We start from the raw sequence: 144179 nt of genomic DNA on the forward strand, positions 1-144179 counted from the left end.
AAAATCCTTGCATCTACGAACTACCACGCTTGTAACAAAAACACCTGGTTATTAATGTACACAACGTGTTAATCTCTGCAAAAGAACATTAGCACAACCTACAGGTCTATGTATTGACTCAAAATGACATCTTAATTTTAAACTATTGTGCTTTTTAATAAAAAGATATATATATATATATATATATATATATATTAAGCCATATTAAAAGATAATGGCTTTGAAAAGAGTGTCACGTACACCAGTCGCAGAATGTCACGCAACGCAGCGCGTCAAGTCAAGCGGATGAAAGATGCATATTACACAGTGTTAAAACCAGGTAGTTTTAGCGGCATTGATAAATATTATGGGTCGGTTAAAAATAAATTTAAAAGATCCGATGTAAGAAAGTGGTTACAAGAACAAGACGCATACACGTTGCACAAACCGGCAAGAAAAAACTATAAAAGGAAAATGATTTGTGTATCGGGTATAAACCAACAGTGGCAATGCGATTTGGTTTCGCTGTTGCTTGTAACAAAAGCATCTGGTTATTAATGTACACAACGTGTTAATCTCTGCAAAAGAACATTAGAACCACCTACAGGTCTATGTATTGACTCAAAATGACATCTTAATTTTAAGCAATGCTTTTAAATAAAAAAAAATAAATATATATATATATATATAAGTATTTGGTATATTTTTGAAGTGCTGAGTACGACGTTTAAGAACCCACTAACAGATTATATTTTCATTGTAACTGAAAAGAATTATCACAATGACTAAATTATACACCCAAAGTTTATATGTTTAAAAACCCCACCCCAGCATCTTGGAAATGTGGGACGGCATACCACAGGTTGGTGGGGGCCATTTGGCTCACATCCATGACTATAAGAATGGGACACAGCTCTGAAGTGGGACACAGCTCTGAGAAGGAATTTCAACTGAAGTTACATAGCTATACACACGCAAAGGCATCATGGTAAGTGTTATTATTATTATTTTATGGCTCTAATGATTGTGTTGCAGGGATGCAGATTAAATATGTGGTAATAGTGCCATCCAGCGGCGCATTTTGGAAATACATTTATATATATATATATATATATATATATATATATATATTATGGATCTAATGCTTGGTCTGTGAGGATGTAAAATTATTATTATTATTATGGATCTAATGCTTGGGCTGTGAGGATGTAAAATTATTATTATTATTATTATGGATCTAATGCTTGGGCTGTGATGGGGTTAAAATTATTAATTATTATTATTATCATTATGGCTCTAATGATTGTGTTGCAGGGAGGCAGTACAGATGCATATATATATATATATATTATGGATCTAATGCTTGGTCTGTGAGGATGTAACATTATTATTATTATTAATCTAATGCTTGGGCTGTGATGGGGTTAAAATTATTAATTATTATTATTATCATTATGGCTCTAATGATTGTGTTGCAGGGAGGCAGTACAGATGCAATAGGCTGTCTCATATTATACAAATGTTATATTTTTTATTTTACAAATATGGCTGTGAATTAGGTATAATTGTGACTCACTGAAGGATGTTTAAATATGTGGTAATGCCATCTAGCGGCGCATTTTGGGAATGCATCGGCGCTGTATTATTTCATCTAAATCGTTTGAAGACAGATGTTATAGGCTGTCTCATAGTATACAAACATTATATTTTAAAGCAAATACATTTAATGTGTGCATCGTCTAATAGAGCACTGAAATTAATCGTATCTCATTTTCACTATTGGTTCAGCGATAGACAATGCAGAACATCAACAGCAAAGATAACGTCATGTGCACATCAGGATCCGAAGATGATGATTTGCCAAGTTATCAAATGAACCATGGTAAGCTAAGTCTATAAATACCATTGACACGTTTTTATTTATTTTTAAAAGTTTAAATAGTACGAAATTATAGCAAAGGTCTACAATTTGTTCATTTTTACTTATTTTTAAAAGTTTAAATAGTATGAACGTACAACAGTCTGGATACAACATTGATAAGTAATTAAAAAATTAATTTCTCATTTTTATTTCTCACAATTAAATGACAGATACCACAAACACAGAGAATTTTGATGATGTTGGAGAAAGTCCGTTTGGTTCAGATTTCAGCATGATACCAGATTTTACTAAAATTTTGGAATTGGCACCTGCCTGTGAGTAACATGTAATAGCTTATAATAATAATCATAATAATAATAATAATAATAATAATAATAATAATAAAAAAATAATAATAATAATAATAATAATAAAAAAAAAATAATAATAATAAAAAAATAATTAAAAAGATTTATATTTTAAAATAAATTAAAAATAAATGATGTTAAACGCCTGTAATTATTATTATTATTTTTTTCTTCCACCGGCTAAAGAATTAAAAATAAGCCTTGTACCGTTGTGCTGATTTGTTGTCACCTGTACACACTTTATATTCTCAATAATACAACTCTTTTTCATGTTATTCTAATTTTATACCGTATGTAATATTTATTTTTCATTTTTTCACCGGCTAAAGATTCCACAAAAATGGATGATGTGACGGCTGACAGTATTCTGCGGGACATATTGAACAAACCTGAATATTGTCACAACACAGCTATACAGACCGGCAATACTGTTGATGAGCGACCGTTTTTTCCCCACTCGACAGGGGGCCGGGCTCAAACATTTGAATATAAAGCAGGTGTGTAATCAAACACTGTTATATGGTATATTGTTATGCAGTAATTTAAATGTTAATTTACGTGCATCGGAATATAAAGCAGGTGTGCAATCGAACACTGTTATATGGTATATTGTTATGCAGTGATTTAAATGCTGATTTACATGCATCAATGTTTATATTTATTTTATAATATATGTATTACAGATGATGCTGTAGCAAGACGATATGATCCTACGATACCAGTAGGTCGTGATACAGTCACGCAAATACACAGGCCTAGTACAAGCGGGAAAACAACAAAACGCACAACTGCCGCTGAAACGGAGAACCATCAATTCGCAACAGCAGGTGTGTAATCAAACACTGTTATATGGTATATTGTTATGCAGTGATTTGAATGCTGATTTACGTGCATCAATGTTTATATTTATTTTATAATATATGTATTACAGATGATGCTGTAGCAAGACGATATGATCCTACGATACCAGTAGGTTGTGATACAGTCGCGCAAATACACAGGCCTAGTACAAGCGGGAAAACATCAAAACGCACAACCGCCGCTGAAACGGAGAACCATCAATTCGCAACGCCGTCGATTGTACATAACAGCCTAAAGGAGCATGCTAGGTCATCGGTTACGGGGGTGCATAACGGCTGTATCAACCAGAACAAATTAAGGCCGGCTCGACCAAGAACGAATGAGAGAAGTCATAATTCAGCATTTACCGATCTTAAAAGAAAATTGTCGTATTCCGAAAATGATACGCCGCAACGGAGAAGGATCGCGTTACCAACTGTATCAAGCGTAAGTAACGATGGTGCTGTAACATCAAAACACACATCATTTAACACTGCAGACCGGGATGTCGCTGGTAATACAAAGACTGTAAAGGTTAAGAGGGCATCGTGTCTCTCAAGAAGTAATGTTAAGCAATTGTCGCAATCAGCTGTAATCACAATTCCAAGTACACATGGTTGCTCTGAAACAGAAACAAGACACATAGCAGGCATTGGGGTGTTATCAAATGTTGACTCAAGAAGTAATGTTAAGCAATTGTTGCATTGCGATGTAATCACTATTCCTGATACACAGGATTGCTCTGAAACAGAAACAAGACACATAGCTGGTAATCCTGTGAAATCAGATATTGATGACATAAATGGGTAAGAGCTTATTACACACTGTGTAGAGTCAACGACACAAGAACCGCAGAATAGTTCTAATGAAGTATTATCAGCCGTTGCAGGAATTCCTGGTAATACTACAACGGTTGATTGGGTAACATCAATGCCCAATATTTTTACAACAGCCGTGGTACACGCATCGGCAGATGCTTGTGCACCGGCGCACGGGATAGCGCCCGACATAGTTGATGGAAGTCAAAATACAGAACAATTAGGCCAAGACGCTGAAATACAATTTTACGCGTTGTTGGGTAAGACACGGGAAGATGTTGAGAACATGGGCGTAAAATCCGGATATTTGTTAAAACACATTAAAGGTGTGAGTCATGGTGGTAAATGTAAACAAGACATTGTTAAAGAAGTTGTTGAGACGTATATGTATGTCATGTCAAAATACATAGATCGGTCATTTAAGACAACTGAATATATTAAAGCCAACATACATCATTTTGCAGAAATAAATGAAACTGAGCTGTGACTAGGCATGTTAGGCAATGGTTTGAAACGTGTTTTAAATTTAAATGCCTGTAAAAAAAATCCACGAATTAAACCTTGTGTAACATACAAGATCTCACAGTTATTCCGACGTGCAAAGGTGAAACAGGCTGTAACAACATTAACCAGATTGAGAAAGCGCAAGCGGCACAGGGAACATGTGGAAGGCGTGGAGCAGAGCGCGAGGCATGTAGATTTAGATCAATCGCCACCCCAAGCATTACCGATTGACGAATCACAGCCTGACAATATTGAGCGCATTGCAAGCCCCATATATAATGAGGCACGCGGTGTTGAGTCACCCGGTAATGACGAAGGTCGGCAACATGTATACTTAGAAGCAATTAACAGTTATGAACGACAACGACCGAATTTCAGAGCCGTTGAGTACCACAACCACTATCGGTTTGTTAATTTGGACAGGGTTACATCATTTGTAGAGGGAGTTTGAGCCGTTCATACTGCTATACAGGCCATGCTCGATGGCGTCCTAGCGGGCGTGGATCCTGCCGACCGCGTTCAGCTTAGATTGGAGGGGGGTGGGTTACACAACGCCATCTATTCACATCGTAAGCCGCAAGAAACATTAGACGCTGCCAGTTTTTTTAACTAGATTACAAACGCGCTTCAAAGTAACGCTGAATTCTTATTATCCACAGGTTTAAGGTTTATGAGCAGTATTTTTAGGAACAGAACGGGAAGGGGGTTGACCGGTAGAATTTTAAACCGCTTACCCTATAGTTTAATAATTTATAAGCGTAAAAGATATCTCTATGATTTCAGAAATATCGGTAATAACCTGTGTTTGGCCGCTAGCGTCTGTAAACTTCTGGATAAAGGTAACAATGCCAATGACCATGTAATACAGGAGAGAGCTTTAGCGATGTTGCATTTTTTGAAAATTATTTAAATGTTTCGATCAATCTCCTCTATTATAATCAAGGCGATTGGAAATATTACTGTACGGACAGCCGTTACAAAGACACTCTGTTTGTGCTATATCACGATTGTCACTTTTATGAGATACTCGATATCAAAGCGTTTCTTGGAGCCCGATATTATTGCATCCGTTGTCATAGCGCTTATCATCATAGAAATAATCACGATTGTCTTTTCTTTTGTAAGGCTTGTCACAGGCCGGATTGTATTGACGACGGTGTGGCTGCGTTAAGGTGTTCGGTGTGTAGGGTATTTTGTCGATCAAACGAATGTTTAGAGCTACACAAAGCTTTAGCTCTTGATCACAAAATATCCTGTCTTGAACATGTATCTTGTGACAGGTGTTGTCTCTACCGGCGAACAGATCATAACTGCCGAGGCCTAAAGTGTCCCATTTGTAACGTGTTCGTTGATGGGTTATCGAACCATTTGTGCTATATACAAACCATCAAGCCGGAAGAGCCCACAAAGAAATACATCTTTTATGATTTTGAGTGTATGCAGGAGACGGGTGTACACATACCAAACTACTGTTACGCTTTAACATTAACGGGGGAGAAAGACTGGGAGTTTAAGGGTGTTGCGTGTATCGAAGACTTTAAAAAGACGTTCATGAAACCAAAATTTGCGCATTACACATTCATAGCCCATAATGCAGGTCGCTATGATGCATATTTTGTGCTGCGCCAGCTGATTAAGGAGAAATTAAAGATGGAATTATTATCTAGAGGCGCAACATAATGTGCATCACGGTAAAAGATTTGAAGATAAGATTTATCGACTCTTTAAATTTTTTACCCATGTGGCTTAGCAAGTTACCAAAGGCGATGGGGTTTGACGGTACCAAAGGTTATTTCCCACATTTTTTTAACACAGCTGATAACCAAAATTGCATAGGGGCTATGCCGTCAATAGAGTATTTTGGTCCACAATACATGATGCCTGATGAATTTTCTGAGTTTACAGCCTGGTATAAACAGTGTGTACACAAACCGTTTAACTTTCAAAAAGAGCTCGTACGATATTGTAAAGACGATGTGAAAATATTATAAAAAGCTTGTGATGCTTTCAGATCGGCTGTTATAGCCATGACAGAACAGGAGTTTCTAATAACAAAGGAAAAAAAAAAGGTTGTGGTTAAACGTCACATCGAGGCTTTTCAATTAGTCACGTTGGCATCCGTCTGCATGTCCATGTACCGTTGTAAATTTTTACAGGAAAAGACACTGGCCCTTGTACCGGGTGATAACTATCACAAGACTCAGAAGCGTTACTCAACGCCAGCCATACAGTGGTTAATGTACATAGAGCACAAAGAAGGTGTGAGTATAAGACACGCTTTACAAGGGGGCGAGAAGAAAGTTGGTAAATAGAGCCTGGATGGTTACACCGTGATTAACGGCACACCCACTGCTTTTGAATTCCAAGGTTGTTTTTATCACGGCTGTGGTGCTTGTTACAACGCCGATGATAAAAACAAACTGACTAAAATGACCTACGGTCAATTACACCACAAGACGCAGGAAAAGTTGCACTACCTTAAACGATGTGGATTTCAGATACGTGAAATCTGGGGTTGTGAATGGAAGTCTATGCTAGAGTCTGATGCGTATCTACAGGCTTTTTTGAAGGGTAAAGAATTACCCGAACCCTTGGAGCCACGTGATGCTCTTTATGGCGGGCGCACAAACGTCATAAAGCTGTATCACAAAACAGGTTGTGATGAAAAAATTCACTATTTTGACTTTACCAGCCTGTACCCTTTTGTTAACAAAACCAAAACGTATCCTATACAGCACCCACGCATCATTTATAAGGATTTTGGTGATGTCACAAAGTATTTTGGTTTTGCCACGGTTAAAGTTTACCCGCCTCGTGGTCTATTCTTTTCGGCACTGCCGGTTAAAATGGGCGGCAAGTTAATGTTTCCATTATGTCGCACATGCGCTGAGTCTGGACAGACTGAGCTGTGCGTTCATGATTCAGAAAAACGTGCACTCATCGGTACATGGTGTACCGTGGAACTAAACTTGGCTGTAGAAATGGGGTACATGGTGTGTAAAATCTATGAGGTGTGGCATTTTGATGAGAGATCTGACAAATTGTTTTCAGGTTACATTAAAACGCTCCTCAGGGATAAACAAGAGGCCTCTGGTTATGCCGAATGGTGTACAGACGCCGTGAAACGCCAAGAGTATATAGACGCCTATCAAAAAAATGAAGGCGTGTCTTTACAAACCGATCACATAGAAATCAACCCCGCTAAAAGACAAATTTCAAAATTGTTTTTAAATTCCTTATGGGGTAAATTTGGTCAACGTAGCAACATGCCCAATACGTGTCTAGTGACCGATCCCGATAAACTTTTTGAATACGCGTTCTTACCGTACTATGATGTGTCCACTTTGGACTTTGACGATAATACCGTTATGGTAAATTGGAAGTATGCCAAAGACCATTACACCAGGGGCGCAATTTCAAATGTAACTATAGCCATCATTACAACTGATTATGCACGTGTTGAACTGTACAAACTACTGTATAGATTAAAGATAGATGTCTTTATCACGACACAGATTCTGTAATTTTTGTCAGTAGACCCGGTGACTGGAGCCTGCCATTGGGCGATTATTTAGGCGAGTTGACCAGCGAACTACCCACAGGCACCCATATAACAGAATTTGTCTCAGCCGGTCCCAAGTCATACGGCTATCGACTAAACAACGGAAAGACCTGTTTAAAAGTTAAAGGTATAACGCTCAATGTTGATAATGCGCAGCACGTTAACTTTGACAGCCTGAAAGAACTGGTCTTAGATTATCCTTTAAACCCCGAAGGCGACGACCAGAAAAAGGTTGTGATCCGTCAACCCGGTATAGTACGTGTGAAAAAGTGCTGGCAGATAGAGACGCGTACTTTGCAGAAAACGCAAAGGTGTGTTTATACTAAACGGTCTCTTACGGACAACTTCACAACACTGCCGTTCGGCTATTAAGATTGACACCAGATTTCAGCACCCTTTCTCGTGTATTTTAGCGGGTCCGTCCAATTCGAGTAAAAGTTATTTTGTGAAAACGCTGTTGCAGCACGCTGCAACACATATGACTCATGTACCTGATAATGTTGTTTGGTTTTACACCTGTTGGCAGCCTATATACGACCACCTTCTGTGTGATTACCCCGGTACGCGTTTTATAGAAGGTTTACCAGAGTCTTTTAGCGATCAACTTTTTCCCCCTGATAAGATTAATTTAACAGTGATTGATGATCTGATGGACGCAGCAAGTAATAATTCTCAGGTTGAGAAAGCTTTCACAAAGTATGTACACCATCGTAATCTCAGTATCCTGTACCTTGTCCAAAACATATTTTGTCAAGGTAAAAAGAGCAGAACTATACATTTAAACACAAAATATATGATCCTGTTCAAAAACCCCAGGGATAAAATGCAGGTGGGCATTCTGGAAGAGACAAATGTACCCATCGAAACATCGTTTTTTTCTCGAATCCTATGAATCCGCGACGGCGGCCCCTTATGGGTATTTACTGGTTGATTTAAGAAACAACGCTTTTGACGATTATCGTTTACGAAGCGGCTTATTCCCACCAGACACACCTGTCGCTTTTGTCATTAAGAAACGCTGTTCTATAAAGCTATAACCGTACAACCTTTAGTAATTTGTTGTCATTCTAACAACGGTGAACATGTCGGGACGGATAAGACGTATTTGGGTGCTTTTAAAAACGTTAATTAAAGCAACACCAACCCAAAGAAACGCTATTTTATCCAACACTTCAAACGATTTAGTCACGGCTATTTGTGAGAGAGCGCTCAACACGCTTAAAGGTAAAATACCGCTGTCTCAACGACAGTTGAACTACCTTAAAAAGAAGCGAGAGCTTATAAAATCACTTTGTAATAAGAAATGTGCCATTGGAAAAAAGAAGAGGTTGGTTAAACAGTCGGGTGGTTTTATCGGTTCGCTGCTTGGTTTTGCTATACCGCTAATTACAGGACTATTGTCTAATCGCTGATGGAGTACGCTGAGAAAATGTATCTGGTGCCTCAGAATCAGATAGACCGTTTACATAACAAACCGAACAGCGACGACATACGTAAAACAGCAACGCACGGTCTAGATGTAGAGATCGTGAAAATACCACAGAATAATGATTTATCAGAATATGAAAAAGCAAAGCGATATACAATGTTGTTGCAGAGATATCTGGTGTTGAGTAAACAGGCTGATAGTGAAATGTCAACTTTAGCTCTTTTATCCCCCATTGCAAAATCTGTTGATGAATCAAATAACACGACACAACCTGTTGCGCCCAATGCTGTTTATCATGAGCTTTTGAGCGGTGTTAATGCCTGGTATAAAAAAAACTGTGAAATACTATTGAGTAAAATGACACGCTCTAAACACATCACAGACTGGAACAGTAAAGGGGAGTTTCTGTACAAAGGCATCGCTGTGCCAGGTTCCAACATGTTAGATTTAATAAGAAGCATCACGCAAAGCCACGGTGTGTCGATCCGTAATATACCGAACGGGTGGCCTGAATTTATGCAGGCTATGTCTGAATTAAATATTCCCTCAACCGTCATAGCCAATGCTGCAAATAGAATGTGCTTAGAACGCTTTAAAGCTGAGAAGCAGGAGGACTCTGATGGCACTGTGACATCGCCCATGTCGCTACAAACCCTTAACAAAGGTCGAATAAATGTTTTAAGTCCCCCAGGGTTAACAACGCCGCACGGTTACTTACTGCCTAGGAAAAGATCCGTAAATCTATTTCAGGATTCACAGTGGCTGAAACTATAACATATAACTAATTTATAATATTTTTATACACTGTATTTTGTGTTGGCATTTTGCGCCACAATGTTTAACTTATGTCAATAATATTTTATGTAATGTTTTAAATGTGTCTTTACCATGTTATATATATCAATAAAATATGCTTATGATTTATAAAACAACGTTTTGTTCTTTGTTTCTATTGCTGTAAATGGAAGAAATTTCAAGCACGCGATATAAAGTTTAATAAACAACGTTGTTTATTAGAAAAACATCATAGATATGATACGTTGTACATAAAACGCATCAAACAGAATGTTGATTACAAGTTACACAAACAATACAACGTTGTACGTAACACGCTTCACACACAGCGTTGTGTGTGAAACGTTTTATGTACAAAGTGCCATAGTTATGCCACGTTGTACATAAAACGCTTCACACACAATGTTGGTTACAAGTTACACAATTCTGTATATATCTATCTGCATAATGACTCAGACAATGGCTTCTTGGGAGCCGTCTTACAAAATTTGAAACAAAACAATCATTACGTTTTGTGTCATCACTAAAACGGGCCAGCACATCCACATATTTGTATTTTTTACACATGTAAAATATAAAGTATACGCAATATTGACCGCAAACGGTGCTGTTAAAATTTTGCAACTGCTTATTTTGGTGATAAACACTTTTTGAATTCAAGTTTAAAAAATGTATTATAGTTTTTGGTAATAGGGGGCTGTCAGGGGCTAACCCGTAAGAATCAAAAAAGTAACAATCACGCTGTTCGTTAAAATAAGCGGCCAACCAGTGCTCACCCGGCTGCCCGCTGCTATGCGTATTGATTACAAACGCGCAGGGGTATTGCGCCAGTTTACTGACCGGTAACATATTGCACGGATACGTTCCTTTAAAAATATGCCGTGTGCTTTGCACAGCGTACAGGATACAGTTTATCTGTAATGTGTTCATTTTTTCAGCAGAGTAGTGTTAATTTATTTCATTTATAGATAATCGTACAGCACATCACGCCTTTGATTAATCTCGATGATGTTATCAAATAGAGCGTATATTATCACATTGACTGTCCGGTCCAACGCTTCTGCAAAGCGGAATTCGGCACGTAGATTGCCTGTTCTTATCAGGGAAAGGTTTTCTCCACACTCTTGTTCTGGTGAAAGGTCAAAAGCAAATAGCGTGTAGCCTCTGAGGTACTCTTCGCGGTCAATCAGTATACCATTGTCAGATTTCTGCTTATTTGTGATCTGTATGAGTGACATACACTGTCTTACAGCATTACCGCGTTCAAAGTCGGGCTGAAATGGTTTGGCGGGGTGCGGTGTTCCATCCAGATAAAGGGACGCAAAACTTACATTTTTATGTTCAAAGCAAAGGGTATTCCGGTTATGGATTCCTGAAAATGATTCGTTATCCACAAAACAGGCTATAACTGTTTTCGGCACTTGACCTAAAAATAGATTTTCTAGATTAAATACTCTACTGCCTGTTGGTACGCTGTAGATTTTCATCCCAACGCGGTCAATCGCGTATTTCGCGTTACCGTTTAACAGGGCCTGCACGTGCCCAATCCGCACGGCTGATGAGACCTGAACTCTTTTCACGAACAGGGATGCCGCTGTGATCTGTATTTTAAAGGCATCCGCTTCAGACGACATTAAGCAGAATGCGTCTTTGTTTCTGGTTAGTTTAATCTTCAGATCAACGGCGTTTAAAATTAGTTTATGTTGATGGAAAAGATCGCAGTGAAGCGGTCCTAGCAATTCAACCGTGCAACTCTACTCTATTGCTCCTGCTCGTTTTTTGAACCCCGTATTCGGACCGTCCAGCGCCGTGTTGTTAAATTCACCAGCCGAATCTTTGTAAAATAATCCTGTTGTGTGTTTTGTTGACAATGCATCCGAGCTGTAATTCAATATAGTCTCAATGTACGCGCGGTATGCGTAAAGATTGTTGGATTGTGATATGAGCCTGTCGCCCAAAGTTACATCCACTTGGTTGAATAAAGTCGCTATTGGGTAATTAATAAGTGCGACCCACGCACCTTGCGGTATCAGTGTGTTATCGGTTCGTACGATCTTGCATGTCACGTACAACAGCGTGTTGTTCAGATCGTAGTAGTGTTCACCGCTGGCTGCTATATAAAATTCAAGCGGAGCTGTGTCGGATAATGCCGCTAAAGGTTGAACTTCGACGTATAGACTTTTCTCTATGCTAGTTTGTGTCGGGGGCACGTCAAAAAGATCCAGCTCTGTTTTTGCACATTCAATGGACTCGTGGTGTATGAAAGACATGTTTAAAATATATCACCAATGGAGCGCTTCGGCTTTCTCTTCTTCTTTGAGTTGCGTCGTCTCTGTTTTTTATTTAAAAAGGGTATGTCCCAAGGCGGAAGCGCTATCATACACTTCCGTTTTCTTTTAGACATGCCTTTTCTTGTATATATTAGTCCTGAACCGTCTTGCTTTGCTTGGTTTGCCTCGTGTATCTTATTCACCACGGCCGTTGTGGCTTGCCCGATAACATCTTTCACTATATTACGTGCCGCGGTCTTCATATGCGGTTTAGCTAACTCTAAACCTCTCCGGAAAAGAGGTACAGCTTTTCTGAAAAGACTTCGAAAAATACCGCCTAAACCGCAGCCGTACATGTACGCGCTGCCGTGAAAACCTGGTAATCCATTACCGGCTTGAGATTTATAATATTGCGCGTAGAGGCCCGGATCGCCATCATTTTTAACAGTGACCATTCTGCTTAGTTAATAAAATTTAGTTTTGCGGCGTCTGAAGTGTAGCTTCACGATCGCTTTCCCAAACTTAAATGCCATGTTCTCGTTCTAGTCGTTTATCTCTATGGCTATCGTGTCAAAATGTGTTTTGCACAATGGTACGTAATCGGGCTTCTCGTATCGTATTGTGACCACCTCATTGTTATAACCCTTCATTTCAACAGTGCGAAGTAGCGGTACATGACTATCCCCGACCCGTTGGTGTTCGATAATGTCTGTGTACACGTACATCGTATATTGGCCGCCTTTGATGTCGGCGCATGGTTTAGAAATCTTAGTTTTAGGTTAGTTTCCATGTCAGCTTAGAACCGGCGTGGATTTGATACAACAGCTTACTGTTGCATGTTACAACACGTGCAAACGGATCGTACGTTAGTCTTAATCCAACATCCAGTTACAGTTGTACAATTTCAGCGTTGATTACGTTCAGTAACGCTTCAATTGTTTCATAAAAACCCGGTTTAATGCACAAACTCGCGACTCTCGCCACCGGCTGATCCGCCGTTCCATCCCATGATAATTGCAGTCTACAATCTTGTAAATCCAATGTATTCCACGTGTGCGGATATTGTATCTCAGTAAGTGCTACTTCCGATTCGCCATTTAAGTCTACCGGTTTAGCCAACTTTGTCGTATAGTTAGAAATCTTATTTTGCGGGAAAGTAACCGCCGAGGCGTTGCTGGGTAAGGTTATGTAGAACGACTTGTCATCCATTGCTCGTCTTGTTTAGATAGTGATGAGCTTTATATTTCTTTTATCACCGATGCCGCGACCCAACTGTTAAATTTTGCGAGTTACCCGCGCCACTTGACTAACGCATATTTTCGGCCTCTGACCGTCTTATTTTTTAAAATCTTTTCCACTTTGTAAACCCTGTTATAGTTTTTTGGTATGCTTTGAAGCTCTTCGGGGTAAAAACTACCTGTTATAACTCACTGCGGACATTGCGCATGCGCATTAGCGACTATTCTCTCCGTTGCGACAAAAAAATAACGAGCGAACAACTCGGAATGACCCCCTATGTACAACAAATATCTCCTCAGAAAAACTCTGTTCGTAACCTTTCTGAAATATGTCCTTATATTTAGAAATACGGACGTGGTCACCGATTCCTAAACAAACGGGGGCTTTCTTACTTCTAAAGTAATCACTGTAGGTCGTTTTGAAGACAATCAATGCGTTAGAGTCATTCACATCGTTTGGAGCGCGCTTAATCGTTCTATGGTATGTGTTATTATAGCTGCGTATGAAGTCTTGTAAAACGTCTATATATCTGTAGGTATTCTTTGCCGTGAAATAGCGCCACATGCGTGTTTTTAAAGTCCTATTGATGCGCTCTATAACAGCCGCTTTCACATCGTTATTGGTCGTGAAATGCTTTATACCGTATTTTTCTAACACCTTTTTTAGGTTTCTGTTTAGAAACTCTTTACCATTATCGGTTTGTAGCTTCATCGGCACAGCACCCCGCTGGAATATTTTTTTCAAAAGCATTAGCGACTGTTGCGGCGTTCTTAGCGGTCAGACTTTCAGCCCACACCCTCTTACTGAATATATCGATGACTGTTAATATGTATTTAACACCATCGTTGTATTTTGACAGATCTATTAGCGAAACCAAATCGCATTGCCACTGTTGGTTTATACCCGATACACAAATCATGTTCCTTTTATAGTTTTTTCTTGCCGGTTTGTGCAACGTGTACGCGTCTTGTTCTTGTAACCACTTTCTTACGTCGGATCTTTTAAATTTATTTTTTACCAACCCATAATATTTATCAATGCCGCTAAAACTACCTGGTTTTAACACTGTGTAATATGCATCTTTCATCCGCTTGACTTGACACACTGCGTTGCGTGACATTCTGCGACTGGTGTTACGTGACACTCTTTTCAAAGCCATTATCTTTTAATACGGTTTAATATATATATATCTTTTTATTTAAAAGAACAATAGTTTAAAATTAAGATGTCATTTTGAGTCAATACATAGACCTGTAGGTGGTGCTAATGTTCTTTTGCAGAGATTAACACGTTGTGTACATCAATAACCAGGTGTTTTTGTTACAAGCGTGGTAGTTCGTAGATGTAAGGATTTTGAAATTGTGCGGTCACGGGTAGTCCGTAGATCTAAGGATTTTGAAATTGTGCTGTCATCATTAATCATGCATGGTCATTAAAATCAATATGCTTTTTAAATCAGTGCCATGTGTGATGCTTCCGTGCATCTAAGAAAATGGACACGGTCATTAGTCATTATGCTTTTTAAACCTGTACCATGTGTGACATAGTGTGATTTTTAAATAGTACCATATGTGCCAAGCATGAATTTTAAATTGGTGGAATTTGTGAACTATAACACTGTAATGTTTTGTTAACAAAATTGTACAGTCTTGTAAAGTCAATTTTTTCATCACAAGCTGGTTTGTGATACAGCTTTATTGCGTATTCTGCGACTGGTGTTACATGACACTCTTTTCAAAGCCATTATCTTTTAATACGGTTTAATATCGAACTCTATAAATTTGATATAAAAGCGATAACACTATCATTTAATATTAAAGGAGGCGTGCCACTGGAGAAAGGGGTGGAGCAACTGTTAGTTTGACAGAAAGGTGGTCTTTCTCTACTACTTCACTCTCCCGTTACACCCAATCCACGCCGTCTCAGCCATCGGGCATCTTGGCAAGTATGTAGTGCCCTTTAGTGATAATTGCTGTTCCTGCGCGTTTTATCCCCGAAATTGTAGAGTCTTTCACGTTTGTGAAAAACTCTACTGAGGAAATCTGGTACTGAACATGTGCGTAGTGTCAGTTTCTGAAATTGTAGCCTGTGCCAGATGGAGGCTGAAGGAGGGAGTTTGAAAGAGCTCGCTACCGCTAGTATGTCTCCATAGGTACAGTATAGTGGAGATGGTGTAAACTAACATGGCTGCAGACAGAGCAAGTCTGGAATGAATACAGAAGGTTTACCAGGAGTCAGTAGGCTTTGAGCAGAGAAAACTTGGGGTAAACAATGCATAAATAACCAGAATCAGGAGACTAGACTTGAGAAAGGAAGGACAACATGAGGCTCTGACATGGAGCGCAGTCACAGAGGTTGACTTGATGATCCAGCTCAGATGGGAGTGAGCCACAGCAATAAGTAGAGCAGTCTCAGGTGTGGTTCATAGCTGGTGGATCAGCTGAACAAGCCTTGCTACTGGGTCATAGAAACAAATCAGATGGGCAAAACCATGAGCAGTTTGAGAGCAGCCCCACTGGTAGAACAGTGGTACTGCAGCAGATCGTGACAGTGACTTTTCACAAGTGCTCTTTAATTCCTGAAACTATTTATGTGACTCCCAGAATGCAATTGGTGCAGGATCTGTATGCTATGCAACACCACGCTGCACCCAGTGCTTCTCTCACCATTCTATGTGTTCTCACTTTTCTCTAACATCCTAGAGGATGCTGGGGACTCTGTAAGGACCATGGGGATAGACGGGCTCCGCAGGAGACATGGGCACTTTAAGAAAGAATTTAGTTCCTGGTGTGCACTGGCTCCTCCCTCTATGCCCCTCCTCCAGACCTCAGTTTGATACTATGCCCAGAGGAGCTGGGTGCTTTTCAGTGAGCTCTCCCGAGTTTGCTGATAGAAAGTATTTTGGTTAGGTTTTTTATTTTCAGGGAGCACTGCTGGCAACAGACTCCCTGCATCGTGGGACTGAGGGGAGAGAAGCAGCCCTACTCTCTGAAGCTAGGTCCTGCTTCTTAGGCTACTGGACACCATTAGCTCCAGAGGGATCGGTATGAAGGATCTCACCCTCGCCATCTGTCCCAGAGCCGCGCCGCCATCCCCCTCACAGAGCCGGAAGACAGAAGCCGGGTGAGTAATAGTATGAGAAGCAAAGAAGACTTCACAGGTGGCAGAAGACTTCATGATCTTCACTAGAGGTAACGCACAGCACTGCAGCTGTGCGCCATTGCTCCACACACCTCACATACTCCGGTCACTGTAAGGGTGCAGGGTGCAGGGGGGCGCCCTGGGCAGCAGTTGGGACCTCATATTGGCAAAAAGAACACATATATACAGCTGGGCACTGTATATATGTATGAGCCCCTGCCAAAATTACAATTTAAGCGGGACAGAAGCCCGCCGCCGAGTGTGCGGGGCTTCTCCCTCAGCACTCACCAGCGCCATTTTTTCTCCACAGCACCGCTGAGAGGAAGCTCCCCGGGCTCTCCCCTGCTGATACACGGTAGAAGAGGGTTGAAAAGAGAGGGGGGGGGGCACATAATTAGGCGCAAAAACTATACTTACAGCAGCTACTGGGTTAACATTAAGTTACTGTGTTATTCCTGGGATATTATAGCGCTGGGGTGTGTGCTGGCATACTCTCTCTCTGTCTCTCCAAAGGGCCTTGTGGGGGAACTGTCTTCAGAAAGGACATTCCCTGTGTGTGTGGTGTGTCGGTACGCTTGTGTCGACATGACTGATGAGGAAGGCTATGTGGGAGAGGAGCGGGAGCAAATGAATGTGGTGTCTCCGCCGACGGCGCCGACACCTGATTGGATGGAAATGTGGAAGGTTTTAAATGATAATGTTAATTCCTTGCATAAAAGATTTGACAAGGCTGAGGCATTGGGACAGTCAGGGTCTCAACCCGTGCCTGACCCTATGTCGCAGGGACCGTCAGGGTCTCATAAGCGCCCACAATCCCAAATTGTTGACACAGATACCGACATGGATTCTGACTCCAGTGTCGATTACGATGATGCAAAGTTACAGCCAAAATTGGCTAAATCCCTTCGATATATGATTATAGCAATAAAAGAGGTTTTGCACATTACTGAGGAAACCCCTGTCCCTGACAAGAGGGTGCATATGTATAAGGGAAAGAAGCCTGAGGTAACCTTTCCCCCCTCACACGAACGGAATGAGTTATGTGAAAAGGCTTGGAATCTCCAGATAAAAAACTGCAGATTCCCAAACGGATTCTTATGGCATATCCTTTCCTGCCAACGGACAGGTTACGATGGGAATCCTCCCCTAGGGTGGACAAAGCTTTAACACGCTTATCCAAGAAGGTAGCCCTGCCGTCACAGGATACGGCTACCCTCAAAGATGCTGCTGATCGCAAACAGGAGGTTACCCTGAAGTCCATTTATACACATTCGGGTACCTTACTAAGACCGGCAATCGCGTCGGCCTGGGTGTGTAGTGCTGTAGCAGCATGGACGGATACCTTATCTGAGGAGATTGATACCCTAGATAAGGATACTGTATTATTGACCTTGGGGCATATTAAAGACGCTGTCCTATATATGAAAGATGCTCAAAGAGACATTAGTCTACTGGGTTCTAGAATAAACGCTATGTCGATTTCTGCCAGAAAGGTCCTGTGGACTCGGCAATGGACAGGTGATGCCGACTCAAAAAGGCATATGGAGGTTTTACCTTACAGGGGTGAGGAATTGTTTGGGGAGGGTCTCTCGGACCTGGTCTCCACATCTACAGCTGGAAAGTCAAATTTTTTGCCTTATATTCCCTCACAGCCTAAGAGAGCACCGCATTATCAAATGCAGTCCTTTCGATCACATAGAAACAAGAAAGTCCAAGGTGCGTCCTTTCTTGCCAGAGGTAGGGGCAGAGGAAAGAAGCTGCACAACACAGCTAGTTCCCAGGTACAGAAGTCCTCCCCGGCCTCTACAAATCCACCGCATGACGCTGGGGCTCCACTGGCGGAGCTAGGCCCGGTGGGGGCACGTCTTCGAAATTTCAGCCACATGTGTATTCACTCCCAGGTGGATCCCTGGGCAATAGAAATTGTGTCTCAGGGCTACAAGCTGGAATTCGAAGAGATGCCCCCTCACCGATATTTCAAATCGGCCCTACCAGCTTCCCCCCAAGAGAGGAAAATAGTGTTAAATGCAATTCAAAAATTGTATCTTCAACAGGTGGTGGTCAAGATTCCCCTCCTTCAACAGGGAAGGGGTTATTATTCGACCATGTTTGTAGTCCCGAAACCGTACGGTTCGGTCAGACCCATATTGAATTTAAAATCCCTGAACCTATACCTAAAAAGGTTCAAGTTCAAGATGGAATCGCTAAGAGCGGTCATCGTAAGCCTGGAAGGGGGGGATTTTATGGTGTCTCTGGACATAAAGGATGCATACCTTCATGTCCCCATTTATCCACCTCATCAGGCGTACCTCAGATTTGTGGTACAGGATTGTCATTACCAATTTCAGACGTTGCCGTTTGGTCTCTCCACGGCACCGAGAATCTTCAACAAGGTAATGGCGGAAATGATGGTGCTCCTGCGGAAGCAAGGTGTCACAATTATCCTGTACTTGGACGATCTCCTCATAAAATCGAGATCAAGAGAGCAATTGCTGAACAGCGTATCACTTTCACTGGAAGTGTTACAGCAACACGGCTGGATTCTCAATATTCCAAAGTCGCAGTTGGTTCCTACGACTCGTCTGCCTTTCTTGGGCATGATTCTGGACACAGACCAGAAAAGGGTTTATCTCCCGATAGAAAAAGCCCAGGAACTCATGGCCCTGGTCAGGAACCTATTGAAACCAAAACAGGTGTCAGTGCATCACTGCACTCGAGTCCTGGGAAAGATGGTGGCATCATACGAGGCCATTCCCTTCGGCAGGTTCCATGCGAGGACTTTCCAATGGGACTTACTGGACAAGTAGTCCGGGTCACATCTTGAGATGCATTGGTTCATCACCCTGTCCCCCAGGGCCAGGGTGTCACTGCTGTGGTGGCTACAGAGTACTCACCTTCTCGAGGGCCGCAGATTCGGCACTCAGGACTGGGTCCTGGTGACCACGGATGCAAGCCTCCGAGGTTGGGGAGCAGTCACACAGGGAAGAAATTTCCAAGGTCTGTGGTCAAGTCAAGAGACTTGCCTTCACATCAACATCCTGGAACTAAGGGCCATATACAACGCCCTGCGTCAAGCAGAAACCTTGCTTCGCGACCAACCGGTTCTGATCCAGTCAGACAACATCACCGCAGTGGCTCATGTAAACTGCCAAGGCGGCACAAGGAGCAGAGTGGCGATGGCGGAAGCCGCCAGAATTCTTCGCTGGGCGGAGAATCATGTAAGCGCACTGTCAGCAGTGTTCCTTCCGGGAGTGGACAACTGGGAAGCAGACTTCCTCAGCAGACACGACCTCCACTCGGGAGAGTGGGACTTCATCACAAAGTCTTCGCACAGATTACATGTCGGTGGGAACTGCCACAGGTGGACATGGTGGCATCCCGCCTCAACAAAAAGCTACAGAGGTATTGCGCCAGGTCAAGGGACCCGCAGGCAGTAGCTGTAGACGCCCTGGTGACACCGTGGGTGTTCCAGTCGGTCTATGTATTTCCTCCTCTTCCTCTCATACCTAAGGTGCTGAGGATAATAAGGAAAAGAGGCGTGAGAACAATCCTCATTGTTCCAGATTGGCCACGAAGGACTTGGTATCCAGATCTGCAAGAAATGCTCACAGAAGGCCCGTGTCCTCTTCTTCTAAGACAGGACCTGTTGCAACAGGGGCCCTGTCTGTTCCAAGACTTACAGCGGCTGCGTTTGACGGCATGGCGGTTGAACGCCGGATCCTAGCAGAGAAAGGCATTCCAGAGGAGGTCATTCCTACGCTGATAAAGGTGTGAGGCCAGGAATGCTCCTACGGAAGAATTCCAGCTGGGCCGTTTCCTTCACTTCCTACAGTCCGGAGTGAATTTGGGCCTGAAATTAGGCTCCATTAAGGTCCATATTTCGTCCCTTTCCATTTTCTTTCAAAAAGAGTTGGCTTCTCTACCAGAAGTTCAGACGTTTGTAAAAGGAGTGCTGCATATTCAGCCTCCTTTGTGCCTCCGGTGGCACCTTGGGATCTTAACGTGGTGTTAAGTTTCCTAAAGTCACACTGGTTTGAACCACTTAAAACAGTGGAGTTAAAATATCTCACGTGGAAGGTGGTCATGTTATTAGCCTTGGTTTCGGCTAGGCGTGTGTCAGAATTAGCGGCTTTGTCACATAAAAGCCCCTATCTGGTTTTCCATATGGATAGAGCGGAATTGCGGACCCGTCCACAATTTCTGCCAAAAGTGGTATCCTCTTTTCATGTGAACCAACCTATTGTGGTCCCTGTGGCTACACGTGACTTGGAGGATTCCGAGTTACTTGATGTAGTCAGGGCTTTGAAAATTTACATGGCCAGAATGGCTAGAGTCAGGAAAACGGAGTCGCTGTTTCTCCTGTATGCATCCAACAAGATTGGTGCTCCTGCTTCTAAGCAAACTATTGCTCGCTGGATCTGTAACACGATTCAGCAAGCGCATTCTACGGCCGGATTGCCGTTGCCAGAATCGGTCAAGGCCCATTCCACTAGGAAGGTGGGCTCTTCTTCGGCGGCTGCCCGGGGGTCTCGGCACTACAGCTGTGTCGAGCTGCTACTTGGTCGGGTTCAAATACTTTTGCAAAATTCTATAAGTTTGATACCCTGGCTGAGGAGGACCTCATGTTTGCTCAATCGGTGCTGCAGAGTCATCCGCACTCTCCCGCCCGTTTGGGAGCTTTGGTATAATCCCCATGGTCCTTACGGAGTCCCCAGCATCCTCTAGGACGTTAGAGACAATAAGATTTTACTTACCGGTAAATCTATTTCTCGTAGTCCGTAGAGGATGCTGGGCGCCCGTCCCAAGTGCGGACTTCTTCTGCAATACTTGCATATAGTTATTTATTCAATAAGGGTTACGTTATTGTTGCATCGGGCATGAACTGATGCTATGTTATTTGTCATACTGTTAACTGGGTTGTTATCACAAATTATACGGTGTGATTGGTGTGGCTGGTATGAATTTTGCCCTTGGATTAACAAAAATCCTTTCCTTGTACTGTCAGCTCCTCTGGGCAGTTTCTCTAACTGAGGTCTGGAAGAGGGGCATAGAGGGAGGAGCCAGTGCACACCAGGAACTAAATTCTTTCTTAAAGTGCCCATGTCTCCTGCGGAGCCCGTCTATCCCCATGGTCCTTACGGAGTCCCCAGCATCCTCTACGGATTATGAGAAATAGATTTACCGGTAAGTAAAATCTTATTATTTCCGCTGAAGTCTCTGCAGTATCCGCAGCAAGATTATGACTGCCCCCTCGTCTCTGAGAAAATGCCTATTCTAGACAGACTGGCAATATATACAAAGTATATACAGTGATGTATTATATATAATATATATGTGTGTGTGTGTGTGTGTGTGTGTGTGCGCTAGAACTCTAAGGGTGTATTTATCAGAGCTTGGAGAGATATACAATTGTGAGAGATAAAGTACTAACTAATCAGCTTCTACCTTACATTTTACAGGCTGTGTTTGAACAATGACAGAAGCTGATTGGGTGGTACTTTATCACAATTGTATCTCTCTCCAAGCTTTGATAAATACCCCTCCCCCCTTCCCCTTAGCCTCTTGTTACATATCCAGAGGTTTATGAAGTAGAGGTATTATTTTATAGCGATATAAAATAGATTGTACAGTAAAAAAAATTCCCGGATTTGGAAGTGAAAGCTGAGAGGTCATTTATCATACGTACCAGTCCACCACATCTCTGCCAGGTCACAGTGTTATTTCTTATATAAGGCCCCTCAGTACAAATGTATCACACTATGTTGATTCACATTTGTAAAGTCTCTCAGGTCTGATATTGAGGATACAACTCAGTTTTCGAAAATGGCAAATTCTATCACATGGAAGGCTACATACTATCAGGGCTGAGTGTTTTTGTGAATCCGTTAACCCTGGACCAACCAAAGGTGTAGGAGCTGGGGTATGATGAAAGCAGGGAGGACGAAGAAAGTTCCGTTTCATATATTTATTTAAAGCAACAATTCTAGTAAGGAGTTAAATGATAAATTATTAATCACCATATATATATACTGACGTATTGCAATGAATGGTATAATGATAAGCAGGAACAGTCTTAAAGATGCATTGAAGAAATGTTCATATAACTGAGTTTTTAATCAGGCTTGTGAATGAATGACGAATTGTCCAAATGAAACAATGATTGGTGCCAAACTGTAAGGAGTGTTAACTGGATTTTGCAGACAGAAATGAACAACTGTAAAGACTTGTACTGAAGCTTAAATATTAAACTAGAAGGCTGTAAAGAATTGTCCTTGATTGCAGCAACAATGAAAATACAATACTGAATGGAATATTTGCAAGTTGTGAAGATAACACAGCACTGTGAAATTGCAGCAGACGACAATGGTGATTAATGGGTTAAGCTGAGAGCTGATTAAACGAGCACCTGAGTTTAGTAGAATATTCCAAAGGCTGTGTGATTGAAGCAGGCAGACAGGGTAACCTCTCACAAGACTCTGAAAATCCACTTGTTGCCACTGGGAGAGCGATTGACTGACAGCACAGCAGGGAGCTGGTGGATCTTTTGCAGTGAAGACTGCAGGCAGACCTCTGGGAGCGGAGGCGATATCTGGACCACTGGAATCACACGGAAATCCACGGAGAGAGCACAGAGCTAGGGCATAGAGTAGATACAACAAAGCACTGGCCCAGAGTAACATAATCCCAGCCTACTTAAAGGCAGCACAAGCATGGGATTGGCTAACACTTACCCACAGGTGTTTCACAAGTGCTCTCAGGTGCTCATTTGGTCTCCAACATGGCCGCCTCCTATACTGCAGACACACAGCGGTACCTTTGGCCATTTGGTCCCCCCACTCCCGGCTCCCAGAACCTGCATCACCTCTGCCGCTGACCACACTGCATTCTCACATGGCAGCACAGCACTGCGAGCAACCGCGCCGCCAACGGACGGACCCCAGAACCCGCAGAGGTGAGTGATCAGTTCGTGACACATACCAATTTGTAATATGTTATGACATTTGTTTATATGAAGCATTGTATATGAACATATCCCATGAATAGTGGATTTTGGCAGGCAAACACCATCTTCTTAATGACAACTCCTTCGGTGACTTAATTATATCATCCATCAGACTTATTGTACAGCAAATTTACTTTTTTGTTTGAATTACAATTTCATTAACAAACACTGGGAACGGTTATGGGAACCAGGTTTACCCAGAGTTTTACCAATCTCTCCCATTTGAGGAGAAATATACTGTATGTGTAGTTTTGTGCTTGAAATGATTCTCATTCTTTATGGCAGATATATAGATTATGTTTTATTTGGGATGGGGAAGACATTTCTTTTTCTCTATTTGATGGACACATTAATTCTAATTAAAGTCCTTTGAGCAGGTGACAGTGATGGACTGCATGATATTACTAGCTGTGAAAAATATATTAGGGAAAGACAATACATAGAAGGACAAAGGGGATAGAGCTGCAGTATGTATTACTCAATATAACGCCTCTTACTCTGACATTAAAAATAAATCATTCTGAGAAATTCTTCTGTTTTAAAATTGGATGTCTCATTACATCCTGTTCTCAAAACTGAGTTTCAAGTAATTTTCAGGCATTCTAATAATCTTAAACAAAAAATGCACCCAGTTTTTGTTATACAAAAATAACAACAATATAACTATGTGCATCAGGTGACATGCGGCACCCGGGACCCATGGGAGTCCAGGGACGGGCTTAGAAGGATAGTGATGCCTAATGCTCCCAGGTGCTGCATTGTGCCTGATAGACAAAGCATTGCTGGTCTCCTGGGGAACAAGCCAGCACATATATTACATATATCAGAACATGTATGTTTGTATGTACTAAGTGCGTAAGTGGGACAAGATTTACTTCTGTTTGTCTGCATATTTTATAATTGGAAGCCAAAAGCACTGGTTCTGCCTATTGCATTGCCCAGAAATAATTTTCATTGGTACTGGAACACCAACCTGGGGCACCACTGCAAGTGACCCAAAGTCCCCCCAGGGTGACACGGCACTCAGTTTGGAACCCACTACATAGTGCATAGTTATTGATGCACAATGTAGGAATTATATGACTTTTTCTGCTCTCTCTTTTCTGTCTTTGCAGAATATTGATTAAAATTCTGTATATTTTGAATTGTGAGCATGTTATGGAACTACAGCACAATTATAGGAGACCACCTACTCAAGCAGTAGGGGCTTATATAATTGGCTGGAGACCACAGGATAATTTGGCTGAAGTAATGATGGCTGAAGTAATAATGCTAGGCAGACTGACAGCCAACAAGGGAATGGCACACACTGGGTAACTGGCAGAGCAGGATCCGGGTCACTGCAGCAGCAGGTGTATCACTGTGTGATGTTAGGCTGCTGAGCACAGTGTGGCTAGGTAGGAAGGCTTGCAGGCTGAGCTGTAGTAGAGAAACAGAGAATAAAAGAAATGGCAAAGGCTAACTAATGATAAATAGAAGTAGCAAGAACTAGGTACAGACACGGCTATAAATCCAAGCTACTACCATACAGAGTGTCCATAGGGACAGTACTAGAGTTTAGGAATCCGGGACACAGACCAGCAACTTACACTAAGGTATAACGTATAACCGGTAGGGTAAAGCAGGGCTGACTGCCTTATAACAGAAGGTAAGACCAATCAGAAGTCAGAATGGGAATGTCCACATAATTAGAAATCTTATGCAGCTGCATCGCAGCACGTTGCCAACGCGTCCAGGATGTCTAGCAACTAGCGGGACCATTGGGCATTGCAGCTGGATGACTCGATGTCCCAGTTGCCTTGCAATAACCGGGACCAGCTGGAGGAGACAAGCCGCAGTGGCGGCTTGTAATAACACACACAGCTTTTTTGATGTTTTAAAAACATTTGTTGAAGGTTTACTGCACTCTGTTTTGTTGCCAAGACCACTTTTTGGTTGCTAGGCATACCACACTTGTGGAGTGGCTTGATTATGTTCACATAGCAGGAATTGTGCCACTGGTGGATTTGCACAAGTGTGTTCAAATGAAATTTGCGGCAATATATTTATTTGACTTCTTATTAACCCTGATGAAGGTTTTGCAATAAAACAAATCATTGGTCTCTTAATTTCTAGAACAAATATATATTTGTTTTATTGCGCAATAATTTTTTTATGTATACATATATACAAAAATACATTTACTGTACAAAGTACAAAATTAAAAATATTTACCACCTTACTGATCTTTTTCATGCAATTCATAGCAATCATGACACATCTTGTAAAATAACATGGCTGAAAACAGGACTAGCTTCGAGGTATGGCACACATTTCATAAGGCTTTGGTGCATTAGTAAAGCCTAATGCAGGGCTGAGGTCCAGTTTAGCTCCAGGAGGAGCCTTGAAAGTGAAGTTCTGTAGAAGGGTGGTGAAGAACACAAATAGCTCAGTTTTGGCCAGGTTCTCTCCAGCGCAACTTCTTTTACCTAGTTGAAACATATAGGAGAAACAATGAAACCTGAAAACTTCTAGTGTATATGAATAAAAGTAACATTATATACATTTTCAATAGAATATTAATATTGCTAAATATTTTGTAAGACATTAATTTATTTACTTTAGTTATGTTTGGGTTCTCTCAGACTAATTAAATCATTTTGCTTCAACTTCTTATGATTTCCCCCCCCAATTGAATAGAGGCGGGTGAGCACATGAGATGCACATTACTGACATAGTGAATGCTTTTGGGAGAACAATATCAGAATTAGAAAACTTTAGGTAACGTATTTCCTGAGTTTATCCATGCTACTGTTGTCTGATTTAGTGGTGTGTCAATTTTTGAAAAGTTGAAAAAGGAATGAAATTGCAAAATCCAAGAATTAAAGCCCAGAAAACTGATAGACATTTTTGCAACCTGCTGCACAACACATACAGTACTTATAAAGAAGGAACAACAGACTACATATAACCGGGGATGGATTGGGAAGGAAACCAACCCTAATGGAAGCTGGGTCTTTTGAGTTGGTGGGGGTTGAAGGGAACAGGGTAAAAACAAACAATTTTTTCCCCCTGTGGAGGTCAAACACATTGGTTCCGACAGGAAAAATTACAAGCATATTGACCCCTGACAGGCTAAAAAAATCAAACACACTGACCCTCACAGGAAAAACACACACACACACACACACACACACACACACACACACACACTTCACACACACACACACACACACACACACACACACACACACACACACACACACACACACACACACACACACACACACACACACACTCTCCAAAACGGAAACAAACACACACTGGTCAAGATAGAGTAAACAAAAAACACACATTGGTCCCAACAGGGTAAAGACAAACATATTGGCCCCCACATGAAAAAAACACACAATGTGCCTAACGTGAAAAGCAAACACATGCATTAGCCTCCAGAGGGTAAACAAATACACACATTTGCTTCAACATGGAAAAAAACAAAAACAACGTGGCACAGCACAAGTCATCTGCTGATTGGTGACTTATCAACCTCTCAGCACCACGCAGCCCAACTCCCCAGTCTTCACCTGCCGCTGTGGCATCAGCAGCTCACTGAGGTGGGTGGAGGCATCTTGTGGCAATGTGATCTATGATTTCATGCCATCATCAGTAAGGTTACACCTGGGCAGTGTCTCGGCCACATGGAAGTGCCATCACTGCCCTGGCAATGAATACTCTGACAAAGGGAGCCGTGACAGCCAGGACTGGTTACACCTCTAGCTTACTGATCATGGTGAGTGGTCTGGATCACCACCCATGCTGCCATCCTTATGGCCCTATCCTCCTTCCCTAGCACACCAGTGCAGCCAGTTTTAGATGCTCAGTCTGCATTGGTTCTCATGTAGCTCTATGGCCAATCCCAGTACACTGTGTGAGTCAGACAGCAGATTTCTTTTGCCAACTCTACTCCATTGATACCGCCCCACCCCTCACTGATCCAGCCCATAAGGAAGTGTTCCTTATTCTTGGCAGTGCAATCCACCCTGTCACATAACTGAGGTGTCATTTGGGCATGATTGGGAATGTTGTGTGATGTTTAGTGCCAACCATGCTAGAACCAGATTCTAATGTACTGTACTTTAAAAAGTGAAACTATAACCACAACAGTAACAAGGGAACATTCCCCCATAGGAAAAAAAATGTGCTTTAAAGTACAGACTTAAGGGCTGATTCTGGGTTGGACACAATCGCGGCCACCCTTTCATTTTTTGCAATAGTTGTGTCTGTGACATTATGTTAATGCCCCAATTGAATAGTCAGCACCAGTTCTTCGAAATAAATAGATGATTGAAGATATGTAGTGTATTAATTAGAGATGAGCGGGTTCGGTTCGTTGAGATCCGACCCCCCCCCCGAACTTCACCTATTTTACATGGGTCCGAGGCAGCCTCGGATCTTCCCGTCTTGCTCGGTTAACCCGAACGAGGCCGAACGTCATCATCCCTCTGTCGGATTCTTGCGAGATTCATATTCCATATAAAGAGCCGCGCGTCGCCGCCATTTTCACTCGTGCATTGGAGATTGAACGGAGAGGACGTGGCTACGTTCTCTCCCTGAAAAGCTCCCTATCTGTGCTCAGTGTGCTGCAAATATCTGTGCTCAGTGTGCTGCAAATATCTACGTTCTCTGCCTGAAAACGCTCCATATCTGTGCTCAGTGTGCTGCAAATATCTACGTTCTCTGCCTGAAAAGCTCCATATCTGTGCTAAGCGTGCTGCATTGTGGGGACCACCAGTATATAATTATAGTACAGTACAGTAGGCCATTGCTGTATCTTGCAGCTCCATGTCAGACTCAGTGCTAGACAGTATCCTGATCATCAGTGCTCAATATCTGCTGCATTGTTGTGTGACCAGTATATATTATATATAGTAGTACAGTGCAGCATTTTGGTGACCAACAGTATATAGTTGTACAGTACAGTAGTCCATTGCTGTATCTTGCAGCTCCGTGTCACTGCCAGTATCCATCCATATCTGTGCTGCATTGTTGTGAGGAGTATATATAGTAGTACAGTGCAGAATTTTGGTGACCAACAGTATATAGCTGTACAGTACAGTAGGCCATTGCTGTATCTTGCAGCTCTGTGTCACTGCAAGTATCCATCCATATCTGTGCTGCATTGTTGTGAGGAGTATATATAGTAGTACAGTGCAGAATTTTGGTGACCAACAGTATATAGCTGTACAGTACAGTAGGCCATTGCTGTATCTTGCAGCTCTGTGTCACTGCAAGTATCCATCCATATCTGTGCTGCATTGTTGTGAGGAGTATATATAGTAGTACAGTGCAGCATTTTGGTGACCAACAGTATATAGTTGTACAGTACAGTAGTCCATTGCTGTATCTTGCAGCTCCGTGTCACTGCAAGTATCCATCCATATCTTTGCTCCATTGTTGTGAGCAGTATATATAGTAGTACAGTGCAGCATTTTGGTGACCAACAGTATATAGTTGTACAGTACAGTAGTCCATTGCTGTATCTTGCAGCTCCGTGTCACTGCAAGTATCCATCCATATCTGTGCTGCATTGTTGTGAGCAGTATATATAGTAGTACAGTGCAGCATTTTGGTGACCAACAGTACATAGTTGTACAGTACAGTAGTCCATTGCTGTATCTTGCAGCTCCGTGTCACTGCAAGTATCCATCCATATCTTTGCTGCATTGTTGTGAGCAGTATATATAGTAGTACAGTGCAGCATTTTGGTGAACAACAGTATTTAGTTGTACAGTACAGTAGTCCATTGCTGTATCTTGCAACTCCGTGTCACTGCAAGTATCCATCCATATATGGGCTGCATTGTTGTGAGCAGTATATATAGTAGTGCAGTGCAGCATTTTGGTGACCAGCAGTATATAGTTGTACAGTACAGTAGTCCATTGCTGTATCTTGCAGCTCCGTGTCACTGCAAGTATCCATCCATATCTGTGCTCCATTGTTGTGAGCAGTATATATAGTAGTACAGTGCAGCATTTTGGTGACCAACAGTATAAAGTTGTACAGTACAGTAGTCCATTGCTGTATCTTGCAGCTCCGTGTCACTGCAAGTATCAATCCATATCTGTGCTGCATTGTTGTGAGCAGTATATATAGTAGTACAGTGCAGAATTTTGGTGACCAACAGTATGTAGTTGTACAGTACAGTAGTCCATTGCTGTATCTTGCAGCTCCGTGTCACTGCAAGTATCCATCCATATCTTTGCTGCATTGTTGTGAGGAGTATATTTAGTAGTACAGTGCAGCATTTTGGTGACCAACAGTATTTAGTTGTACAGTACAGTAGTCCATTGCTGTATCTTGCAACTCCGTGTCACTGCAAGTATCCATCCATATATGGGCTGCATTGTTGTGAGCAGTATATATAGTAGTGCAGTGCAGCATTTTGGTGACCAACAGTATATAGATGTACAGTACAGTAGTCCATTGCTGTATCTTGCAGCTCCGTGTCACTTCAAGTATACTGAATAGTGCTCAGTATCACTGGTCAGTGTCATGTCAGAACAAAATGTTTTGGAGGTTGTGGAGATGTCTTCCTCTGAGGAGTCTGTACCAGGTACTCAGGATTGCCTTGAGTGGTTTCATCCCATTAGGATGGAGACAGAATGGCTGGATAGCCTAGGAAATAAGATTCCTCAGAGTTCATTAGGGCATACTCTGTTAAGTTGCTGGAAAAAAGCTATGAAGAATGCTCTAGATATGGATCAGTCCATTTCATCTAGGACCCCCTCAGCTCCTGATACACAGGTCTTGCAGGCCAACACGGACATTGATGCCGACACAGAGATCGACACAGTTGTTAAAGGGGGGCACTATGATAGATTGGAATATAAAATTCAGCAATGTATCAATGCCATTAGGGATGTGTTAGAAATACCTATACAAATAGAGGAACATTCTTGTATGCTAACTGCAAAATCATAAGTGACATTCCCGGTTTCGGAAGAGTTGAATACCCTATTTGAAAGATCCTGGTTAAACCAGGAAGAGGTTTTTCACATCCCCAATAAAGTACTTAAGTCATATCCGTTTCCTGAGGAGGATAGAAGGAGATGGGAGATTCCTCCCATAATGGACAGTTCGGTGTCCAGGCCATCAGGGGTAATTACATTACCTGTACCAGGCTCGGCCTCGTTAAAGGAGCCGACTGACCGCAAGATAGAGACAACTCTAAAATCCATTTACACGGCTACTGGAGCCGCCCTTAGGCCCACTAATGCATGCACTTGGGTAGCTAGGGCTATGTTAAAATGGTCAGACAATTTAATAGAAGACCTTGATACAATCCATAGGGACGATGTTGTCTTGATTCTAGGTCACATAAAGGATTCGGCTAAATTCATGGTGAAAGCCATGAGGGACATTGGGCTGATGAATTCTAGAGCATCCTCCATGGCAGTAGTGGCTCGCAGAGGTCTCTGGATCCGCCAATGGAACGCAGACGCCGAATCAAAGAGGTACCTCCCCTTCGCAGGTGAGACACCGCTTGGGGACACTCTGAATACAAATCCTTCCGCAGCACCACCTGTGAGAAGACGTAACTCTGCTTCTCTGATGCAGTCCCCTTGGGCTGCCAGATCGAGAAATTTTGGGAGGGCCTACTTCTGCACAAGACTAGGCCATAGAAAAAGCAGAAAGTCTGCACCCTCTACAGGTGCACGGGTTCAGAGGTTGGATTCTACTCCCTTAGCGTCCTCAGCGTGACGCGGAAGGACTCCCATGTGGGGGTCCACTGGGGGGGGGGGGAATCTCATCTACATCACTACAGGGGAGCCTTAGTGATTATAATTATATCCCCGGTAATGAAAATTATTACCCAGGGTTACAAACTGGATTCAGGCGTTTCCCCCTGGCTGTTTGTTTAATCAGCCCTGCCAATTGTTAGGACAGTGGGTTTGTCTCTGTCATATAAAAAAAGTTTTTTTTAAAGTGCCATCCTGTCTGACACTGCAGTGCCACTCCTAGATGGGCCAGGTGTTTTTGCCAGCCACTTGGGTTGCTTAGCTTAGCCATCCAGCGACCGCCATCCAGCGACCTTGGTGCACCTCTTTTTTTCTTTGCATCATGTGCTGTTTGGGGACTGTTTTTTTAAGTGCCATCCTGTCTGACACTGCAGTGCCACTCCTAGATGGGCCAGGTGTTTGTGCCGGCCACTTGGGTCGCTTAGCTTAGTCATCCAGCGACCTTGATGCAAATTTTAGGACTAAAAATAATATTGTGAGGTGTGAGGTGTTCAGAATAGACTGTAAATGAGTGGAAATTATGGTTATTGAGGTTAATAATACTATGGGATCAAAATTATCCCCAAATTCTATGATTTAAGCTGTTTTTGAGGGTTTTTTGAAAAAAAAAACACCCGAATCCAAAACACACCCGAATCCGACAAAAAATTTTAAGGGAGGTTTTGCCAAAACGCGTCCGAATCCAAAACACGGCCGTGGAACCGAATCCAAAACCAAAACACAAAACCCGAAAAAAATTCCAGTGCACATCTCTAGTATTAATGCAAGCATGCCTTTATCAAAAGGTACAGCATGTAATAAACTGCATAAACTTTGTTACGCATTTCACAGGAACTGCTGCCCACTTCTTCAGACAGTTTCTGATTATCCTTCTGTTGTAATCAAAATAAACACACTTTTTAATCCTTGCAGAGTGTCAGTGTCTAGTTAGTTCTGTGCTGGCGTTTCAGCACAGAAAAAAAAGTTAGAAACTGTCTGAAGAAGAGGGCAGCAGTTCAATGAAACGCGTAACAAAGTTTATGCAGCTTATCATATGCTGTACTGGATGACCAAGAAATGATTGTATTGATGCCATACTACGAATCAATGAACTATTTATTTAGAATAAGTGATGCTGACTATTCAAATGGGGAAACCTGCGCCAGAAAAGACATTGCTTGCAGTTGGATTATGTTGGACAATTTCTGGAATTTCTCCTCCTTTCAAAAACCACCAATAGTTTGGGCTAGGGTGCTCGTCTGGAAATTTTGATTATGTTAATGCCGTTACAAAGCCCTTCCCTGATGTACTTCCATGAGTCTAAATGTACAAGGCTTGCAGTGTCATCAGACACACCATTGAAACGTGCATCAGCCCTATGGCAGGTGCAATGTCTCTGAGTATGGCGTCCTGTGTGAGTGACTATATGTCTTTTTACACAACCGCTTTCAGCAATGCTCTTGTGATATTCCCATAAAACATCTCCATACATCTTTTGTAGCCCTGTTACATCCAAGTCACCGTCCAGGAATGGCTTTTACATTTCTACTACTGTGAGTCTAAATCTGTTCTGCGACTCTGTATGAACAAAATTGGGGTGCATGCGCAGAAAAAAAAAGGTAGGGGCCCTGATTCAGCCCCTTAATATTATGGATTTCTATAGCACTCATAGAACTTGTAAAAAATGATGACAAGATAACTATATAATAATCAGTGCTGAAAGTAGGGTGGTACTGGGTGGTACGGAGTACCATGAAGAAATATGGTGGTGGTACTCAGTACCACCAGCCCACCACTGGGACATTATTTATAAGGTACATTTTTGTGTGTGGGACATAAAATGGTGTCAGTGGCATAACTGTGTGTGGCATAATACACTGCTCAAAAAAATAAAGGGAACACTAAAATAACACATCCTAGATCTGAATGAATGAAATATTCTTATTAGATACTTTGTTCTTTACATAGTTGAATGTGCTGACAACAAAATCACACAAAAATTATCAATGGAAATCAAATTTATTAACTCATGGAGGTCTGGATTTGGAGTCACCCTCAAAATTAAAGTGGAAAAAAACACACTACAGGCTGATCCAACTTTGATGTAATGTCCTTAAAACAAGTCAAAATGAGACTCAGTAGTGTGTGTGGCCTCCACGTGCCTGTATGACCTCCCTACAATGCCTGGGCATGCTCCTGATGAGGTGGTGAATGGTCTCCTGAGGGATCTCCTCCCAGACCTGGACTAAAGCATCCGCCAACTCCTGGACAGTCTGTGGTGCAACGTGGCGTTGGTGGATGGAGCGAGACATGATGTCCCAGATGTGCTCAATTGGATTCAGGTCTGGGGAACGGGCGGGCCAGTCCATAGCATCAACGCCTTCGTCTTGCAGGAACTGCTGACACACTCCAGCCACATGAGGTCTAGCATTGTCTTGCATTAGGAGGAACCCAGGGCCAACCGCACCAGCATATGGTCTCACAAGGGGTCTGAGGATCTCATCTCGGTACCTAATGGCAGTCAGGCTACCTCTGGCGAGCACATGGAGGGCTGTGCGGCCCCCAAAGAAATGCTACCCCACACCATTACTGACCCACTGCCAAACCGGTCATGCTGGAGGATGTTGCAGGCAGCAGAACGTTCTCCTTGGCGTCTCCAGACTCTGTCATGTCTGTCACATGTGCTCAGTGAGAACCTGCTTTCATCTGTGAAGAGCACAGGGTGCCAGTGGCGATTTTGCCAATCTTGGTGTTCTCTGGCAAATGCCAAATGTCCTGCATGGTGTTGGGCTGTGAGCACAACCCCCACCTGTGGACGTCGGGCCCTCATACCACCCTCATGGAGTCTGTTTCTGATCGTTTGAGTAGACACATGCACATTTGTGGCTTGCTGTAGGTCATTTTGCAGGGCTCTGGCAGTGCTCCTCCTGTTCCTCCTTGCACAAAGGCGGAGGTAGCGGTCCTGCTGATGGGTTGTTGCCCTCCTACGGCCTCCTCCACGTCTCCTGATGTACTGGCCTGTCTCCTGGTAGCGCCTCCATGCTCTGGACACTACGCTGACAGACACAGCAAACCTTCTTGCCACAGCTTGCATTGATGTGCCATCCTGGATGAGCTGCACTACCTTAGCCACTTGTGTGGGTTGTAAGGAGGTCCTACAGGCACGTGGAGGCCACACACACTACTGAGCCTCATTTTGACTTGTTTTAATGACATTACATCAAAGTTGGATCAGCCTGTAGGGTGTTTTTCCACTTTAATTTTGAGGGTGACTCCAAATCCAGACCTCCATGGGTTAATAAATTTGATTTCCATTGACAATTTTTGTGTGATTTTGTTGTCAGCACATTCAACTATGTATAGAACAAAGTATTTAATAAGAATATTTCATTCATTCAGATCTAGGATGTGTTATTTTAGTGTTCCCTTTATTTTTTTGAGCAGTGTATGTAATAGGCATTACGGTGTGTGGTTTAATATGTAAGGCATTACGGTGTGTGACATAATGTGTAATAGGCATTACAGTGTGTGACATAATATGTAATAGGCATTACGGTGTGTGGTATAATATGTAAGGCATTACAGTGTGTGGCATAATGTGTAATGGGCATTATGGTGTACGTCATAATGTGTAATGGGCATTACAGTGTGTGGCATAATGTGTAATGGGCATTACGGCGTGTGGCATAATGTGTAATGGGCATTACGGTGTTTGTCATAATGTGTAAGGTGCATTACGGTTTGTGGCATAATGTGGCCATGCCCCTTTTGTCATGTAGCCACTCCCCTAGTTTTGTGTGACTACGCCCACTCATGACACATGACCATGCCCATTTTTACTATCAGTACCACTAAGAAAAAATTTCTACTTGCACCTCTGATAATAATACAGACTAGTTTGCTAGATTGCCACTAATGCAGTCAGTACTCTGCCATGTTGGACACTGACAGGGAATTAAGCTGACATTGTGGGAAGTAGGACTATATGATGATTTGTAGGGGGCAACACCACAATTTTGCTGGTAGTTCCAAATATATTTCCAATGACAACCCTGAGTACATTCTCATATTTGATTGATAGATATTTGTGCACCTTTAATACTTGTCCTGATGTCAGACTCCTCGTACACTATAACTTAATTCCACTTTCTTACTTCAGATAAAATGTAAATATTATTGATCTTACATGAGTGGATTCATAAAGAAAAATTTTTCAGAATGAATGTTACCTAATGAGAATGGTATAAATGCCTCGTTCTTCTTGAAATTGCCTTTTGAGTCAAGAAAATGTTCCGGGTAAAACTGGTCCGGTTTCTGAAAGTAGGCTTCATCTCTCAGTGCAGAGGTCAGTATTGGGAGAACGGTTGTCCCCTGGGGAAAATATAAGAGTTTGTGTAAAGACAAATCCAAATAATTATAAATTCATATTCAAATTATCAAGTTAAGCAAGCTAAGTGATGCTACTACATGTATAAACTACTATAAAGATTTATAATACATAATGCACAAAAATATAAGTAAAACAATGCATTCAAAAATAACTGTATAGTCAATGAATTGTGATATCAGAACACAGATTAGAAGTGTTTTCTCCGGTTACAGCTGTAATTCATACCCTGCTACCTAGGGCTAGCGTGATGGGGTAAGCAGGGATAGCATTACAGGAGGGTGCGTGCTTTGGGGGCTGTGGATGCACTCTGGCTCTTCTGCATTACGTGTAAGGGGGGCTGCCACAGTTCTGAGGAAGGATTTGATGAGAGGTGGATGCAGAAGGGTGGTTTATATATGTGCAGCTTTATTGAGATTACTGATTGGTGGCAGGGTGGATGTTGCGAGAGTCAGTCTGTAGGGCGTGCTGACTATGTGATGCCACTGCCTGCTATTAGCTATTGTGAGGGATGTCTTGTTAGTTGGTCCAGTAGATCTAAAATATTTGTTATAAAACTGGGGGGGGGGGGGGGGGGGGCACCAACACTCTTTGGCACAGGGCACAAGAATATCTAGTTATGGCTCTGCCAGCACCCTTTCCGTCTCCCCATCCAGCACCCTGTCTCTCTCTCCAACTGCCCTTCTTTCTGTCTCCCCATCCAGCACCCTATCTGTCTCTTCAACTACCCTTCTTTCTGTCTCCCCAACAAGCACCCTATCTCTCTCCCCTACTTCCCTCCTTTCTGTCTCCCCCAACCAGCACCCTATCTGTCTCTCCAACTACCCTTATTTCTGTCTCCCCATCCAGCACTCTATCTGTCTCCCCAACTACCCTTATTTCTGTCTCCCCATCCAGCACCCTATCTGTTTCTCCAACTACTCTTCTTTCTGTCTCCCCAACCAGCACCCTATCTGTCTCTCCAACGACCCTCCTTTCTGTCTCCCCAATCAGCACCCTATCTGTCTCTCCAACTACCCTTCTTTCTGTCTCCCCATCCAGCACCCTATCTGTCTCCCCAACTACCCTTATTTCTGTCTCCCCATCCAGCACTCTATCTGTTTCTCCAACTACCCTTCTTTCTGTCTCCCCAACCAGCACCCTATCTGTCTCTCCAACTACCCTCCTTTCTGTCTCCCCAACCAGCACCCTATCTGTCTCTCCTACTACCCTCCTTTCTGTCTCCCCAACAAGCACCCTATCCGTCTCTCCAATTACCCTTCTTTCTTTCTCCCCAACCAGCACCATATCTGTCTCTCCAACTACCCTTCTTTCTGTCTCCCCATCCAGCACCCTATCTGTCTCTCCAACTACCCTTCTTTCTGTCTCCCCAACCAGCACCCTATCTGTCTCTCCAACTACCCTTCTTTCTGGCTCCCCAACCAGCACCCTATCTGTCTCTCCAACTACCCTTCTTTCTGTCTCCCCATCCAGCACCCTATCTGTCTCTCCAACTACCCTTCTTTCTGTCTCCCCATCCAGCACCCTATCTGTCTCCCCAACTACCCTTATTTCTGTCTCCCCATCCAGCACTCTATCTGTTTCTCCAACTACCCTTCTTTCTGTCTCCCCAACCAGCACCCTATCTGTCTCCCCAACTACCCTTCTTTCTGTCTCCCCATCTAGCACCCTATCTGTCTCCCCAACTACCCTTCTTTCTGTCTCCCCATCCGGCTCCCTATCTGTCCCCCCAACTACCCTTCTTTCTGTCTCCCGATCCAGCACCCTATCTGTCTCTCCAACTACCCTTCTTTCTGTCTCCACAACCAGCACCCTATCTGTCTCTCCAACTACTCTTCTTTCTGTCTCCCCAACCAGCCTCCTTTCAGTCTCTCCAGCCAGCCTCCTTTCTGTCACCCCATCCAGCCCCCTTTGTGCCTCTCCATCCAGCACCCTATCTGTCTCTCCAGCCTGAACCTTTTCTGTCTCCCCAACCAGCACCCTATCTGTCTCCCCAACTACCCTTCTTTCAGTCTCCCCATCCAGCACCCTAACTGTCTCCCCAACTACCCTTCTTTCTGTCTCCCCATCCAGCACCCTTTCTTTCTCTCCAACTACCCTTCTTTCTGTCTCCCCATCCAGCACCCTATCTGTCCCCCCAACTACCCTTCTTTCTGTCTCCCCATCCAGCACCCTATCTGTCTCTCCAACTACCCTTCTTTCTGTCTCCCCAACCAGACTCCTTTCAGTCTCTCCAGCCAGCCTCATTTCTGTCACCCCATCCAGCCCCCTTTGTGCCTCTCCAGCCAGCACCCTTTCTGTCTCTCCAGCCTGAACTTTTTCTGTCTCCCCAGCCATCCTCATTTCCATCTCAGCAGCCAGCACCCTTTTAATCTCCCATGCCAGCCCCCTTTCTGTCTCTCCAGCCAGACCCCTTTTTTGTCTCCTCAGCCAGCCCCTTTTCTTTCGCTCTAGCCAGACCCCTTTTTGTCTTTTCAGTCAGCACCCCTTTCTGTCTCTCCACCCTGCATGCCTTCTGTCTCCCCAGTTAGCTTCCTCTCTGTCTCTCCACCCTGCACTCAGTCACAGTCAGCCCCCTTTCTGTCTCTTGAACCCAAACCCTTTCATGTTTAAATTCTTGCTATGGTTTTAGTCTGAGAACTGACCCACACTCTATCCAAGCCACACTCTATACTGCAGATTAGCCAGCCAATCTTTGGGCAATATTGGTGAAAGCAATATTGTGAGCTGTGACGTGGTCAAAATTGAGTGGAAATGACTGGAAATTAATGATATTGAGGTTAATAATACACTAGGAACAATAAAAGACCAACATTAAGTGATTTTAGCTTTTTTTGTAAATTTTTCAAAAAAATCCAAATCCAAATTCAAAGTCAGTCACGGCGGTTTGGCAAATCCAAATCTAAAGCTTGCGTCGAATCAGAACCAAATCCAAATCTAGCAAAACTGGCCCGGCGCACATCCCTACAGTAAACATACAATAAGCACACAGCAGAGACACAGATGCTCTGGTTACCAGTGTGCCCCACATAGATTCCTGTGATATAACGCAGTGCACACAACCATCACTGCAGAAACCCACATTTCCCCCACAGTCTGCATATGATATGCGTGCCACAGAGTCAGAGAGTAATGAAGGTAACCCATCCCTTCATGTATGCACACTGGCTGACAAATTAGTCTCAAATAAGTGGTAAGTATTTTAAGAAACTTCGCTCACCTTTGGAATAAAATACCCTCTGTAAGTGACATCTTGAGTAGTTGCATGTGGGACGTTACTCGGGACAATGTCACCAAAACGCTGTATTTCATGGATGACGGCGTCGGTGTACGGCAATTGCTTTCTTTGATCTTGTTGAGGCTGAGTAGATCCAATCACTCCATCTATTTCATTTTGCACTTTTTCTGTCAGGTAAAGAAGATATCTCTTTCATTATTTTACATAAGAACTATGACACCACAGCATAGTCATCCAGAGACAGAAACGTCAGAGTTCATGGCACAGCCAACACAACATTAATATCATTTTTTATACTCTTACTTTGGATTTCGGGGTATTTCATCATCAGCAGGAGGCCCCATCGCAGAGTGGTTGAGGTGGTCTCCATCCCAGCAGCAAATAGATTGCTGACTAGTGTGACTAGGTTGTCGTTGTGGTAATATAAAGTAGATTCTGGCTTTCCCTGCATAATATAAATGGAGACATCTTTTTAAACAGACAATATTTTGAAAAATCATAAAGTCCAGGAATAAAAAAAATACTTTTTAATCATTGTGTAACAGGGCGGGATAGATGTACTACGCAGATGTACTTACTGGTGTTATTTATGCCGGTATTTACTTAGAAATGCGATTAGTATTGCAAATGACAGCTTAGTGTGACTAGCTCCCTGAGGGGTGTTGGTGGCATCCGATTGGATCCCTCTCATAGGGCATTGTCAAATAGGCTTCTCATAGGTAATGCCGCTCCACTTCTATAAACCCACCACTCCCATCCTTAAAAAAAAAAGTTCCCTCATACATTCTGGTGTTGACATTATGAATGATCGGCTCTCTTTGTGGTTTATCCAGGAGACCTCCTTACCCTCCTTACCTGCATTCTGTACCTAACCCTCCCCTCCCGCAGCCTAACCCTAACTCTCCCCAGTTGTGCCAAACCCTAACCCCACTTCTTAGTGCCTAAACCTAACATTCCCTCCCCACAACCTAACCCTAACCTCCGCGCACTGCAGCCTAACCCTCCACCCGAAGCCTAACCCTAACCCTCCCAGGCATATTTACGTTCAGGTTGCCGGTAGATGGTACATCAACGTCGGCATTGTGTTCAATGTTGGGATCCCGGCGTCGGTCTTGTGACCAGTGCCGGGATGCTGACAGGATCCCAAAATGCAGTATTGTAGACTTTGCCATAGGAACTTGGCTTTAAGTGTCACTTTTACAGCACTAGCCCTGGCACACAACTGAATGAGTTGTCCTCTAAATTTCCAAAGAAAGCGCCTGATACAGTGATGGCAATCCCATATAGAGATGTGCGTAAATATGCTAATTCTGTAGACGCCCACCAGAGGCTTCGCAGATACAAGCAACTGAGTACAATATGCAGCAGTGGTTGCAGATCCTTCAATAATCGACAGTCTGAGTAACCCTATGGTTGTGCAGATTGCTGATGAGATAAAAGTTGTAGGCTGAGACACACCAATCATATGGTAACAAGTCAAGTGGCGTATCCAGGGGTGGGGCCACAGCACAGTCCAAAATTCAAATAGGGGAGCCACAACAACTGCCAGTGAGTCCGGGCCGGTGATGTTTGCCAGTGTTAGGGTGGCAGTTGGTGTGGCTCCCCTATTTGAATTTTGTACCGCACTGAAGCCCCACCGCTGGTGCCGCCACTGGTCATGACACACCTGGGTTTTTTCCACCACAGTCTGTTAATAATTGCTTAACTCAGTGGTTCTCAAACTGTGTGCCTAGGCTCCCTGGGGCCTGGGGTGCCTCGGGACACTTGCAGGGGTGCCTCGGGTTGATGGTCCAGGACCAATTCAAATTATTTATGGTCAATGTAATAGGCAAAACAGTGCTGGTGGCTGTCATACATAACATATGTGGACAAACAGAAGTAAACCTTGTCCGTCACCACACAATTGAACTTATGGATGACATATAAACACAATTTACTAAAATTCCTATTTCTTTCAGATTTCTCAATAAGAAACTTTTGGCCTGGGGGTGCTGCGAAAATAATTCCGATACTCTAGGGCGCCATGATTCAAAAAAGTTTGGGAACCACTGGCTTAATTCCATAAATATCGTCACTGTGTACATCTCTCATCTTCAGGGCAAATATTAATTAAACAACATCAAAAGGGGTTCCAATGTTTATATAGACCATGTCTAGGTCGACAAGCAATAAGTCCATTCCATTTGGTCGACATGCATTAGGTGAACACTGACAAAAGGTCAACATGCATTAGGTCGACACTGGCAAAAGGCCGGCACTGGAATAGGTTGACAGGTATAAAAGGTTGACAAGTTCAACATGGCAATAGTTTACACATATATGGTCGACACATGTCGATACTGCTTTTTAAGGGTTATTAGCATTTTGTACACTTTTTACATACTATACCATCCACATGGACTACAACTGGGAACAGTATCCTGTGCCGAGTGCAGTGGTAGTGGAGCGAGCAGCTTGCCCGCAGTTCGCTCACCATGCAAGGGGACGCGGTACACTAATTGGGGTTTCCTGTGGTCTGACGGTGAAATCAACACACACACAAAAAAGCTGTGTCTACCTTTTTGTGCGTCAACCATTTTTTGTGTCGACCTTTTCATGTGTCAACCTTTTGACAGTGTCAACCTAATGCACGTCGATGTTACATATGGGTGGAGCATTGCGGACCTGCAGGAATAATTCACAGAGAGCTGATATGCAGGGAAGGCTTGTTTTAAGGGGGTCATTCCGAGTTGATCGCTCGCTAGCTACTTTTTGCAGCACAGCGATCAGATAGTCGCCGCCCATAGGGGAGTGTATTTTTGCTTTGCAAGTATGCGAACGCTTGTGCAGCCGAGGGGTACGAAAAAATGTTGTGCATTTTCTGAGTAACTCAGGACTTATTCAGCCGCTGCGATCACTTCAGCCTGTTCGTGCCCAGAATAGACGTCAGACACCCGCCCTGCAAACGCTTGGACACGCCTGCGTTTTTCCAAACACTCCCAGAAAATGGTCAGTTGCCACCCACAAACGCCTTCTTCCTGTCATTCTCCTTGCGATCCGCTGTGCGAATGGATTCTTCATTAAATCCATCGCTCAGCAACGATCCGCTTTGTACCCATACGACGCTCCTGCGCATTGTGGTGCATACACATGCGCAGTTGTGACCTGATCGCAGCGCAGCAAAAAATCCTAGCGTGCGATCAGGTCAGAATGACCCCCTAAGTCCTCTCTGTGCATCAACCCACTGTTATTGCACAGCGGGTGCAACTCTCCAGGTAATAGTGGTAGGAGCCAGGGGTGGGCCCCCCTCTCTATAACGGCCCAAGACTCCAGTCCCCGCATTCCACCCCTGCTGGTTATCCTGACTGTCGACCTAGACATTGGAGATATTCTATAACACACCCCATCAAAGGGGAGGTAAGAATAAAACACTTGAGGGCCCTGCGTGACGACTGTACTGGTTTCTATCCTTACATGTGCTCTTGCATCATATAACGACAAAACACATTATTCAAAAGTTTAAACCGACAGCGCACATAAATGTATTGCATACAGAACTGTACCTCTTGTTGCTTTGCAAGGAATGAATCAATAAGATTCCTCTGATCATTTACATCCAACTCTTTCTTCTGTTTTGTAAATGTCGCTTTTATAAATTCCTGCATTTCATTGTTGTTTTCAAAAATTTTCCTGTGACCCCCAGGAAGCCAGCCTATCAGAGAGGGGTAACTATTGTATAACTGAGACAGAAGAAAAGAAAAAAATGATAATTTTAAACACAGAATATTTAAATAAAGGAAAAAAAAGAAATATTCTATAAAATATAAAATTGTTATAAATTTTAAAGTGTAAAAATTAAACCAGGTTTAGCAAAAATTGAATAAAGGGAAGCAAAACACAAACACGTCTTATTAAATATCTGTATTGTAATCTCCTAAAGTCTGTGGACCTGCCGTGAATGAGTAAGGTACTGTAAGTATAAAGATGCAGTTTGCGGAAGGTGGAGCGGGATAGAGCGTGGGTGTAGCAGTACAATGTGGGGGTGGAGTGGGACAGAGCAGGATTGTAACAGGACAGATTTTAGAAGTGGGACAGAGTGAGGGGCTGATTGGGACAGAGCAGTGAACAGAGAGGGGGGCGGACTGGGATGGAGCAGAGGACAGAGAGTGGGGCGAGGCGAGGTGGAACATGGCGGGGTGGCGCTGAATGCCTATATTAGTTTGATATGTATTTATGTCAAATTTTTATATTTCAGCTCAGCTCAGCGGATGCTGCAATACTCCATAAATAATGTCTTGTGAACGACAAAAATGTTTCTTACCTACAGTATGCGTTACAGACAGGCCTAAAAGTGCTTATTTTCACTATACACTTTCCTGACACAATTTATATAAACTGAAATTATAGATAAACTCGGACACCTGCTTACTACTTATATGATTTTTCTTGTACTCTCATTGGCCTAAAGGGAAGCAGTCTCAAACAGAACCCAGGTCAGAAGCAGATACTGAACAATACTTTAGTATATAGTGGTACTAATCACACCAGTGCTCTCATTGACTGTCCAATGTCAGATGATAAGACATTCAAGAGTAGAAACCAGATTTGGACCATATATATGTTTCCTTCAACCTATCTCTATAATCTTATACTTACTACAAACTACCTCAGTAATAATCCGCTGTATTAAGAATCATTGAACTGCAGAGCTAGAGCAGAGGGAGGAATAGAGTGCAGAATAGGGCGAGACAGGAGAAAAGGGAGAATAATAGAGTGAGACCAGAGGAATAGGGGAAAGAATATGGAAACTTAAGAGGAATAGGGGGTAGAACAGGGTGAAACCAAAGGAACTGGGGGAAGAATAAGTTGAGATGGGGAGGAATAGGGAGAGATGGGAGGAATAGGGGGAAGAGAAGAGGGAGATGGGAGGAATAGCAGAAGAATAGTGGGAGAAGGGAGGAACAGGGTAAAGAATAGAATGAAACCAAAGGAATTGGGGGAAGAATAAGTTGAGATGGGAGGAATAGGGAGAGATGGGAGGAATAGGGGGAAGAGGAGAGAGAGATGGGAGGAATAGCAGAATAATAGTGGGAGAAGGGATGGACAGTGGAAAGAATAGGGGGAGATAGGAGGGACAGTGGAAAGAATAGGGGGAGATGGAAGGATTAGAGTGAAAAAAGGGAGAGTATGGAGGAATAGGGGGGAACAGAGGAGTAGGGGGAAATGGGAGGAATAGGCTGAAGAATATTTATAGACTGGAGTATGTGGTGGAAGCAGGAGTAATAGGGTGAAGAATAGCTATAGACTGGAGTATGTGGTGGAAGCAGGAGTAATAGGGTGAAGAATAGCTATAGACTGGAGTATGTGGTGGAAGCAGGAGTAATAGGGTGAAGAATAGCTATAGACTGGAGTATGTGGTGGAAGCAGGAGTAATAGGGTGAAGAATAGCTATAGACTGGAGTATGTGGTGGAAGCAGGAGTAATAGGGTGAAGAATAGCTATAGACTGGAGTATGTGGTGGAAGCAGGAGTAATAGGGTGAAGAATAGCTATAGACTGTAGGAGGTGGTGGAAGCAGGAGTAATAGGGTGAAGAATAGCTATAGACTGGAGTATGTGGTGGAAGCAGGAGTAATAGGGTGAAGAATAGCTATAGACTGGATTATGTGGTGGAAGCAGGAGTAATAGGGTGAAGAATAGCTATAGACTGGATTATGTGGTGGAAGCAGGAGTAATAGGGTGAAGAATAGCTATAGACTGGATTATGTGGTGGAAGCAGGAGTAATAGGGTGAAGAATAGCTATAGACTGGATTATGTGGTGGAAGCAGGAGTAATAGGGTGAAGAATAGCTATAGACTGGAGTATGTGGTGGAAGCAGGAGTAATAGGGTGAAGAATAGCTATAGACTGGAGTATGTGGTGGAAACAGGAGTAATACGGTGAAGAATAGCTATAGACTGGATTATGTGGTGGAAGCAGGAGTAATAGGGTGAAGAATAGCTATAGACTGGAGTATGTGGTGGAAGCAGGAGTAATAGGGTGAAGAATAGCTATAGACTGGAGTATGTGGTGGAAGCAGGAGTAATAGGGTGAAGAATAGCTATAGACTGGATTATGTGGTGGAAGCAGGAGTAATAGGGTGAAGAATAGCTATAGACTGGAGGAGGTGGTGGAGACAAGAGGACTAGAGAGAGAAGGGGGGAATAGTAACAAGAATAGTAGCAGATGAAAAGGAAGAGGGGGAAATGGGAGGTACATGGGGAGATGAGAGGAGCAAGATGAGAAAGGAGCAATGGGGGAGACTGGAGGAACTGGGAGAGATGGGAGAAATAGTGATAAGAATAGAATGAGCAGGAGAATTGGGGGAGACAAAAAGAATAAGGGAGACATGTGGAATATGGGGAAGAATGGGGGAGATTGGAGGAATAGGGGGAAGAATAATGGAATGCTGGAGGAATTGTGGGAAACAGGAGGAATTATAACAAGAATAGATGGGAGGAATAGATGGAGAGATCGGAAGGTCAGGGAATAGGGAGGAAAAAAAGCCCTGGACAATAGCTAGTCACCGGGCAAATGGTCCACAGTACTAGTATATTATAAACTGAAGTAATATGGATGTAAGGAAAATACATTGGATATCTTAAATATAAATCTGACAGCGTGAGGACTCTTACCCTGACCATAGTACTTTGCAGGATCCGGACGTTTTCATTGATCAAATTCATGAGCCTCAGTATGGTAGGGTCATTATATTCAAATCTATTACCGAGTAGTGTGGACACAATTATATTGGCTACAGCAGCGTTCATGATGGTCAAATTATTAAAGGGTTTTCCTGATAATACAAACAAAGACAGATTTTTGCATTCAAAATGAACATTATAAATTGTGAGAAAACAATTAAAATGCATGTATTAGAATGTTATGTATACTATGATAATGTTAATACTTCTATATCCAACTATGAAATATATACTTACCATAATCAATTAGTGAAGAAATATAATAAAACAACAACAGAGTGACAAATATAATATGCTATACATTTGATCCTACAGATGCCATATAATTACACAATGCCTACAACTAATTTGTATCAACCAAAGTTTGGTCTATAATTACCAAGCGGTGGGTTTGGTAAGCCGCTGCTTCTTGGTGGGCTTTACACTGAATGTTAGTGCAAATCTTCAGTTCATCCTCTTCCTATCACCCTCTCCTTGTCACCCACTGCCTATCATCGACTGCTTGTCACCCGCTTCCACTGTCTCTACCCGTCACCCTCTCCCCATCACCCACTGACTCTCTCTGTCACCCTCTGCCATGTGGCATATTATAAGCTTCAGGTGGGATGGAGGAAGGGGGTGCAAAGAATATTTTTGAACCTCGGCCCACAACTAACAAGTTCTGCCACTGTACAAACTTCTCGCAATGAAAATTGAATTCTTCAATAAATATTAACTAACAAGGCCATGACAAAATAAACACATACAGTATGCAGACACAACCCTCTATACTAAAAAAAGAATGTTGCACAAAGTCCATTGGGGGTCATTCCGAGTTGTTCGCTCGTTAAAAATATTCGCATCGCAGCGATTTTCCGCTTAATGCGCATGCGCAATGTCCGCACTGCGACTGCGCCAAGTAAATTTGCTATGCACTTAGTAATTTTACTCACGGCTTTTTCTTCGTTCTGGCGATCGTAATGTGATTGACAGGAAATGGGTGTTACTGGGCGGAAACAGGCCGTTTTATGGGCGTGTGGGAAAAAACGCTACCGTTTCCGGTAAAAACGCAGGAGTGGCTGGAGAAACGGGGGAGTGTCTGGGCGAACGCTGGGTGTGTTTGTGACGTCAAACCAGGAACGACAAGCACTGAAATGATCGCAGATGCCGAGTAAGTCTGGAGCTACTCAGAAACTGCTACGAGGTGTGTAATCGCAATATTGCGAATACATCGTTCGCAATTTTAAGATGCTAAGATTCACTCCCAGTAGGCGGCGGCTTAGCATGAGCAAATCTGCTAAAATCCGCTTGCGAGCGAACAACTCGGAATGACCCCCATTGTGTGATAAGGCTAAATCACTTGATAAAGAGATATGATGGAAATAACTAAATTGCTCGTGCTTATGCACGAGACCATCTGTGTATAATTCTAATGATTTTTATAGTCAAAACTGACCACCAAATCAAATACAGGGTATGCTTGTAAATCCGGCTCTGATGTTAGTCAGTGCCTCCCCAGTCATTGACCTCACCGCACGTCACTGATTCAGACCTCCTACATCAGCATTAACTACAGAATAACTACTTTGCATACAATCACCTACTAGTCATAATAATTTGGCCACTCAGTGTATAGTTTAAAATAACATGTGAGTCAGGGTTGCCGACATTCTGGCTGCTCTCTGCGGGAGAGAGCAGCCAGGTCAGCACAGCAAGGGGGCAGGGGAGGGCTGGATGTGCTGAGGAGGCGGAGCAAGGGCGGGATGGGGGCGGAGCAAGGGCGGGGTCTCGCTGACGCCCGCTTTAAGCCACGCCCCCCCCGTTCTGTAATGCCGCAATCTCCTGCATTACACTGCAGGGGGCGTGGCTATGATGACGCGATTCTGCAAGATTCACGTCATCAACTGCCCGGACCGCCCACTTTAAACACAAAGTGGGCGGACGGGCAGGGGGACCCCGGATTCCGGGAGACTTGCCTGCTCTTCCGTGGGGCCGGGAGGGACACCCGATTTTCGGGAGCCTCCCGGCCATTCCGGGAGAGTAGGCAAGTATGATGTGAGTACTGTATGTTAATGTTTTGAAAAGCTCTTTAACACAGCAGAGCACACACAGGGCTAGGTGTGTCATCGCTTGGAGAGTAATAAAATGGAGAGATAAAAAGTACCAGCCAATCAGCTCCTAACTGCCATGTTACAGGCTGTGTTTTAAAAATGACAGTTAGGAGCTGGTTGTCTGGCACTTTTGTCTCTCCATTTTACCACAAAATATAAGGGTTTATTTATGAAGATGTGAAAAGAGTGGAGAAGTGAGCTAGTGGAGAAGTTGCCCATGAGAACCAATCAGTATTGAGGTAACATTTATAAAGTGCATTATACGTAGCAGCTGATTGGTTGCCATGGGCAACTTCTCCACTGGCTCATTTCTCCACAATTTTCACTGCTTCAGGAAAAGACTCCATAGTAATGAATTCTCTTCAGTTCAATGCTCGCTAAAGCATAGGGGGTCATTCTGACCTGATCGCTCTCTGCAGTTCATTGCAGCGCAGCAATCAGGTCAGAACTGCGCATGCGCCGGCTCCGCAGTGCGTCGGCGCATGGTTGACAGCCGACGGCTGTTGTTGACTAACGATCGCCTCTGCATGAGTGACAGGCAGAGGGGGTCGCTGGCCGGGTGGGGGCGGCACGGCAGCGTTTGGCCGCCGTTTTGTGGGCACGATCCGGGCAATGCAGGCGTGGCCGGAACGTGTTGGGGGCGGGCCGCAGTGGCTCCGTGACGTCACACACAGCCACTGCTAGCCGGACAGCGACGAGTAGCTCCCGGACAGCACGCAAAAGCTGCACTGGCCGGGAGCTACTCCTGAAGTGCGAAAGCATCACTGCTGGGCGATGCTTTTGTACTTCAGCGACGGGGCAGGGACTGTCAATGCGGGGCGGGTTAGCCCTGTGCTGGGCATACCCCCACAAGTCAGTGTGGATGATTGTAGCTGTGCTAAATTTAGCACAGCTACGATCAACTCGGAATGACCCCCATAGTCTACTACAGTATGTATTGAGCAACAAAGAAAGTGTTCTTAAATGAGAAGGAAATATAAAAATTATTAGAATTGTCCAGCACAATCCAAAATACGGCAGACCAATACCAGATGTGAGTTTATAATCTGAGGTTAAGGCAGGCGGCAAACAAGGATAAATGGTAGCAATCAAAAACCTATCCGAAGAGTGACTAAGCCCAACCCTCAAAGCATTGATCAGTAATAAATGTATCTTCAGTAAGTATCAGTGTCAGCCAATATGAACAGTATAATTGGGCTGGGATGCAATGAAACAACTAAAACTGCTCTACCACTGTTCTTACAGTAGTCCCAGGCTCTGTCCACAACCCTGACCCTTGACATTTCAAAAAGTTCTCTGTACCCTTGGACACAAAAAGAAAAGTTTATTTGGAAAACATAACCTTATTTTTCTCAATCAGCAGCTTTTGTATATTTTGGCCTAGTAATTTTCCTTAATTTTAATTGTAAGAAGTTGATTAATTCCTACCTCTAGAAGTCTGAACCACACTGTTAACGGATAAATCAGTACACCATCACCTGCTAAGTCTTTTTGTGAGTCCTGGCATGTTTTAGCTGGACAAATAACACTTAAAAAAAAATATATATAATTCTTAATTCGGGATGATGCTTCACATTTTACCTACTTACTGTAGTGAATGATGTATCAAACTGTAATATGTAGTAACACCTGGCATTTTTGGTTGTTTTCCACAGAGATATCTGCTGTCGATCTGCTGCACAGAAAACAACATACAGTATGTAGGGTTCTATGTGGTTGCGGTCTGCCTGAATGCAGCAAGCTTTGGAAAAAGCATAGCTCTCTTGACCTTCTGCCACATAGGCAAAGCCATGTATAGATGACATTACCTATCCCAGGCTCTGGGAAAGGGAGGCTTAGGGTTAAGCACCCCCTGGGAAGATTTAGGGCTAGGCAGCAGGGGAGGGAGGGTTAGGTGTAGGCTGCAGGAAGGGGGATGTTCAGTTTTGGCACCATCGGGGCGGGTTATGGTGGGGATGCGGGAGGGAAGGGTTAGGTTTAGGCTGTGGAAAGGAAGGGTAAGTGTTAGGGGGGCATTGGGGGCAGGTAACTAAGTATACTTACCTAGCCCCTTTCAGGATTCTAAGCATCGTAATGCCGCGGTCAGTCTTCTGACTGCCCACATCCAAAACACCAGTATATCATACAGAATCCATTGAAACCTATGGACTTTTTTTCACAATAACTTCTTTGGATCTCTGTGGCTTGTGCATGCACTGGGCAATTGCGAGCATGTGCATTATGATTCGCAGGTCATAAACCCAGAAGTCACTTATTTGGTGGGACAGCTCTATATTGGAAGAGCTGCCCTGGCTGGTAAGTATTCATGCACACTGGTGTGATAAAATGACAGTATGCATGCGAACAGAGACATGATGCATCACAATCAAGTGTGATACATGATACTTCCTGATAATTCTGCGGAATTCGAGCCACTCTGAACATTGGGATCTGAGTCCACCCGAGCTGCAGTTTGGGTGTTTCCCGCCAGACTTGGATTCCCATCCGAGGCCGATCATCATCTTCCCGGTGTAGGATTCTCACGGGAGTTGGATTCTATATAAGGCACTGCGGCCGGGACTCTGTGCCTTTTCACTGGAACTCATGCCGCCGTTTGCTGCTTTATACTCTGCTGTAGTGGCTGTACTATATACCGAGACTAAAAAGTGACTGTGCTATATAGTGACTGTGTATAGGGGGCACACTGCACGCTGAAGCATGCTGTGCTGTACTCTGCTATACTGGCTGTGCTGTTCCAGACTCACAAGTGGCTGTGCTGTATAGTGACTGTGTATAGGTGGCATGCTGCATGCTGCTGTGTGCTGCGCTATACTCTGCTATACTGGCTGTGCTGTGTCCAGACTCACAAGTAGCTGTGCTGTATAGTGACTGTGTTTAGGGGGTATGCTGCACGCTGCTGTGTGCTGCTCTATACTCTGCTATACAGACTGTGCTGTGTCCAGAGTCTCAGAAGTGGCTGTGCTGTATAGTGACTGTGTATAGGTGGCATACTGCATGCTGCTGTGTGCCCTGCTATACTCTGCTATTCTATCTGTGCTATGTTTAGACTTACAAGTGGTTGTGCTGTATGGTGACTGTGTATAGGGGGCACACTGCTATGTGCTGCACGACCTCTGCTGTAAATTGCCCTGTGATCCACACAGTTCAATCCAAGATGCAATTTATAAGCCCTGTGATCCACGCAGTGATCTGCGACTTGACAAATGAATAACTATCAGTTTAGAGAAGAGAAACCAAATACTAGTGCAACAGGCTCTGCCACCAGTCATGATGATGGTGCTAGTCCAGCAAAGTCAACTACTAAAGCCAATTTTCAAGTGCATCAGGACATCAAAAATCAAAAGCCAAGTATACAGTGTTAAAGAAAGACACCTCTTATAAAGGGAAGGTTTGTGCAGAAAAACATAAAATTGCCAACATGCTATTCACCACACCATGCCTCACATAATGATGCAAGACCTTTTCATTGAGAGTCTAGAAGAGGTGTAAAGAAAAACTGAAAACAGCTAAGGCAGTAGAACAAACTGTGTGTTCAGAACCGTCAAACATTCCTGTGGAACGTTTAGGGATGTCAATGTAGCTATGTGTGCGTCTGACATTTCTCACACTGTCCTCATATAGAAACCCCTTTCACCTCCTTCCACCATTTCTGCATTATCTGCACATGTGCTGAGCAGTACAAGTAAAGATGGTGATGAGGGCATAATTGAAAATGAGGATTCATGTGTGGAAGTGGAACAGGATGAGGGGGATATGTGTGTACTACTGCTATCTGACACTGAGGATGTGATGATGTTGTTTGTGTAAGTTAGCCACCAGTGGCTGCAGTTCTTGCACGTGATAAAAAGAAAGCAATTGTGATGCCTGGGCATAAGACCAAAAAAGCAACCTCTTGGTTGTGGGATTATTTTTACCCAAATCCTGACAATGTTTGTTAAGGCATTTGCTCCATTTGTGAGGCCACAGTTCATAGAGGTAGGGTCGATAACTATCTATGCACCACCTCCATGTTACATCATTTGCGGAAAGTTCATGAAATTTATTTTACAAGATTATAATGTAACTAAAACCCTCATCGTCAGTCTCCTCATTAGTGATCAGAGGTAGTCCTTCCAAAAAATTGTCTTGTCTGGGCCCAAACAAAGCAAACACTTCAACCACAAAAGTGTCAGTCCCTTTTGCTGAAGTGCTTGGTTTCTTAAAATGTGCATGTCCTTTGCCCAATAATGGTGAAAACATTATTGTAACTGTGAGGTGGTCACATTTGACTGGAAATTAATGTTATTGACGTTAATAATACTCTAGGAACAAAAAAAAGGACCAAATTATGTGATTTTAGCTTTTTTTGTCAATTTTATAAAAAAAAAAAAATCCAAATCCAACACCAGTCATGGCTGTTTGGCAAATCCAAATCCAAAGCCGACAATGAATCAGAGCCAAATCCAAATCCAACAAAAATGATCCGGTGCACATCCGTACTGTAAATATCTTAGTTTCTTCTAAACGTAACAAAACACCTTCATCCACTTGCTTCTTCAATTAATATAAATATAATAATACAAATAAGTGACTGTGTTGTGACAGTTGCTGTGAGTAAAAGAGCTAGCACTCACCTTCATAGGATCTGAATGTCTGCATCAAACATTCACATTCATCATTAATCCTGTTCTCTATGCTCTTCTTCCCCATCCCGTAATCCCGTAATGTTGAGAGTGCAAATCGTCTCATCACTTTCCAGTTCTCACCATGAGCAAAGATAACACCTGAAGAGAGTCAATACAGCCACAGCATTATATCTTTGCATACTGTATTAACAGTATTAATGGGCCCATTTATCAACGAGTGATAAAACTCTTTGTGTAAGATAAAACTTGTTGCGTATGATAAATAATGTTCCCGACAATAGGCTCCCAATTGTCATATTTCAAACACATGACAGATAGGAGCTGAACACATAATAGTTATGAACTGATTGGTTGGAGCACCATGTATTATACGCAGCGAGTTTTATCATCCACAATGAGTTTTATCACTCGTTTATAAATGAACCCCTATATATGGCGAAATATGAATGTTCCCCAAAATAACTATATACAGTACCGAAATCCCTACCGCATCAACTCACCACCAAGAGGTCCAAGTCCCAAAATTACTTTCTCATAATGCAGTCACCTGAATACAGTATGTAACTTACCTACATGTACTGTATATCTAATATAGAGGCACAGCTGTTATTTGATAGTCAGAATCCCAATGCCGGAATCACAACATTATTTGGAATGCCAACATCGGCATCCTGAATAGGTTCACTATCCCGGCGCTGGAATCCCGACAGCCGGTATGTCGAATGAAAAGACACCGCAGCACTAGAAAGGTAAGCTGCGGTGGAGGGAGGGCGGCGGAAATGTTAGGTTTAGGCTGCGGGGGGAGGGTTAGGGTTAGCCTATGCTCGGGGGGGTGGGGGGTAGATTTAGGCTGCAAAAAGGGGAGGTTAGGGTTAGCCACCACCACCGAGGGTTAGGCTGCGGGTGGGGTAGGGTGGGGGGGTATTTGGTTTAGGGAGAGTGGGTTAGGGGTACAGGGGGAAGGTAAGTGTACAGTACTTACTTTCCCCTGTCGGGATTCCCAGTATAGGAATACCACGTTCAGTATTGTGACTGCTGGCAAAATGAACGCTGGCAAATTGAACCCAACTCATTGTTACATATACTGTATGTTAATTCCATTCTGAAAAAAATATTGGTAGCATGAGATTCTGCAGATTAGGAACCTAGCAGGTGTGTGTGGGACCCCAATACCCAGAATGCCTTGCATGCAAGCTGTCATACTAAAGCTCCAGAGTTAATTTACATTGTCCCCATTTTACTCAGCGCGGCAGGCAGGTGTCCCCATTTTACAAAGTGTGGCAGGCAGGTGTCCCCATTTTACAAAGTGCGGCAGGCAGGTATCTCCATTTTACAAAGTGCGGCAGGCAGGTATCTCCATTTTACACAGTGCGGCAGGCAGGTGTCCCCATTTTACAAAGTGCGGCAGGCAGGTATCTCCATTTTACACAGTGCGGCAGGCAGGTATCCCCATTTTACACAGTGCGGCAGGCAGGTATCCCCATTTTACACAGTGCGGAAGGCACGTGCCCCCATTTTACACAGTACGACAGGCAGGTGTCCCCATTTTACACAGTGCGGCAGGCAGATATCCCCATTTTACACAGTGCGGCAGGCAGGTATCCCCATTTTACACAGTACGGCAGGCAGGTATCCCCATTTTACACAGTACTCAGGCAGGTGCCCCCATTTTACACAGTGCGGCAGGCAGATATCCCCATTTTACACAGTACGCAGGCAGGTGCCCCCATTTTACACAGTGCGGCAGGCAGGTGTCCCCATTTTACACAGTGCGGCAGGCAGGTATCCCCATTTTACACAGTGCGGCAGGCAGGTATCCCCATTTTACACAGTGCGGCAGGCAGGTATCCCCATTTTACACAGTGCGGAAGGCAAGTGCCCCCATTTTACACAGTACGGCAGGCAGGTGTCCCCATTTTACACAGTGCGGCAGGCAGATATCCCCATTTTACACAGTGCGGCAGGCAGGTATCCCCATTTTACACAGTGCGGCAGGCAGATATCCCCATTTTACACAGTACGCAGGCAGGTGCCCCCATTTTACACAGTGCGGCAGGCAGATATCCCCATTTTACACAGTACACAGGCAGGTGCCCCCATTTTACACAGTGCGGCAGGCAGGTGTCACCATTTTACACAGTGCGGCAGGCAGGTATCCCCATTTTACACAGTGCGGCAGGCAGGTGTCAAGTGGGGGGGAAGGAAGGGGGAGAGAGAGAGATAAAGATAATACTTACATCTTCCCGCTCTTCGGGTCCGGCCGCCTCATGTCCCTCGCACCGGCCGCCTCCTCCTTCCAGGCTTATCTCCTCTCCTCCCTCTTCCCGAGCGCTCCTGCTCGGGGGGCGGAGTTTTGTGGAATGACGCGTATGCGTCGTGACGTCACGTCGCAAATGCGTCATTCCGTGAAACTCCGCCCCCGAGCAGGAGCGCTCGGGAAGAGGGAGGAGAGGAGATAAGGACACACAAAGTGCCGCGGCGTGCGCCCCGTGCGGTTGCACGGCTCGCCCGCCGCTAGAAACGGCACTGCCAGTGGTGGTGTCCCCTGCTGCCATATGTCCAGTGCTGCTGTATAAGTCCAGTCCATTGCAGTGGTACTTTGTTATCCTGCATCAGTCCAGTGGTTTTGTTCCTGTGCTGCTGTATATGTCCAGTGGTACTGCTGTATATGTCCAGTGATACTGCCGTGTATGTCCAGTGATACTGCCGTATATGTCCAGCAGTACTGCCGTATAAATCCAGTGATACTGCCGTATATGTTCAGTTGTACTGCCGTATATGCCCAGTGATACTGCCGTATATGTCCAGTGATACTGCCGTATATGTCCAGCTGTGATGCCGTAAAAAATCCAGTGATACTGCCGTATATGTCCAGTGGTACTGCCATATAATTCCAGTGATACTGCCGTGTATGTGCAGTGGTACTGCCTTATAAATTCAGTGGTACTGGCGTAAAAATCCAGTTCAGGGATACTGCCGTATATGTCCAGTGGTACTGCCATAAAATTCCAGTGATACTGCCGTATATGTCAAGTGGTACTGCCATATAAATTCAGTGGTACTGGTGTATAAATCCAGTCCAGTGATACTGCCGTATATGTCCAGTGGTACTGCCATATAATTCCAGTGATACTGCCATATATGACCAGTGGTACTGCCATATAAATCCAGTGGTACTGGCGTATAAATCCAGTCCAGTGATACTGCCGTATATGTCCAGTGGTACTGCCATATAATTCCAATAATACTGCCGTATATATGTCCAGTGGTACTGCCGTATAAATCCAGTGGTACTGGGGTATAAATCCAGTTCAGTGATACTGCCGTATATGTCCAGTGGTACTGCTGTTTAAGTCCAGTGATACTACCATATAAATCCAATCCAGTGGTACTGCTGTATAAGTCCAGTGGTACTGCCATATAATTCCAGTGATAATGCCGTATAATTCCAGTGATACTGCCTTATATGTCCAGTGGTTCTGCCATATATGTCCATTGGTACTGCCATTTAAATCCAGTCTAGTGGTACTACTGTATAAATCCATTGGCACTGCCGAATAATTCCAGTGATACTGCCGTATAATTCCAGTGATACTGCCGTATATGTCCAGTGGTACTGCCATATAAGTACAGTGGTACTGCCATATAATTCCAGTGATACTGTCGGATAATTCTAGTGATACTGCCGTATATGTCCAGTGATACTGCCGTGTAATTCCAGTGATACTGCCGTATATGTCCAATGGTACTGCCTATAATCCAGTGGTACTGCCGTAGAAATCCAGTGATACTACCATATAAATCCAGTCCAGTGGTACTGCCGGATAAGTCCAGTGGTACTGCCATATAATTTCAGTGATACTGCCATATATGTCCAGTGGTACAGCAGTATAAGTCCAGTGGTACTGCCGGATAAATCCAGTCCAGTGGTACTGCTGTATAAGTCCAGTGGTACTGCAATATAATTCCAGTGATACTGCCATATAATTCCAGTGATATTGCCGTATATATCCAGTGGTACAGCCGTATAAGTCCAGTGGTACTGCCGTATAAATCCAGTGGTACTGCTGTATAATTCCATTGATACTGCCGTATAATTCCAGTGATACTGCCGTATATGTCCAGTGATACTGCCGTATATGTCAAGTGGTACTGCCATATAAATCCAGTGGTACTGGCGTATAAATCCAGTCCAGTGATACTGCCGTATATGTCCAGTGGTACTGCCATAAAATTCCAGTGATACTGCCGTATATGTCCAGTGGTACTGGCGTATAAATCCAGTCCAGTGATACTGCCATATATGTCCAGTGGTACTGCCATATAATTCCAGTGATACTGCCGTATATGTCCAGTAGTACTGCCATAAAAATCCAGTGGTACTGGCGTATAAATCCAGTCCAGTGATACTGCTGTATATGTCCAGTGGTACTGCCGTATAAATTCAGTGATACTACAGTATAAATCCAGTCCACTGGTACTGCTGTATAAGTCCAGTGCTACTGCGGTATAATTAGAGTGATATACTGCCGTATAATTACAGTGATACTGCCGTATATGTCCAGTGGTTCTGCCGTATATAACCAGTGGTACTGCCGTATAAATCCAGTCCAGTGGTACTGCTGTATAATTCCAGTGGTACTGCCAGATAATTCCAGTGATACTGCCGTATAATTCCAGTGATTCTGCCGTATATGTCCGGTGATACTGCCGTATATGTCCAGTGGTACTGCCGTATATGTCCAGTGGTACTGCTGTATAAATCCAGTGAAACTACCTTATAAATCCAATCCAGTGGTCCTTCCGTATAAATCCAGTGGTACTGCCGTATAATTCCAGTGATACTGCCGTATATGTCCAGTGGTACTGCCGTATAATCCAGTGGTACTGCCGTAGAAATCCAGTGATACTACCGTAGAAATCCAGTCCAGTGGTACTGCCGGATAAGTCCAGTGGTACTGCCATATAGTTTCAGTGATACTGCCATATATGTCCAGTGGTACAGCAGTATAAGTCCTGTGGTACTACCGGATAAATCCAGTCCAGTGGTACTGCCGTATAAGTCCAGTGGTACTGCCATATAATTCCAGTGATACTGCCATATAATTCCAGAGATACTGCCGTATATGTCCAGTGGTACTGCCGTATAAGTCCAGTAGTACGCCGTATAAATCCAGTGGTACTGCCTTATAATTCCAGTGATACTGCCGTATAATTCCAGTGATACTGCCGTATATGTCCAGTGGTACTGCTGTATAAATCCAGTAGTACTGCCGTATAAATCCAGTCCAGTGGTACTGTCGTATAATTCCAGTGATACTGCCGTATAATTCCAGTGATACTGCCGTATAAGTCCAGTGGTAATGCCGTATAAGTCCAGTGGTACTACCGTAAATGTCCAGTGGTACTGCCGTATAAGTCCAGTGGTACTGCCGTATAAATCCACTCCAGTGGTACTGCCGCATAAGTCCAGTGGTACTGCTGTATAAATCCAGTCCAGTGGTACTGCCGTATAAGTCCGGTGGTACTGCCATTTAATTCCAGTGATACTGCCGTATAATTAAGTGATACTGCCGTTTATGTCCGGTGATACTGCCGTATAATTCCAGTGATACTGCCGTATAAGTCCAGTGGTAATGCCGTATAAGTCCAGTGGTACTACCGTAAATGTCCAGTGGTACTGCCGTATAAGTCCAGTGGTACTGCCGTATAAATCCACTCCAGTGGTACTGCCGTATAAGTCCAGTGGTAATGCCATATAAATCCACTCCAGTGGTACTGCCGCATAAGTCCAGTGGTACTGCTGTATAAATCCAGTCCAGTGGTACTGCCGTATAAGTCCGGTGATACTGCCATTTAATTCCAGTGATACTGCCGTATAATTAAGTGATACTGCCGTTTATGTCCGGTGATACTGCTGTCTAATTCCAGTGATACATGCCGTATATGTCCAGTGGTACTATCGTAAACGTCCAGTGGTATTACCATATAAATCCAGTCCAGTGGTACTGCCGTATAAGTCCAGTGGAACTGCCGTATAAGTCCAGTGGTACTGCAGTATTATTCCAATAATACTGTCGTATAAATCCAGTGATACTGCCGTATATGTCCAGTGGTACTGCCGTATAAGTCCAGTGGTACTACCGTATAAGTCCAGTGGTACTACCGTATAAGTCCAGTGGTACTGCCGTATAATTCCAGTGATGCTGCTGTATAATTCCAGTAATACTGCCGTATATGTCCAGTGATACTGCTGTATAATTCCAGTGATACTGCCGTATATGTCCAGTGGTACTACCGTATAAATCCAGTGGTACTGTTGTATAAATCCAGTCCAGTGGTACTGCCGTATAAGTCCAGTGGTACTGCCGTATAAGTCCAGTGATACTGCCGTATATGTCCAGTCCAGTGGTGCTGTCTTGTGCTGCATCAGTCCAGTGGTGGTGTCCTGTGCTGTATATTATTTACTCCAAATAAAAGGGGTATATACAGTATATTACTTATATTATTATCCAAATAACTTTTAAATGGTTTGTCCTGTGTGGTGTAGGGGTACGCTCGCGGGTTTAGTAGTGTATGCCGGCGGCCGGGCAACCGGCGACCAGCATACCGGCGCTGGAATCCCGACCGCCGGCATACCGACAGCTGGGCGAGCGCAAATAAGCCCCTTGCAGGCTCACTGCACTCGCCATGCTGCGGGCGCGTAGCTATTTATTCTCCCTCCAGGGGGGTCGTGGACCCCCAAGAGGGAGAATAAATGTCGGTATGCCGGCGGGCGGGATTCCGGTGCCGGGATGCTGGACGTCGGGAGCCCGGCCGCCGGCATACAGAAGACCACCCACGCTCGCCTGTGCTGCATATTATTATAATAGCTCCAAATAAAAGGGTTATTATTATCCAAATTATTTTTACAGGCTTTGCCATGTGTGTGTGTTGTTTAGGGGTACGCTCTCCTGTGCCACCAATATTGTGCGTGTATTACATCTGGGCAAATTCCAATACGTCCCATGTTGTTTGTGCCGCACACTTGTGTCGCTTAGCTTAGTCATATAGCTAACTCATTGCACCTCTTTTTCTTCTTTGCATGATGTGCTGTTTGGGGCCTAGTTTTCTTAATTGCCATCCTGCCTGCAACTGCAGTGCCACTCCTAGATGGGCCAGGTGTTTGTGCCGCACACTTGTGTCACTTAGCTTAGTCATCCAGTGACCTTAGTGCAACTTTTAGGCCTAAAAACAATATTGGTGGTCATTCCGAGTTGTTCGCTCGTTGCCGATTTTCGCTATGCTGCGATTTACCGCTAACTGCGCATGCGCTTAGTTATTTTACTAAAAACTTAGTAGATTTACACAAGCTCGAGCGAAGTTTTTTCAACGCTCGAGTGATCGTAGTGTGATTGACAGGAAGTGGGTGTTTCTGGGCGGCAACTCAGTGTTTTCACGGCGTTTGCTAAAAAATGCAGGCGTGACAGGGAAAAACGCGGGAGTGGCTGGAGAAACGGGGGAGTGGCTGGCCGAACGCAGGGCGTGTTTGTGACGTCAAGACAGTAACTAAACGGACCGAGGTGATCGCAATCTAGGAGTAGGTCTGGAGCTACTCAGAAACTGCAAGAAAATATTGAGTAGCAGTTCTGCTAATCTTTCGTTTGCTATTCTGCTATGCTAAAATACACTCCCAGAGGGCGGCGGCCTAGCGTGTGCAATGCTGCTAAAAGCAGCTAGCGAGCGATCAACTTGGAATGAGGGCCATAGTGAGGTGTGAGGTGTTCAGAATAGACTGGAAATGAGTGGAAATGAATGTTATTGAGGTTAATAATACCGTAGGAGCAAAATTACCCCCAAATTCAGTGAGTTTAGCTATTTTTATGTTTTTTTTCAAAAATCATCCAGATCCAAAACCAAAACACGAAAGGGTGGTTTTGGCAAAACCAATCCAGATCCAAAACACGAGCGGGGATCCAGAACCAAAACCAAAACACAAAACATGAAAAGTGCCCGCCGCACATCTCTACTTTTACCCATTCACTATACTTACCTTTCTGCTGCTACTGCAGAAATACCCTTACACTATTTTCAGCTATAATTGCCTATGCACAGTAAGCTTTGTCTTCTGCATGCAAACATACCTCCCAACTGTCCCGATTTTCGCGGGACAGTCCCGTTTTTTGGGGACTGTCCCGCTGTCCCACCCGCGGGCTGCAGTGTCCCGCGGTGGGGGCAGTTGGGAGGCTCTGTCTCTCGCTGCTCTGCTTAGCAGAGCAGCGGTGAATAGACGCTGTGCGCATGCGCACAGCGTCTATTCAGTGCAGACAGAGGGAGAGGAGGCATGCCAGCGGCTCACGGGGCGCTGGGCATGCCCCCTCAGTGACTAAAATGGGGGCGTGGCTCGCGATTGCGGGTCCTCCACGAAACCACGCCCCCTTTTCCATAGGCCACACCTCCTTTTCGGGAGCGCGCACGGATTCGCTGCGCGTGTGTCCCTCTTCAGGTAGGGTAAAAGTTGGGAGGTATGTGCAAATGCTGCAGCACGTGGAGAGGGGGCACAGGAAATCTGTACTCACGGTCCCTCCACTGATAAAGCACTTATTACCTAAAAACATACATGCAGTACATGCATTACAGCAGCACTAAGCATTGTGTGACATGTCCAGCAGTCTAAAGAACTGAACTACCACTTGCAGATAAGTTAAAGGGGGAGATGGATCAAGCCTTGAGGAGAGACAGACTGGAGTAGTTGCCCAAAGCAACAAATCAGCTTATAACTATCATTTCTAAGACTGTGCTAGATGAAAATAACAGTTAGAAGCTGATTGGTTGATTTGCTCGCGGGACAGTCCCGTCTATTCATGGGAGACAGAGGGGCTGGGGGCATGCCAGCTGCTCACAGAGTGCTGGGCATGCCCCCTAAGTAACAAAATCGGGAGGCGTGTCTTGTGGACATGACTTCCCGGCTAAGCCACGTGCCCTTACCCAGAGCCCGTGCCCCCTTTTTTGGCATGAGCACAGCTTCGCCATGCAGGAGTCCCGGGTCCACCTTCCTCAATGTTGGGAGGTATGCAAATAGGTTGTACCCTCCACAATTGCAATCCTTTGCAATGCAAATGCAGGAGGAGGTGCATTTGCGATCGCATCTGTGATTAACATCACGACCATCATGCTTGCTGTCGCAGGTGGCCTTGCGAGGCCAAGGAAACTGCATCCACAACGTAGTCCTTGGCTTCGCCACTCCCGGAAAATGGGGGAGGGTGACACCGCCCCCCCATCCCTCTCCGGGAATGCCTCTGCATGTCAATCAAGCAGAGGTGTTTGCATCCCTGCATTGCAATTGCAAGACCTGTTTTGAAAATGCGCAGAACGGGTTATGAGCGTGAGCAGCTCCCGACCATCGGGATAATGCAGTAAGGATCACTTCTGTGTTCGTTACTGAATTAGGCCCTCAGTACTTAGTATACTCTTCAAAATCTCCATGTCTGATTATTGTCGAAAGCAGGGATCATCAGGAAAAGCAGGACTGCTTGAAGTGGGAGGAAGTAGAAAAAGACAAGTGTAAGGCTCTGTAGTAGATGTCTAGTAACCACATCAACCATGTGGTGTGTCCCACTCAGAACAGAACCTTAATGTGCATTTGGTGAGTTGCATTAGCTCAGCAGTATCCAACATTTATAGTATAGTAACCTTTGGAATCCAGAGACAATGGTTAAGGCAGCTGCCTACAGATCAGAGCAGCGGTATGAAAGTTGCGACTGGGCAGATTTACCATGTGAGTATGGACTGAAATGTTTCATCTACTGAGCAGGACTTATTTCACTTCAGGCATGCTTAATGTGTTTAATGTATATACAGGTTGAGTATCCCATATCCAAATATTCCGAAATACGGAATATTCCGAAATACGGACTTTTTTGAGTGAGAGTGAGATAGTGAAACCTTTGTTTTCTGTGGCTCAATGTACTCAAACTTTGTTTAATACACAAAGTTATTAAAAATATTGTATTAAATGACCTTCAGGCTGTGTGTATAAGGTGTATATGAAACATAATGAATTGTGTGAATGTAGACACACTTTGTTTAATGCACAAAGTTATTAAAAATATTGGCTAAAATTACCTTCAGGCTGTGTGTATAAGGTGTATATGTAACATAAATGCATTCTGTGCTTAGACTTAGGTCCCATCACCATGATATCTCATTATGGTATGCAATTATTCCAAAATACGGAAAAATCCGATATCCAAAATATCTCTGGTACCAAGCATTTTGGATAAGGGATACTCAACCTGTACCGTAAATTAACTGCTCTTTATATTTTGAATGATTTTTGACTCCAAAGACTATAGTTACCATTTCCATTTGATGTTTTAGCAAACACCGGTGAATCTGGTCTTTCAGAGAATTCCTCAGCGTGGTTGATTAAAGCGTCTTTTATAGTGTCATACCCACACAGGACAACAAACTTATCTAACCCCAATTGGGCACTGAATACTGGTCCGTACTTCTTTGATAACTGTAAAAACAGGAAGCGAACAAAAGCAAGAGATCATTCCAATTACATCCTCTCTGTACAGTCCACATAACCTCACATATTTTGTCTTCCAACAGCGCTGGGTGATCATATCATACAACCCATTAAAAACCTAGCAATCTGGCCAGACCATTATGCAACAGGTAGCATCTATCCTTGTGTATCAATGCCTATTTCCCTATAGATTGTAAGCTTGCGAGCAGGGCCTTCCTACCTCTATGTCTGTCTGTCTTTGCCCAGTTTTTGTTCTATAACTGTTGTTCTAATTGTAAAGCGCAACAGAATATGCTGGGCAATATAAGAAACTGCTAATAAATAAATACAAAGAACAATGTAAGATATGAAATTGGCTCCTATTTCCCATAAGCAGCCCACTAATGTAATAATCCGATCCATGTAGCATATGAGACTTATGTTGAAATTGTCTAGTATTCCTGCAATTCTGGCATGCCAGTGGGCGCTTCCCAAATAGATGGGCACAGTCAACACAAATATCAGTGAGCCTTGCAGGATAGTTGGGCTGAGTGTATATACGTTAAAATGGCAATGAGTGAAACTCACAAACCAATCTATTTACAAATTCTTGTTATTATCTTAGGGCCTAATTCACCATGAGTTGTAGTTGTGCGACTATTCGCACAACTACAACTCAATACACTAACATGTGTGGGGCCGCCCAGCACAGGGCAAAGTTGGCCTGCATGCCAGCTCCTCCCCACCCCACCCACACTAACATGCTAGCGCGTCGCTAAGGAGCAAAGCACTCGTATGATAAGCGTAGCCATGGTTCGGGTTGCTGCGGCTGCATGTGATGTCACACAGCCGCAGCGGCTCGGCCCGAAAATGGTCTGGACATGCCTACATTGTTATTTATTTAGCCCCGCCCCATTCTCCCGAGGAAGCAGGAAGGATACAGGAGAGTTGCCTTCTCTTCCAGGGCTGCGAGGGGACTACCCCAAAAATCATGAGTCTCTCGCAGCTTCCAGGAGGCTAGGCAAGTATGGCTGAGAGACATTGAGATCTGCTATATTTCTAGTACTGGTGCAACAGTGCCTGAGGTTACCAGTGTAAAGAGATGAATACATTTTGTGTGGATCCTAAACTGAATGATAGAGAACTTTGGAACTGAGTTATTGATCCTGCGAAGTGCTTAAGATAATTGTGATATTGGAAGTGGAACTGTGGATCGATGTGCTGTATAATTGGACATGCAAAGTGCCAGTGCCATCTTGCTGTGTGTGAGTGTGATGTACTGCAAATATGTTCCTGCAGGGAAATGTTACCCCAGGTAACACTATCAGAATAACCACTGCTGCTACCACTGTCTCTGGTAACATAGCCCCTTACTCTGTTATACATTTGTGTTACCTATAAAGACTGCTCTTATCCTGAATAAACCTCCAAACCTGCTTACAGATTAACTGTTTGGCCTAAACTTCATTTTCCTTTTTGCTGGTGCCTATTTTTCTACACCAGTAGGACACATCAACATTTAGTACATGATTACCTCTATAAATGTATTATGGGGTTTTGCTCTGTCGATCATGTGCATATTTCCAATTATGGGTAGAGGCGTTGGTCCAGGGGGGAAATTCTTGTAATTTTTATTTTTTCGATTGCTAAAAGCATTGGCCAGATATAGGATGACTATCACAGACAGGAGAACTGTGACAGGGTCCATGGCGATCATGCTTCCTGTAAAACCTAGAGAGGGAAGACAAGATACACAGTAGGTCTTTCATAAGGAATACATTATCTGTTATGCAAATACAGTACAAGCCATGGTCAATGATGATCTCTGTACTGTCCTGCAGTGGTTTTGGCCATTTGAAACAGAGGAACCTGCAAGATCTCCCCGTGTGAGTGGGACAGCACAAGCGTTTATAGAGTCTCATTCTACAGCGATTAGCAGCTATCCTTACACAAGTTTAAACACCTATGGTGTGTGGTATATTAAGTTGACATACAGGCTTGGTATTGAAATGCCGGCACTTGGGAGGCCGGTGGACAGAATACCAACCACGGTATCCAGGTGATTACAATCCCGACAGGGAAAGGTAAGTATACTTACCTTTCCCCAATGGCCCCTAAGCCTAACCCTCCCTTCCAGAGGTCTAAAATAACCCTCCCTCCCCCACCGCAGCCTAACCCTAATTCTACCCAGTGGTGCCTAAACCTAACCTCCCCTCCCCGCAGCCTAACCCTAACTCTCCTACCGCAGCCTTACCCCCCCCCCCTCCTCCCCCTATGCTAACCTGTCAGACTGGCCGGCAGATGCTCATTCGGGAATCCGGTGGTCGGGAATCCGGCGGTCGGGACTCCGGCGCAGGGCATGTGAGCCTATTCAGGATGCCGGCATTGGCATTATGAGTAGTGTCAGGATTCCAACATCAGTATCCCAACCACCGGGATCCTGACCGGATCCCGACATACACAAGGGCCCTCATTCCGAGTTGATCGGTCGCAAGGCGAATTTAGCAGAGTTACACACGCTAAGCCGCCGCCTACTGGGAGTGAATCTTAGCTTCTTAAAATTGCGACCGATGTATTCGCAATAATGCGATTACTAACTACTTAGCAGTTTCAGAGTAGCTCCAGACTTACTCTGCCTGTGCGATCATTTCAGTGCTTGTCGTTCCTGGTTGACGTCACAAACACACCCAGCGTTCGCCCAGGCACTCCCACCATTTCTCCGGCCACTCCTGCGTTTTTTCCGGAAACGGTAGCGTTTTCAGCCACACGCCCCTGAAACGCCGTGTTTCCGCCCAGTAACACCTATTTCCTGTCAATCACATTACGATCGCCGGAGCGAAGAAAAAGCCGTGAGTAAAAATACTTTCTTCATAGTAAAGTTACTTGGCGCAGTCGCAGTGCGAACATTGCGCATGCGTACTAAGCGGATTTTCACTGCGATGCGATGAAAAATACCGAGCGAACAACTCGGAATGAGGGCCAATGTTGACATTCATTAGGTCAACATGAGAATGCCAACATGTTGGAAAGTCAATATTGATAGTTGACATGTTCATAATGTTTACTTTACCCATTTTGACTTTTAGCATGTGGACGCTGTTCTAATGTTGACATTACTGAAACATCGATAATGTCTTGTTTCTGTCAGTCTTTCCCTAACGCTAACCCTAATGTCAGCTGTAATCCTAATCGAAAATGTCAACATTGGGACAATGTCAACGTTTCCTATGCCGGAATTCTGTCAATGTTAACTTAACAATTTTGATATTTTGCAAATGTTGACATTAATGATGTTGACTTTTTTTAGCCATGTCGACATCTGTGTTGACCTTATGGTGTTGACAATCTAAATGGCAACATTTTCATTTGAAACATGGTGACTGCTGCCCTTCTATGAAGAGCTTAGTGCATTGGCGTTTCTATAATGGGTGCGGTGCGGTGCACACGGGCCCCTGGGTCCAGGGGGGCCTACACCGCACCCATTGCACCCATTTTAATACTTACCTTTCCGGAGTCCAGCGCTGGGAGCTGCAATCGCGGCGAAAATCGCAGCCAAAATGGCCACGCGCATGCGTGGTAGCCAAATTGGTCTCGGATCATGGCGGGCGCCATGTTTCCGGAGACCTGCGCATGCGCAGTAGACTCCGGCACAGTGCCAGAGTCTACAACGCCATGCAGAGGAGGGGGCCCACCCTGAGGTGCACACGGGCCCTCTCCTCTGTAGAAACGCCCCTGGCTTAGTGGTTCATATGGCCACAGTATCACTCAGACCCGTTTGTCCGTGATAACACATAGGTCCAGATACTTACCCTGGTTCCCATGTGTTATTGCCTGAAAACGGGACCATCGGTCAAAAATCGCAATATCACCATGTTTTTATCGGCTGAAAAATTAGAGCAAGTAAATAGATACCCCACCTAGCGTGTTCCACCACCAGTTGCATAACACGTCGGTTACCTTCAGTCATTCCACACCAGTGGCATCACAAGGCGGGTGCGGAGGGTGTAGCCCGCACACGGGTGTGACACCAAAATGTCGGCTGCATTTTGGAGTGGCTGCTTGGTGAATGGATCATACTGCTGCTACAGTATGTCCTGATGAAAACACCTGTGGGATTGAAACGTCGACCTTGCATCATGCCTTCCTGATTGGAATAGCGAATCCTTCCTCTTCTATATGGTGGACCATTGTCTTTTATTGGAGCACCTCACAGTATGGATTTACTTTTTGATGAGTGCAGACACTCTGGGCTGTATACAGTATATATATATATATATATATATATATATATATATATGTATATATATATATATATATATATATATACATTTGTATAGGATGTCATTTTTTTAAATATGAAAAGTAAAACAGCCACTTAAAGTTTTTGGAGTTTGCCTGCGAGAACAAACTCCATCTTTAGATGTCGTTTGTTCCTGGAGCCTGGTCTCTTCCTGTGGGAAGGAAGTCATGGGTTGCAATGGGGGATCTAAACCCAGGGTCGGACTGGCCGATAGGGGTACAGAGGAAACCCCCAGTGGGCCCCACTGCCTGAGGGCCCACCCTCTCCTCTAATGATCAGGCTCCAGACTGTGCTCTTGAATTATACATAAATTATATTAAACTGTACCGGATTATGGTGTATTCTCTACAGTGCATTGCTGTTATTAATCTGATACATTATCATAAATGCACTAGCAGTATTTACTATATATATATTTATAAAGGGGCCCAAATCATACAATCTCTAGAAAGCCAAGCCACTGTGGTGGATGGCCACAGCCCTTAGCATGGGCCCCTATCACTACATTCCCCTGATGGGCCCCTCATTCCGCAGTCCAAAACTGCCCAAACCTATCCCTCTGCAAACTCCTCACTGTACAGCCTTAGCCTGTGGGCATGCGTGACTGCAAGTTACACATACAGTATATGCAGTAGTTGGCATGGGGGTGGTATGTTACTGATCAGGGGGACACCGCTCAATTGCTCGAGTAATTAATAATCCCCTGCCACCACTCCGGCTCCCGATGATGAATAGGCCACTTACTGCTATAGACTGAATGATAACACAGATGCATTGTTTGCTATATTATACTTTATGAACACCAAACGAGTGTTATATTGATAGACATTGGACAGACAGAAGGACAAACAGGCAAGAAATATGGACAGAATTACATATTACTGTACATTTTTTAAAAGAGAGACATATTTGAGATATGCAGCTTTACCAAGCAAACAGGTATTATATATATATATAGAGAGATAGATAGATAGATAGATAGATAGATAGATAGATAGATAGATAGATAGATAGATAGATAGATAGATAGATAGATAGATAGATAGATAAAGCTGTTAATTCTATCAAGAAAAGTCTGAAGCTTTGGTTTCTTACTGTGAGCTCTATACAGCGCAGGGGGTATACCGGTCCGGTCTTCTGTCCTCTATTATCCTAGTGAGAGTGATTTGCTTTTATACACTGGGAGATTATATAAGTTGTAACATGACCTATTACTGTTTGTTAGCTGTTAAAATTCTAACTGCTGCTGTCTGCATGACCCCTCCTACAATGTGCAATGTACACTGTACGAGAGAGTGATAACCTGCTGTAATACCACATAGTATTTATTACCGTACTGCACCAACCCAGCAATTCATAAGGTGCTTAAGTAAGTTTATATATAATGATTGCATCTATTAGTCAGAGAATGGCAATTGCTACAGTTTGCCCCAGTCTAATGATCCCTCACATGTTACTGTACATACAGTAAGCTTCGAGTGGCCGATAAGTACCCGTGTTAGGAAAGAAAAAAAAAATTATTGGGAAAATTTTGATTTATTTTTCAACATAGTCCCCTTTTAGCTCGATACACTTGGCCCAACGATATTCCAACTTTTTCAAGCCCTCCAAAAAATAGGATTTGTTGAACTCTGCAGTTTCGGTGATGACCTCCTCGTTCGATGCAAATCTATTTCCGCCGAGCCATTTTTTCATGTTTGGAAACAGGAAGAAGTTGCAGGGGGCCAAATCTTGAGAATACGTTGGATGAGGCAGCAATTCATAGCCCAATTTCACCAATTTCACTGTGGCGATGTGGGACGAGTGTGCCAGCGCATTGTCGTGGTGGAACAGCACTTTTTTCTTCACCAAGTGGGACCGCTTTCTCTTCAATGTGTCGTCGAATCTGCCCAATAATTGAGCATAATACTGCCCTGTGATCTTTTTTCCCTTTTCCAAATAGTCAATGAAGATACAGGTATGCCTTTCGAATCCCAGAAAACTGTCGCCTTGACCTTTCCGGCCAATAGAACGTCTTTGCCTTCTTTGGTGCACGTTCACCGGGTAAAGTCCACTGTTTTGACTGTTCCGTCATTTCTGGCGTGTAGTGATGAATCCATGTCATCAACAGTCATGAAACGGGGCATAAACTCCTTCGGATTGCACTTAAACAGGTCCAAACACTGCTTGGAAGTGGTCATTCGATTCCGCTTGTTGTCCACAGTGAGCAAACGCGGCACCCATCTTGCCGATAGCTTTGTCATGCCCAAATGTTCATGTAGGATATTCTGCACACGTTCAAATGAGATGCCTACGATCTCATCAATCTCTCTGATCTTCACTCGCCGGTCTGCCAATACGATATCATGGATTTTGTTGACCATTTCATCCATAGTCACCTGAATTGGGCGACCTGGACGCTCTTCATCGAGGACGGATATACAACCACGCTTGAATTCATTGAACCAATATCTGATGGTTGTCATCGTAGGTCCCCATAAACGGCTTCCAACTGCTCTTTGATTTCCTCACACGTTTTCCCATCCAAAAACAAGAATCTAATCACTGATCGTTACTGCACTTTCTCCATAGTTAGAAAAAACTCAAACTTGATCACTTCCAACAGCTACCAAAACAAAAGTACACGATGAATGTATCTGAAATTCTGACAGTCGTTGTTTGACAGATGACACTAAACAATGATATACAGGTTTGACGTCAGTGGCGCCATCTGTCTTGAAACACGGGTACTTATCAATCACTCCATTACACAAGTTTACAATTGATAAGCTGGATATTGTTTGTGCGGCTGCAATGTCCGGTCATTTTAGGCTGGTTAATGAATAAAAATAAAGGAGTATAGTAACTCAATGGTCAACTTTATTGACTGTGGGCCTAATTCAGCATGGATCACTCTTCAGAGAAATCGCAAATAGAGCGATTATCGAACGGCTGCGCATGCGTAGCATTTGTATTGCGCACACGTGAGGGGTAATAGCGATAGAAAATGCATACAGATCGTAATCGCAATTTAGCCATTTTTTGACTTACCGGAAGCTGACGTTTCTGGGCGTAAACCTGCCGTTTTCTGAGTGTGTCAGAAAAAACGCAGGTGTGGCCATGCGTTTTTGGGGAGGGTCTCTGACATCAGCGCAGACCACTTCCAGCCCATCTCAGTCACAGACTAGTGGCAGCCTCAGACCTACTCACATTTGCTCAGACGGTAAAGTTTGTTCGATGTTCCGGGAATTGCGTATGCATCTGTGAGTGGATAGCAATCTGCGATGCATTCGCAATTTTGCACAGGGCATTTTTTCTTCCTGCCGGGGCGACGCCTTTCTACTCGCAGACAAAAGCAATTTCTCTGACTACCAATCCATGCCGAATTAGGCCTTGTGTACTGAAGAGCTGGAGATACTGGTCAAAAGTTAAATGGTTGGTACAGGAAATGCTGTTTGGTCGCATGTGCACCAAGCTCCATAATGCAATGCATTTCTGGAGCTTGGACCTGGTGGGTAACACCATCTGTACCCAATAGAAGCCTAGAGGCTTATTTTTTTGTTGCCCTCTGGGAGGGATCCAATGTGAAACCTCCCACTACTCCCCATCCCCGCCCACGTCATATGACAAATGCACAGGTGTACTCCTTGGTCAAAAATCCAGAAGTCTCCTCACCGCAAAGGCCAGATCTTATTAAGAGATAAATACTGATTTGTGATGAGTGTGGGGTACATGACATTACAAATGTGATGCTTGGTGCAACCCGCACACTGTGAGAAGCAGTACCACACAGAGGTATGAGGAGATGTCATCTTCATCCTCATGTCTTCTATAGCTACAGATGGAGCCACCTTTATCTTGGCCTTTAATAGGAATAACTGAGCAAGGGCAGTCGGACTTAATCCCCTGCTGTAGTGACTTAATCCCCTGCTGTATTGTTCTCTCTGTATTGTATTGCAGATGAGAACAATAGATGAAAGGTTTATGGTAATAAACCATGGAGTTCCTAGGTGCAGCAAACTAGCCAAGATTACTGTGGCTCCATCTGTACTAAGCGGAGAACATGCTATACATGGTAATTAGCAATGGCATGAAATACACACAGACACATTCACCAAACATCTTCCTATGGTTATTATTAGAAGGACTTCTAATATACATGGTAGTATGTCGTACACACAGACATGATCACCAAGCACCCCAGCTTGTAGGCACTGTAATAGGCAATGCTATATATGGTAATTAGAGAGGGAATGGCATATATGCAGGTGTGATCACCAAGCAGCCCCATAGCAAGTCATTGAAAGGAGCTATGCTACATAATGGGGAAGGAACAATAGTACTACAACATTAACTAAAGGTGGTCCAGGGGAGGAAATATTCTGAAAAGGTATCTAAAGAAAAGAGGTAGAGGTGTCGCCTTTAAAACAGACATATCAGTGCCCCCAAAAAGAACAATAAGGCTGAAGAACAAGCTATGTTTACAAATCCCTGAGGAGAGTCTAGGGATGTCTTCATTAGCTATGTGTGAGTATAACTTTTCTAACGTTGTACAAGTAAAGATGGTGATGATGACATAATAGCAGTACAAGTAAAGATGGTGATGATGACATAATAGAAATTGAGGATGCTAGTGCAGAAGTGCAATTCTATTGAGGATGTTGAGGGTGAGGATGTTGTTAATGATGAGGATGTTGTTTTTATAAGTCAGCCAACAGTGGCAATAGTTCTTGCTCATGATACAAAAAAGTCATTGTCATGCCTGGGTACAAGATCAACAAAGCCACCTCTTGGGTGTGGAATTATTTTTACCCAAATCATGACATTTGTGAAGGCATTTGTTCCATTTTTGAGACCAAAGATATTAGAGGTAGGGATGTTAACCATCTAGGCACCTTCTCCCTGTTGCATCATTTGCAGCGAGTTCATGAAATTTATTTGACAAAATTGTAATCATTTGTAAAATACTAACAAGCAATCAACCATCAGCTACCAGCAGTTTGGGCCATAACATGCCAACACCTTCATAATCAACCTCCTCAATAATGATCAGGGGTATTCATTAATGATTGATTGGCAGCATTGATGGTGTAATGGTTAGATTATTGCCTCAAAGCACAGAGGCCATGGGTCCGATTCCCACCATGGCCCTAACTGTGTGGAGTTTTTATATTCTCCCCGTACATGCGTGGTTTTCCTCCGGGTACTCCAGTTTCCTCACACAATCCAAAAATATACTGGTAGGTTAATTGGCTCCCAAAAAAATTAACCCTAGCATGAATGTGTGTGCGTGTACATATGGTAGGGAATATACTGTAATTTAGAATGTAAACTCCACTGGGGCAGGGACTGCTGTGAATAACCATGTATTCTCTGTAAAAGCGCTGCAGAACGTGTGTGCTATGTAAATAACTGGTAATAAATAACACAGGTCTGCAAAATTGAAGGTATTAAAGCTTTTTTAATAATACTTTTGTATTCTTAATTCTACTCCTGTGTACATCACAAAACTACCACATCTACCTAAAATAACAATAAAATCAAACAATGATAGAAACAAAATAATTATTATTGAAAAAATTGTTAATATCTTGTTTTTTTTGTCTTCAAACTTAATTTTGTTGCTTTTTGCTAATAAGTTTTTTTCTGTGTCGTCTCTGTGTATCATCCAGCAGTAGTCAGCCATCATGCTGACGTCCCAACGACCCTGGTATCTTCTTTCTACATCTTTAACGTCTTTGTGGACCATTCACCCTGTTCTTCACTGTAGTCTCCAAGATTATTAAGGAAATCCTCAATATGGAAATTCAAAAATGTACCTTTAAACTCATATTGCAGCCAAGGTAAGCATTTCCCTGACAATTTCTTTGTAGATCCTTGACATTACCTAAAAATTTTTAAATCACTTGTTTGAACGAAGTCCACGCTGAAAGTTCTATGATAGCTACTTGATGACTAGCATCAATTAGTGTGTATACTGTACTGTATACAGTATGTGTACTGTATGTGTACTGTATATGTACTGTGTGTGTTTAGTGTGTATGTGGTGATGTGTGTGTAGTGTGTATATGTGGTGGTGTGTGTGTGTACTCTCTATGTTTGCAGTGTGTACTATGTAGGTGTATATGTTTTGGTAGGCAGGGGTTAAAATAAGCTGGAACAGGGCAAAACTGTGGTGCATCTGTTGTATTTGGCTCCACCTTAACCAATTCACCTTGTAGTTGTAGTTGTTGTGTGTGCATTGTTCCTTTAGAGAGTATGGGGTTTAGGCCCTTTGCACATTTCAGCTCCAGGCCTATATGGACCTTAATCTGGCACTAGGCGGGGGGGGGTTTATAACGAGAACTGAATTGCAACTTTCTATACTACCGACTGAATTAATTTAAGACAATGTTTTATAATAAATGTAGGCAGAATACATTTATTACTTTAATGAATATGAAAAAAATGACTTATTCATAAATACATGTTATGCAGAAAAACGTGATGTGAAATGCAAAATCGGGAGTAATTTTCCTGTTCAGAAGCCAAAAATGTATAAGTATCACATAAATTTGTTAAAAAAGCTTTTTCATCACAGACCTGTGTAATAATAAAGAATTCTTCCAGAGAATTGTTTTGTGGGGGCCCAAACAAACCAAGCACTTCAGCCACAATACGGGGGGTCCAGTCACTGAAGTGCTTGGTTTGTTAAACTGTTCATGTCCTTTTTAATATCCAACATAAGGGTGGATAAGATGGGACAAAGACAATTCCATTTTGCACCGCTTTTCTTTTAATTATAGGCTGTTTTGGGGGCATTGGTGATGGTCTATTTTGCAGAGACAATCTTTTCTTGGTTTGGCTATTGCTCTTAAATCTTTACTAATTTGCAACATATTTTTTACCAGAAATAATGTGGTGCCTCACACATGTTAATTTTAATTTATGAATTAAACAATCAATCAATCAATCAATCAATCAATCAATCAATCTTGTATTGTTTTATGGCCTTTTCTCTTCTCAGTTGCTGCAAAACAGGCTACAGCTCTCGATCTAGGAATCACACATGTTCAATTTAATAATCAGTCAATCATTCTTATATTCTTTTCTGGTCTTTTCTCTTCTCATTTGCTTCAAAATAGATGTCGATATAGTCCATGTCTCATTTTTTTTTCAAATCTATTAAATCAGTCATTCTATTACCTGCCTTCCACTACATACTCCATCTCCATTTCTCTGGTCTCTGAGCTACTGTTGTTATTAATTAGTGAAAACATTCTTGGTGACTTTCTATGGGGTTGTATAGCTTATTGCCACACTGTCACTGCTATGTGGCAATGTTTCATAGATGTGCTATATTCTTTTAAACTGCCATGTGTTTGTGCTCTTTCACTTAGTAGCCAGCAAGCTAGCTGTAGCCTTTGGCCAGTACTGGAGAAAACAATATTGTGAGCTGTGAGGTGGTCAGAATTGACTGAAAATTAATTATATTGAGCTTAATAATACTGCAGGAACAAAAACAGCCCAAATTACATGATTTTAGCTGTTTTTAGCATTTTTTTGTAAATTATGCAGATCCAAAACAAAAACAAGTAAGGGTGATTTTGCAAAACACGAAAACACGAAAATGAATCCAGATTCAAAACCAAAAAGTAGTAATAAACTGTTCTTTTTATGTGAATTTGTATTATAACTGGAGAGAGCTGCATTATGACACAATAACAATAATACACAGTAGTCTCCACCTTTGCTCTAGCAAAAAAACTCACATTACCTTGTTGGCAGCAAAACTTCTTGTGTCACGTTTTCTCTAGAGAGAGAGAACTCGGCTCACCTGCTCTTTGTTTGTGGGAGTTTAACCTTCCAGCTCGAGAACTCGTCTGACTTCCCTGTCATATTACAAAGAAAAAAAGAGAGAAAACAAGAGAGAGAAATCCATGTGATAAAACACTAGATTGTGTTATGTAATATGAGCAATGTATTTCCTGCTGTAAAATACAAGAATATTAGAAATTGTTGAATTGTTCAGAGGCCATGCAAAGCCTACCGGCAAATTCTATATACAGATTGTAGGCCGAGAATATTAATACAAGTCACAAGATTACAAACTGGCTTTTAATATATATTTATACTACATGGGTTTTAAATTGAAATAAATAAAGATACTGATATGAAATAGTCCTAATATTAAGGATGTATGTTACCTTGCCTAGCAGCTGGGCATGCGTTTGATAAAACACTTTCACAATGAGTCATGTGATATACTGTAGTACTATATATATTTTACACAATATTTTACATATATTAATGTCACTTGTGTATTTGGGATGTAGTTACATTGCCGACAGTCAGGTTCCCGGCGGTCAAGATACCGACGCCGGAATACCGACCACTGACAATGCCGCCAGATGGAATCCCGGAAAACAGGGGCTATTCCCACTCGTGGGTATCCACGACACCCATGGAGTAGAAATAGAATCTGTGGTGCAGTGGTCCACCGAGCCCGCAAGGGGCTTCATTGCGCTTGCACCCTTACTGCCATTCTCGCGGCATGAAATTTGCCCTTGACACACACTTTTGGGATTATATGAAATCCTCAGATAATGTACTGCACAATATATGTCACAAGTGACTTAAATTTATGTAAACAATAACATAGTGTAGTAAAATTTACAACAAATTGTTAAACAAAACAGTAGGTAATACCCATGCCAGAACACGTAGAAGACAAAGATCTCATCTGGGAAGCAGCAATAATTTTTCCGCCCAAAAGCCCATGTTCAAGAGGGAAGGGGAAATGGAAGTGATGTCACTTCCGCCTAGATGATGTGTACTCCTGGCATGTCACGTCACCCAACCAGCGGCATCATTTCCTCTTGCTCAGAAGTGCATACCCTTCAACTGTACCTTTCTGGCAGGTATATTACCTTTTTTATGGTCTGTACCTAACAAAAAAGGCTTTGTACCGATTCGATTTTTGACTCTCCAAATTAACATTGAAAGTATAGGAGAGGGGGCGTGGCCACACCCCTTTTGCCCGTGTTTTATGTCACTCGGTTTTGCTAAATGTTTTCCTTTAAATTATTACTTTTATTCGTAGTTATTCCATTGGATATTTTCTACTAATTGACAGAGATATATTTTACAGAAAATTCCTTTTGAACACATTGTTGTGCTAGAATTATAAATGGTTATCATTTCATTTACTTTATCTCTAGTTAGAAAACTTGTTTCACCCTGACTCAGTCTGCTGCAGTTACGTAACGTCATCTATAGAACTCGCTTCACCTCTGTGCTGTCATTATTAAGTGGGGGGGGGGGCAGGGATACGGCATACGGGGGCATGCCATATGTCATGGGGGCGTGGACACATGGCACATCTCCATTTTCTTAGAGACACACGCTTTGGGTAGGGTGGTGGCCAAACTAGAGAGCCGGAGGCTGCACTGCGCGCTGCCTTCCCTGCTCTCTGTTGGACCAGCCCAAAAGACCATTGGCCCTTCTGTCATATGCCAGAAGTGCCAGATGAGCAGTTCCGGCCCTGTCTACGTCTCTCATCCACACTCATTATTCACTCCCATTCTCGGCACAAGGACAATGATGTTGACGATTGAACAGAGCTTCCTTAGCTTGAGTGTTGCTCCTCCCCTTAGGGCGTCCTCACTCTACTCTAGGTAGAGGGAAAGCTTCTTTAAACGATTGACCCCACGGACCCATGAGGTCTGGCTCATCCAGAAACTGACGGTGCTAACTGGCGGTAGTGAGCAAGTGGTGGGTTGATAAGAGTGGTAGGAAAGCATGAAAAAATCCAGGTAAAGACAGAAAGTGTGGCGATATTGGAGTATGCTATCATGCAGTGTGTGTGTCTCCAAAGCATTTTGGCTCAGAGAAGCCTTTTTCAAGGTAGTGGATACAGAGCAGGGATCATAAGATCTTTAGATAGTGCTAAAGGCAGCGGCGTCACAAGGCAGGTGCGGGGGGTCCAGCCCACACCCGGGTGTGACACCTGGAGGGGGGTGACACCAAATGTCAGCTCCTTCACAGTGACAGGAGCCTCGTGCTGCAGTGAGAAAGTCTCCTACATCACCCGTCTCCTGTCATAGAAGTGGAGCCGACAGCGCACGGAGATGCTGGGCACGCCCCCGGAGTGACGATTCCGGGATCCCAGGGGAGCCACACCCCCTAAGTGTAAGACCACACCCCTTTTTTTACCGCGATCGCGTCAGGAGATCAGGGGTGCGCACCGGGTGTCACCACACCCGGTGACTCCTCTGCTAAAGGTGTTATGGCTCGTTCGCAAGTAGAGCCCATAATTATTGTGTGATCTAAACTCATTTAGCCTTAACATACTGCACTACACTATATTTGTCCTTATCATGACCACCCCTGGGGGGTTTCCTATTGTAGGGTTGTGTATGAGATTGATTATTGGGATAAAATTCTGTATTCCAGGACCTCAAAGAATGGCAAATTTTATAACTTGCCTGCAAAATTCTCATAGTTCTGGAGCAGATATTGCACATTGTTCACTTAAATGCTTTTGAAACACATTAGAGGGAGTACCATTCTATCATCTAGAATAGGACATACTACCTTGGAGCACCCACAGGTTGAGCCATTGTGCAGCGATTCACCTGGAAACCCCGGAAATCACATCTTCTGCATGCCACTGAAGGTAACTGTCGAAGTTGTCTGCTCGGTCTCAGCAGTGGAAGACATCACCAACCAGCAGGGCAGCAGATGCTGCTGAGAGTGGCACTTAGCCGGTAAGATCCGGTAAAGACTAACAGTCGGGACACACACCCAGCAGGCGGTAAGATCGGTAAGCTTCCCATTTCTGGATGACTTACATTGCTGTGAGCATACCAGCTGGACTGAATTGTTCATTCTCACTTAAGCAGTAATGCATTCAGGGGGTGATTCAGACCTGATCCTAGATGTGCTAAAATTAGCACATCTATGATCAGTTTCTCTGACATACAGGGGGGACGCCCACCACAGGGCTAGTCTCCCCCCCCCCCCCCCCCCCCGCATAGTGATGCTTTCACACCTGCCAAGTATCTCCCTATCTGCGCTGGCAGGTGGCTATCTGCCAAGGTCTGGGTCACAGCTAGAGATGAGCGGGTTCGGTTTCTTTGAATCCGAACCCGCACGAACTTCACTTTTTTTTTCACGGGTCCGAGCGACTCGGATCTTCCCGCCTTGCTCGGTTAACCCGAGCGCGCCCGAACGTCATCATGACGCTGTCGGATTCTCGCGAGACTCGGATTCTATATAAGGAGCCGCGCGTCGCCGCCATTTTCACACGTGCATTGAGATTGATAGGGAGAGGACGTGGCTGGCGTCCTCTCCATTAGAATAGATTAGAAGAGAGAGAGAGAGAGAGAGATTGTGCAGACAGAGTTTACCACAGTGACCAGTGCAGTTGTTGTTAAGTTAACTTTTATTTAATATATCCGTTCTCTGCTATATCCGTTCTCTGCCTGAAAAAAACGATACACAGCAGTCACACAGTGTGACTCAGTCTGTGTGCACTCAGCTCAGCCCAGTGTGCTGCACATCAATGTATAAAAGCTTATAATAATTGTGGGGGAGACTGGGGAGCACTGCAGGTTGTTATAGCAGGAGCCAGGAGTACATAATATTATATTAATTTAAAATTAAACAGTGCACACTTTTGCTGCAGGAGTGCCACTGCCAGTGTGACTAGTGGTGACCAGTGCCTGACCACCAGTATAGTAGTATATTGTTGTATACTATCTCTTTATCAACCAGTCTATATTAGCAGCAGACACAGTACAGTGCGGTAGTTCACGGCTGTGGCTACCTCTGTGTCGGCAGTCGGCACTCGGCAGGCAGTCCGTCCATCCATAATTGTATAATTATATACCACCTAACCGTGGTATTTTTTTTTCTTTCTTTATACCGTCGTCATAGTCATACTAGTTGTTACGAGTATACTACTATCTCTTTATCAACCAGTGTACAGTGCGGTAGTTCACGGCTGTGGCTACCTCTGTGTCGGCAGTCGGCAGGCAGTCCGTCCATCCATAATTGTATTATTATAATATATACCACCTAACCGTGGTTTTTTTTTTCATTCTTTATACCGTCATAGTGTCATACTAGTTGTTACGAGTATACTACTATCTCTTTATCAACCAGTGTACAGTGCGGTAGTTCACGGCTGTGGCTACCTCTGTGTCGGCAGTCGGCAGGCAGTCCGTCCATCCATAATTGTATTATAATATATACCACCTAACCGTGTTTTTTTTTTCATTCTTTATACCGTCATAGTGTCATACTAGTTGTTACGAGTATACTACTATCTCTTTATCAACCAGTGTACAGTGCGGTAGTTCACGGCTGTGGCTACCTCTGTGTCGGCAGTCGGCAGGCAGTCCGTCCATCCATAATTGTATTATAATATATACCACCTAACCGTGGTTTTTTTTTCATTCTTTATACCGTCATAGTCAGTCATACTAGTTGTTACGAGTATACTACTATCTCTTTATCAACCAGTGTACAGTGCGGTAGTTCACGGCTGTGGCTACCTCTGTGTCGGCACTCGGCAGGCAGTCCGTCCATCCATAATTGTATTATAATATATACCACCTAACCGTGGTTTTTTTTTCATTCTTTATACCGTCATAGTCAGTCATACTAGTTGTTACGAGTATACTACTATCTCTTTATCAACCAGTGTACAGTGCGGTAGTTCACGGCTGTGGCTACCTCTGTGTCGGAACTCGGCAGGCAGTCCGTCCATCCATAATTGTATTATTATAATATATACCACCTAACCGTGGATTTTTTTTCATTCTTTATACCGTCATAGTCAGTCATACTAGTTGTTACGAGTATACTACTATCTCTTTATCAACCAGTGTACAGTGCGGTAGTTCACGGCTGTGGCTACCTCTGTGTCGGCAGTCGGCAGGCAGTCCGTCCATCCATAATTGTATTATAATATATACCACCTAACCGTGGTTTTTTTTTCATTCTTTATACCGTCATAGTCAGTCATACTAGTTGTTACGAGTATACTACTATCTCTTTATCAACCAGTGTACAGTGCGGTAGTTCACGGCTGTGGCTACCTCTGTGTCGGAACTCGGCAGGCAGTCCGTCCATCCATAATTGTATTACAATATATACCACCTAACCGTGGTTTTTTTTTCATTCTTTATACCGTCATAGTCAGTCATACTAGTTGTTACGAGTATACTACTATCTCTTTATCAACCAGTGTACAGTGCGGTAGTTCACGGCTGTGGCTACCTCTGTGTCGGCACTCGGCAGGCAGTCCGTCCATCCATAATTGTATTATAATATATACAACCTAACCGTGGTTTTTTTTTCATTCTTTATACCGTCATAGTCAGTCATACTAGTTGTTACGAGTATACTACTATCTCTTTATCAACCAGTGTACAGTGCGGTAGTTCACGGCTGTGGCTACCTCTGTGTCGGCAGTCGGCAGGCAGTCCGTCCATCCATAATTGTATTATAATATATACCACCTAACCGTGGTTTTTTTTTCATTCTTTATACCGTCATAGTCAGTCATACTAGTTGTTACGAGTATACTACTATCTCTTTATCAACCAGTGTACAGTGCGGTAGTTCACGGCTGTGGCTACCTCTGTGTCGGAACTCGGCAGGCAGTCCGTCCATCCATAATTGTATTACAATATATACCACCTAACCGTGGTTTTTTTTTCATTCTTTATACCGTCATAGTCAGTCATACTAGTTGTTACGAGTATACTACTATCTCTTTATCAACCAGTGTACAGTGCGGTAGTTCACGGCTGTGGCTACCTCTGTGTCGGCACTCGGCAGGCAGTCCGTCCATCCATAATTGTATTACAATATATACCACCTAACCGTGGTTTTTTTATACCACCTAACCGTGGCAGTCCGTCCATAATTGTATACTAGTATCCAATCCATCCATCTCCATTGTTTACCTGAGGTGCCTTTTAGTTCTGCCTATAAAATATGGAGAACAAAAAAGTTGAGGTTCCAAAATTAGGGAAAGATCAAGATCCACTTCCACCTCGTGCTGAAGCTGCTGCCACTAGTCATGGCCGAGACGATGAAATGCCAGCAACGTCGTCTGCCAAGGCCGATGCCCAATGTCATAGTACAGAGCATGTCAAATCCAAAACACCAAATATCAGAAAAAAAAGGACTCCAAAACCTAAAATAAAATTGTCGGAGGAGAAGCGTAAACTTGCCAATATGCCATTTACCACACGGAGTGGCAAGGAACGGCTGAGGCCCTGGCCTATGTTCATGGCTAGTGGTTCAGCTTCACATGAGGATGGAAGCACTCAGCCTCTCGCTAGAAAACTGAAAAGACTCAAGCTGGCAAAAGCACCGCAAAGAACTGTGCGTTCTTTGAAATCCCAAATCCACAAGGAGAGTCCAATTGTGTCGGTTGCGATGCCTGACCTTCCCAACACTGGACGTGAAGAGCATGCGCCTTCCACTATTTGCATGCCCCCTGCAAGTGCTGGAAGGAGCACCCGCAGTCCAGTTCCTGATAGTCAGATTGAAGATGTCAGTGTTGAAGTACACCAGGATGAGGAGGATATGGGTGTTGCTGGCGCTGGGGAGGAAATTGACCAGAAGGATTCTGATGGTGAGGTGGTTTGTTTAAGTCAGGCACCCGGGGAGACACCTGTTGTCCGTGGGAGGAATATGGCCGTTGACATGCCAGGTGAAAATACCAAAAAAATCAGCTCTTCGGTGTGGAGGTATTTCACCAGAAATGCGGACAACAGGTGTCAAGCCGTGTGTTCCCTTTGTCAAGCTGTAATAAGTAGGGGTAAGGACGTTAACCACCTCGGAACATCCTCCCTTATACGTCACCTGCAGCGCATTCATAATAAGTCAGTGACAAGTTCAAAAACTTTGGGTGACAGCGGAAGCAGTCCACTGACCAGTAAATCCCTTCCTCTTGTAACCAAGCTCACGCAAACCACCCCACCAACTCCCTCAGTGTCAATTTCCTCCTTCCCCAGGAATGCCAATAGTCCTGCAGGCCATGTCACTGGCAAGTCTGACGAGTCCTCTCCTGCCTGGGATTCCTCCGATGCATCCTTGCGTGTAACGCCTACTGCTGCTGGCGCTGCTGTTGTTGCCGCTGGGAGTCGATGGTCATCCCAGAGGGGAAGTCGTAAGCCCACTTGTACTACTTCCAGTAAGCAATTGACTGTTCAACAGTCCTTTGCGAGGAAGATGAAATATCACAGCAGTCATCCTACTGCAAAGCGGATAACTGAGTCCTTGACAACTATGTTGGTGTTAGACGTGCGTCCGGTATCCGCCGTTAGTTCACAGGGAACTAGACAATTTATTGAGGCAGTGTGCCCCCGTTACCAAATACCATCTAGGTTCCACTTCTCTAGGCAGGCGATACCGAGAATGTACACGGACGTCAGAAAAAGACTCACCAGTGTCCTAAAAAATGCAGTTGTACCCAATGTCCACTTAACCACGGACATGTGGACAAGTGGAGCAGGGCAGGGTCAGGACTATATGACTGTGACAGCCCACTGGGTAGATGTATGGACTCCCGCCGCAAGAACAGCAGCGGCGGCACCAGTAGCAGCATCTCGCAAACGCCAACTCTTTCCTAGGCAGGCTACGCTTTGTATCACCGCTTTCCAGAATACGCACACAGCTGAAAACCTCTTACGGCAACTGAGGAAGATCATCGCGGAATGGCTTACCCCAATTGGACTCTCCTGTGGATTTGTGGCATCGGACAACGCCAGCAATATTGTGTGTGCATTAAATATGGGCAAATTCCAGCACGTCCCATGTTTTGCACATACCTTGAATTTGGTGGTGCAGAATTTTTTAAAAAACGACAGGGGCGTGCAAGAGATGCTGTCGGTGGCCAGAAAAATTGCGGGACACTTTCGGCGTACAGGCACCACGTACAGAAGACTGGAGCACCACCAAAAACTACTGAACCTGCCCTGCTATCATCTGAAGCAAGAAGTGGTAACGAGGTGGAATTCAACCCTCTATATGCTTCAGAGGTTGGAGGAGCAGCAAAAGGCCATTCAAGCCTATACAATTGAGCACGATATAGGAGATGGAATGCACCTGTCTCAAGTGCAGTGGAGAATGATTTCAACGTTGTGCAAGGTTCTGATGCCCTTTGAACTTGCCACACGTGAAGTCAGTTCAGACACTGCCAGCCTGAGTCAGGTCATTCCCCTCATCAGGCTTTTGCAGAAGAAGCTGGAGGCATTGAAGAAGGAGCTAACACGGAGCGATTCCGCTAGGCATGTGGGACTTGTGGATGCAGCCCTTAATTCGCTTAACAAGGATTCACGGGTGGTCAATCTGTTGAAATCAGAGCACTACATTTTGGCCACCGTGCTCGATCCTAGATTTAAAGCCTACCTTGGATCTCTCTTTCCGGCAGACACAGGTCTGCTGGGGTTGAAAGACCTGCTGGTGACAAAATTGTCAAGTCAAGCGGAACGCGACCTGTCAACATCTCCTCCTTCACATTCTCCCGCAACTGGGGGTGCGAGGAAAAGGCTCAGAATTCCGAGCCCACCCGCTGGCGGTGATGCAGGGCAGTCTGGAGCGACTGCTGATGCTGACATCTGGTCCGGACTGAAGGACCTGACAACGATTACGGACATGTCGTCTACTGTCACTGCATATGATTCTCTCAACATTGATAGAATGGTGGAGGATTATATGAGTGACCGCATCCAAGTAGGCACGTCACACAGTCCGTACTTATACTGGCAGGAAAAAGAGGCAATTTGGAGGCCCTTGCACAAACTGGCTTTATTCTACCTAAGTTGCCCTCCCACAAGTGTGTACTCCGAAAGAGTGTTTAGTGCCGCCGCTCACCTTGTCAGCAATCGGCGTACGAGGTTACATCCAGAAAATGTGGAGAAGATGATGTTCATTAAAATGAATTATAATCAATTCCTCCGCGGAGACATTGACCAGCAGCAATTGCCTCCACAAAGTACACAGGGAGCTGAGATGGTGGATTCCAGTGGGGACGAATTGATAATCTGTGAGGAGGGGGATGTACACGGTGATATATCGGAGGGTGAAGATGAGGTGGACATCTTGCCTCTGTAGAGCCAGTTTGTGCAAGGAGAGATTAATTGCTTCTTTTTTGGGGGGGGTCCAAACCAACCCGTCATATCAGTCACAGTCGTGTGGCAGACCCTGTCACTGAAATGATGGGTTGGTTAAAGTGTGCATGTCCTGTTTTGTTTATACAACATAAGGGTGGGTGGGAGGGCCCAAGGATAATTCCATCTTGCACCTCTTTTTTCTTTTCTTTTTCTTTGCATCATGTGCTGATTGGGGAGGGTTTTTTGGAAGGGACATCCTGCGTGACACTGCAGTGCCACTCCTAGATGGGCCCGGTGTTTGTGTCGGCCACTAGGGTCGCTAATCTTACTCACACAGCTACCTCATTGCGCCTCTTTTTTTCTTTGCGTCATGTGCTGTTTGGGGAGGGTTTTTTGGAAGGGACATCCTGCGTGACACTGCAGTGCCACTCCTAGATGTGCCCGGTGTTTGTGTCGGCCACTAGGGTCGCTAATCTTACTCACACAGTCAGCTACCTCATTGCGCCTCTTTTTGTCTTTGCGTCATGTGCTGTTTGGGGAGGGTTTTTTGGAAGGGCCATCCTGCGTGACACTGCAGTGCCACTCCTAGATGGGCCCGGTGTTTGTGTCGGCCACTAGGGTCGCTAATCTTACTCACACAGCTACCTCATTGCGCCTCTTTTTTTCTTTGCGTCATGTGCTGTTTGGGGAGGGTTTTTTGGAAGGGACATCCTGCGTGACACTGCAGTGCCACTCCTAGATGGGCCCGGTGTTTGTGTCGGCCACTAGGGTCGCTTATCTTACTCACACAGCGACCTCGGTGCAAATTTTAGGACTAAAAATAATATTGTGAGGTGTGAGGTATTCAGAATAGACTGAAAATGAGTGTAAATTATGGTTTTTGAGGTTAATAATACTTTGGGATCAAAATGACCCCCAAATTCTATGATTTAAGCTGTTTTTTAGTGTTTTTGGAAAAAAACACCCGAATCCAAAACACACCCGAATCCGACAAAAATAATTCGGTGAGGTTTTGCCAAAACGCGTTCGAACCCAAAACACGGCCGCGGAACCGAAACCAAAACACAAAACCCGAAAAATTTCAGGCGCTCATCTCTAGTCACAGCGGCTGCTTGTGACGTCACGCAGCTGCCACGGCCCACCCCAGCAGTAGTCCAGACCACCCAAAGGGTAAAAGGGAGTAGTTACACTTTCATACAGATATGAAAAAAACATAAAAAGCATAGCATACTACTGTACATGAGAATTCTATAACTATGTATATTGCACTCACACTTTCAAAGGGTGAAACAGGCAGTAATGTCCAAGATGGTCTAAACAGTAGACAAAGTCCACTGAAGAAGTTGGTCCTACCTTGTACATTCACCAACACGTTTCAACGTATTCAAAGTCTTTGTCAAGGTGTGGAGATGGGGTTCACCTTATGCCCTTATATACCTGATGTTCATACATCTCTTCCTATTTTTTGTATTAACAGACCCACTGTTTTTGAAAAATAACCCAGTATGGATTGAAATGCAATAGACACTTAGGGATACTACTTACACTTCCTTGCTGTCCGACCGTCCAGACCAGTTCATACTAAATTGGTCTCGGAGGCAGGAGTGTTCCTGATATTCTGGCATTTAACATTAATTATGCAACGCTCACTTATAATCCAGTAATCATTTACAAACTGCTTTTGTAGGATTGGGTATAAAATGTTTTTATCAATATGCACTTTGATATTTTATTTTTTTTATAGTCAGTGTAATCTATATAAATGTGACCAGATTTTAGAATGTACTATGGGCCTAATTCTGCATGGATCTTTAATCAGAGAAATTGCAGTTGTCTGCAAGTAGAAAGGAGCTGCCCTGACAGAAAGAAAAACGCCCAGTGCAAATTTGCTAAAACATTGCAGATCGCTATCTTTACAGTCTGAGCGAATGTGAGCAGTGTTGGACTGGGGCATGAAGGGCACCCAAGGGGAAGGCAATCGTAGGGGTGTGGCCAATCTCCTGAGGGGGTGTGGACAATCACCAGAGAGGAGTGGACAGCCATTATAGAAGCATCATAGTATGGATGGTGTGAGTGATGGTGGCATACCAAGGACGCAGCAATCAGTATTACAGTGTGTAGAGGCACTATAAGTGGGCATCTCAGTCCTTACACATTCAGCTGCATGGATGTACAGTACACAAGGAAAGGAGTCTATGGGCTATTTGTATAAACTCACAGACAGGTGACTGCCAATAGACACTGCTGCGCGCTTTGCTGTGAGTGACTCACAATCAGGCCTAAGTGTTTTTTAGATAGTTCCCCATATTTGGAGGCTACAGTAAGAAGACTCTGGTACAGCCCCTTTTCTTTCATGAATGTGGGTGATGCTGGGTAGAGGAAGTACGTGACAGGCAGTAGGTGACGCTGGGGAGAGGCAGTGGTTGATGCTGGGGAGAGGCAGTGGGTGATGCTGGGGAGAGGCAGTAGGTGATGCTGGGGAGAGGCAGTGGATGATGCTGGGGAGAAGCAGTGGGTGACGCTGTGGAGAGACAGTGGTTGATGCTGGGGAGAGGCAGTGGTTGACGCTGGGGAGAGGCAGTGGGTGACGCTGGGGAGAGGCAGTGGGTGATGCTGGGGAGAGGCAGTGGGTGATGCTGGGGAGAAGCAGTGGTTGATGCTGGGGAGAGGCAGTGGGTGATGCTGGGGAGAGGCAGTAGGTGATGCTGGGGAGAGGCAGTGGATGACGCTGGGGAGAAGCAGTGGGTGACGCTGTGGAGAGACAGTGGTTGATGCTGGGGAGAGGCAGTGGTTGACGCTGGGGAGAGACAGTGGGTGACGCTGGGGAGAGGCAGTGGGTGATGCTAGGGAGAGGCAGTGGGTGATGCTGTGGAGAGGCAGTGGGTGACGTTGGGGAGAGGCAGTGGGTGATGCTGGGGAGAGGCAGTGGGTGATGCTGGGGAGAGGCAGTAGGTGATGCCGGGGAGTGGCAGTGGGTGATGCTGGGGAGAGGCAGTGGGTGATGCCGAGGAGAGGCAGTGGGTGACGCTGGGGAGAGGCAGTGGTTGATGCTGATGAGAGGCAGTGGGTGACGCTGGGGAGAGGCAGTGGTTGATGATGAGGAGAGGCAGTGGGTGACGCTGGGGAGAGGCACAGGAGGTGCAGCTCACTGAGGCTGAGGAGGGGGAAAGCAATGACAGCTCCAGTGTGGGTCTGAAAAGCCCACCATCCCGCCACGACACTGGAACACTCCCCTAACCCAGTCTCCTGGAGCTTCTTGGGGAAATTGTCAGCCATGGAAGAGTTAACATGGCCTTCCATGACCAGATGCTCCGGTTGGTCTGTGAGCTGGCCTCCACAGTCCGTGAGCTATCCTCCACTGTGCGACAAGGCATGTGTGATATCTCCTCCTCTGTGGCACAAGGAATGCAGGACATATGCACCACTTTTGGCCAAGGCATGCAGACCTTCGCAGCCCTCCTTGGCCAGAGTCCAAGGGAGGCTACAACACCTGCCCCATCCCCTAGCCCTGCCCAGGAACAATATCCCACTGGTCCGGGCCCTCGAAGATCCAAGTGCAGACCCAACACAGAACAACAACCCCTTCAGCCGGGCAAAAAAAGGGGTAAACGTTGAATTATCCCCAGATGCGGTCCTTGTTTCCAGCGCCCATGCTGTGTTTTCCAAAATTTGTTTTCTCAATGGTTTCTGGTTCAAGGATGTCCAAAGCACTCATTCCGAATGATGTTTGGTGCATTATCTTTTCTTGCCCTGCCTGTGATGCATTAGCCTGTGAGCTTGTCCCACCTTCCTCTTCAGTTTGTGGTGCTGATCGTTGCGTTTGTGTATTGGTCCCAGAATCTTCCTCAATTTGCCCCACATCTTCCTCAGCCAGGGTACTGACACCAGACACCAGTCTCTTGTTGTGTTTGTTGCAGAGATGGGGGTAACTGAGTACTGGGTAGTGTAAGCCTCTTTTCTGCACACCCAGATGCCTTTTGTATATTTATTTTGCATAAACTATTGTCTTTCTGTTATGTATATATATATATTTTTAATGATGAGTAAAAATATTACAAACACTTAAACTTTGTCCTAAAATTGTGTTGTTATTATTATTGTGTTGCATTGTAATTTTATTAAGAAATATTTAACCAAATAATTAATATAATTTTGGGGGGAATTTGGTTTAAAAAAATACTAGGTAAAAAATTGACTGTAATGGGAGTTCTATTTAAGATGGGATGTTGCCCATAGCAACCAAATACATTCCAGGTATTATGTTATAGAAGGTGCTAGATAAATGAGATTTTTTGAATGTGATTGGTTGCTATGGGCAACATATAATGACTAAATAGGAAATAAATCTATGAAAATGGACCCCTAGGAATGTAGTACCTGAAGCATTATTATGAACATTACAGATAAACTTGCATTATGGAGTGAATGTTGTAATATTCACCACAACAACTAATGTATTCCTCAAGAAAACATGTCATGTACAGTATGTGGGAGAGATGAATACAGTTATGTGTATTTAAAATGCACAATGCAGCCTCATTGTTACCTGAAAGCAATGTGTCAGCTCAAAGCAATGTGAACACAGAACATTGGGGGTCATTCTGAGTTGATCGCTCGTTATCTTTTTCTCGCAACGGAGCGATTAGTCGCTAATGCGCATGTGCAATGTCCGCAGTGCGACTGCGCCAAGTAAATTTGCTATGCAGTTAGGAATTTTACTCACGGCATTACAAGGTTTTTTCTTCGTTCTGGTGATCGTAATGTGATTGACAGGAAGTGGGTGTTTCTGGGCGGAAACAGCCCGTTTTATGGGAGTGTGTGAAAAAACGCTACCGTTTCTGGGAAAAACGCGGGAGTGGCTGGAGAAACGGAGGAGTGTCTGGGCGAACGCTGGGTGTGTTTGTGACGTCAAACCAGAAACGACAAGCACTGAACTGATCGCAGTGGCAGAGTAAGTCTCGAGCTACTCAGAAACTGCACAGAGAAGTCTTTTCGCAATATTGCAAATCTTTCGTTCGCAATTTTACTATGCTAAGATTCACTCCCAGTAGGCGGCGGCTTAGCGTCTGCAAAGCAGCTAAAAGCAGCTTGCGAGCGAACAACTCGGAATGAGGGCCATTGTCCTTTAAACAATAATAATGTGTTGTGTGTAATGTGTACAATTGATTAACAAAGAACACATGCTGTACATGTGCAGTACACATGTAATAGTTGTGAAAAAACGTGTGTAGATTGTGTGTAGCACATATGCAGGGAGTGTAAAAGTACATACAATTTCAGAGTGAGCTAGAGATGCAATGAGCTGTTGTGGTATTTGAATTTCAAACAGGTGTGTTTGATTGGCAATTATTTGCACGGAAAGCCCTGACAGACACCTGTGCTGAGCGTTCGCTAGCTGTGCTCAGCCCTGGACTTACTCGGCAGCTGCGCACGCTTAGTGTGCACTGACAGCGATTTGCTTTGCAGCGATGCTAAAACCACGCCTGCAGCCCTTAGCACACTCCCCCACAAGACACCCACTTACACGCCCCTTTTCGCTAGCCTGCAAAGCCATGCTCCCACAACGCCTTCAACACGCCTCTTTGTCGTTGCCTGACTGCGCTCATAAATTTCATGTGTATGCCTGTACATTCGTTGCACGGCGAGGCCAGCACATGCACACTCGTGGCTTTGCGTGTGCGCATTTGGCAAAAACCCGCCGCTTGCGATGCGAATTCTAGCAGCAATCAGGTCTGAATTAGGCCCCATGTGCACTGCAGGGGGGGGGGGGTGCCAGATATAACATGTGCAGAGAGAGTTTTATTTGGGTGTGGTATGTTCAAACTGAAATCTAAATTGCAGTGTAAAAATAGAGCAGCCAGTATTTACCCTGCACAGAAAAAACATAACCCACCAAAATCTAACTCTCTCTGCAAATGGTATATCTGCTACACCTGCAGTGCACATGGGGCCTAATTCAGACCTGATCGCTCACTAGGGGTTTTTTGCACTGCTGCGAACAGATGGTCGCTGCCCATAGGTGAGTGCATTTCCGCTTTGCAATTGTGCGATCGCATGTGTAGCAGAGCTGTACGAAAAGATATTGTGCAGTCTCTGCACAGCTCAGGACTTACTCAGCCACTGTGAACACATCAGCCCGTCCGGGCCGGAATTGACGTCAGGAACCCTCCCTGCAAACGCTTGGGAATGCCTGTGTTTTTTCAACCACTACTTGAAAATGGTCAGTTGCCTCCCACAAATGCCTTCTTCCTGTCAATCTCCTTATGAACCGCCATGCGAATGGATTCTTCGCACAAACCCATCATTGGCCCTCATTCCGAGTTGTTCGATCGCTAGCTGCTTTTAGCAGAAATGCACACGCTAAGCCGCCGCCTACTGGGAGTGAATCTTAGCTTTGCAGAATTGCGAACGAAAGATTAGCAGAATTGCGAATAGAAATTTCTTTGCAGTTTCTGAGTAGCTCGAGACTTACTCTGCCACTGCGATCAGTTCAGTCCTTTTCGTTCCTGGTTTGACGTCACAAACACACCCAGCATTCGTCCAGACACTCCCCCGTTTCTCCAGCCACTCCCCCGTTTCTCCAGCCACTCCCGCGTTTTTCCCTGCAACGCCTGCGTTTTTCCGCACACTCCCATAAAACGGACAGTTTCCGCCCAGAAACACCTACTTCCTGTCAATCACACTACGATCAGCAGAACGATGAAAACACTTTGTTAGGCCGTGAGTAAAATACCAAACTTTTGTGCAAAGTTACTTGGTGCAGGCGCACTGCAAACATTGCGCATGCGCAGTTTGCGACTAATCGCTCCGATGCGAAGAAAAATAACGAGCGAACAACTCGGAATGAGGGCCATTGAGCGGTGATCAGCTTTGTACATGTGCGATGCACCTGCGCATTGCGGTGCATACGCATGCGCAGTTCTGACCTGATCGCAGTGCTGCAAAAAACGCTAGCGAGCGATCAGGTCTGAATTACCCCCCTGGTCTCTTGGTGTAAGTACTTGTTCAACACAGACATACACAGATGAACTGCCTCAGAAGTCTAAAGGACCCTACACATTGGCCAATCCGCCGCCGAGCTGCCCGACGGAGGATATGGCCGATGGGCGACCCGGCAGTGACGAGGGGAGTGAATTTTTGTCACTCCCCCTGTCTCCCGGCTGCATTGAAGTGCAGGCAAATATGGACGAGATCGTCCATATTGGCCTGCATGTACAGCCGACGGGGGACCAGCGATGAACGAGCGCGGGACAGCACATCATTCATCGCTGGAGCCTCCACACTGCACGATATGAACATTGTCTCGTTCATTAATGAACGAGATCGTTCATATCGTGCAGTTATGTCGGCCAGTGTGTAGGACCTATTAAACTTACAGCCTGGTTATTGAGTCAGATGGTTGATAAAAACTGCCAGATACACCAGTAAGCAGGTTGCAGCTTCTGCAGATGCAAAGACAATAACAAGCTTGCCTACAGTGTAAAGAGAAATCATCAGTGTGTGCAGCTATAGCACAGGCCATTACACCATACTAGATTCTTCTAGCAAGCTACAAACTCACTCCAGCATTATTAAGATCCATTCTACCTCATACTTGCCTACCCTCCCGCATTTTGCGGGAGGCTCCCGTTTTTTAAGTGAGCCTCCCGCTGCCCCGGAAATTGTCCTGGTCCTCCCGATTTTTCATATGTACTTATTGTAAATGCGGACCGCGCATGCGCCAGTCCGAAAGTGCCGGTGACGGAGAGCCTGTACAGGGTGAAGAGCTGTGGAATTGCTAGTTACAGCTGAGATGACTCACCCAGCATGCTGTGGTCACGGTAGGAGGCGGGGCTGTGCTCTTTGATTGGCAGGACCGGCTCTGGTGGTGGTTTGGGGGCAGGGGCAGCCGCCAGCGGCTTTTGCGCTGACCATCTGAGCTGAGCCTGCAGCAGGAGGGAGCGCCGGCGACGTAGCATGTGCACCGCCTGGCTAGCAATAATACAAACATGCTGCTCCATTCGGGCGGCCGCTGGCAGAGCCGCTCATTATTCTGAGCCGGCAGGGAGCTCCAGAATGTGTGCCAGAGAACGGAAGGGAGGAGGGGGGAGAAGGAGGAGAGAGGCTGCCTAGCAGGCTTCCTCTAACACCAACTGACTGAACTGGCTGCTGCCACTAACAAATATGGGTGCTGGGGGAGAGCTGCTGCACATTCCCAGACCCAGCATTCCATTCCCAGACACTTGGACACTGTGAGTGTGTTGTCAGCCAGCCACCATGTCTGGAATGGATCCACCTGCCTCTGACCTCGTCGGCCTGTACCTGGGTCCGCCGGCCTCCCTCAATGACACCCTGCAGGTCACCTCTATGGTGATTGGACACAGTGTGGTGAGTAACCATGTGTGACCCCATGTACCCACTACCTGTGTGTGTGACCCCCTGTACCTCCTACCTGTGTGTGTGACCCCATGTACCCATTACCTGTGTGTGTGACCCTCTGTACCCCCTACCTGTGTTTGTGACCTCCTGTACTCCCCTACCCCTGTTTGTGGCACCTTTCCCCCCCTAGTTCCCCTGGTGTTTGACACCCCTGTATCCCCCTACCCCTGTGTGTATGGCATTTTGTACCCACCTGTTTATGACATACTGTACCCCCATCCCCATGTGTATGACACATTTTACACTGCCTACACCTCTGTGTGTGTGATACCCTTTACTCCATAACCCTACCCCCGTGTATGGCACACTGTACACCCTCTACCTTTGTGTGTCACCCTGGACCCCCCTCCCTCCCCCACCATAAAGGTGATTATATTTTTGATCTGTGAGAGTAGTTAAATTGTTTTTTTTATTGTATTTTTTTCCCCACCCTTCCTCTCCCTACCCATACCTTCTGTCCGTGGTCCCCAGTCATCAACTACCAACTCCTCTGTCCCCTGGTCACAGCCCATCACTGCACTCCCTTTGCCCCTCCGGTCCGTCTCCTGTCCGTCACCCCAAAACCTTTGCCTCACAGTCACAGCCTAGCACCCATAATTAAACAAAATATTGTCACCTCTGTCCCCCGGCTACAGAAACCTCGGCCTCACAGTCACAGCCTGTCACACCACACCCTCTACCCCTGCTCACAGGCTATTACCTCACACAATCTGCCACCCGCTCACAGCCTTTAACCCCACACCCTCTACCCCTGCTCACATGCTATCACCTCACACAATCTGCCACCCTCTCACAGTCTGTCACTCCACACATTTACCCACTTGTCACAGTCCTTCGCCCCTCAATCTCTGTCCCCCAGTCACAGTCCATCGCCTCACAGCCTCTGTCCCCCGTCACAGTCTGTTGCCTCTCAATCTCTGTCCCCCAGTCACAGTCCGTCGCCCCCCAGCCTCTGTCCCCCAGTCACAGTCCGTCGCCCCTCAGCCTCCGTCCCCCAGTCACAGTCTGTTACCCCACAACCTCTGTCCCCCAGCCACAGTCTGTTACCCCACAACCTCTGTCCCCCAGTCACAGTCCCTCACCCCACAACCTCTGTCCCCCAGTCACAGTCCCTCACTCCACAACCTCTGTCCCCCAGTCACAGACCCTCACCCCTCATCCTCTGTCCCCCAGTCACAGACCCTCACCCCTCATCCTCTGTCCCCCAGTCACAGTCCCTCACCCCACAACCTCTGTCCCCCAGTCACAGTCCCTCATCCCACAACCTCTGTCCCCCAGCCTGTTACCACACAATCTCTGATACTTTTAAATGTATTTTTATGTGAATCTGGCTTTTTTTAATGCATTTTTAATGGATCTGATGTGAGTAGGGTACAGATAGTGTATATACAATATGTATATATTGTATTACCCTCTGTACCCTACTCACTATATACATATTGTATCACCCTCTGTACTCTACCCACTATATACATATTGTATAACCCTTTGTGGTATGCTGCTCTCTGTTCTACCGGTTTCACCTGCCACTACAGGACACACTCCTTAGTGGAAATAGATACGCCCATGGGTGGTGCTAGACACGCCCCTTTGGCTGGAACATGACACGCCCCCTCAACGGTACTCCTACAATCTCCCTGAAACTACTTTTCAAAAGTAGGCAAGTATGTTCTACCTGTGTGCTATCATGGCTGAAGGGAACACTGTTCTGCCTGTTCAAGATGAACAATATCTACAATCAGAACAAGGAGAAGTTATGGACCTTAACCTGCAGTCTAAATTCCCTGCTAAGCCTACGTGGAAGATAAAAGAGAATCTTGAAGGTAGGAAATCTGAGCTTTCTTCCAATGTCCTAAACTTATGGCAAAAATTGCTAAGTCATATGTCCACTATCTCTCATCCTGTTTGTTATGTGTCACCGCTAGAGGGAGCCCTAGGACAGCTTTGTTCAGTAAATGAACTTTGGGGGTCATTCTGAGTTGATCGCTAGCTGCAGGTGTTCACAGCGCAGCGATCAGGCTAAAAATCAGTACTTCTGCGCATGCGTATGCGGCTTAATGAGCACGCGCGATGTACTTTCACAAAAGCCAATGCAGTTTCACACAAGGTCTAGCGACGCTTTTCAATCGCACTGCTGGCCACAGAGTGATTGACAGGAAGTGGGTGTTTCTGGGTGGTAACTGACCGTTTTCGGGGAGTATGTGTAAAAAATGCAGGTGTGTCAGATACAAACGTGGGCGTGCCTGGAGAAACGCAGGCGTGGCTGGCTGAACGCAGGGCGTGTTCGTGACGTCAAAACAGGAACTAAACAGTCTGAAGTGATCGCAAGCTAGGAGTAAGTCTCGAGCTGCTCAGAAACTGCACAATCTTTTTTTGTAGCAGCGGTGCGATCCTTTCGTTCACACTTCTGCTAAGCTAAGATACACTCCCAGAGGGCGGCGGCTTAGCGTTTGCACGGCTGCTAAAAGCAGCTAGCAAGCGAACAACTCAGAATGAGGGCCCTTATACAGTGAAAAGCACAGAATATGTAAGCATTCTGAAGAAACGTAATACTCAGGATTCTTTAGAAGAATTGAAAAGCTTTAATCATCTTAATTTGGATCGAGACAGTTTATTGCGTGAAGTTAAGTCTAAGACAGTGGCCAGAATCGCACAATTTTTTTAAAAAAATATTTATTTATTCAGATTTTCCATTTACATCAGAAGGTAAACATTGCAATACAGTCAGATATCATACAATAACCATGACAGTACAGGTGAGTGAAAGATTACACTAAAAGTAACCATTAATAAAGGTATTATGTAGGTATAACATCAATCCCTAGAGTACGGATAAAAGATCCTAAGGTATAATAGCAAGGGCAAAAGATGTGATCGTCGTGATATCTGACCATCTAGAGCAGTCTAAACATAATAATATAGAAAGAAATAAAACCAAAAGAATCAAAAGAGACATACAGAAGGGAAAGGATGAGAAAAAGGGAGGGGGGGGGGATCCTAGATCATGTGTTGCAAATTACAACATAAACCAGTGCAAGTGTAATAATCCACTTTATATCGTCTCAATACGTCTATGAAGGTTTATAATCATTGAAGACTCTAAATATATATTGCTGAGTAGTTAAGTCAAGAGTGTCAATGAATGGAGCCCATTTAATAGAGAATGACCTGACTCCTGTAGCTAGGTCCTGACAAGCATACTTCCTTTCATAATATAAGAGTTGTAAGAGTTTACATTTTACGTCCCCCAATCTAGGAGCAGACTTTTTAATCCAGTGGAGTAATATACATTTCTTACATACCGCTAATAGAGTAATTAGCAATGGCAAGACACATTTCTTATTCTGGCCCAGATACCAACTGGAAAAGTTTATACCTAAACAAGCGGCTGGTTCTGGACAAAGGTGAAGATGGAACATATCATTGGCAAATCGTATAACTTTACACCAAAACTGCCTAATCTTATAGCAGTCCCACATACAGTGCATAAAATCCGCTTTAACAGCTGTACATTTACAACAATGACCAAGTTAATCCTTGACCATATGTCTACGTTGATATGGGGTGATATATGCCCTGTGTATGGTACGAATATGTACCTCTTGCAGATAAGCAGATTTTAATATTTTCAAAGAGAGGGAATAGGAGGCTGTCAGATCTAGTAGCGTAGTCAATAGTGGAATATCCATTTTCCATTTAGACACCAACATCTCCCATTGATTACGACTATTGAGGGTTATAAGCAAAGAGTATAAATGCTTCACCTTATAATCAGTGTGTAAAAGAAAGTAAAACAGTTTCTCTAAAGAACCAATCTGGGACAGTGTGATTTTTGGCTTATATGATACGAAAGGGGGTGCTTTTTTTTCATCAAGAAATGGCGAACTTGTAAAAACATAAATAGGTGTGTGTTAGGGATCGAAAAACGGCTAGAAATCATATCAAAAGAAACCAAATGGCCCCCCGGGTCAAAGATCTTGCAAGATAGATCCAGCCCTTTAGAACGCCATATTTTAAACCATGGATTCATTAGTGATGGGGGGAAAGAGGGATTACCCCATAAGGGGATGAAGGTCGTAGTGTATGGATCACTGTTACAGTGTTTATTAACAGCAATCCAAGTCTTGTAAGTATCCGCAAATAAAATGTGAGTACGTATTTCTGCGGGTATAAGGGAGGGTGATGACTGAAGAAGGGCACTAGGCGAATATGGTGCGAAAACTTCCATATCAAGAGAAAGATCCGTATAGTGAGATTTGGTTAATATCCAATCTTGGATATATCTATAGAAAACGGCATGTGAATACATCTTTAAATCGGGATAACCCATCCCACCTTCCTTCCTGGACATTATAAGTTTAGCTTTAGAAATCCTGGGGCATTTACCCTGCCAGAGAAATTTAGAAAACAGGGCATCAATTTTTTGTATGTCGGATTGTACTAACGCAGTCAGCAACATCTGCATGCAGTAAAACAACTTAGGAAAAAGGATTGAGTGTATAACAGTTAAACGACCCAGAAGGGAGAGAGGAAGATCCCTCCATGCCTCCAATTTCGTTGCGAGTTTAGTAATTATGGGTTGGAAGTTTGCCGAGTACAGTCTTTTTAAATCAGAACAAATTTGTATACCCAGGTATTTAATCTGGGACGATGCAACTGAGAAGGGGACAGAGGGATCAGTCATAAAATCATAGGGGACCGCTCCCAGAGGCAGAATCTCTGATTTGGACAGATTAATTCGGTATCCAGAAACTATACCAAAAGAGCACAGCAAATGTAATAAAGCTGGCAGAGAGCGCCGAGGATTAGATAGAAAGATAAGAGTATCATCTGCAAACAAGCTCACCCTCAGTTCCTCAGCCCCCACCCCTATTCCGGTTAGTAAAGGGGACGATGGTATCGCCACCGCCAAAGGTTCTATTGCGATGGCGAACAAAAGGGGCGACAAAGGACATCCTTGTCTTGTGCCTCTACGGAGAGTAAAGGCAGGAGAGAAGAGCCCATTACAAACTACCTGGGATTTAGGGTTAGAGTAAAACAAACGGAGAATTTCAATAAATTGAATAGGGAAACCAAATTTTTCTAAGGTGCGGAACAAGTGAGGCCATAAAACAAGGTCGAAGGCCTTTTCCGCATCTAACATAATTAAAATTGAGGGGGAAGAAGATGGGGTAATAACAGTAGCCTGATGTATCGCAGCAAGGACTCTTCGCACGTTCACCACCGAATGCCTTCCAGTAATAAATCCCGTTTGGTCTTTGTGGATTATAAGTGGCAGAATAGGTTTCATTCTTTCAGCCAAAATTTTTGTAAAAAGTTTGTAGTCAGAATTTAGCAATGAAATAGGTCTGTAGGATCCTGGAAGAGCAAGATTCCTGCCAGCCTTTGGTAAAATTTTAATAAAGGCATCCGAGAAGTGAAGGGGAAGACTCCCTGTGCTAATTATATGATTAAAACATGCAGCTAAGGGTTGGGCAATGTGCAAATTCAACAGCTTATAAAATTCATTAGCATAGCCATCAGGACCCGGAGATTTGGCAAGCTTTAGCTGTTTTATGGCTAATAGGACTTCTGTAGTGGTGATTGGTGCAGTTAGGGTTGAACAAAAAGAGTCAGGGAGCTGAAGAAGTGAGAGCGAGTCCCAGTAAGCAGAGGGATAGTGAGAAGAAGAGGAAAGAGGAGGATCAGTAATAGTAGGAGAAGAAGTTAGTTCAGAATTTTCAACTGGAATAGAATAGAGGGATTCATAAAAGGATTTCATAACCTCTGCAATTTGAATGTCTGAAGTAGTGAGAGATCCATCTGCCTTTAACAGAGGATGAACTACAGACTGACCTCTTGATCCCTGTAATAAATTAGTCAATAGCCGTCCGGTCTTATTACCAAATTTATAGAACTTGGCGTTAACTTGGAAGAGATAATTGTCCCCACTCTTCTGTAATAATTCACTAAAATGCATTTTGGCTGAAAGGTAGGCAGTTTTATGTTCTGGGGAAGGAGATCATTTATAAGTTTGAAAAGCACTAGAGAGAGTAGATTGCAGTTCGAGATAAGAGGCATTACGTTGTTTTTAAGAAAAGAAACATACGCAATTAATTTACCCCTAATTACAGTCTTGGCAGCCTGCCAAAAGACTGTGGGATTAGAATTTGCATGCGTCATATTCTCCATTAGATATTCCCTCCACCAAGTCTCCAGTTGGGACTTCATATGTTGTGAGTGTATTAAGTGGGAAGGAAACCTCCAATGGGGAGTAGAGCCCTCTGTCCTACCAAAGCTCAACACCATATGAACCAGGCCATGATCCGCTATCACAGGGGGTTCCATATCTACCGACTCTATTTTAGGAAATAACTGTTCAGCTACCAAGATATAATCAATTCTTGACCACGTATTATGGGTCAGAGAAAGGCATGAATATTCTCTCTCTATGGGATGAGTAGCCCTCCAAATGTCAATTAAATTAAGTGACTTAAGGAAAAATGGTATACCAATCTTTGGCAGTGTCAGCTCACGTTTCGGAGGGGGAGTCCTGTCCAGGAAGGAAGATGAGAGTAAGTTAAAATCACTGCAGACTATCAATAAGCTAGGATCCAAAATATGCAATTTCGCAATCAGTGAGGTAAAAAAGGTTTTACTGTATATATTTGGCGCATAGATATTGCATATATGAAAGACCACACCCCGGAATTCTAGCTTAAGATTTAAAAACCGACCCTCCGCATCTGAAACAATATGAGATACCATAATATTTAAAGATTTCTTAGCTAGTATCACCACTCCCCGTGATTTAGTATTATAGGATGCAGAACCTAGTACCCCCCATCCCATCATGTTCAATTTTTTAACCTCCTCAAGCTGCAGATGAGTTTATTGAAGGCACATTAAATCTATCATATGTTTATTTAAATAAGCCAGCAAACGCCGACGTTTGGCAGGAGTATGGATGCTACGGACATTAAGTGATCCAACCTTAAGAGACATCATCACAGGAATAAATAGTCACCACTTTAAGCACATGAAATTGTGATCCTAATCTAGGAGAGGATGGGGGAGGGACACACAAGAGGGACAAACAGACGATAAAAATAAAAACACAAATATCAATAAAAAACACAAAAAAACAAAACCACCATGAGCAGCAACAACCCATCCGCCGCATAGACTTCCAGTAGGAATTCAGTCCTCGTACAACCAGTGCCCCAAAGACTGAATTCTGCAGTAGTGACATATAAAATAGAACCCCTCGGCACGGTCTCCGCCCAGAACATCAATTAACAGTAATTAACCAGCCATCCCTGATAAATCAGGGTGTAAATTTAAGCACGCATAAAACAAATTAACGCAACGTATTACTCAAAACTAGTAACTAAGAGCCATTATAAGATCTAAACAAATGAGCAATACAGTACAATAATGAAATTTATCCCAGGGAACAGTAATTTTTAGAACAGGAACAGAATTACTGGTCTCAGTCATCCGGGGCCTGAGACAAATCCATAATGTTTCTCCCATCTGCTTCTTCCTTGAGAAATGCCTCCGCATCAGCAGGTGTGGTAAACTCAGAAAACTCTGATCCAGCATAAATGCGCAGTCGTGCCGGGAATAACATCATGAATCTTCGATTGGTTTTGGCAAGTATAGAACAAATTGAGGAAAAGGCACGTCTTAGTCTCGAAAGTTCGGCAGAAAAGTCTTGGAAAATACGTATGGTGTGCCCTTCCCATAAAATAGGATTATATTTGCGAGACGCCCTCCAAATCGCCAAGGCATGTAGATAATTCAAAGTCTTGAAAATAACCACTCTTGGACGTTGAGAGGAGTTCCTGGTCAGATCTCCTAAGCGGTGCACTCTTTCAATCACCATGTCAGATCAGTCACTGTCTATCTTCAATAGTGCAGGGAGTGTAGTATGAACAAAGTGCTCTAGAGAAGCCCCTTTAAGCGTTTTAGGCAGACCAATAATTCTTAAATTATTTCTTCTGGTTCTGTTTTCAATGCTATCTAACTTCTCTGACAGCCGTTTATTACTCAGAACCAGAGCAGAGACAGTTTTCTGCATCCCCGCCACATTATTAGTGTTATCACTAATGCGTTGCTCAGCGTCAGACATCTTGCCAGCCAAATTTTTAATCTGTGTCGTTATATCCACCACTGCTTTCTGCAATAACGGTACCATTGCCTCTTGAATCGCCAGTACCATGTCCTCATATGAGGAGGAATGATTAGGCACAGCAGACTTAGACTCCCCCGTAGCGCTAACAGAAGCCGCAAGCTGCTTTTTACTGACCGGAGTTCCAGGGGCTGTATCAGCGTCCGGCGCCATGTTGTGTTCCCCCCTGCGTTTCTCCTGTCTTGGTGGCTGCGGCGGAGGAAGCGTCTTCGGGGCGGCTGGTGACGCTAGAAACTTCTCCATTGTCTCCTCTGTCCTCCGGGGAGACCTGGAGCGATGTTTCCCTGAGGCTGACAGCGTGCTTGCGGTAAGGGATAGGTGCTGCAGTGGTTTCTTTCTGAAAACAATGCATTTCTTGAGGGGATGTGGCTTCTTATGAATGGGACACAGGCAGTTGGGGTTTTCAATCCTATCAACTTGGTTGCTCTTGTCAGGAGCTGATGCTGGTGTGGGAAGGATTTCAGTCTTTTTCATTGACACCTCTGTGGTTCTTGTAGTTAGAGCGTGGACTGTCAAACTTGGTTGTAGGTGAACCAGGATGACTTGACTCACTGTAGGAGAAGCTTGGGTCATTCTTGGATTCTGTGATGTTCCTGACAAACTCACAGAAGTAGGAAATGGGGGGAAAGGAGACTCAATTTTCCCTTTTGTATCTTGACCCAAGTGTAGTCCACTTTTCTTGAATACCATATGGCAGCTTGGAAACTATTGGGTTTACCCCATGAGCTGTATCCATGTAACTGAGGCCAGGTAAGTGAGTATCCATTTTGGCCAGCTGGAGCTCAAAGAGTACGTCACAGAGCTCTTGGAATTTCTCATTGTCCTTGTCAGATATTTTTGGAAAATCCCGCAGCCGTTTGAACAGAGCATTCTCTATGGCTTCAGGACTTCCAAAGCTTTGTTCAAACCTTTCCCAAGCTGCAATGAGGCCTTCTGCAGGATTATCAATGTGGACAGATCTGAGTCTTTTGATATGTTCTGTAGACTGTGGGCCAAGCCACGTGATCAGCAGATCTAGTTCTTCAGCAGCAGTAATGCCAAGGTCACTAATTGCGGTTCTGAAGGCACATTTCCAGCCTCTGTAGTTCTCAGGCTGGTCATCAAACCTAGTGAGGCCTGTTTTAGTAAGTTCACGCGAACCATGTATCTTGCAAAATCTGACATGTCTGTTTTCTCTGACTTTGGACAAAGAATTGCTTGTTGAGTAGTGCTGTTCATATTATTTGTGGTGTTCTGGGTAAGAGACATAGGGAGATAGAAGGGTACACAGGCATTGAGCCTAAGAGCTGGTTTAAAGTCCGTAGGTCTTGCTGCATGTGGAACTGTGTGGTTGCCAGGATTTGGTGACTTACTTGCATATTGGTTTGTGACCAGGCATTTGTATATTGAGCTTGTTGAGGTGTTGGGCCTTGGTGCACTGTGGTGTGAAAAAATGGGTCAGGATGACAAAGTGGTTGTGCATTGTACTGACATTGGATGTGTCGTGTTGCATAGGGATCTGAGTCCTTTTGTTCTGGAAAGATGTCTGCACTGTCGGGAATGTTTGCAGCAATCAGCGGTTCACTGTTTTGACTTAGGACGTCTCTTGTGCGCTTAAGAGGATCCTCCACATCCACTTCACTTAAAGTGATGCTGTCTCTTTCACTTCCGCTGGCAATGTATTCCAAAACCTTTAACCATACCATTTCTGTGGCATGCTCACATTGTTTCTCTAGAGCTTCCATTTCTGCCTTTTCGCGTGTTGCTCTGGCTTCCATTTCTGCCTTTTCATGTGCTGCTCTGGCTTCCATTTCGGCCTTTTGACATGCTGCTCTGGCTTTCATTTCTGCCTTCTCTGGGCTGCTCTGGCTTCTAGCTTCTACTTCTGCCTTCTTGTGTGCTGCTCTGGCTTCCATTTCTGCCTTCTTTGTGCAAAGTCGGCTTTTATTTTAGTAGTTTCTGCTTCTGCACGTGCCTTTATAAGTTGTTCACTGAGCATGGAATATTTTGAACTTCATGACTTAGATGATCATTTTGAATGCCTGGTGGACACAGAAATGCATGATGATGTTTCCAATAATTGTGCGATTCTGGACTTCCGGTTCCGGCATGGGAGAGTGAGCAACTTCTCCTAATTTTAGGAGATTAGATATATAAACATGCATCTGATAGACATAAGGTTATCCTTACAAAGAAATAAGGATCAAATTAGATAATTGGAGAATCAGGGATCCTCAGGTAGGCTGCTGCGGCTATGCTTCAACCAATGCATCTGAGAAAATGTGGATTTCTATCCTGACGGCATCTGAAAGAGAGCTATGAGTATAACAACATGGGGTTTGGAGTTGTTCTAATATCTTCAATGACTTCTTCCAGGTCTCCCACTTTTGTTGTTGCTCAATAGGTAATGGAGTGTCCCAGTCTAAGTTCACTTTGGTAAACTGTCTCAGCAACATCTTACCATGGATGGTGACTGGGGCTTCAAATCCAAGAGGATCATAGTTACTCCTATTTTGGTGAAAGGTTTGTCATAGGCTGAAACTTGGAATGCAAAAATGTCTTGTTTGATGTCCCAGAGCAAGCCTAGGCTGTGTTGCATGGGAGGAACATCAGAACCAAGATTAAGATCCTTCAAGTTGGTGGCATGATCATCAGAAAGAAATGCTTCCATTACCTTCTGGCTGTTGGACATAATCTTGTGGAGCCTGAGGTTTGCTACAGAGAGCATTTCTTGTGTTCTGGTGAGGAGATCAATTTTCTCTTCACTTGTGGGTAGGGATTTAAGTCCGTCATCAACATAGAAGTTCTTTTCAACAAAATGACGAGCGTCAGCTCCATAGTCCTTCTCACCTTCCTGGGCTGTTCTCCTGAGTCCATAGATTGCTACAGCAAGAGAAGGGCTGTTCCTAAATACATGTACCTTCATCCAGTAATCTATGACTTCATTATTGACGTTGTTGTCCTTGTGCCACAGTGACCTTAGGTAGTTCCGATTGTCTTCCCTGACTATGAAGCAATGGAACATTTGCTGGATGTCAGTTACTACTGCCACAGGCTCTTGTCTAAAGTGAATTAGCACTCCTATGAGGCTGTCGTTTAGGTTTGGCCCAGTAAGGAGCAGATTGTTGAGGGAGACACCATCATACTGAACATTGGAATGAAAAAACACTCTAATTTGATTGGGTTTCTGCTGGTGATAAATACCAAAGGATGGAACTTTGTGGGCCCCATAGCAACATTTTGAAGGGGCCCCATCCCAATGCTTCTAGAGAGACACTTTTCTGCAAGTTATTAATTTTATGACCTATACTAGTGCCCTAGTTAATTTTCTGAACCATAGTAGAGCCTTATGTAATGTTATGCCCCATAGTAGTGCTCTAGTTTCTTTTATGAATGGCAGTAGTGCTTAAGTTCACCCTATGTCACATTTCATAGCTGCCAGTACACATTATGCCCATTGGCCACCACAGGAATTCAAACATATTGGCCCCCACATTAAAAAAAAACATATTGACACCCACAGAAAAACAAACAAACAAACAAACACATTCGTCCCTACTTGTGTCGGCCACTAGGGTCGCTTAGCTTACTCACACAGCTACCTCATTGCGCCTCTTTTTTTTCTTCTTTGCGTCATGTGCTGTTTGGGGAGTATTTTTTGGAAGGGCCATCCTGCCTGACACTGCAGTGCCACTCCTAGATGGGCCAGGTGTTTGTGTCGGCCACTTGGGTCGCTTAGCTTAGCCATCCAGCGACCTCGGTGCAAATTTTAGGACTAAAAATAATATTGTGAGGTGTGAGGTGTTCAGAATAGACTGAAAATGAGTGGAAATTATGGTTATTGAGGTTAATAATACTATGGGATCAAAATTACCCCCAAATTCTATGATTTAAGCTGTTTTTTAGGGTTTTTTGAAAAAAACACCCGAATCCAAAACACACCCGAATCCGACAAAAAAAATTCGGTGAGGTTTTGCCAAAACGCGTTCGAACCCAAAACATGGCCACGGAACCGAACCCAAAACCAAAACACAAAACCCGAAAAATTTCAGGTGCACATCCCTAGTTTCACCTGTATATTTTTTCTCTTATGTTAATGATTGATGACAACAGGAGATAGAAATATCATTGGAATAATGATATGATCTGCACTTTGGATTGTAGCTGTTTCTATTTATAAGACCTGCTATTTAAAACAAAAATCATTTATCAAAGTGAGATAGCGCCAAATGTCATACTTATATTATTTACCTGCATCCGGCTTATAAAAGTCTAAATGAGCTATTAACAGATAAATAACTCATTTAAATCTGTGGCATGAGGAAGATGATACAGGGATACTGCACTGTTTATGTGTTATAGGCCCTCATTCCGAGTTGTTCGCTCGGTATTTTTCATCGCATCGCAGTGAAAATCCGCTTAGTACGCATGCGCAATGTTCGCACTGCGACTGCGCCAAGTAACTTTACTATGAAGATAGTATTTTTACTCACGGCTTTTTCTTCGCTCCGGCGATCGTAATGTGATTGACAGGAAATGGGTGTTACTGGGCGGAAACACGGCGTTTCAGGGGCGTGTGGCTGAAAACGCTACCGTTTCCGGAAAAAACGCAGGAGTGGACGGGGAAACGGTGGGAGTGCCTGGGCGAACGCTGGGTGTGTTTGTGACGTCAACCAGGAACGACAAGCACTGAAATGATCGCACAGGCAGAGTAAGTCTGGAGCTACTCTGAAACTGCTAAGTAGTTAGTAATCGCAATATTGCGAATACATCGGTCGCAATTTTAAGAAGCTAAGATTCACTCCCAGTAGGCGGCGGCTTAGCGTGTGTAACTCTGCTAAATTCGCCTTGCGACCGATCAACTCGGAATGAGGGCCATAGTTTTTGTTATATCCAACTTGTGACTAAGAAGTCACCGTGACATGAACAAACGGTTACAGATCTGGGAAATGTGACAGACATGTGTCAGAAAGGTGAAGCGAGTTCTGTAGATTACATTACATAACTGCCACAGACAGGGGTGTAGCGAGGGTGGCACCAGTGGAGCGCAAGCTACGGGCAATGGAAAAAAAAGCCACTTCCCCCCTTCCTGTGGCCCACTGTGCTGATAGCCGCAGAGCAGGAGGAGGAAAAGCAGAGGGGGCGAACACTGACTCGGAGACTAGGTAGGGATAAGGGCAGGCCAGAGGCGAGAGAAGGAGACACTGACAGCCGGCACATGCCGGAACTCTGCCCGCTCTCTTCATATGTCTCACTGTCTGCTTGTAGCTGTGCTGCAGGGTTACTTCTGTCCTATAGCACCACACTCTGCCCCCGCTGCTGCATCACCTCTTTCTTTCCTGGAAGCTGCAGAACATGTCTCTACTTCAGATGCTGCAGCACCTCTCTGCCCTAGCTGTTGAAGCTCCTCTCACTGCCCCGGCTTCTGCAGAACCTCTCTTCCCTGGCTGCTGTATCACCTCTGTATGTCCCGGCTGCTGCAGCACTTCTCTCTGCATTGATGCTGCAGCACCTCTCTGCCCCAGCTGCTACTGCAGCACCTCTCTCTGCAGCGGCTGCTGCAGCACCTCTCTCTGCCCCTGAGACTGCTGTGGTGCAGCTCTCTAAGCCCCTAAGGCTGCTGTAGCACCTCTCTCTGTCCCTCAGACTACTGTGGTGCAGCTCTCTTAGCCCCTCAGGCTGCTGCGGCACCTCTCTCTGTTCCTCAGACTGCTGTGGTGCAGCTCTCTTAGCCCCTCAGGCTGCTGCGGCACCTCTCTCTGTTCCTCAGACTACTGTGTGGTGCAGCTCTCTTAGCCCCTCAGGCTGCTGCGGCACCTCTCTCTGTTCCTCAGACTGCTGTGCTGCAGCTCTCTTAGCACCTCAGGCTGCTGTGGCACAGCTCTTCTTGCTCCTCAGGCTGCATTTCTGGCTTTATTTTCATTGAGGAATTGGGAGGTTGTGAGGTCAGGTTAGTCAGGGCATATATAGTGTTTTTAATTTATTTGAATTAAACAAGTAAATAGTTACATTTTTAAATACAGCTACTTCCATAGCAGCTCTACCATGGTGTAATGTGTATAAGGGGCTCAAACATAGTGTAACGTGTATAAGGGGTACTACTGTGTGGTGTAATGTGACACTGCTGTCTAATGTGAATTGGTACTATTCAGTGGCCACGCATCTTACCAATGAAGCCATTATCTATTTACTATTACCATTTATTTATATATTTCACACATATTACGCAGTGCTTTACTGAGAATATTTTGCCATTCACATAAGCTCACAATTTTTATTTCTGTGGTAACACACACACACACACACACACACACACACACACACACACACACACACACACACACACACACACACACACACACACCCCTTAGGTATGCACTGACCCTATTTTAAACATGGGGGGCACCCAAAGGAAACTTTCACCTTGAGCTCCAGATGGTCTAGAACCGGTCCTGTCACCAATTTAGTTTTTTTTTTAACATTGTTTCTTTTCAAATGTTACATGCCCCCACATGTTGGCTAGGCCCCTAATTCATTACAGGGGAGGGGGGCGCCAAAACAAACTCTTGCTCCGGGCACCATGGCACTAGTAAAGTGAGTTTAAAAAAAAATAAGAGACAGTTGGGGGAATTCAATCGTTTGAAAAGTCGGTTGGGTGTCTGTATTTTCCTGTCTTTTAGATAGGAAAAAACAAGCACCCAAATGACTTTTCAAACAATTGAATACCCCCTGTGAATGTTACTGTCATTATTTATAATGATAGGACAAAAACATGACTCAAAGGTAAAGTGAGTTCTATCGATGATGTTATATAACTGCAAGAGACAGTCAGGATGCAAATAATTAAAAATATGTAATATAAGATAAAGCATTTTTAATTGGTTCACTATGGCCCAGGGGCCTATTTATTAATATGTTTGGGTGTTTTCGGAGAAAAGTTACTGAATCAGGATTTTATTTAGAGGAATCCTCGGCATCCCTCTCTGTGTCCCATCACTGAAGCATACACCTGTCAGCGCACTCTGGAGCCAAACCTGGTAGCACAGTGGTAGTGTAAGCTACAAATCTGCTTTCAGCTCTGTGACTGGACGGTCCCGTACGACAGCCCTTACCGCTTTCACGTCCCTTCCCCAGTCACAGATTGGAGTTTTAGGTCACACCGGACCTGGCCACATAGGGGATTCCCACTTACCGTCAGTAACCGCCAGTTACTGACTCCACCCACTGTGCAGTGGGCGGGTACTATGCTGCCACCACCAAATTCTTAACCTGCCGTTGCATCTGGAACCACAGTTCTGCTCCGTATGCGTCGACACACTGTCTTACCACCCCTGTGTGCTGTTGACAAATCCCCAAATGTTGCTTGCCTAAGCACAGCACGGTAGCAGATGGAAGACGGAGTTGGAGACGCTGATTACACATGGGACAGCAGGAAAATGGAGCTAGGTTCTGCCTAGCCCTGCAGGTCACAAGATGAAGTGGTCGTCTTGAGGCAGATGATGTTTATTTGCCCAATAATAGTTCTGAAAAGAACTCAGCAATACAGCAGGATGTTACAGCAGAATGAAAATGGTATAATACACTCTGGAGCTCAGAGGCCTCCTCTTTTTATACAGTAAAACCACAATGCATCCTGAGTCCTTTCCATCCAATCAGGATATCTTACAAAATATAAATAAATCACATTTTAAAAGGATATAAGTGCATGAAGCAATTTCCTCCTTCCTGTCACACACAGAGTTTGGGGCCATTTAAACTCCAATTCCTATACCCTGGGAGTTTACATTTTGCAATTGATACATTTATCCCATAGCTTCAAAATACGGTTTGTATTTGATTTCCCAAACAAATGTTCCTCATCCTTTTCCTGTCTCATTCGCATCTCCATGCAAACCCAGTTTTTGGGCTTACAACAGGAAAAGCTGAAAACACAGTCTTCCTCCCAAACCTTAGTTTGTATTTAAAAAAAATGTCTGGCCACCAAAAGGCTGGCTAATTGACACTTACTTGTACATAGCAAGTTTGGAGCTAGGACAGTTACCATATGACTTGCTATGTACAAGTTGCTGAAGAACAATTGTCAAAGCCCTTTAGAATCAAAATAACTCATACTGTACTTTTCTCATAAGTGCCCTGTCCATGCAGTTCTATAACCGTGCAGTTCATAATTCTCCAACTACGCACAGTGCAGCAATATAACATTTTAAGACATTATTAAACATACATTTAGTTATGTATAGTGCATGGTGCCTAGAGCCAAGTGTTCCTTTTTAAAATGGCACCTAGAGCACATTGTCCAAATGGCGCCTGGCAGCTGAGGGTTAACCCCTTCAGCGCCACGGCTGCCATTATCCACGTCGCTGGGGAGTCTCTGGCCACAAGCTCTATGTCGTGACAGGTGCTTATTGGAGTCCATATCCCGGCAAGAGCAATAGTAAATTCCTGTGTAAATATTCACTTTATGTGAACAAAAAATTATCACATCAACATTAAAAATGCAGATTGTGATAAATATGTCACATAGTCAGTGAAGTGTTTTTCTACAAATATATAAATAAATTGCAACTCAATATATGTCATCTATATAATGCACTGTTTAGTTATAGACCACAGTACATGCAGACAAAGATTCTTAGAACATTGTAGCAATATAATACAGAAAATAATAAATCACAGCGTTCTGCGATTGTATTGAACAACATAAAGGCGACCTTAAACATCTTCAAAATTGCTGGTCTTTGATTTAATGCATTCCTTTAGAATAAGAGTAAGGATTGGCTATCTGTCTGATGGGGTGCTGATTAGGCTCTACTGTATTAGCCTGTATTACCTCTGATGGGAGGCTATTCCCCTTGTCCACTACCCTTTCTGTGAAGTAATTTTTCCTCAAACTTCCCTTGAACCTACCTCCAGCCAGTCTCAGTGCATGTCCTCGTGTTCTAATACTTCTCTTCATTTGAAGGATGTTTCCCTCCTGGACTTTGCTAAAACCATTGGTATATTTGAACGTTTCTATCATGTCCCCCCTTTCCCTTCTCTGCTCCAAACTATAGGTATTGAGATTAGTCTTTCTGGGAATGTTTTGTAATGTAAACCATGTACCATTTTAGTTGCCCTTCTTTGTTCAGTGTCAAATGTATTAATATCCTTCTGAAGAAATGGCCTCCAGAATTGAACACAGTATTCTAGATGAGGCCATACCAATGACCTATACAGTGGCATTTTTACTTCTTTCTGCTGCTGATTCCTTTCCCAATGCAACCAAGCATCTGACTAGCCTTCCTCTTTGCTTCGTTATATTGCTTACCTGTCTTTAAGTCACCTTAAATAGTGACTCCTAGATCACTTTCCTCCTCAGTAGTTTCCATTAATACTATATTTAGCCTTTGAAAGTTTTGAGACCCAAGTGCATGATTTTGCATTTCTTTGGCATTAAACTGTAATTGCCACATTCTTCACCATTCCTCTAGTCTACCAACTGTAGATCATCAATCATTTCTTGTACCCCTCCTGGTGTGTCTACCCTGTTGCATACCTTTGTGTCATCTGCAAAAAGGCTAGCTTTTCCTTTTATGCCAATTGCAATGTCACAAATAAAGATATTTAAAGACACTGGTTCAAGTACAGATCCCTGGGATACTCCACTGGTAACATTTCCCCTCTGTGAATGCACTCCATTTACTACAACTCTCTGTTTTCTTTCCTGCAACCAAGATCTTATCCATTCAACAATTCTAGTATCCAATCCAAAGATTTCCAGGTTTTTTTTTAGCAGTCAGCGACTTGAGACAGCAGAGCCGGCTTTAGCTATAGGCAGGCTAGGCATTTGCCTAGGGCAACCAAGCATGTCTAGAGGCATCCAAGCATGTCTCTGCAGTATCTCATGCTGGGAGGGACAGTCTGCAAACTAACTGTTACTTTCCCAATGTATTCAATCAGTACATGTATACACTGCTGTTTACATTTGTCAAATAAAATGCACACTCTCCCTTAAAGTTCTTTAACACCCCCCCCCCCCCCCCCGACATGCTTGAATGCCCCTGACTTGTGAGACCTCAGACAGACAGCAGATACCCAGTAACTGCAATTCCTGGACCTGTGACATTTTCACTGACTATATAAGGTTATTACTACAGATGAGCCGGTTCGGTTCCTCGGAATCCGAACCCGGCCGAACTTCTTTTTTTTTTACACGGGGCCGAGTGACTCGGATCTTCCCGCCTTGCTCGGTTAACCCGAGCGCGCCCGAACGTCATCATCCCGCTGTCGGATTCTCGCGAGGCTCGGATTCTATCGCGAGACTCGGATTCTATATAAGGAGCCGCGCGTCGCCGCCATTTTCACACGTGCATTGAGATTGATAGGGAGAGGACGTGGCTGGCGTCCTCTCCGTTTATAGAGAGTGAGACTAGAGTAGAGAGAGACACAGTATTATTTACTTTAGTAATTTTGGGGAGCATTAGGAGGAGTACTACTACTTGCTGAAGTGATAGATAGTGTGACTGTATATCTGACTTGTGGGGGAGACACTGACAGTGGGGAGCAGTTAGAGTCTGAGAGCAGGAGTACATATTTTAACGTACAGTGCACACTTTTGCTGGCACTCTGCTGCCAGAGTGCCACACTGCCATTGTGACCACACTGACCACCAGTATATATTGTGATTGTCTGCTTAGGAGTACTACTTGCAAGTTGCTGATAGTGTGACCAGTGACCTAACCACCAGTTTAATTAATTACCACCAGTTTAATATATATATATATTTTTTATATATGTGTTTTTTTTTCTTTCTTCTTGATACATACTACTATAGTAGCTTACTGTAGCAGTCTGCGGTGCTGCTGAGCTGACAGTGTCCAGCAGGTCCGTCATCAGTCTTTACATAATAAATATATATACCTGTCCGGCTGCAGTACTAGTGATATTATATATATATATATATATATTGATTTCATCTCATTATCATCCAGTCTATATTAGCAGCAGACACAGTACGGTAGTCCACGGCTGTAGCTACCTCTGTGTCGGCAGTCGCTGGTCCATCCATAATTGTATACCACCTACCCGTGGTTTTTTTTCTCTCTTTCTTCTTGATACATACTACTATAGTAGCTTACTGTAGCAGTCTGCGGTGCTGCTGAGCTGACAGTGTCCAGCAGGTCCGTCATCAGTCATTACATAATAAATATATATACCTGTCCGGCTGCAGTACTAGTGATATTATATATATATATATATATATATATATATATTGATTTCATCTCATTATCATCCAGTCTATATTAGCAGCAGACACAGTACGGTAGTCCACGGCTGTAGCTACCTCTGTGTCGGCAGTCGCTGGTCCATCCATAATTGTATACCACCTACCCGTGGTTTTTTTTTTTCTCTTTCTTCTTGATACATACTACTATAGTAGCTTACTGTAGCAGTCTGCGGTGCTGCTGAGCTGACAGTGTCCAGCAGGTCCGTCATCAGTCATTACATAATAAATATATATACCTGTCCGGCTGCAGTACTAGTGATATTATATATATATATATATATATTGATTTCATCTCATTATCATCCAGTCTATATTAGCAGCAGACACAGTATGGTAGTCCACGGCTGTAGCTACCTCTGTGTCGGCAGTCGCTGGTCCATCCATAATTGTATACCACCTACCCGTGGTTTTTTTTTTCTCTTTCTTCTTGATACATACTACTATAGTAGCTTACTGTAGCAGTCTGCGGTGCTGCTGAGCTGACAGTGTCCAGCAGGTCCGTCATCAGTCATTACATAATAAATATATATACCTGTCCGGCTGCAGTACTAGTGATATTATATATATATATATATATATATTGATTTCATCTCATTATCATCCAGTCTATATTAGCAGCAGACACAGTACGGTAGTCCACGGCTGTAGCTACCTCTGTGTCGGCAGTCGCTGATCCATCCATAATTGTATACCACCTACCCGTGGTTTTTTTTTTTCTCTTTCTTCTTGATACATACTACTATAGTAGCTTACTGTAGCAGTCTGCGGTGCTGCTGAGCTGACAGTGTCCAGCAGGTCCGTCATCAGTCATTACATAATAAATATATATACCTGTCCGGCTGCAGTACTAGTGATATTATATATATATTGATTTCATCTCATTATCATCCAGTCTATATTAGCAGCAGACACAGTACGGTAGTCCACGGCTGTAGCTACCTCTGTGTCGGCAGTCGCTGGTCCATCCATAATTGTATACCACCTACCCGTGTTTTTTTTTTCTCTTTCTTCTTGATACATACTACTATAGTAGCTTACTGTAGCAGTCTGCGGTGCTGCTGAGCTGACAGTGTCCAGCAGGTCCGTCATCAGTCATTACATAATAAATATATATACCTGTCCGGCTGCAGTACTAGTGATATTATATATATATATATATATATATATATTGATTTCATCTCATTATCATCCAGTCTATATTAGCAGCAGACACAGTACGGTAGTCCACGGCTGTAGCTACCTCTGTGTCGGCAGTCGCTGGTCCATCCATAATTGTATACCACCTACCTGTGTTTTTTTTTTCTCTTTCTTCTTGATACATACTACTATAGTAGCTTACTGTAGCAGTCTGCGGTGCTGCTGAGCTGACAGTGTCCAGCAGGTCCGTCATCAGCTATTACATAATAAATATATATACCTGTCCGGCTGCAGTACTAGTGATATTATATATATATATATATATATATATTAATTTCATCTCATTATCATCCAGTCTATATTAGCAGCAGACACAGTACGGTAGTCCACGGCTGTAGCTACCTCTGTGTCGGCAGTCGCTGGTCCATCCATAAGTATACTAGTATCCATCCATCTCCATTGTTTACCTGAGGTGCCTTTTAGTTGTGCCTATTAAAATATGGAGAACAAAAATGTTGAGGTTCCAAAATTAGGGAAAGATCAAGATCCACTTCCACCTCGTGCTGAAGCTGCTGCCACTAGTCATGGCCGAGACGATGAAATGCCAGCAACGTCGTCTGCCAAGGCCGATGCCCAATGTCATAGTACAGAGCATGTAAAATCCAAAACACCAAATATCAGTAAAAAAAGGACTCCAAAATCTAAAATAAAATTGTCGGAGGAGAAGCGTAAACTTGCCAATATGCCATTTACCACACGGAGTGGCAAGGAACGGCTGAGGCCCTGGCCTATGTTCATGGCTAGTGGTTCAGCTTCACATGAGGATGGAAGCTCTCAGCCTCTCGCTAGAAAAATGAAAAGACTCAAGCTGGCAAAAGCACCGCAAAGAACTGTGCGTTCTTCGAAATCCCAAATCCACAAGGAGAGTCCAATTGTGTCGGTTGCGATGCCTGACCTTCCCAACACTGGACGTGAAGAGCATGCGCCTTCCACCATTTGCACGCCCCCTGCAAGTGCTGGAAGGAGCACCCGCAGTCCAGTTCCTGATAGTCAGATTGAAGATGTCAGTGTTGAAGTACACCAGGATGAGGAGGATATGGGTGTTGCTGGCGCTGGGGAGGAAATTGACAAGGAGGATTCTGATGGTGAGGTGGTTTGTTTAAGTCAGGCACCCGGGGAGACACCTGTTGTCCGTGGGAGGAATAGGGCCGTTGACATGCCTGGTGAAAATACCAAAAAAATCAGCTCTTCGGTGTGGAAGTATTTCACCAGAAATGCGGACAACATTTGTCAAGCCGTGAGTTGCCTTTGTCAAGCTGTAATAAGTAGGGGTAAGGACGTTAACCACCTCGGAACATCCTCCCTTATACGTCACCTGCAGCGCATTCATAATAAGTCAGTGACAAGTTCAAAAACTTTGGGCGACAGCGGAAGCAGTCCACTGACCAGTAAATCCCTTTCTCTTGTAACCAAGCTCACGCAAACCACCCCACCAACTCCCTCAGTGTCAATTTCCTCCTTCCCCAGGAATGCCAATAGTCCTGCAGGCCATGTCACTGGCAATTCTGACGAGTCCTCTCCTGCCTGGGATTCCTCCGATGCATCCTTGCGTGTATTGCCTACTGCTGCTGGCGCTGCTGTTGTTGCTGCTGGGAGTCGATGGTCATCCCAGAGGGGAAGTCGTAAGCCCACTTTTACTACTTCCACCAAGCAATTGACTGTCCAACAGTCCTTTGCGAGGAAGATGAAATATCACAGCAGTCATCCTGTTGCAAAGCGGATAACTGAGGCCTTGACAACTATGTTGGTGTTAGACGTGCGTCCGGTATCCGCCATTAGTTCACAGGGAACTAGACAATTTCTTGAGGTAGTGTGCCCCCGTTACCAAATACCATCTAGGTTCCACTTCTCTAGGCAGGCGATACCGAGAATGTACACGGACGTCAGAAAAAGACTCACCAGTGTCCTAAAAAATGCAGTTGTACCCAATGTCCACTTAACCACGGACATGTGGACAAGTGGAGCAGGGCAGGGTCAGGACTATATGACTGTGACAGCCCACTGGGTAGATGTATGGACTCCCGCCGCAAGAACAGCAGCGGCGGCACCAGTAGCAGCATCTCGCAAACGCCAACTCTTTCCTAGGCAGGCTACGCTTTGTATCACCGGTTTTCAGAATACGCACACAGCTGAAAACCTCTTACGGCAACTGAGGAAGATCATCGCGGAATGGCTTACCCCAATTGGACTCTCCTGTGGATTTGTGGCATCGGTCAACGCCAGCAATTATGTGTGTGCATTAAATATGGGAAAATTCCAGCACGTCCCATGTTTTGCACATACCTTGAATTTGGTGGTGCAGAATTTTTTTAAAAAAAACGACAGGGGCGTGCAAGAGATGCTGTCGGTGGCCAGAAGAATTGCGGGACACTTTCGGCGTACAGGCACCACGTACAGAAGACTGGAGCACCACCAAAAACGCCTGAACCTGCCCTGCCATCATCTGAAGCAAGAAGTGGTAACGAGGTGGAATTCAACCCTCTATATGCTTCAGAGGTTGGAGGAGCAGCAAAAGGCCATTCAAGCCTATACAATTGAGCACGATATAGGAGGTGGAATGTACCTGTCTCAAGCGCAGAGGAGAATGATTTCAACGTTGTGCAAGGTTCTGCAACCTTTTGAACTTGCCACACGTGAAGTCAGTTCAGACACTGCCAGCCTGAGTCAGGTCATTCCCCTCATCAGGCTTTTGCAGAAGAAGCTGGAGGCATTGAAGGAGGAGCTAAAAGGGAGCGATTCCGCTAGGCATGTGGGACTTGTGGATGGAGCCCTTAATTCGCATAACAAGGATTCACGGGTGGTCAATCTGTTGAAATCAGAGCACTACATTTTGGCCACCGTGCTCGATCCTAGATTTAAAACCTACCTTGGATCTCTCTTTCCGGCAGACACAAGTCTGCTGGGGTTCAAAGACCTGCTGGTGACAAAATTGTCAAGTCAAGCGGAACGCGACCTGTCAACATCTCCTCCTTCACATTCTCCCGCAACTGGGGGTGCGAGGAAAAGGCTCAGAATTCCGAGCCCACCCGCTGGCGGTGATGCAGGGCAGTCTGGAGCGACTGCTGATGCTGACATCTGGTCCGGACTGAAGGACCTGACAACGATTACGGACATGTCGTCTACTGTCACTGCATATGATTCTCTCCCCATTGAAAGAATGGTGGAGGATTATATGAGTGACCGCATCCAAGTAGGCACATCAGACAGTCCGTACTTATACTGGCAGGAAAAAGAGGCAATTTGGAGGCCCTTGCACAAACTGGCTTTATTCTACCTAAGTTGCCCTCCCACAAGTGTGTACTCCGAAAGAGTGTTTAGTGCCGCCGCTCACCTTGTCAGCAATCGGCGTATGAGGTTACTTCCAGAAAATGTGGAGAAGATGATGTTCATTAAAATGAATTATAATCAATTCCTCCGTGGAGACATTGACCAGCAGCAATTGCCTCCACAAAGTACACAGGGAGCTGAGATGGTGGATTCCAGTGGGGACGAATTGATAATCTGTGAGGAGCGGGATGTACACGGTGATATATCGGAGGATGATGATGAGGTGGACATCTTGCCTCTGTAGAGCCAGTTTGTGCAAGGAGAGATGAATTGCTTCTTTTTCGGTGGGGGTCCAAACCAACCCGTCATTTCAGTCACAGTCGTGTGGCAGACCCTGTCACTGAAATGATGGGTTGGTTAAAGTGTGCATGTCCTGTTTATACAACATAAGGGTGGGTGGGAGGGCCCAAGGACAATTCCATCTTGCACCTCTTTTTTCTTTCATTTTTCTTTGCGTCATGTGCTGTTTGGGGAGTGTTTTTTGGAAGGGCCATCCTGCGTGACACTGCAGTGCCACTCCTAGATGGGCCAGGTGTTTGTGTCGGCCACTAGGGTCACTTATCTTACTCACACAGCTACCTCATTGCGCCTCTTTTTTTCTTCTTTGCGTCATGTGCTGTTTGGGGAGTGTTTTTTGGAAGGGCCATCCTGCGTGACACTGCAGTGCCACTCCTAGATGGGCCAGGTGTTTGTGTCGGCCACTAGGGTCGCTTAGCTTACTCACACAGCTACCTCATTGCGCCTCTTTTTTTCTTCTTTGCGTCATGTGCTGTTTGGGGAGTGTTTTTTGGAAGGGCCATCCTGCGTGACACTGCAGTGACACTCCTAGATGGGCCAGGTGTTTGTGTCGGCCACTAGGGTCGCTTATCTTACTCACACAGCTACCTCATTGCGCCTCTTTTTTTCTTCTTTGCGTCATGTGCTGTTTGGGGAGTGTTTTTTGGAAGGGCCATCCTGCGTGACACTGCAGTGCCACTCCTAGATGGGCCAGGTGTTTGTGTCGGCCACTAGGGTCGCTTATCTTACTCACACAGCTACCTCATTGCGCCTCTTTATTTCTTCTTTGCATCATGTGCTGTTTGGGGAGTGTTTTTTGGAAGGGCCATCCTGCGTGACACTGCAGTGCCACTCCTAGATGGGCCAGGTGTTTGTGTCGGCCACTAGGGTCGCTTAGCTTAGTCATCCAGCGACCTCGGTGCAAATTTTAGGACTAAAAATAATATTGTGAGGTGTGAGGTGTTCAGAATAGACTGAAAATGAGTGGAAATTATGGTTTTTGAGGTTAATAATACTTTGGGATCAAAATGACCCCCAAATTCTATGATTTAAGCTGTTTTTTAGTGTTTTTTGAAAAAAACACCCGAATCCAAAACACACCCGAATCCGACAAAAAAAATTCGGTGAGGTTTTGCCAAAACGCGGTCGAACCCAAAACACAACCGCGGAACCGAACACAAAACCAAAACACAAAACCCGAAAAATTTCAAGTGCACATCTCTAGTTATTACTGGATGGCTCCTTATGATGCCTCATGTGTATTTGAAAGACTGCTCCACATGAATCTTATATCACCTATACTGCTTGTGCACATGAGGAAGGGGACCCTGCCATCGTGTGTGTGTGTGTGTGTGTGTGTGTGTGTGTGTGTGTCTGTCTTATCCCTGTGCAAACCCCAGGTGTCTGCTAGAGATGAGCGAGTTCGGTTCCTCGGAATCCGAACCCGCCCGAACTTCAGGTTTTTTTACACGGGGCCGAGCGACTCGGATCTTCCCGCCTTGCTCGGTTAACCCGAGCGCGCCCGAACGTCATCATCCCGCTGTCGGATTCTCGCGAGGCTCGTATTATATCGCGAGACTTGGATTCTATATAAGGAGCCGCGCGTCGCCGCCATTTTCACACGTGCATTGAGATTGATAGGGAGAGGACGTGGCTGGCGTCCTCTCCGTTTAGACTAGAGTACTAGAGAGAGACACAAATTTTGGGGAGCATATTATTAGGAGGAGTACTACTTGCTGCTGATAGTGTGACCAGTGACCACCAGTTTAATTAATCCGTTCTCTGCCTGAAAAAAATCGATACACAGTCTGACACAGTCACATACCATATCTGTGCTCAGCCCAGTGTGCTGCATCATATGTAATACTGTATATCATTATCTGACTGTGCTGAGTGCTCACTGCTCACACAGCTTAATTGTGGGGGAGACTGGGGAGCAGTTATAGCAGGAGTACATATTTTAAGTACAGTGCACACTTTTGCTGCCAGAGTGCCACTGCCAGTGTGACTGACCAGTGACCACTGACCACCAGTATTATGATTGTCTGCTGACCACCAGTATATTGTGATTGTCTGCCTGAAAAAGTTAAACACTTGTTGTGTGGTGTTTTTATAAACGCATTCTGCAGACAGTGTCCAGCAGGTCCGTCATTACATAATATATACCTGTCCGGCTGCAGTACTAGTGTGAGATATATATATATTTTAATTTTATCTCCTTATCATCCAGTCTATATTAGCAGCAGACACAGTACGGTAGTCCACGGCTGTAGCTACCTCTGTGTCGGCAGTCGCTCGTCCATCCATAATTGTATACCACCTACCCGTGTTTTTTTTCTTTTCTATCTTCTTGATACTAGTAGCTTACTTTAGGAGTCTGCAGTGCTGACAGACAGTGTCCAGCAGGTCCGTCATGACATAATATATACCTGTCTGGCTGCAGTACTAGTGTGATATATATATATATTTTAATTTTATCTCATTATCATCCAGTCTATATTAGCAGCAGACACAGTACGGTAGTCCACGGCTGTAGCTACCTCTGTGTCGGCAGTCGCTCGTCATCCATAAGTATACTAGTATCCATCCATCTCCATTGTTTACCTGAGGTGCCTTTTAGTTGTGCCTATTAAAATATGGAGAACAAAAATGTTGAGGTTCCAAAAATAGGGAAAGATCAAGATCGACTTCCACCTCGTGCTGAAGCTGCTGCCACTAGTCATGGCCGAGACGATGAAATGCCAGCAACGTCGTCTGCCAAGGCCGATGCCCAATGTCATAGTACAGAGCATGTAAAATCCAAAACACCAAATATCAGTAAAAAAAGGACTCCAAAATCTAAAATAAAATTGTCGGAGGAGAAGCGTAAACTTGCCAATATGCCATTTACCACACGGAGTGGCAAGGAACGGCTGAGGCCCTGGCCTAAGGAGAGTCCAATTGTGTCGGTTGCGATGCCTGACCTTCCCAACACTGGACATGAAGAGCATGCGCCTTCCACCATTTGCACGCCCCCTGCAAGTGCTGGAAGGAGCACCCGCAGTCCAGTTCCTGATAGTCAGATTGAAGATGTCAGTGTTGAAGTACACCAGGATGAGGAGGATATGGGTGTTGCTGGCGCTGGGGAGGAAATTGACAAGGAGGATTCTGATGGTGAGGTGGTTTGTTTAAGTCAGGCACCCGGGGAGACACCTGTTGTCCGTGGGAGGAATATGGCCATTGACATGCCTGGTGAAAATACCAAAAAAATCAGCTCTTCGGTGTGGGAGTATTTCAACAGAAATGCGGACAACATTTGTCAAGCCGTGTGTTGCCTTTGTCAAGCTGTAATAAGTAGGGGTAAGGACGTTAACCACCTCGGAACATCCTCCCTTATACGTCACCTGCAGCGCATTCATAATAAGTCAGTGACAAGTTCAAAAACTTTGGGCGACAGCGGAAGCAGTCCACTGACCAGTAAATCCCTTCCTCTTGTTACCAAGCTCACGCAAACCACCCCACAAACTCCCTCAGTGTCAATTTCCTCCTTCCCCAGGAATGCCAATAGTCCTGCAGGCCATGTCACTGGCAATTCTGACGAGTCCTCTCCTGCCTGGGATTCCTCCGATGCATCCTTGCGTGTAACGCCTACTGCTGCTGGCGCTGCTGTTGTTGCTGCTGGGAGTCGATGGTCATCCCAGAGGGGAAGTCGTAAGCCCACTTTTACTACTTCCACCAAGCAATTGACTGTCCAACAGTCCTTTGCGAGGAAGATGAAATATCACAGCAGTCATCCTGTTGCAAAGCGGATAACTGAGGCCTTGACAACTATGTTGGTGTTAGACGTGCGTCCGGTATCCGCCGTTAGTTCACAGGGAACTAGACAATTTCTTGAGGTAGTGTGCCCCCGTTACCAAATACCATCTAGGTTCCAGTTCTCTAGGCAGGCGATACCGAGAATGTACACGGACGTCAGAAAAAGACTCACCAGTGTCCTAAAAATTGCAGTTGTACCCAATGTCCACTTAACCACGGACATGTGGACAAGTGGAGCAGGGCAGGGTCAGGACTATATGACTGTGACAGCCCACTGGGTAGATGTATGGACTCCCGCCGCAAGAACAGCAGCGGCGGCACCAGTAGCAGCATCTCGCAAACGCCAACTCTTTCCTAGGCAGGCTACGCTTTGTATCACCGGTTTCCAGAATACGCACACAGCTGAAAACCTCTTACGGCAACTGAGGAAGATCATCGCGGAATGGCTTACCCCAATTGGACTCTCCTGTGGATTTCTGGCATCGGACAACGCCAGCAATATTGTGTGTGCATTAAATATGGGCAAATTCCAGCACGTCCCATGTTTTGCACATACCTTGAATTTGGTGGTGCAGAATTATTTAAAAAATGAGAGGGGCGTGCAAGAGATACTGTCGGTGGCCAGAAGAATTGCGGGACACTTTCGGCGTACAGGCACCACGTACAGAAGACTGGAGCACCACCAAAAACGCCTGAACCTGCCCTGCCATCATCTGAAGCAAGAAGTGGTAACGAGGTGGAATTCAACCCTCTATATGCTTCAGAGGTTGGAGGAGCAGCAAAAGGCCATTCAAGCCTATACAATTGAGCACGATATAGGAGGTGGAATGCACCTGTCTCAAGCGCAGTGGAGAATGATTTCAACGTTGTGCAAGGTTCTGCAATCTTTTGAACTTGCCACACGTGAAGTCAGTTCAGACACTGCCAGCCTGAGTCAGGTCATTCCCCTCATCAGGCTTTTGCAGAAGAAGCTGGAGACATTGAAGGAGGAGCTAACACAGAGCGATTCCGCTAGGCATGTGGGACTTGTGGATGGAGCCCTTAATTCGCTTAACAAGGATTCACGGGTGGTCAATCTGTTGAAATCAGAGCACTACATTTTGGCCACCGTGCTCGATCCTAGATTTAAAACCTACCTTGGATCTCTCTTTCCGGCACACACAAGTCTGCTGGGGTTCAAAGACCTGCTGGTGAGAAAATTGTCAAGTCAAGCGGAACGCGACCTGTCAACATCTCCTCCTTCACATTCTCCCGCAACTGGTGGTGCGAGGAAAAGGCTCAGAATTCCGAGCCCACCCGCTGGCGGTGATGCAGGGCAGTCTGGAGCGACTGCTGATGCTGACATCTGGTCCGGACTGAAGGACCTGACAACGATTACGGACATGTCGTCTACTGTCACTGCATATGATTCTCTCCCCATTGAAAGAATGGTGGAGGATTATATGAGTGACCGCATCCAAGTAGGCACATCAGACAGTCCGTACTTATACTGGCAGGAAAAAGAGGCAATTTGGAGGCCCTTGCACAAACTGGCTTTATTCTACCTAAGTTGCCCTCCCACAAGTGTGTACTCCGAAAGAGTGTTTAGTGCCGCCGCTCACCTTGTCAGCAATCGGCGTATGAGGTTACTTCCAGAAAATGTGGAGAAGATGATGTTCATTAAAATGAATTATAATCAATTCCTCCGTGGAGACATTGACCAGCAGCAATTGCCTCCACAAAGTACACAGGGAGCTGAGATGGTGGATTCCAGTGGGGACGAATTGATAATCTGTGAGGAGCGGGATGTACACGGTGATATATCGGAGGATGATGATGAGGTGGACATCTTGCCTCTGTAGAGCCAGTTTGTGCAAGGAGAGATGAATTGCTTCTTTTTCGGTGGGGGTCCAAACCAACCCGTCATTTCAGTCACAGTCGTGTGGCAGACCCTGTCACTGAAATGATGGGTTGGTTAAAGTGTGCATGTCCTGTTTATACAACATAAGGGTGGGTGGGAGGGCCCAAGGACAATTCCATCTTGCACCTCTTTTTTCTTTCATTTTTCTTTGCGTCATGTGCTGTTTGGGGAGTGTTTTTTGGAAGGGCCATCCTGCGTGACACTGCAGTGCCACTCCTAGATGGGCCAGGTGTTTGTGTCGGCCACTAGGGTCACTTATCTTACTCACACAGCTACCTCATTGCGCCTCTTTTTTTCTTCTTTGCGTCATGTGCTGTTTGGGGAGTGTTTTTTGGAAGGGCCATCCTGCGTGACACTGCAGTGCCACTCCTAGATGGGCCAGGTGTTTGTGTCGGCCACTAGGGTCGCTTAGCTTACTCACACAGCTACCTCATTGCGCCTCTTTTTTTCTTCTTTGCGTCATGTGCTGTTTGGGGAGTGTTTTTTGGAAGGGCCATCCTGCGTGACACTGCAGTGACACTCCTAGATGGGCCAGGTGTTTGTGTCGGCCACTAGGGTCGCTTATCTTACTCACACAGCTACCTCATTGCGCCTCTTTTTTTCTTCTTTGCGTCATGTGCTGTTTGGGGAGTGTTTTTTGGAAGGGCCATCCTGCGTGACACTGCAGTGCCACTCCTAGATGGGCCAGGTGTTTGTGTCGGCCACTAGGGTCGCTTATCTTACTCACACAGCTACCTCATTGCGCCTCTTTATTTCTTCTTTGCATCATGTGCTGTTTGGGGAGTGTTTTTTGGAAGGGCCATCCTGCGTGACACTGCAGTGCCACTCCTAGATGGGCCAGGTGTTTGTGTCGGCCACTAGGGTCGCTTAGCTTAGTCATCCAGCGACCTCGGTGCAAATTTTAGGACTAAAAATAATATTGTGAGGTGTGAGGTGTTCAGAATAGACTGAAAATGAGTGGAAATTATGGTTTTTGAGGTTAATAATACTTTGGGATCAAAATGACCCCCAAATTCTATGATTTAAGCTGTTTTTTAGTGTTTTTTGAAAAAAACACCCGAATCCAAAACACACCCGAATCCGACAAAAAAAATTCGGTGAGGTTTTGCCAAAACGCGGTCGAACCCAAAACACAACCGCGGAACCGAACCCAAAACCAAAACACAAAACCCGAAAAATTTCAAGTGCACATCTCTAGTTATTACTGGATGGCTCCTTATGATGCCTCATGTGTATTTGAAAGACTGCTCCACATGAATCTGATATCACCTATACTGCTTGTGCACATGAGGAAGGGGACCCTGCCATCGTGTGTGTGTGTGTGTGTGTGTGTGTGTCTGTCTTATCCCTGTGCAAACCCCAGGTGTCTGCTAGAGATGAGCGAGTTCGGTTCCTCGGAATCCGAACCCGCCCGAACTTCAGGTTTTTTTACACGGGGCCGAGCGACTCGGATCTTCCCGCCTTGCTCGGTTAACCCGAGCGCGCCCGAACGTCATCATCCCGCTGTCGGATTCTCGCGAGGCTCGTATTATATCGCGAGACTTGGATTCTATATAAGGAGCCGCGCGTCGCCGCCATTTTCACACGTGCATTGAGATTGATAGGGAGAGGACGTGGCTGGCGTCCTCTCCGTTTAGACTAGAGTACTAGAGAGAGACACAAATTTTGGGGAGCATATTATTAGGAGGAGTACTACTTGCTGCTGATAGTGTGACCAGTGACCACCAGTTTAATTAATCCGTTCTCTGCCTGAAAAAAATCGATACACAGTCTGACACAGTCACATACCATATCTGTGCTCAGCCCAGTGTGCTGCATCATATGTAATACTGTATATCATTATCTGACTGTGCTGAGTGCTCACTGCTCACACAGCTTAATTGTGGGGGAGACTGGGGAGCAGTTATAGCAGGAGTACATATTTTAAGTACAGTGCACACTTTTGCTGCCAGAGTGCCACTGCCAGTGTGACTGACCAGTGACCACTGACCACCAGTATTATGATTGTCTGCTGACCACCAGTATATTGTGATTGTCTGCCTGAAAAAGTTAAACACTTGTCGTGTGGTGTTTTTATAAACGCATTCTGCAGACAGTGTCCAGCAGGTCCGTCATTACATAATATATACCTGTCCGGCTGCAGTACTAGTGTGAGATATATATATATTTTAATTTTATCTCCTTATCATCCAGTCTATATTAGCAGCAGACACAGTACGGTAGTCCACGGCTGTAGCTACCTCTGTGTCGGCAGTCGCTCGTCCATCCATAATTGTATACCACCTACCCGTGTTTTTTTTTTTTTTCTATCTTCTTGATACTAGTAGCTTACTTTAGGAGTCTGCAGTGCTGACAGACAGTGTCCAGCAGGTCCGTCATGACATAATATATACCTGTCTGGCTGCAGTACTAGTGTGATATATATATATATTTTAATTTTATCTCATTATCATCCAGTCTATATTAGCAGCAGACACAGTACGGTAGTCCACGGCTGTAGCTACCTCTGTGTCGGCAGTCGCTCGTCATCCATAAGTATACTAGTATCCATCCATCTCCATTGTTTACCTGAGGTGCCTTTTAGTTGTGCCTATTAAAATATGGAGAACAAAAATGTTGAGGTTCCAAAAATAGGGAAAGATCAAGATCGACTTCCACCTCGTGCTGAAGCTGCTGCCACTAGTCATGGCCGAGACGATGAAATGCCAGCAACGTCGTCTGCCAAGGCCGATGCCCAATGTCATAGTACAGAGCATGTAAAATCCAAAACACCAAATATCAGTAAAAAAAGGACTCCAAAATCTAAAATAAAATTGTCGGAGGAGAAGCGTAAACTTGCCAATATGCCATTTACCACACGGAGTGGCAAGGAACGGCTGAGGCCCTGGCCTAAGGAGAGTCCAATTGTGTCGGTTGCGATGCCTGACCTTCCCAACACTGGACATGAAGAGCATGCGCCTTCCACCATTTGCACGCCCCCTGCAAGTGCTGGAAGGAGCACCCGCAGTCCAGTTCCTGATAGTCAGATTGAAGATGTCAGTGTTGAAGTACACCAGGATGAGGAGGATATGGGTGTTGCTGGCGCTGGGGAGGAAATTGACAAGGAGGATTCTGATGGTGAGGTGGTTTGTTTAAGTCAGGCACCCGGGGAGACACCTGTTGTCCGTGGGAGGAATATGGCCATTGACATGCCTGGTGAAAATACCAAAAAAATCAGCTCTTCGGTGTGGGAGTATTTTAACAGAAATGCGGACAACATTTGTCAAGCCGTGTGTTGCCTTTGTCAAGCTGTAATAAGTAGGGGTAAGGACGTTAACCACCTCGGAACATCCTCCCTTATACGTCACCTGCAGCGCATTCATAATAAGTCAGTGACAAGTTCAAAAACTTTGGGCGACAGCGGAAGCAGTCCACTGACCAGTAAATCCCTTCCTCTTGTTACCAAGCTCACGCAAACCACCCCACAAACTCCCTCAGTGTCAATTTCCTCCTTCCCCAGGAATGCCAATAGTCCTGCAGGCCATGTCACTGGCAATTCTGACGAGTCCTCTCCTGCCTGGGATTCCTCCGATGCATCCTTGCGTGTAACGCCTACTGCTGCTGGCGCTGCTGTTGTTGCTGCTGGGAGTCGATGGTCATCCCAGAGGGGAAGTCGTAAGCCCACTTTTACTACTTCCACCAAGCAATTGACTGTCCAACAGTCCTTTGCGAGGAAGATGAAATATCACAGCAGTCATCCTGTTGCAAAGCGGATAACTGAGGCCTTGACAACTATGTTGGTGTTAGACGTGCGTCCGGTATCCGCCGTTAGTTCACAGGGAACTAGACAATTTCTTGAGGTAGTGTGCCCCCGTTACCAAATACCATCTAGGTTCCAGTTCTCTAGGCAGGCGATACCGAGAATGTACACGGACGTCAGAAAAAGACTCACCAGTGTCCTAAAAAATGCAGTTGTACCCAATGTCCACTTAACCACGGACATGTGGACAAGTGGAGCAGGGCAGGGTCAGGACTATATGACTGTGACAGCCCACTGGGTAGATGTATGGACTCCCGCCGCAAGAACAGCAGCGGCGGCACCAGTAGCAGCATCTCGCAAACGCCAACTCTTTCCTAGGCAGGCTACGCTTTGTATCACCGGTTTCCAGAATACGCACACAGCTGAAAACCTCTTACGGCAACTGAGGAAGATCATCGCGGAATGGCTTACCCCAATTGGACTCTCCTGTGGATTTCTGGCATCGGACAACGCCAGCAATATTGTGTGTGCATTAAATATGGGCAAATTCCAGCACGTCCCATGTTTTGCACATACCTTGAATTTGGTGGTGCAGAATTATTTAAAAAACGAGAGGGGCGTGCAAGAGATGCTGTCGGTGGCCAGAAGAATTGCGGGACACTTTCGGCGTACAGGCACCACGTACAGAAGACTGGAGCACCACCAAAAACGCCTGAACCTGCCCTGCCATCATCTGAAGCAAGAAGTGGTAACGAGGTGGAATTCAACCCTCTATATGCTTCAGAGGTTGGAGGAGCAGCAAAAGGCCATTCAAGCCTATACAATTGAGCACGATATAGGAGGTGGAATGCACCTGTCTCAAGCGCAGTGGAGAATGATTTCAACGTTGTGCAAGGTTCTGCAATCTTTTGAACTTGCCACACGTGAAGTCAGTTCAGACACTGCCAGCCTGAGTCAGGTCATTCCCCTCATCAGGCTTTTGCAGAAGAAGCTGGAGACATTGAAGGAGGAGCTAACACAGAGCGATTCCGCTAGGCATGTGGGACTTGTGGATGGAGCCCTTAATTCGCTTAACAAGGATTCACGGGTGGTCAATCTGTTGAAATCAGAGCACTACATTTTGGCCACCGTGCTCGATCCTAGATTTAAAACCTACCTTGGATCTCTCTTTCCGGCACACACAAGTCTGCTGGGGTTCAAAGACCTGCTGGTGAGAAAATTGTCAAGTCAAGCGGAACGCGACCTGTCAACATCTCCTCCTTCACATTCTCCCGCAACTGGTGGTGCGAGGAAAAGGCTCAGAATTCCGAGCCCACCCGCTGGCGGTGATGCAGGGCAGTCTGGAGCGACTGCTGATGCTGACATCTGGTCCGGACTGAAGGACCTGACAACGATTACGGACATGTCGTCTACTGTCACTGCATATGATTCTCTCCCCATTGAAAGAATGGTGGAGGATTATATGAGTGACCGCATCCAAGTAGGCACATCAGACAGTCCGTACTTATACTGGCAGGAAAAAGAGGCAATTTGGAGGCCCTTGCACAAACTGGCTTTATTCTACCTAAGTTGCCCTCCCACAAGTGTGTACTCCGAAAGAGTGTTTAGTGCCGCCGCTCACCTTGTCAGCAATCGGCGTATGAGGTTACTTCCAGAAAATGTGGAGAAGATGATGTTCATTAAAATGAATTATAATCAATTCCTCCGTGGAGACATTGACCAGCAGCAATTGCCTCCACAAAGTACACAGGGAGCTGAGATGGTGGATTCCAGTGGGGACGAATTGATAATCTGTGAGGAGCGGGATGTACACGGTGATATATCGGAGGATGATGATGAGGTGGACATCTTGCCTCTGTAGAGCCAGTTTGTGCAAGGAGAGATGAATTGCTTCTTTTTCGGTGGGGGTCCAAACCAACCCGTCATTTCAGTCACAGTCGTGTGGCAGACCCTGTCACTGAAATGATGGGTTGGTTAAAGTGTGCATGTCCTGTTTATACAACATAAGGGTGGGTGGGAGGGCCCAAGGACAATTCCATCTTGCACCTCTTTTTTCTTTCATTTTTCTTTGCGTCATGTGCTGTTTGGGGAGTGTTTTTTGGAAGGGCCATCCTGCGTGACACTGCAGTGCCACTCCTAGATGGGCCAGGTGTTTGTGTCGGCCACTAGGGTCACTTATCTTACTCACACAGCTACCTCATTGCGCCTCTTTTTTTCTTCTTTGCGTCATGTGCTGTTTGGGGAGTGTTTTTTGGAAGGGCCATCCTGCGTGACACTGCAGTGCCACTCCTAGATGGGCCAGGTGTTTGTGTCGGCCACTAGGGTCGCTTAGCTTACTCACACAGCTACCTCATTGCGCCTCTTTTTTTCTTCTTTGCGTCATGTGCTGTTTGGGGAGTGTTTTTTGGAAGGGCCATCCTGCGTGACACTGCAGTGACACTCCTAGATGGGCCAGGTGTTTGTGTCGGCCACTAGGGTCGCTTATCTTACTCACACAGCTACCTCATTGCGCCTCTTTTTTTCTTCTTTGCGTCATGTGCTGTTTGGGGAGTGTTTTTTGGAAGGGCCATCCTGCGTGACACTGCAGTGCCACTCCTAGATGGGCCAGGTGTTTGTGTCGGCCACTAGGGTCGCTTATCTTACTCACACAGCTACCTCATTGCGCCTCTTTATTTCTTCTTTGCATCATGTGCTGTTTGGGGAGTGTTTTTTGGAAGGGCCATCCTGCGTGACACTGCAGTGCCACTCCTAGATGGGCCAGGTGTTTGTGTCGGCCACTAGGGTCGCTTAGCTTAGTCATCCAGCGACCTCGGTGCAAATTTTAGGACTAAAAATAATATTGTGAGGTGTGAGGTGTTCAGAATAGACTGAAAATGAGTGGAAATTATGGTTTTTGAGGTTAATAATACTTTGGGATCAAAATGACCCCCAAATTCTATGATTTAAGCTGTTTTTTAGTGTTTTTTGAAAAAAACACCCGAATCCAAAACACACCCGAATCTGACAAAAAAAATTCGGTGAGGTTTTGCCAAAACGCGGTCGAACCCAAAACACAACCGCGGAACCGAACCCAAAACCAAAACACAAAACCCGAAAAATTTCAAGTGCACATCTCTAGTTATTACTGGATGGCTCCTTATGATGCCTCATGTGTATTTGAAAGACTGCTCCACATGAATCTGATATCACCTATACTGCTTGTGCACATGAGGAAGGGGACCCTGCCATCGTGTGTGTGTGTGTGTGTGTGTGTGTGTGTGTGTCTGTCTTATCCCTGTGCAAACCCCAGGTGTCTGCTAGAGATGAGCGAGTTCGGTTCCTCGGAATCCGAACCCGCCCGAACTTCAGGTTTTTTTACACGGGGCCGAGCGACTCGGATCTTCCCGCCTTGCTCGGTTAACCCGAGCGCGCCCGAACGTCATCATCCCGCTGTCGGATTCTCGCGAGGCTCGTATTATATCGCGAGACTTGGATTCTATATAAGGAGCCGCGCGTCGCCGCCATTTTCACACGTGCATTGAGATTGATAGGGAGAGGACGTGGCTGGCGTCCTCTCCGTTTAGACTAGAGTACTAGAGAGAGACACAAATTTTGGGGAGCATATTATTAGGAGGAGTACTACTTGCTGCTGATAGTGTGACCAGTGACCACCAGTTTAATTAATCCGTTCTCTGCCTGAAAAAAATCGATACACAGTCTGACACAGTCACATACCATATCTGTGCTCAGCCCAGTGTGCTGCATCATATGTAATACTGTATATCATTATCTGACTGTGCTGAGTGCTCACTGCTCACACAGCTTAATTGTGGGGGAGACTGGGGAGCAGTTATAGCAGGAGTACATATTTTAAGTACAGTGCACACTTTTGCTGCCAGAGTGCCACTGCCAGTGTGACTGACCAGTGACCACTGACCACCAGTATTATGATTGTCTGCTGACCACCAGTATATTGTGATTGTCTGCCTGAAAAAGTTAAACACTTGTCGTGTGGTGTTTTTATAAACGCATTCTGCAGACAGTGTCCAGCAGGTCCGTCATTACATAATATATACCTGTCCGGCTGCAGTACTAGTGTGAGATATATATATATTTTAATTTTATCTCCTTATCATCCAGTCTATATTAGCAGCAGACACAGTACGGTAGTCCACGGCTGTAGCTACCTCTGTGTCGGCAGTCGCTCGTCCATCCATAATTGTATACCACCTACCCGTGTTTTTTTTTTTTTTCTATCTTCTTGATACTAGTAGCTTACTTTAGGAGTCTGCAGTGCTGACAGACAGTGTCCAGCAGGTCCGTCATGACATAATATATACCTGTCTGGCTGCAGTACTAGTGTGATATATATATATATTTTAATTTTATCTCATTATCATCCAGTCTATATTAGCAGCAGACACAGTACGGTAGTCCACGGCTGTAGCTACCTCTGTGTCGGCAGTCGCTCGTCATCCATAAGTATACTAGTATCCATCCATCTCCATTGTTTACCTGAGGTGCCTTTTAGTTGTGCCTATTAAAATATGGAGAACAAAAATGTTGAGGTTCCAAAAATAGGGAAAGATCAAGATCGACTTCCACCTCGTGCTGAAGCTGCTGCCACTAGTCATGGCCGAGACGATGAAATGCCAGCAACGTCGTCTGCCAAGGCCGATGCCCAATGTCATAGTACAGAGCATGTAAAATCCAAAACACCAAATATCAGTAAAAAAAGGACTCCAAAATCTAAAATAAAATTGTCGGAGGAGAAGCGTAAACTTGCCAATATGCCATTTACCACACGGAGTGGCAAGGAACGGCTGAGGCCCTGGCCTAAGGAGAGTCCAATTGTGTTGGTTGCGATGCCTGACCTTCCCAACACTGGACATGAAGAGCATGCGCCTTCCACCATTTGCACGCCCCCTGCAAGTGCTGGAAGGAGCACCCGCAGTCCAGTTCCTGATAGTCAGATTGAAGATGTCAGTGTTGAAGTACACCAGGATGAGGAGGATATGGGTGTTGCTGGCGCTGGGGAGGAAATTGACAAGGAGGATTCTGATGGTGAGGTGGTTTGTTTAAGTCAGGCACCCGGGGAGACACCTGTTGTCCGTGGGAGGAATATGGCCATTGACATGCCTGGTGAAAATACCAAAAAAATCAGCTCTTCGGTGTGGGAGTATTTCAACAGAAATGCGGACAACATTTGTCAAGCCGTGTGTTGCCTTTGTCAAGCTGTAATAAGTAGGGGTAAGGACGTTAACCACCTCGGAACATCCTCCCTTATACGTCACCTGCAGCGCATTCATAATAAGTCAGTGACAAGTTCAAAAACTTTGGGCGACAGCGGAAGCAGTCCACTGACCAGTAAATCCCTTCCTCTTGTTACCAAGCTCACGCAAACCACCCCACAAACTCCCTCAGTGTCAATTTCCTCCTTCCCCAGGAATGCCAATAGTCCTGCAGGCCATGTCACTGGCAATTCTGACGAGTCCTCTCCTGCCTGGGATTCCTCCGATGCATCCTTGCGTGTAACGCCTACTGCTGCTGGCGCTGCTGTTGTTGCTGCTGGGAGTCGATGGTCATCCCAGAGGGGAAGTCGTAAGCCCACTTTTACTACTTCCACCAAGCAATTGACTGTCCAACAGTCCTTTGCGAGGAAGATGAAATATCACAGCAGTCATCCTGTTGCAAAGCGGATAACTGAGGCCTTGACAACTATGTTGGTGTTAGACGTGCGTCCGGTATCCGCCGTTAGTTCACAGGGAACTAGACAATTTCTTGAGGTAGTGTGCCCCCGTTACCAAATACCATCTAGGTTCCAGTTCTCTAGGCAGGCGATACCGAGAATGTACACGGACGTCAGAAAAAGACTCACCAGTGTCCTAAAAAATGCAGTTGTACCCAATGTCCACTTAACCACGGACATGTGGACAAGTGGAGCAGGGCAGGGTCAGGACTATATGACTGTGACAGCCCACTGGGTAGATGTATGGACTCCCGCCGCAAGAACAGCAGCGGCGGCACCAGTAGCAGCATCTCGCAAACGCCAACTCTTTCCTAGGCAGGCTACGCTTTGTATCACCGGTTTCCAGAATACGCACACAGCTGAAAACCTCTTACGGCAACTGAGGAAGATCATCGCGGAATGGCTTACCCCAATTGGACTCTCCTGTGGATTTCTGGCATCGGACAACGCCAGCAATATTGTGTGTGCATTAAATATGGGCAAATTCCAGCACGTCCCATGTTTTGCACATACCTTGAATTTGGTGGTGCAGAATTATTTAAAAAACGAGAGGGGCGTGCAAGAGATGCTGTCGGTGGCCAGAAGAATTGCGGGACACTTTCGGCGTACAGGCACCACGTACAGAAGACTGGAGCACCACCAAAAACGCCTGAACCTGCCCTGCCATCATCTGAAGCAAGAAGTGGTAACGAGGTGGAATTCAACCCTCTATATGCTTCAGAGGTTGGAGGAGCAGCAAAAGGCCATTCAAGCCTATACAATTGAGCACGATATAGGAGGTGGAATGCACCTGTCTCAAGCGCAGTGGAGAATGATTTCAACGTTGTGCAAGGTTCTGCAATCTTTTGAACTTGCCACACGTGAAGTCAGTTCAGACACTGCCAGCCTGAGTCAGGTCATTCCCCTCATCAGGCTTTTGCAGAAGAAGCTGGAGACATTGAAGGAGGAGCTAACACAGAGCGATTCCGCTAGGCATGTGGGACTTGTGGATGGAGCCCTTAATTCGCTTAACAAGGATTCACGGGTGGTCAATCTGTTGAAATCAGAGCACTACATTTTGGCCACCGTGCTCGATCCTAGATTTAAAACCTACCTTGGATCTCTCTTTCCGGCAGACACAAGTCTGCTGGGGTACAAAGACCTGCTGGTGAGAAAATTGTCAAGTCTAGCGGAACGCGACCTGTCAACATCTCCTCCTTCACATTCTCCCGCAACTGGTGGTGCGAGGAAAAGGCTCAGAATTCCGAGCCCACCCGCTGGCGGTGATGCAGGGCAGTCTGGAGCGACTGCTGATGCTGACATCTGGTCCGGACTGAAGGACCTGACAACGATTACGGACATGTCGTCTACTGTCACTGCATATGATTCTCTCCCCATTGAAAGAATGGTGGAGGATTATATGAGTGACCGCATCCAAGTAGGCACGTCAGACAGTCCGTACTTATACTGGCAGGAAAAAGAGGCAATTTGGAGGCCCTTGCACAAACTGGCTTTATTCTACATAAGTTGCCCTCCCACAAGTGTGTACTCCGAAAGAGTGTTTAGTGCCGCCGCTCACCTTGTCAGCAATCGGCGTACGAGGTTACTTCCAGAAAATGTGGAGAAGATGATGTTCATTAAAATTAATTATAATCAATTCCTCCGTGGAAACATTGACCAGCAGCAATTGCCTCCACAAAGTACACAGGGAGCTGAGATGGTGGATTCCAGTGGGGACGAATTGATAATCTGTGAGGAGCGGGATGTACACGGTGATATATCGGAGGATGATGATGAGGTGGACATCTTGCCTCTGTAGAGCCAGTTTGTGCAAGGAGAGATTAATTGCTTCTTTTTTGGTGGGGGTCCAAACCAACCCGTCATTTCAGTCACAGTCGTGTGGCAGACCCTGTCACTGAAATGATGGGTTGGTTAAAGTGTGCATGTCCTGTTTATACAACATAAGGGTGGGTGGGAGGGCCCAGGACAATTCCATCTTGCACCTCTTTTTTCTTTTATTTTTCTTTGCGTCATGTGCTGTTTGGGGAGTATTTTTTTGAAGGGCCATCCTGCGTGACACTGCAGTGCCACTCCTAGATGGGCCAGGTGTTTGTGTCGGCCACTAGGGTCGCTTATCTTACTCACACAGCTACCTCATTGCGCCTCTTTTTTTCTTTGCGTCATGTGCTGTTTGGGGAGTGTTTTTTGGAAGGGCCATCCTGCGTGACACTGCAGTGCCACTCCTAGATGGGCCAGGTGTTTGTGTCGGCCACTAGGGTCGCTTATCTTACTCACACAGCTACCTCATTGCGCCTCTTTTTTTCTTTGCGTCATGTGCTGTTTGGGGAGTGTTTTTTGGAAGGGCCATCCTGCGTGACACTGCAGTGCCACTCCTAGATGGGCCAGGTGTTTGTGTCGGCCACTAGGGTCGCTTATCTTACTCACACAGCTACCTCATTGCGCCTCTTTTTTTCTTTGCGTCATGTGCTGTTTGGGGAGTGTTTTTTGGAAGGGCCATCCTGCGTGACACTGCAGTGCCACTCCTAGATGGGCCAGGTGTTTGTGTCGGCCACTAGGGTCGCTTAGCTTACTCACACAGCTACCTCATTGCGCCTCTTTTTTTCTTTGCGTCATGTGCTGTTTGGGGAGTGTTTTTTGGAAGGGCCATCCTGTGTGACACTGCAGTGCCACTCCTAGATGGGCCAGGTGTTTGTGTCTGCCACTAGGGTCGCTTATCTTACTCACACAGCTACCTCATTGCGCCTCTTTTTTTCTTTGCGTCATGTGCTGTTTGGGGAGTGTTTTTTGGAAGGGCCATCCTGCGTGACACTGCAGTGCCACTCCTAGATGGGCCAGGTGTTTGTGTCGGCCACTAAGGTCGCTTATCTTACTCACACAGCTACCTCATTGCGCCTCTTTTTTTCTTTGCGTCATGTGCTGTTTGGGGAGTGTTTTTTGGAAGGGCCATCCTGCGTCACACTGCAGTGCCACTCCTAGATGGGCCAGGTGTTTGTGTCGGCCACTAGGGTCGCTTAGCTTACTCACACAGCTACCTCATTGCGCCTCTTTTTTTCTTTGCGTCATGTGCTGTTTGGGGAGTGTTTTTTGGAAGGGCCATCCTGCGTGACACTGCAGTGCCACTCCTAGATGGGCCAGGTGTTTGTGTCGGCCACTAGGGTCGCTTATCTTACTCACACAGCTACCTCATTGCGCCTCTTTTTTTCTTTGCGTAATGTGCTGTTTGGGGAGTGTTTTTTGGAAGGGCCATCCTGCGTGACACTGCAGTGCCACTCCTAGATGGGCCAGGTGTTTGTGTCGGCCACTAGGGTCGCTTATCTTACTCACACAGCTACCTCATTGCGCCTCTTTTTTTCTTTGCGTCATGTGCTGTTTGGGGAGTGTTTTTTGGAAGGGCCATCCTGCGTGACACTGCAGTGCCACTCCTAGATGGGCCAGGTGTTTGTGTCGGCCACTAGGGTCGCTTATCTTACTCACACAGCTACCTCATTGCGCCTTTTTTTTTCTTTGCGTCATGTGCTGTTTGGGGAGTGTTTTTTGGAAGGGCCATCCTGCGTGACACTGCAGTGCCACTCCTAGATGGGCCAGGTGTTTGTGTCGGCCACTAGGCTCGCTTAGCTTACTCACACAGCTACCTCATTGCGCCTCTTTTTTTCTTTGCGTCATGTGCTGTTTGGGGAGTGTTTTTTGGAAGGGCCATCCTGCGTGACACTGCAGTGCCACTCCTAGATGGGCCAGGTGTTTGTGTCGGCCACTAAGGTCGCTTAGCTTAGTCATCCAGCGACCTCTGTGCAAATTTTAGGACTAAAAATAATATTGTGAGGTGTGAGGTGTTCAGAATAGACTGAAAATGAGTGGAAATTATGGTTTTTGAGGTTAATAATACTTTGGGATAAAAATGACCCCCAAATTCTATGATTTAAGCTGTTTTTTAGTGTTTTTTGAAAAAAACACCCGAATCCAAAACACACCCGAATCCGACAAAAAAAATTCGGTGAGGTTTTGCCAAAACGCGGTCGAACCCAAAACATGGCCGCGGAACCGAACCCAAAACCAAAGCACAAAACCCGAAAAATTTCAAGTGCACATCTCTAGTGTCTGCAGGGACATAACATGGACAGTGTTCTCCCCACACTTTATTTCCAAGTCAGTCCATGCCGTAAAATTCCCCTGCCAGGATGGCATACCCTGTGAGGTCACATCCCTTGTACCGGTGCCCCTTTAACGGGTGCGAGTGCAAGCACTCACCCACCCACCCATCCTGCCACCCCCATCTCACAAAACGCAGTCACGGACCCTTGGAGCTGCATGGGCGCACACACTGACTGCAAGCATGCCAGCAAGCAAAAGTAAGTTTTATAAAAAAAGCTACTAGCATTACTAATGTGGGGCATATGTGTAAGGTGCATTACTGTTTGGAATTATATGTATTATGGGCATTAATAATGTGGGGCATATGTGTAAGGTGCATTACTGTTTGGAATTATGTGTATTATGGGCATTACTAATGTGGGGCATATGTGTAAGGTGCATTACTGTTTGAAATGATGTGTATTATGGGCATTACTGTGTGCTATTATGCAGGGGTGAACTGGCCCACAGGGTAAACCCCCGGTGGGCCCCACTGCCTAAGTGTTGCTGGGTCAGATGCAGAACTAGCGGCGGTGCTAGGGGGCACCAGACAAAATTTTGCCCAGGGCATCAAATTGGCTAGGGCCGGCTCTGTGAGACAGTGTCAAAATCCTTACTAAATTCTAGATAAGCTATATATAAGCCCCCCCTTTCTTATCTATTACTTTAGTCACACAGTCAAAAAAGTCAATAAGGTTTGTTTAACATGATCTACCCCCAGTGAATCCATGCTGTTTGGGATCCTGTAAATTGCTGGATTTGAGATAATCTACAACTTTTTTTTTTTTAGAGTTTCCTTCAATTTTCCTACTACTGATGTAAAGCTCACTTTGTTGGTAGTTGCTTGCCTCTTCCTTGCTTTCTCTTTTGTGCAGTGGGACTACGAGCACTCTTTTCCAGTCCTCTGGAATTACTCCTGCAGCTAGTGACTGGTTTAATTATTCTGTTATTGGTGCTATCAGCACCATTTTAAGGACCCTTCAGTAAGGATTGTAAATTCTGCTAAACAGCAGAATTTAAAACCCTTTTGCTTGCATGCTGGGGGCCACCCATCGCAGGGCACGGCCGCTCAGCATGCAGCCCACTGTCCACCCACTGTGATCACTGAAATTTGGGAAGGCTCTTGACAGTGCATCCTGGCTGTGACTGCAGGAGGCCCGCCGCCATCTTTTTGATCAGAGCAGCTGTGTGTGACATGCCCCCATTCTGAAGCCACCGCCCCTGTTTCCCTGCTGCCACCCCTGCAACGCACCATCTCCGCCATGGAAATGGAGCATTTCCACCCCCCTCCCAACCCGCGAACACCTCTGCCTGTCAATCATGCAGAGGCATTCGCATTTACTGTGGGGTCACCAGGAGTAAATGCGGGTCCATGCGGAGGATCGGCCCAGCGCATGCGCCCGCATTGTCATTGTATTTTTTGTGGTTGCATCGCGATATTTGATCCAACCTGAATGAGGACCAAAGCTGTTTTATTATCCTTGGATGTATCCCATCTGGCCCAATTGATATTTCCACTTCCAGCTTTGAGAGTTCTGTTAGGACCTTCTCCTCTGTAAATGTACTTGTTCTATTAGGGATGCATTCGATATCCCGGCTGTTGGGATTCCGGCACTCAGTATACTGACGCAGGAATCCCAACCGACGGGATACCGACAATTATTCTCCCTCTTGGGGTGTCCACGATACCCCTGGAGGGAGAATACATATTGTGGCACAAGTAGCACCCGCAGCATGGTGAGTGGAGCGAACCTGCAAGGTTCTCTTTTGCAATTGCCCCGCTGCCGGCATTCTGGCGGTCGTGATCCCGTCGCTGGTAAGCTGGGCGCTGGGATCCCGACAGCCGGGATATCGATACCAACCCATTATATTGTACTTCCTATTTACTGCTACAAACATTGGGAATAACGTGTTAAGATAAGCTCCTTATTATTTACTTGAGCTTTTCTCCATTTATCCAGTATACTAGGGTTTAAATTAGAGATGTGCGGCGGACACTTTTCGGGTTTTGTATTTTGGTTTTGGATCTGGATCTCCGTTCGTGTTTTGGATCTGGTTTGGTTTTGCCAAAACCACCCTTTCGGGTTTTAGTTTTTGATCTGGATGTTTTTTGAAAAATAAAAATAAAAACAGCTAAGTTCAAAGAATTGGGGGTTATTTTGATCCTACAGTATTATTTACCTCAATAACATTAATTTCCACTCATTTCCAGTCTATTTTGAAAAACTCACATATCACAATATTGTTTTTAGGCCAAAAAGTTGCACCGAGGTAGCTGGATGACTATTGTAAGTGACACAAGTGGGCGGCACAAACACCTGGCCCATCTAGGAGTAGCACTGCAGTGGCAGACAGGATGGCAGTTTTAAAAACTAGGCCCCAAAGAGCACATAATCCAAAGAAAAAAGAGGTGCAAGATGGAATTATCCTTGGGCCCTCCCACCCACCTTTATGTTGTATAAGCAGGACATGCACACTTTAACAAACCAATCATTTCAGCGACAGGGTCTTCCACACGACTGTGACTGAAATGATTGGTTTGTTTGGGCCCCCACAAAAAAAGAGCAATTAATCCTCCCACCAAAAAAGAAGCAAGTCATCTCTCCTTGCACAAACTGGCTCTACAGAGGCAAGATGTCGTCCTCATCCTCCAATTCCCCACCCTTTTCAGTGTGTACATCCTCATTCTCACAGAGTATAAATTCGTCCCCACTGGAATCCACCATCACAGGTCCCTGTGTAATTTCTGGAGGTAATTGCGGGAAAAAGTTTTCCAGGATGAAATTATAATTCATTTTTGATGAACATCATCTTCCCCACATTTTGTGGAAGTAACCTCCTACGCCGATCGCTGACAAGGTTACCTGCTGCACTAAACACTCTTTCGGAGTACACACTAGAGGGGGGGGGGGGGGCAACATAGGTAAAATAAAGCCAGTTTGTGAAAGGGCCTCTAAATTGCCTCTTTTTCCTGCCAGTATACATAGTCTGACATGCCTACTTGGATGCTGTCACCTACAGTATATAATCCTCCACCATTATTTCAGTGGCGACAGCATCATATGCAGTGACAGTAGACATGACAGTAATAGTTGTCAGCTCCTTCAGTCCGGACCAGATGTCAACACTTGTTCCTGACTGCCCTGCATCACCGCCAGCGGGTTGGCTAGGAAATTTTATTGTTTTCCCTGCAGCCACAGTTGCGGGAGAAAATGAAGGAGGGGCTGTTGATGGGTCACGTTTTGCTTGAGTTGACAATTTTCTCACCAGCAGGTCTATGCACCTCCGCAGACTTGCGTCCACCAGAAAGGCAGATACATCGTAGGCTTTAAACCTAGGATCGAGCACAGAGGCTAAAATGTAGTGCTCTGATTTCAACAGATTGACCACCCTTGAATCCTAGCAAAGCGAATGAAGGGCTCCATCCACAAGTCCCACATACTTAGCATAATCGCTCTGTCTTAGCAACTCCTTCAATTTCTCCAGCTGCTTCTGCAAAAGCCTGATGAGGGGAATGACCTGACTCAGGCTGGCAGTGTCTGAACTGACTTCACGTGTGGCAAGTTCGAAGGGTTGGAGAATCTTGCACAACACGGAAATCATGCTCCACTGCACTTGAGTCAGGTGCATTCCCCCTCCTTTCCCTATATCATATGTGGATGTATAGGCTTGAATGGCCTTTTGCTGCTCCTCCATCCTCTGAAGCATATAGAGTGTTGAAATCCACCTTGTTACCACCTCTTGCTGCAGGTGATGGCAGGGCAGGTTCAGGAGTGTTTGCTGGCGCTCCAGTCTTCGTCACACAGTCGCTGAATGTCGAAAGTGTCCCGCAATTTTTCTGGTCACAGACAGCATCTCCTGCACGCCCCTGTTATTTTTCTAAAAATTCTGCACCACCAAATTAATTGTATGTGCAAAACATGGGATGTGCTGGATTTTGCCCAGATTTAATGCACGCACAATATTGGTGGCATTGTCAGATATCACAAATCCCCAGGAGAATCTAAGTGAGGTATGCAATTGTGCAATGATGTCCTTCAGTTTCCTTAAGAGGTTGTTAGCGGTGTGCATCTTACGGAAACCAGTGATACACAGCGTAGCCTGCCTAGGAATGAGTTGGCGTTTGTGAGATGCTGCTGTTGGTGCCGCTGCTGTTTTTGCTGCGGAAGGCAATACATCTACCCAGTGGGCTGTAACAGTCATGTTGTCCTTAGTTTGCCCTGGTCCACTTGTCCACATGTCCGTGGTTAAGTGGACAGTGAGTACAACCACATTTTTCAGGTCACTGAGGACACTTTTCTTAATGTCCCTGTCCAGTCCGGGAATCACTTGCCTAGTGAACTGGAATCTAGATGGGATTTGATACCTTGGACACAGTATGTCCATCAACTGTCTAAATCCAACTGCACTAATTGCGGATAATGGATGCATGTCTAACACCAGCATAGTTGTTATGGCCTCAGTAACCTGCTTTGCAACAGGGTGACTGTTGTCATATGTCATCTTCCTAGCAAAGGACTGTTGGACAGTCATTTGCTTAGTTGAAGTCGACTTCCTCTCTGGGATGAAGACTAACTCCCAGTAGCTACAACAGCAGCGGCAGCAGCAGCAGCAGTAGGTGCACCACTCAAGATCTTCCAGAGGAATCCCGGATAGGAGAGGACTCATCAGTTATGTCAGTGATATGGCTTGTAGGACTACTTTCGTTCCTAACTGAGGAGGAAATTGACGTTGAGGGAGTTGGTGGTGTTTATTGCAGAAGCTTGAGTACAACACGAAGAAGGTATTTAGGTGTCAGTGGACTGCTTACGCTATTGCCAAAAGTTTCTAAACTTCACAATGACTTCTGATGAATGCATTGCAAGTGATGTATAAGGGAGGATGTTCCTAGGTGGTTAATGTCCTTAACCCTACTTACTACGGATTAACAAAGGCAGCACATGGATTGACATCTGTTGTCTGGATTTGTGGAGAAATAATTCCACACCTACATTAAGAGGTGTTTTTTTTTGTATTTTGCCCAGGCATAACAATGGGCTTTTTCATCCCATGGACAACTACTGTCTCCACTGGTGCCTTATTCAAACAAACCACATCACCATCAGAATGCTCATAGTCAACTTCCTCCTCAGCGCCAGCTACACCAATATCCTCCTCATCCTGGTGTGCTTCAACAGTGACATCCTCAATCTCAGTATCAGCAACTGGACTGGCGGTGCTCCTCCCAGCACTTGCAGGGGGCATGCAAATGGTGGTAGGAGCCTCCTCTTTCCATACAGTCTTGGGAAGGTCAAGCCTAGACATCACAACCGCGGGCACACTTGGACTCTCCTTGGGGATTTGTGATATCTCTGAACGCACAGTTGTTTCTACCTGTGCTTTAACAAGCTTATTTTTTTTTTTTTAAATGTCAAGAGTGAGGAGTGCTTCCATCCTCATGAGAAGCTGAACCACCAGTCATGAACATAGGCCAAGGCCTTAGCCTTTCCTTGCCACTTTGTGTCATGAATGGCATATTGCCAATTTTATGTTTCTCATCAGATAATTTATTTTTCTCATACGTCCTAGAGGATGCTGGGGACTCCAAAAGGACCATGGGGTATAGACGGGATCCGCAGGAGACATGGGCACTCTAAGACTTTAGATGGGTGTGAACTGGCTCCTCCCTCTATGCCCCTCCTCCAGACCTCAGTTAGATTCTGTGCCCAGAGGAGACTGGGTGCACACTAGGCGAGCTCTACAGAGTTTCTCTAGAAAAGACTTTTGTTAGGTTTTTTATTTTCAGGGAGACCTGCTGGCAACAGGCTCCCTGCTTCGTGGGACTGAGGGGAGAGAAGCAGACCTACTTCTGTGAGTTTCAAGGCTCTGCTTCTTAGGCTACTGGACACCATTAGCTCCAGAGGGTCTGATCACTTGGTGCGCCTAGCTGTTCGTTCCCGGAGCCGCGCCACCGTCCCCCTTGCAGAGTCTGAAGAGAGAAGCCGGGTGAGTATAAGAAGCAAGAAAACTTCAAAGGCGGCAGAAGACTTCTGATCTTCCGAGGTACCGCGCAGCGCTCGCGCTGCACGCCATTGCTCCCTTACAAGCGGCACTACATGGGTGCAGGGCGCAGGGGGGGCACCCTGGGCAGCAATATTTCCCCTTGTTAACCTGGCTATAAGGATATACATTGCCTAGGCAATGTATAGGGACCCCCGCAAGTATAAAAAATTGCGGGACCGAAGCGCGCCATATAGGGGGCGGGGCTTCTTCCTCTGCTCTCACCAGCGCCATTTTCTCCACAGCACAGCTGCAGAGACGCTGCTCCTGGCCCTTCACAAAACGAGGGGGGGGCACGGTAATTTGGTGTTGATTATATTTATATATAAAAGCGCTTACAGGTCTGGGGCATTGGTTAATTCTTTCAGACCGGTGGGGCGCTGGGTGTGAGCTGGCAAACTCCCTTTCTATCTCTCTGAAGGACCTTACTGTGGGTCTGTCCCCTATAGCCCAGTGTGTGTGGGGGTGTCGCTACGTGTGTGTCGACATGTCTCAATTTGAATGCTTTCCCCCGGAGGGGGCTGGTGAGGGAGCTGAACAGACTGTGGGAGTGACTCCGTCGGCACCGCCGACTGCTGATTGGGTAGACATGTGAAATGTTTTAAATGCAAGTGTGGCTTTATTGCATAAGAGGTTAGACAATTCTGAGTCTCAGAACGAAGCATGGAGGCAATCCATGGGTGATGTTTTCTCCCCGTCTCAGGCCCCCTCAGGGTCTCAGAAACGTCCATTTACCCAGATAGCAGACACTGATACCGACACAGATTCCAACTCCAGTGTCGACTATAATGATGCCAAGTTACATCCTAAGGAGGCTAAGGCTATTCAGTACATGATTGTGGCAATTAAAGATGTGTTGCATATCACAGAAGACCCCACTGTCCCTGACACACGGGTCTGTATGTTTAAGGGAAAGAAACCTGAGATAATGTTTCCTCCCTCTCATGAATTGAACGCTCTCTTTGAAAAGGCTTGGAAGTCTCCTGACAAGAGACTGCAGATTCCCAGGAGAATTGCTATGGCGTATCCTTTCTCATCGCTTGATAGAGTACGGTGGGAATCTTCACCCACAGTGGACAAAGCCCTGGCGCGTTTGTCCAAGAAGGTGGCGCTACCGTCTCCTGACACGGCAGCCCTTAAGGATCCTGCGGATCGTAAACAGGAATCTATCTTAAAATCTAATTATGTTACTACAGGTACGCTACTCAGGCCGGCCGTGGCATCGGCATGGGTGAGTAGCGCTGTTGAAAAGTGGGCTGATAACTTGTTATCTGACAGGGACACCCTGGACAGGGATAGTATAGTGTTGACCCTGGGTCACATCAGGGACGCAGCGGTTTATCTAAGGGAAGCTGCGAGGGATTTTGGCATCTTGGGATCAAGGGCCAATGCCATGGCAGTCTCGGCTAGGAGGGCATTGTGGACTCGTCAGTGGAATGGTGATGCTGACTCGAAGAAGGCTATGGAAGCTCTACCCTACAAGGGTGAACTTTTGTTTGGTGAGGTCCTCGCGGACCTGGTTTCCACAGCTACCGTGGGTAAGTCTTCCTTTTTGCCTTTTGTCCCTCCACAGCAAAAGAAAACACCTCAGTACCAGATGCAGTCCTTTCGGTCGCAGAAGTTCAGAAAAGGACGTGGTTCTTCCTTCCTCGCGGCCAGAGGTAAGGGAAGAGGAAAAAGATCACAGGCTGGGGCAAGCT

At 44.9% G+C, this 144179-nt stretch overlaps 1 protein-coding gene across 5 annotated transcripts; it reads right to left on the reverse strand.

Annotated features, from left to right (window-relative positions):
- Positions 1-25928: 25928 nt before the first annotated feature.
- On the reverse strand, positions 25929-86131 carry LOC134908921 (cytochrome P450 2K1-like). 5 transcript variants are annotated; one of them, XM_063915173.1, is made up of 12 exons: positions 86060-86131; positions 75214-75268; positions 68514-68570; positions 64653-64849; positions 62965-63127; positions 52615-52764; positions 45843-46003; positions 42734-42910; positions 39495-39636; positions 39174-39358; positions 35796-35937; positions 25930-26277 (listed from the first exon to the last, which is right to left on the reverse strand). In XM_063915173.1, the coding sequence occupies exons 4-12, from the start codon at positions 64833-64835 to the stop codon at positions 26099-26101; spliced, it is 1482 nt and encodes a 493-aa protein (XP_063771243.1). In that variant the 5' UTR covers positions 64836-64849; positions 68514-68570; positions 75214-75268; positions 86060-86131; the 3' UTR covers positions 25930-26098. The 5 variants fall into 5 exon arrangements, with proteins under 5 accessions (XP_063771239.1, XP_063771243.1, XP_063771240.1 ...); XM_063915170.1 differs by having other exon boundaries at positions 75154-75268; XM_063915169.1 differs by lacking the exon at positions 68514-68570 and having other exon boundaries at positions 25929-26277; positions 75214-75272; positions 86060-86104.
- Positions 86132-144179: the final 58048 nt, after the last annotated feature.

This window comes from Pseudophryne corroboree, chromosome 4, assembly GCF_028390025.1.
Source record: "Pseudophryne corroboree isolate aPseCor3 chromosome 4, aPseCor3.hap2, whole genome shotgun sequence".
NCBI classification, from domain to species: Eukaryota; Metazoa; Chordata; class Amphibia; order Anura; family Myobatrachidae; genus Pseudophryne; species Pseudophryne corroboree.

What these genes read in the sequence shown, in the direction of transcription:
- LOC134908921 (XM_063915169.1), bottom strand. Translation starts at nt 86,094, where the DNA reads ATGAACTGGTCTGGACGGTCGGACAGCAAGGAAGT. An exon ending in TCCTTGCAAAGCAACAAGAG is followed by an intron (nt 39,637 to 42,733) that starts GTACAGTTCTGT and finishes TATATTATGCAG; the next exon opens with GGAAAGCCAGAATCTACTTT. An exon ending in ATTTATACCATTCTCATTAG is followed by an intron (nt 26,278 to 35,795) that starts GTAACATTCATT and finishes TGTTTCAACTAG; the next exon opens with GTAAAAGAAGTTGCGCTGGA.